At 34.3% G+C, this 124,509-nt stretch overlaps 5 protein-coding genes, 2 long non-coding RNA genes and 1 pseudogene across 40 annotated transcripts; 6 read left to right on the forward strand and 2 right to left on the reverse strand.

The window, feature by feature from the left end:
* Window positions 1–3,531: 3,531 nt before the first annotated feature.
* On the forward strand, window positions 3,532–6,501 carry LOC112766775 (uncharacterized). Its single transcript, XR_003184546.2, has 6 exons — window positions 3,532–3,687; window positions 3,793–4,012; window positions 4,261–4,376; window positions 4,497–4,636; window positions 5,239–5,358; window positions 5,462–6,501. It is a non-coding gene; the product is annotated as an uncharacterized lncRNA (long non-coding RNA).
* A 3,084-nt stretch (window positions 6,502–9,585) lies between these two features.
* On the forward strand, window positions 9,586–41,857 carry LOC112766124 (uncharacterized). 31 transcript variants are annotated; one of them, XM_072222332.1, is made up of 14 exons: window positions 9,586–9,664; window positions 9,760–10,084; window positions 10,192–10,275; window positions 10,496–10,618; window positions 10,741–11,196; window positions 12,827–13,001; window positions 13,146–13,335; window positions 13,782–13,854; window positions 14,198–15,089; window positions 15,324–15,603; window positions 15,816–15,923; window positions 16,088–16,204; window positions 21,885–22,028; window positions 41,437–41,857. In XM_072222332.1, exons 8-14 carry the CDS (start codon window positions 13,794–13,796, stop codon window positions 41,614–41,616), a joined length of 1,782 nt encoding a protein of 593 aa, XP_072078433.1. In that variant the 5' UTR covers window positions 9,586–9,664; window positions 9,760–10,084; window positions 10,192–10,275; window positions 10,496–10,618; window positions 10,741–11,196; window positions 12,827–13,001; window positions 13,146–13,335; window positions 13,782–13,793; the 3' UTR covers window positions 41,617–41,857. The 31 variants fall into 31 exon arrangements, with proteins under 31 accessions (XP_072078433.1, XP_072078434.1, XP_072078455.1 ...); XM_072222333.1 differs by having other exon boundaries at window positions 9,625–9,664; window positions 9,747–10,082; XM_072222330.1 differs by lacking the exons at window positions 9,586–9,664; window positions 9,760–10,084; window positions 10,192–10,275; window positions 10,496–10,618; window positions 10,741–11,196 and adding exons at window positions 11,415–12,122; window positions 12,306–12,467; window positions 12,681–12,741.
* LOC112766130 (uncharacterized) lies at window positions 32,660–40,777 on the forward strand. Of its 2 annotated transcripts, XR_011874931.1 has the most exons (5): window positions 32,660–33,022; window positions 35,762–35,938; window positions 39,797–39,866; window positions 40,003–40,299; window positions 40,372–40,777. It is a non-coding gene; the product is annotated as an uncharacterized lncRNA (long non-coding RNA). The 2 variants fall into 2 exon arrangements; XR_011874930.1 differs by lacking the exon at window positions 32,660–33,022 and having other exon boundaries at window positions 35,007–35,938.
* A 27,205-nt stretch (window positions 41,858–69,062) lies between the features above and the next one.
* LOC140173141 (actin-1-like) lies at window positions 69,063–77,351 on the forward strand. 2 transcript variants are annotated; one of them, XM_072222359.1, is made up of 6 exons: window positions 69,063–69,422; window positions 71,275–72,796; window positions 73,549–74,687; window positions 76,586–76,655; window positions 76,727–77,048; window positions 77,126–77,351. In XM_072222359.1, exons 3-6 carry the CDS (start codon window positions 74,618–74,620, stop codon window positions 77,156–77,158), a joined length of 495 nt encoding a protein of 164 aa, XP_072078460.1. In that variant the 5' UTR covers window positions 69,063–69,422; window positions 71,275–72,796; window positions 73,549–74,617; the 3' UTR covers window positions 77,159–77,351. The 2 variants fall into 2 exon arrangements, with proteins under 2 accessions (XP_072078460.1, XP_072078461.1); XM_072222360.1 differs by having other exon boundaries at window positions 76,586–76,605; window positions 76,698–77,048.
* On the forward strand, window positions 77,178–77,993 carry LOC112766129 (actin-97-like; annotated as a pseudogene).
* Window positions 77,994–79,639: 1,646 nt separating this feature from the next.
* LOC112766127 (uncharacterized) lies at window positions 79,640–82,379 on the reverse strand. 2 transcript variants are annotated; one of them, XM_025811999.3, is made up of 7 exons: window positions 82,247–82,379; window positions 81,142–81,181; window positions 80,933–81,067; window positions 80,747–80,831; window positions 80,441–80,666; window positions 80,146–80,314; window positions 79,640–79,914 (listed from the first exon to the last, which is right to left on the reverse strand). In XM_025811999.3, the coding sequence occupies exons 2-7, from the start codon at window positions 81,156–81,158 to the stop codon at window positions 79,905–79,907; spliced, it is 642 nt and encodes a 213-aa protein (XP_025667784.1). In that variant the 5' UTR covers window positions 81,159–81,181; window positions 82,247–82,379; the 3' UTR covers window positions 79,640–79,904. The 2 variants fall into 2 exon arrangements, with proteins under 2 accessions (XP_025667784.1, XP_025667785.1); XM_025812000.3 differs by lacking the exon at window positions 82,247–82,379 and adding an exon at window positions 81,629–81,707.
* Window positions 82,380–90,632: 8,253 nt separating this feature from the next.
* On the reverse strand, window positions 90,633–92,201 carry LOC112762764 (uncharacterized). The gene is made up of 2 exons (XM_025808607.1): window positions 91,506–92,201; window positions 90,633–91,367 (listed from the first exon to the last, which is right to left on the reverse strand). The coding sequence occupies exons 1-2, from the start codon at window positions 92,199–92,201 to the stop codon at window positions 90,633–90,635; spliced, it is 1,431 nt and encodes a 476-aa protein (XP_025664392.1).
* Window positions 92,202–101,552: 9,351 nt separating this feature from the next.
* LOC112764678 (uncharacterized) lies at window positions 101,553–105,849 on the forward strand. Its single transcript, XM_025810393.3, has 6 exons — window positions 101,553–102,198; window positions 103,761–103,889; window positions 103,976–104,096; window positions 104,191–104,272; window positions 105,122–105,275; window positions 105,408–105,849. Exons 1-6 carry the CDS (start codon window positions 101,884–101,886, stop codon window positions 105,540–105,542), a joined length of 936 nt encoding a protein of 311 aa, XP_025666178.1. The 5' UTR covers window positions 101,553–101,883; the 3' UTR covers window positions 105,543–105,849.
* The last annotated feature ends 18,660 nt before the right edge of the window (window positions 105,850–124,509 follow it).

Consider the following 124,509-nt stretch of genomic DNA (forward strand, 5'->3'; position numbering starts at 1 on the left):
CCAGCATGTCGGCTGGCGTCCAGGCGAACAAATCGCCATTGGCTCTGATCATCTCCATCAAAGGCTCTTTCAATTCATGCGGGAGGTTCCTGTTCACGAACGTGAACTTCTCCTCCGTGTCCCTGACCCGAAACTTTCCAGGTCCCCCTCTGGTTTGGGTCTGGGCTTGTCGTCAATTCTGGCATCCAAGTCGGCGAGAAACACCCCTGATGCCTCTTTAGATTTTTTTCTTAAAGAGAGGCTGGTGTTGTCGCAAGCGACTGCCGTTTCCAAATCCCCTCTAATGGATCCGTCATCAGCGACAAATTTCATTATGAGCAGCTTCGTGCTGATCGCTGCTCCGAGATCGTTAATGGTCTTCCTTCCTAGGATAATATTGTAGGCTGTGGAGTCCCGTAAAACTATGAACTTAGCCATTATCGATCTTCAGCTCTGTCCTTGTCCCACGGAGGCTGGCAGGGAGATAATTCTGTCTGGCTTGATGAAGTGGTCGCCTAGTCCTACTACACCGTGTTGGTGGGTCGCTAGGTCGGCGTCACATAATCCCAAGGCATCGAATACGTTGCGGAACATGATATTCGAGTCTGCCCCTGTGTCCACAAGTATCCTTTTAACGAGACCGGTTCCAACCCTGGCCGTGATGACCATGGGGGGCTTTCCAGGACTTCGTCAAACCATTGGTCTTCTGGGCCAAAAGAGATGGATGGAAGCCTCTTGGAGCTTCTCGCGGATGAGGAGGAGACCGCCAGGACTTTGACGTCTTTCTTGTGCGCCGATCTCGACCTCGGGGCCGAGTTTCTTGCAGCTACTACATTCACCACGGTTAGGCCTCGGTCGTCGTCCTCCGGCTTCTGTCGTCGTTTCACCGTTCGGTTCTTATCCTCCCCGTCGTGGTCGCGGTTCCGTCTCCTCGGTTCCCTGATAAGGTGGGAGAATTCGGTAAGTTTTCCATCCCTGATTGCTTGTTCCAGCGCATCCTTCAGGTCGAAGCAGTCTTGTGTCTTGTGCCCGTAGCCCTTATGGTAGTCACAGTATAGGCCTTTGTTCCCCCCTGTTCGGTCCTTCAGAGGTCGGGGCTTCGACAAGATTCCCCTCTCGGCTATCTGTTGGTAGACTTCCATAATTGGTGCAGTGAGGGGAGTGTAATTGGTGAACTTCCTGACTTGGGGAAACGGCCTGGGCGTCTTACTCGAACCGCCGTCTCTGGCTTGTTCTTTCTGTCTTTCTCCGCTACCGTGATGCCGGGTTTGGTTGTAAAAGGGTTGCCGTTTGTTGGCAGCCACAACCTAGCTGACTTCTTCGTCGTTGATGTACTCCCTGGCCACACATTGGATCTCCTGCATCGTCCATACCGGCTTCGTGGTGAGGTGCTTTCTGAAGTCCTCGTTTAGAAGTCCGTTCGTCAGGCACAAGCTTGCGACCGAATCCGTCAGCCCATTGATCTCTAAGCACTCATCGTTGAACCGGTCTAGGTATTTTCTGGTCGGCTCGCCGGACCTCTGTGTCACTCCAAGTAGATTGATTGGGTGTTTTGCCTTTGCGATTCTAGTCGTGAATTGAGCTAGGAAGGCACGACTGATATCGGCAAAACCGGTCACCGAACCCTGCGGGAGGTTATTAAACCACCGTATTGCAGGCCCCGCTAAGGTGACCGGGAAAGCGCGGCACCTTACCTCGTCTCCAACTCCCTCTAGGTTCATTCTGGCTTCGAAAGCCGTGAGGTGCTCCTGCGGGTCTTGCGTTCCGTCGTACCTCATGTCCGTTGGCTTGTCAAGGTGTTTTGGCAGCCGGACCTCGAGGATGGAACGATGGAATGCGGTTGCGCCCATTATCACGGGTCCCCGCGTTCTCGCCATTCTTCCTTCGTCGTCCTCCCGACTAGCGTCCTTGCGGTTTCGATATGTGGTACGCCTCCTTTCGTGCCTGGTGTAAATGAGGGGGTCGCGGCGTCTTCTTGCGCGTCCTCTCTCCCCGGCGCTCTCGGGTTCAGCTCGTGGACTAGCTGTTCGTCGGGAGTGGCTTCTCGAGGGAGAACGAGAGTAGCTTGGTTCTGGGGTTTGGTGGCCACGCTCCCGGTCTGCAAGTCGGCGTTCCAAGTCCTGCATCCTGAGCCGCAGTTCTTGCATTATTTTGGCGCTACTGTCGCCGGTTCCCCCGAAGGGGCGCCTTTCGGGAGATCGTGTGGTTCGTCTTGGAGGGGACCTCGCATGTTGTCGGGAGGAGGTCACGGAGGGTTCCCCTCTGCGCTCGGTCTCGTGGTCTGTTCCACCTGGGCCCAGTTCAACGTCCATTCAGGCGACTGTCCCCACAGACGGCGCCAATGTTTTCTTCTTCGGGTATCGGACAGTTCGGGTCAGTATCCTGATTGATGAAGGGGAGATCTCGCCTGGGCGTGAGTTACCGGGCTGGTGTAGACGGTGTCCCGAGTACTTCGTGTGAGGGGGGTGTCACCTGCAAAGACACTCCGACGCTCTAGTCAGCAAAGTGTGCAGGTGAAAATGGGATGAGTAGTATGTGACGTACCTTGGGGGAAGGGTAGGGTCTTTCCTATATATATCGTGTCAGAGGTGGGCCCTGCAAGGACAGTCCCACCCTCTTCGATGTTCCCCTGCACAGCTGTAGCGAAGCTGTCAGGGACGCGTGTCCAGGTCGGCGTCTGGGCGCCTTGCACCCAACCGTACGGGTCGGGTAGCAAGCGGGTCGGGCGGGCCCATATTCTCTTTGGGCCAGGCCGTAACACTATTATTTTTTTGGTGACTACACCAATGCTATTATAATTAACGTTTACAGTGTAAGTATTAACATTTAAATAAAATGGATTTTAAGTGTTTTTTTGGTGACTAAATGGATTTAAGTATTTAAAAAAAATAAAAAATTTAATTAAGTAAATTTAAAAAAATTAAGTTAAAATTTTTCAATAAGACGGCATTTCTTCGCAAGTGAGTCCCTTCCTCTGTTTCACTCTCATTGCTCTTCCCTCTCTAACAAAAAGAAAAGAAACGCCTCCATCGTTGCCGGTAGGGGTGAGCACAGGTCGGTTTGGTTCGGGTTAAAGGTAAAATTAGAACCGAACCAATTAAAATGTAACTAGTTTGGTTTTGTTTGGATTTGTATTTTTTTGTGTATGTATTCGAACCAACCAAACCAATTAAGAACGGATTGGTTCGGTTCGGGTAATTGGGTATCCGATGACTTTGAGATTCATAAAAAAATCGAAATTTTTATCTTAAAAATTCAGCAGTAAAATAAACATGTAACATCAATAGAAATAATCAAAACATGTTAAACATACACCAAATACATTAAAAACTAAACACATTAAAATCCAAACATATTAAACACTAAACACATTAAAATCTAAACATATTAGAAACTAAATACAAAAGTGTAATAGAAATATATATATTTTTATTTAATTAATATATTATCGAATTCACGGGTTGGTTCGGATTCCACACTCCTAAATCAGATACTCGAACCACTTACTAGAAATAGCCATAAATTTGGTTCAGTTGAACCCGATTACCCGTTAATTTTAAAATTAATTTAATTGGTTTGGTTCGAGTTCGGACAGCTAATCGGGTACCCACTACATGTGCTCACCCTAGTCGCCGCTATTTTTCTCACCGCCGCCGTCCGTCATTCACCGGTCGTCTCTCCACTGTTTTCTTGCAACCCCTCTCGAAGGTCAGTGACAGTGTTCACTTATTCTTAGTTTTTCTCTTTATTCTCTGTTCTGAAATCATTGAACGATTACAAGTTTTTTGTGTTTTTGTTGAATCTCCCCCATAGTCGTTCTCCGTCGGCCCAGAACCCTAACCCACAGAGAGTGAGCCACTCTTCCTGTGAGGAGCCGTTGTGCTCGCTCACCCCAGAGCCCTAACTCTGTCGTCGTCTCGTTGATACAAGCTCCTCTGTGCAGCACCGTCGGGCTCCATCACCCCCTTTGCAGTCGAGCCTCCCTCGTCTCTCTGTTTTCAGCGCCGTGTCGTCCTTCCTTGCATTTGACATGGTAATGGAGCCTCAGCTCAATTCTGATTCTGATTTATTTTTATTCTGAACTTTTTTATTATGATTGTTGGTTTGATTCTGATTTATTTTTATTCTTTCGTCGTCCTCCCGATAGTTGATTCTGATTTGTTCTTTCGATGGGTTGTTAATTCTAATTTTTTTACGTTGAATTTTTTGTACTGTTTCTTTTTTTTTTAATTCTTTTTTAGGGTTGATTCAATGATTCTGACTTATTCAATGAATTTTTAGGTTATTGTACTGTGCTTGACATTTTGATAATTCGCCGTCGCCTTGTCGCCGTCGTATCATCGCCGCCATCTCGTCGCGCTCAACCGCTCTCCGTCGTCCAGCTGTCCCTCTCGGAGGTCAGTGACAGTGGTCGCTTATTCTTGGTTTTTGTTTTTATTCTGTGTTCTGAAATCATTGAATGATTACTGTTTTTTTGTGTTTTTGTTGCCCTTCTCACCCATAGTCGTTCTCCGCAGCCCAGAACCCTATCCCACAGAGCGATCCCCTCTCCCTGTGCAGAGCCGTTGTTCTCGCTCACCCGAGAGCCCTAACTCTGTCGTCGTCTCGTTGATTCAAGCGCAGCGTCATCGTGCTCCATCACCCCCTTTGCAGTCGAGTAATGGAGCCTCAATTCAATTCTGATTCTGATTTATTTTTATTCTAAACTTTGTTATTCTGATTGTTGGTTTGATTTTGATTTATTTTTATTATTCCATCGTCCTCCCCATTGTGGATTCTAATTTGTTCTTTCGATGGTTTTTTAAATCTAAATTTTTTTATTTTGAATTTTTTGTACTGTTTCTTTTTTTTTTTTAATTTTGGTTTAGGGATGATTCAATGATTCTGACTTATTTAATGAAAATTTTCTAATTTATTTGTTCTGTTGCTGATTTATTTATTTAATTATGGTTTTTTCAGATTTTATTTCTTTGTTATATTTTATTAGTTGCAAAATCAGAAGACCCAAAGTAATGGTTTTTGTTCATTTGTTGTTCAAATTCAGAGATGGCCCTTCCCTCCTTTGCTTGGTTAAATCAGTCCGGTTTTCAAAATTTTGCTGTTAACTAAATTTTGTTATTGGCTAGATGATCAATCAATTTAATTCATTGTTCTTAAGTTGTGTGTGTCATTTGTAAGTGGGGATTAAATGATATTGAAATATGATTTGAGGGCTTATCTGATTTTTTTTTTCTTTCGGTTTTTTCACCAATAATGTAGGATTTTTGTAGTCATATTCCTATGGCGGAGGGTCCATCTGTGTGTTGCACTGGGAAAGTGCCAATCCTTCTCTGATTATTCCTACGAGAAGAAATCAGAATCTTAGCGAATATAGTACATGTAAGTATAAATTCTTTATTTTGGAACGATAGATTTTTTGAAAAAAACTTTCTATTTATGCTATAATTGCATTATCTAACTTTTTTTTTTTTTGTCCCTTAAGTGTCATGCATGCAGCACACACTACTTGGTGCCATCGAAGTGAGAGTAAATATGGAGAGATGAGTGCATCTCACCATGATGGGAGAAGAGATGAGTTTTTCATTGCTATGGTGTGAACAAATCGGTCCCTCCGATTTGTTTCATTTTTTAAATCAACAATCACAAATCGGATGGTCCGATTTGTGTTTTTAAAAATAAAAAAATTTTTACTGTTGAAATCGGACTGTCCGATTTCTATTTCAAAAAATAAAAAAATAATAAAAAATACAAAACGGACCATGCGATTTGTAGTTTTTTTTTATCAAACAAATCGGACCCTCCGATTTATACTTTACTTTTTTTTCAAACAATCGGACCGTCCGATTTGAATAAAACACCATATAAAAAAAATACCTAATCTTCCCATAACAATGTATTACACATATATTTATACAATATAAAAAAAAATTAGCCGGAGAGATTTAAATGAGGACTTCCAAAATACATTTTTTCGATAACCAATCTGATTTATAGTTGCTGTAGGTTTTTAGCTACACTGACAGAAGATTCAGATAGGACTCGTATCTTTGGTACCTTATAAAGCTATTGTCATTCAAATAGAGGAAAAAGAGTTTGCGAGATATTTGTATTCTAATTTTTATATTTTTTAATATGTTTTAATTTAAAATAATATCTTTTACAATTTGTTTTTATTTATTTTCAACGCAATATTGAGACTGGTATTGGTGGGTTATTGTTACTGTATGGCTCGGAGTTCAAGCACAGAGTTATGCACCATTATTTGAATAGTTGGGATTGTATTTGAAACGATTGTTCATATATATATGCACCATTATTCACGTGGGAGGTGCCCTTATATATAACCCAGCAAGAGTTATGCTCTCGAATTTCAATTTGGGACCCCACCTCCAGCTCCACCTCAATCTCCAAATCCTCCGCCTAAGTCTGCTTTTTGAAAGGAGATGTAGTATTAAGCGAATTCTTCTGTGTTGTATTTTTTTTGTTGGTGAAATATATGCACAAGAAGTATTAATTGTCAAATGATATTTTACATTTTAATCTCTTTTCATCCTACAATATAGCATTGCTAGAATAATGTGATCTGTCCATAGAAGCTATGTGATACCTTTTTCTTGTATAGATTGGTACTATATGGTGCTGTGGTTTAACAAGTTACAGTACTGCTATTCTTCCAAGATATCCTATTATTGGATGTATTGTTTAACATCTGTCAGTGTTGCTCTTTCTGCTTGAATGGCTTGATTGCAACCTATTAATGGATTTTGCAACTGATAGAAAAAAACATTCTCTTATCAATGGACGCATGAGCAGGTTGTCATTGTTGATAATGGAAGTGCTGATGGGACTTCGACTTAGTTTGGTAAAGCTTTTACTTTTTGAAAGTAGCTTATAAAAATTGTTTTTTGAAAGACAACTTTTTAAAAGTGGCAGCACTTATGTTTGGTAAAATCACGTTAAAAATAGCTTTCAATTGTGTTTAGTAAAACAGCTTTTAAAAATTAAAAAAAATTATATTAAATATATTTATAACGAAGAATAATTTTTTTTTAAATTTTAGAGACCAATAATTTAAATATTTATTTGATTTATCTCTATATTAATATAAATAGAGTTATCATTAGTCAATAATAAAACTTGTATGTAATTCAATGTTAGTACTGATACGTAAATTACTCATTTATATATATTGACTCACTTTTACAAATCACAGAAAATAGGACACATATCTCAAGTAAAATTATATATCTATATTTACATATGTATATATATGCTGTTATTATCATTTTGACTAATGTTCATGAAGTTGGTGTACGAAAATTTTATGATTGGTTTCCATAAATCAGGTCTCCTTCACGTTTTAAAGAACAGAGAAAAACAAACATCTACTAAAAAATACAAAAATAACGCACAAAAAATAATATAAATAGATAGAAGTTCATACCTAATACATGATAGAGATGTATTTGTGTTGAAATTGTGAAGATTAGGTTGAAAAATAAAAAATATATGAAGATTGTGTTAGAATGTGTGAAGGTTAGGTTGAGAAATTAGAAATATATGACTGGCGAAAAATATGTGTGGGAAAATAAATAAAATCTAGTGTTAATAATTAATAATGGTAATTTTGAATATTTATTATATTATATTTTTTTTAATTTTAATAAGCACAAGCAACTTTGAAAAGCTCCCTCTTAGGTGCTTTCAAAAGCATCCCTAACTTTTAAAAGCCGCAAGCACAAGCACGTGGGCTTTTTAATTTACCAAACGCAAAGTGAGGTACTTGGTGCTTTTAAAAAGTACAAGCACCTCTTCAAAAAGATTTACCAAACCCAGCCTACAAGAGTAGCTTTTGAATTTGGGAAAAAAGACAGATAGATCCCTGACTTTTTAAATTTTTGACAAATATATCCCTGACAAAATTTAAATACAAAAAAGTCCCTAACTTTAACAAACGGAGGATAATTTAGTCATTCCGTCTATTTGCCTCTCATACACCAAACGGAACTGGCTGACGTGGCTGAAATGGTGTCCAGGTGTCCGTTACGGTGCCACGCTGGAAGGGGAATAAAGTTCGAAGGACAAATAAGTCCTTGACGTCATTTTGCAAATAAAGTTTGAAGGACAAATAGGTCCTTGAGAATTTAGTTCATTATGCTTCAATATGTATCATATATTACTATCTAATTGAAATATACCTATATTATGTACCATATATTACTATCTAATTTAATAATCAAATGTGTCACATGACACTCTTATTAAAATTGAGAGAAAATATATTTTTTTTTCAAAATTAATAAACTCCTTTCCTAAATTCTCTCATCTACCTCTCTCCATTTTTCTATTTCTTTCTACTATTTTTACTCTATATATAATTATATTTTATATTAGTAATTTGACAAATTAAAATATGTCATTCGATATTTTTTTATAATTAAAATATTTTAAATATAAAAGTATACACATTAAATTATTTTAAATTTTAGATAACGAATGTTAAAATTAATTACTAATAAAAAATTAGAGTTTTTCATATAAAAATAATAACTAAAAATCTTATTATTTAATTTTTTATCTGCAGATATCTTGGTCTTCTTAGCTAGAGATTTTTGTCAACTTACGACTTTTTTATAAAAGTAGTTTGATTTTATAAATTTTTTGTGCCATGCATAATTTATACTGTTAGAATAAAGTGAACTATACTTTTAAAAAAAAAATTATTCTCGTAATGTTATTATGGATAAAAATACTAGTTCTAATATAATACACAAATGCACTAATACTAACTTAATACATGAATAATGCACAAATGAACTGATGCTAACTTGATGCATAAATGAACTGATGCTAACTAATGCCACTGGTATGATGAAAACTGAATTAATGCAATTTAACAAATTCTAATATAATACACAAATGCACTAAAACTGAACTAATGCAATTTAAGAAAAAAAGTAGACACAGAACAAGCCCAATTTCTGCAATTTTAATACAAATAAGAGAAAAGGACAAATAGGTCCCCGATCTTTTGTCCCGCGGACATTTTTGTCCCTGACCATTGAAAAATACTTTCAAGTCCATGACCTTCACAAAACTTGGGCGGATCAGTCCCTGACGGAAGCATTTGGACGGAGGGACTGATCCGTCCAAGTTATGTGAAGGTCAGGGACTTAAAAGTATTTTTCAATGGTTAGGAACGAAAATGTCCGCAGGACAAAAGGTCAGGGACCTATTTGTCCTTTTCTCTACAAATAATTTTAATTGCAAAATACAACACGTTAACTAGATTTCAAAATAAAAGCATAATTTTATCAACTAAATTGTCATAATAGAAGCATAATAGAAGTATACTGAACTAAATTCTCAAAGACTTATTTGTCCTTCGAACTCTATTCCCCTTCCAGCCTGGCACCGTAACGAACACCTGAGACACCGTTTCAGCCACATCAGCCAATTCTATTCGGTGTATGAGAGGCAAATAAACGGAAGGACTAAATTGTCCTCCGTTTATTAAATTCAGGAACTTTTTTGTATTTAAATTTTATCAGGGATGTATTTGTCAAAAATTTAAAAAGTCATATACCTATCTTTTTCCCTTGAATTTGTAAGGAAATACACGGTAGACAAAGTTAGAGTTGTCTTTCTCGAAAGAAATCATGGCAAGGGAGAAGCAATCAGAAAAGTGAGTCTAATTTCTCATTGCATTGAAATTGCTGTCATAATGTTGTTGATGATTAATTAGTGCTTTCTTCATTTCTTGAAAGCATTGTATTACAGGGAATGTTGCATTCTCATGGTGAGCTAATTCTTATGCTTGATGCTGATGGAGCTACTAAAGTCACCGACCTAGAAAAGCTTGAAAATCAGGCTAATGAAATGCTATCATATGCACTTTATAGATATTTTAATTTTGGTTTTAATCTCTTGGCCAAATGTTTATACGTATTATGTTCCGCCATTAGATTCAAGTTATTGCTAAAAAGCAATTTCAACATGGAAAATCAAGCCCTAGTGATCCAAGCTTTAGAGTCTCTGATATTCCTCTTGCTGCTTTTGGTTCAGGAGCTCATCTTGAAGAGAAGGCTTTTTGGCCACATTGAGTGTGGCTTTCTTGTTCTATTTCTCTTTTATTTATTATTTATTTTTTATGTTCTTGCCATATATGTGTGGACTATCTTGGTTGAACCATGTAATGTAACATTTTTACAGCGAAAGTGGTACCGCAATTTTTTGATGAAGGGGTTCCATCTTGTGGTTCTCTTGGCTGCTGGTCCAGGAGTTCCTGATACACAGGTAATTTCCTACTTTATTTATTTATTTTATCATGCACTCTAATATGGTACTCTTGTGACTAGCAAATTTCTTTTGTATAAATAGTGACCAAAGCTTAATTTTTGTCTTTTTGGATTCACTTCTCCCTTACTTGTGTTTGAGCATGTGTATTAGATGTTGTTCCATGATGGATATATGAAAATATTTTTTGGTGTCTAACCTTAACTTTCTACATCCACAGTGTGGTTTCAAATTGTTTACTAGCGCATAGGCTATGTGTCGTGTAAATTCTCAAAATCATAAGAAGCAACAACATCAGCATCAAATGGGGCCTATCAGTTTTGCAAAAATGCATAATGAAATGGTAATAACTTAGATATTTCTGGAAGAATCTATCTTCTTGTATACTAGCGTAGCTAATGATTATCCTAAGATTAGACAAATAGTATTTTTGACCATTTTTAATATTTTTCCCCTTACCTGTAGCGTGAAATGAATGAGAACAAAAGAGACCCGTCACGAGTTGATGTGTTTGTTGCAATTCGAACCAGACCAAAAGGGAAGGAACTTGATTTAGAAATGCGAGCTGTTATTGCAAGTCAAATTAAGTTTTGTCTTCGATGCTTGTGTCAATGGTTCAATTGCTGCTTCTCTTATTATTGTTTCCTCATTTTAAATTTTGGATTATGCTAGTTAGGATGGTAATTGGTAAGGACTAAAGGGAATGGCAGAAGTGAATTCATCCTCCTAGTTCTTAATAAACTGCTCTCTTTTTCTATGTACTTTCTTGGATTATCTAACATCTGTTGATTTGGAAAAAAAAAAGGAAGAGGTATTGTAGGTTAGATATTTTGAATGGTGAATGGTTTGCATCAAGAAAACAAGGTGATAAAGCAAAAGAGATATGAACGTGATGAAGGTGATGGAGAGGATGATATCAGTGTATGATGCTCATTTGTTCACACTAATGTCAATCTATTCTAGTTCAACCCTCCTCTTAAATACTTTTGACTCTTTGACCAATTATTCACTCATGGTGTATAACCATGGCGTACTTTATACATTTTTATCATATATAATCATGTATCCCTTGAGCTCCACCCTTACCAGGCTTCCCTTCCCTCGTGTTTATTATTGGGTCTCTTTTTCAACTTGTTTTTGGTACCATTTTAACATGTGCCATAAAGTGCTTATCTACTTCGGTGATAGCTATTCTACCAATTTTCACTTTTTTGGTTGCATTTTGTCATGGTTACCTTTCTCTACTTCTTCCCACACCATTCCTATACCTGTGTCATCTCAAACCCTGTGTTTCTGGCATTTTGAATTCAACTGTAACATTAAACTCTTTCACCAGCCCTGCAATTTTCGCTTCTCTCCCTCAATCTCCCTCACTCTCAAACCCGAAAGTCTTGCTGGTGGGTGATTCTCACTCTCTCCCCTGTCCCCCTGACTCCTCTTCTCCTCTCTTCGTTGCCTTCGCCTTCACCCCTCTTTGCTGCGCCTCTGCTCAGCTGCCGCGCCCTCTCCCTGTTTATGCTTTTGTTTCATTATTATACAATTTTAGTTTCATTCATGCCCAATCGGATATTTGATTGTGGTGTTGAACTGATGGTGTGATTCAGCTTTGTGCCAAGGCTAATTGAGGATCTCTAACTTTTATTCTTTTTCCAGTATTCCTCTGACGTGTTATTGTTTAAGTATAGTGGTTCACACTGTTGCTGAACACACATGCAATTTCACTACTGTTGTGTTTCATTCGTTTGCCAAACTTTTTGCATCCGACTCCATGGACACTAATATGAGGATTTGGGACATCAGAAAACAGGGATGTATTCATGCATACGAGGGTCACACCCAGTGCATTGGTACTATCAAATTCACCGATATATGTTGAGTACAAATGTACTTTTTAATTAGCAAAATTTGAGTGCTGTTTATTGACAAATTATATTTTTCTTTTGTTAACCTGGCTAATGTTTTCTAAAATATATATTTTTGAGGTTCTGACTCAATTTCTATGGTTTTATCTCTCTATTATTTTCTTCAAGAAACCTGAAGCTCGAGTTTACTTTTTCCATCTCTACGTCTGAGCCACATCTCTTTTCTGCTCCGTTGCTACCTCCTCTTCGCTTCTCTGCTCTTCTTCTGTGCTACTTTGCTCCATCGCCTCCTCCTCTCAGCCAGTCTGCTCCACCTCTCTGTCTCTGCTGGTTTTTCTGCTACTAAACGTTTTAAATTTTATTGTTGTTCAATGTGTTATTGTTGATTAAGTGCTAATGTTGCTGCTGCTATAAGTTCAAATATGCTGATTGTTAACTTTATTTATTTTTGCATTTATTTTTCCCCCTCCCTTTTGGAATCATCATGAGGATAGAGACAAACTTTGAAGTAGTTATTTCTGTTTGTTATTTTGCTCGATGCAGTGGAACGTCAGAAAACTATGTTTTGAGTATGACACTGAGCCATATTATCAAATTCTATATAGTTAAGTTAAGATAATGTTTGCTTGGATTTTGCCTGTTGATCAACCAACTAGTTATTGTTTATTCATCATGTATATATCGTGCAGAACTTTGCATTTGGACCTGGGATTGAGGTTTGCTCTCCTGTGAGTCACAATTTATTCCTCGAGAAATTGGCCATGATCGTTGTTGAACTTTGGAGAGTTCGAAGAGAGGTTGCTAGCCAATAATTTGTTCCTTGCAAAGGTCGCCATGGAATGCGGTGTTGGCATCTTCACCACGGTTCCCTCCATTTTTCATTCCCTAATTCACCTAACTATGAACATTTGTGTCAGCTGTTAATTAATTTTAATTACCCTATGATTAGGGGCTAAACAATAATAATTAATAGTAATTATTTGGTGTGGTTCTCATACTGTTATGAAGTTGGAGAAGCGCAAAGAGAATTTCGCCAAGGAGCCTGATTTTGTTTGTGTTGATGTGCCGTTATATGCTTGGATAAGAAGCTAGACTGGATTGACAGTATACTTCGTTCAAAGACGGTGCATTTACTCACCTTTTAGAAGGCTTAGGTGCAGGTCCTTTTGCTGTCTTTATTGATTCTCCAGTTAATGTGGTATGTGACTAGGTGCTCCTTGCCACTCTCTTCCTCTCCCTTCTTGTTGGTGACTACTTCCTTTTATCTGAACTTAGCAATGAAAAAACTGATTATAACAAAAAGTAACAAAATGAGAAGAAAAGAAATTTAAAGTGGCATCATTTAAATCTATTGGTCTAACATGTTGGTGCTGGATCTTACAAAGCCGAAAGCTAATGTTTTTGTACTGTAGGCAAAAAGATGCATCCAAACAATATATATATATATATTGTTAACCCACAAACATCATTGTGAAGTTATTAGGATTTTGCTACTTTGAAAATTTAATACTGTTTAAAGTAAATGGCAAATGGAAATGTTCGATTTTTGAACAATTTTTGGGGAAGCTATTTGTTTTGTGAAGCAACATTATCTTGTGTCTTTTTAAAGTGAGTGATGATTTATAGATGCTGACATTTTCTCAGGTGAAATCTAGAATGGTGGGTGATTCAACCTACAGAAGTACATTTGACTGCTTTCACAAGACTTCACATCGAGGTTCGTAAAATTCTTCCATTGTTGATTTTATCATTGTTGTGGTGTTACTTTAAGATATTGAAGCCTTAGGTATGTAAGTTGAAAATATTTTTGTCAAACTTTGTAAAATTTAGATATCCTTCACTTCATTTTATAGTTTTATGAATGTGAATTCAACCAAATTGAAATTTTCAAGTTACTCACTTCTCCTTGTTCATCACTGATTTATTAAGTCATATATGTATTATCTAGTTCATGAATATCATGTTTTTCCTTTTGTTTAGTTGAATTCAATTTTCCATTCAGCCATACAGAGTAAAGCATCCTAAAACTTATTGTGGTTTTTTGTTTTTTATTTTCGCAGAATTCATCAATCCATATGGAATTAGTTCCTTGTCTCAAACTCAAAATGATTCTGAATTTTCATCTGATAGAATGTCTCAGTTCGGCACAGCACGTGATTATCATGATTTCGACATGCAAAATGAACCATATTGGTATAATGAAAAGGACGAAGACTATTTCATGACTCCGAATTTCGAAGGGCCTGATTTCTTTGGGAACCAAAGTGAGGATAAGTTTGTCATGACAGCAGAAATGGAAAACCAACATGACAATCCTCTTAGTCTTGCTTTTGACCACAAAAAATCTCGGTTAGAGGGAAATGAATCAAATGATAGTTACATGGAAATGCGACTTTATAATCATTCCTCTGTAAGGAATGGAAATGCGACTTATTCAAAAGGCTATAGTCTAGTGGTTGATAACAAGGATTTTGAAGTCGAATCGGAAGGTAAGACCGAGAAACAAATCGTATTCTATGGTTGTGAGGTTCCATTTCGCAAAGGCTGTGATGGTTCAGGAGAGCCTTGTAACGGGGATCCTACGAACTTCAGCTATCCTAGTTTGAAGGAGATTCATCTGAATGATTTTCATTTGAAGGTTGTTGGAGATATTAGCTTTTTTGGTTCAGCTCTTGAGCATGCTGAGAATGGAAGTTTCAACTACTACACTAAAAAGGACAAAAGTGTAGGCTATGAGGATCCGTTCGACATAACTATCAAAGTTGCTGAAACAGATCTACCAAAAGGAGTTGACAACCATGAAGCTCGAGATGATGGAGATTTTACCGAAGAGTGCCAAGATCCAGACATTGCTGCAGATGGAGAGGTTGCTACTGATGATGAGCTCTTAAAGTACACTCAAGAGGATGAATATGAAGTATTTGACCTGAGAATTATACACAGAAAGAACAGGTTTGTTTTGGAGATTACCTTTTGTCCTACTTCCTAAAATTTTATTTCTGCCTGCTAATGGTGTGGAATAAACTGATTTTGAATGTGAAGGAGACTAGGAATTGATGCCACTTTGTTGGATTTTGTTGATTTAGTCTGCATTAACTCTGTGCTGATTTTAACCCAGTAGTTATTTCTTGGGGAATATCTATTTTTTATCTCCAAGATTTGGACTAAATATTATGGAATCTACAGGACTGGATTTGAAGAAAATAAGGAGCTCCCAATTGTGCTGAATACAATCATCGCCGGCAGGTACTATATAACGGAGTATCTTGGTTCAGCTGCCTTCAGTAGGGTTGTCCAGGCTCACGATCTTCATACAGGAATAGATGTTTGCTTGAAGATTATTAAAAATGACAAAGACTTCTTTGATCAAAGCTTAGATGAAATCAAGCTTCTGAAACTTGTCAATAAGCATGATCCAGCAGATCAACGCCACATATTGTGTCTTTACGATTATTTCTACCATCAGGTATGCCTTTAAAGTTAAGTATACAGGATTATAATATTTAGGAAAGCCTATATGCTGAACAAGGAAAGTTTATTTATCCTTTCTCATACTGTATTTAGAATGGTCTAATTGAAATTTATGATTAACATATCCTTCTATCTTTTCAGTTTTCACATCCTGTTTGATCTTAAATGTTAATGTTGAGTCTCTTATGTCAAATGGAAACTTCACAGGAACATTTGTTCATTGTAACGGAGCTTCTCCGAGCAAACTTATATGAATTTCAAAAATTCAACCAAGAATCTGGAGGAGAGGCATATTTTACATTGAATAGGCTACAGGTTTGTTCAATCAGACTAATAACTTTTGTGCTCTTCTTGATTATAACATAGCCTATCAGTTGCTACATGGTTCATTCAGAAATTTAAACAAAATGGCTTCTTGTAAGAAATCGAGATGTGGTCAAAGAATAATTATCATAGTTATTTCATATCCTTCTTTGCAGTTCATTAATCATCAGGTTTTGGAGGCGTTGCACTACGTGCATAACTTGGGAATCATTCACTGTGACCTGAAGCCAGAAAATATTCTAATAAAAAGTTACAAAAGATGTGAGATAAAGGTTATTGATCTTGGAAGCAGTTGCTTTCAATCCGACAATCTATGCCTATATGTACAATCCCGATCCTATAGAGCTCCTGAAGTTATGTTAGGCCTTCAATATGACGAAAAAATTGACATATGGTCTCTCGGATGCATCTTGGCTGAGCTATGTGTAACAAACCAGAAGAGATCAAATCAGAATTTAACTCCTTTTAAAAGGAGGGGAAAACACGTGATTGAAATTTCAAATTATTGTTATTCCACATGTTTAGGGAAGTAGTTAGGATATGGATATTATAAATAAGGAAGCTGAAAAGCTTTTAGGTAGGGAATAAGTGGAGTGACTATTTAGTGGAGAGTTTGGCCTCTTGAATGCCAAGTGAATCTTCTGTCATTACTTGTTCTTTCTTCCTTCTTTTCTAAATAATATTTCCTTGAGAGTATCATCTTGATACCTCAACCTTTCTCTATCCTATCTTCTACCTCTCACCTCCTATTACTCTAATTGCTAATTATCTGCTACTGTACCTCTTGATATTCTGGAGTTAGTAAAGAAACCCTTAACAATTGGTATCAGCCACCGATCTGGGATTAGTACCCGTAGATTGTCTCTACTCGCACCACCGCTGCCATGGAAGAACGCGTGGATGGTTTGGAAAAACAGGTCGCTGAACAAACCCAATTATTGGAAACAATGATGAAACGAATGGAAGAACTGGTGCTACGTTCACAGCAACCAACACCCGAAGCCGAAGGTGGACACTCACGCAACGACGATCCTGGAGGCGGACGTCGACGACATCCCATTCCGAACAGAGGCGACGGCAATCGCTCTGTGGACATCCCTTCCTTTGATGGGTCGGACCCGAGCAGATGGCTAGTGCAAATGGATCGCTATTTTCGCATCTCAGAAATTCCGGTGGGGGACAAGCTTGAATACGCGGTGCTAGCACTTCATGGAGAAGCTTTGACATGGTTCGAATGGTGGGAATCCCAATCCACTTTCCACACGTGGATCCGCTTCAAACAGGACTTGCTTAAGCGCTTTGAATCTGGCGCGGCGGCCAACCCACTAGCTCCATTACTGCGGGTGAAGCAAACAGATTCAGTGATGGCATACCGCTGCGATTTCGAACTAGCGGCGCGCTCTCACCGACAATTGGGAGGTGACACCTTATTGTGCATGTTTCATGAAGGTCTCAAATCGACCATCAAATCAGAGTTGAAAGTGGAGGATTTTGAGAACCTCCAGGAGTTAATGAATCGAGCAATGGTTATTGAAGCCAGGAATTTAGCATGGGAAGCAGAAGGAATGCACCCAGGGGGTAGAAAGCAAGATACAGTATCACGTTCAGGGTGGGGGGTTTCTAAAAAATCTAATTGGGTCAAGCTCAATACTCACTCTCCTCCGGCAGACCAGAGTAAGCCCACCATTGTTACTACTTCCAAATCAGACTCAAAGAATGACACTGGCCCCTCTATTACTTCAAATTCTAGTGGATCCAAGCCTACTTCCCTTTGGATTTCCCATGAAGAATGGAGTGAGCGACAACGGCGAGGACTATGTTTTCGATGTGCTGACAAGTGGAATCTGAGTCACATATGCAAATTCCGCCACCAACAGCTGATCCTTTTGGGTGAAGATGACGACGAACCACAAGACCTTGAGGCAGCTCCTCCCATGGCAGAACCTGATATAGCTCTTCACACACTGTCTCTGCACCTCTCGTCCCTTAGCTACTGGGGTCTCACATCCCATCAAACTCTGAAAGTTCGTGGGGTCATCAATGGTAGGGAGGTGGTTATTTTGGTCGACCCAGGTGCTGAGGCTAATTTCATTTCCTCTACTCTAGTCTCCACTTTGGGTTTACCACTGATGCGCCTACCTCCGTTCCACATCGAGGTGGGTAATGGTGCGATTGAGCAGGGCTTAGGTGGATGCGAGAACGTCAAAATTCTGGTGCAAGGAATTTCCATCATTGCAAACTTTTTGGTTATGGAATTAGGACGATCCGAAGTAGTTTTGGGTGCTGGTTGGGTCGCCAGTCTTGGGAAATTTGAAGGCGACTACAACACTTTATCGCTTAGCTGGGTACAAGATGGTTCGAAGGTTACATTACAGGGTGATCCAACCTTGGGAAGGACTCATGCCAGTAGTAAGGTGACTCTACAAGCCCTGCGAAATGCTGAAGAGGGATTTTTGGTTACTCCGTTATTCCGCCCTGATGCCGATGAAGATTCTGTCACCATCTCTTCCGAGACCACTGAACTCTTGAGCCAATTCGATGATCTGTTCCAGTCCCCATCTGGTCTTCCTCCTCAGAGATCACATGACCATGCCATAGTATTAAAAGAGAATTCAGATATTCCCAACATACGCCTTTATCGGTATCCTCACTATCAGAAGGAGGAAATGGAGAAGATAATTGAGGAAATGCTTCAAATAGGAATTATCAGACCTAGTACTAGTCCATTCTCTAGTCCAGTAATTCTTGTGAAGAAAAAGGATGGCGGATAGCGATTTTGTGTTGATTATCGGGCGCTCAACAAAATCACCGTTCCGGACAAATTTCCGATTCCTATAATCGAAGAGTTGTTGGACGAATTGGAGGGGGCTGCGGTTTTCTCCAAACTCGATTTGAAATCGGGATACCATCAGATCCGGATGAAAGAGGAAGATATCCACAAGACCGCATTCCGCACGCACGAGGGTCATTACGAATTCCTAGTAATGCCATTTGGGCTTTCCAACGCACCATCTACTTTTCAGGCACTAATGAATAATATCCTCAAACCCTTTCTGCGTAAGTTTACATTGGTTTTTTTTTTATGACATCCTAATTTACAGCAAGGATGTGGACAGCCATCGCGGACATCTGCTGCAAGTGTTGGAAGTGTTACGACAAAATCAATTGTTGGTCAACAAAAAGAAATGTTGCTTTGAAAGATCTTGCATTGAGTATTTGGGCCATATCATATCATCAAAAGGTGTGGCAGCCGATCCCAAAAAACTCCAAGTTATGTTAGATTGGCCGCGACCTAAGGACCTTAAAGGTTTACGTGGTTTTCTTGGCCTCACGGGATATTATCGAAGATTCGTTAAAGGATATGGTTGCATTGCATGGCCATTGACCCAGCTACTAAAGAAAGATTGTTTCCACTGGACTGATGAGGCGGAAGGTGCATTTCAACAGCTTAAACAAGCAATGGTTTCAGTACCTATGTTGGCAGTCCCATGCTTCTCCAAACCTTTCCAGATTGAGACAGATGCATCGGGAAAGGGAGTTGGTGCAGTTCTGATGCAAGAAGGGCGCCCCATTGCCTTCATGAGCCAAAAACTTTCTACAACAGCTCAAAACAAATCCGTGTATGAAAGAGAATTAATGGCTATTGTATTGGCTATCCAAAAATGGAGGCATTATCTTCTCGGACAGCATTTCACGGTATTCACAGACCAAACATCTTTAAAATACCTCCTTGACCAGAAAGTTGCAGATGAAGGGCAGCAAAAATGGTTATCCAAGCTATTGGGGTATAAGTTTGACATTCGATACAAGGCAGGGATTGAAAACCGAGTTGCGGATGCTCTTTCAAGGAAGTTCCACTTCTCATCTCTTTCTTTTCCCATAGCTGCTGAATGGGGGGAACTAGAGACCGAGGTTTTGGAAGATGATAAGTTAAAGACCATTATGCAGAAGTTGTTACAAGGAGATGAGACAGTGTCTGGATTTGAATTAATCAATCGCAAGTTAAGGTATAAAGGGCAGTTGGTGATTGCCAAGACCTCCAAGTGGATCCCTAAGCTTTTGATGGAGTTTTACAGCTCCAAATTGGCGGGCCATTCTGGGTTTTTTAGAACCTACAAGAGAATTTCTTCCATTCTCTATTGGGAAGGTATGAAGTCGGATGTGATGGAGTTCGTAAAAAATTGTGAAGTATGTCAGAAAAATAAACATTCCACCCTTCAACCGGCAGGCCTACTTCAACCTCTTCCCATACCCACAAACGTATGGGCTGACATTTCTATGGACGTCATCGGAGGGTTACCACGGTCCAAAGGGATGGACACAATTTTGGTAGTGGTTGATCGACTCTCCAAATATGCTCATTTCTACCCGCTTGCACATCCCTTCTCAGCAAAAGACATTTCTCTCTTGTTCATTAAGGAGGTTGTTCGCCTCCATGGGTTTCCATCCTTCATTGTCTCTGACGACAAAATATTCATGAGTGCCTTTTGGTCCGAAGTATTCAAACAGGCTAGAATCTCCTTGAAGATGTCCTCTGCATATCATCCACAGACCGATGGCCAAACGGAGGCTGTTAACAAGTGCTTAGAGACCTATCTCCGCTGCCTCACAGGCTCTAAGCCAAAACGTGGTCCACTTAGCTGCCTTGGGCCGAGTTCTGGTATAATACTACTTATCACGAGTCCATTTGCATGACCCCTTTTCGGGCTTTATACGGGAGGGAGCCGCCTCCATTGTTAAGAGGGGGACTGGAATCTACTGTAGAGGAAGTTAGACTACTAATGGAAGACCGCAATCAGATGCTCGATGAGTTACAATTTCAGTTGAATAGAGCCCAGAATCGTATGAAGCAAGCTGCTGATAAAAAGAGGAGAGATGTCACTTTTGAAGTAGGAGACTTCGTGTTTTTAAAGATCCACCCATACAGGATGCGATCTCTTGCCACCAGACCGAATCAGAAGCTCGGCGCCAGATTTTATGGTCCATATGAAGTACTAGAAAAAATTGGTGCGGCGGCTTATAAACTTCGGTTACCAGCCTCTGCAAAGATACATCCTATTTTTCATGTTTCACTACTTAAGAAGAGTTTGGGATCTTCAGTGGAACCCCAAAGCCTGCCTGAGTCTCTCACTGAGGAAGGAGAACTACTAGTGGAACCTGAACAAGTTCTGGACAGTCGTATGAGCAACCAAGGACACCTGGAAGTGCTAATCAAGTGGCAGCATCTTCCCGAATTTGAAAGTACATGGGAGCGGGCCGACAATCTGCAGTTGGCCTTTCCATCTTTCCATCTTGAGGACAAGGTGGCTCTTCATGGGGAGGGTATTGTAACAAACCAGGAGAGATCAAATCAGAATTTAACTCCTTTTAAATTTACTTATAGAAGGAGGGAAAAACACGTGACTGATTGAAATTTCAAATTATTGTTATTCCACATGTTTAGGGAAGTAGTTAGGATATGGATATTATAAATAAGGAAGCTGAAAAGCTTTTAGGTAGGGAATAAGTAGAGTGACTATTTAGTGGAGAGTTTGGCCTCTCGAATGTCAAGTGAATCTTCTGTCATTACTTGTTCTTTCTTCTTTCTTTTCTAAATAATATTTCCTTGAGAGTATCATCTTGATACCTCAACCTTTCTCTATCCTATCTTCTACCTCTCACCTCCTATTACTCTAATTGCTGATTATCTGCTACTGTACCTCTTGATATTCTGGAGTTAGTAAGGAAACCCTTAACACTATGCTCTGGTGAAGTATGTTTTAATTTACCTATTAATATATTCTGAAATGGATTTTTCCGTAACTTTAACATAAGCTTAGGAATTTAAATCCTTTTTGAGAAATTCAGTAAGTTATGCAGTTTGGTAGGCTAATATATTGAGGGATAATTTATATTCAGATTATGATAAATTCTTTGTTATTGATTTATCCTGATTATTTGTGTCTTCTGTAGGTGCTCTTTCCAAACGATGGAGTTGTGATGATTCTAGCGCGTATGATTGGAATGCTTGGTCCTATTGATCTAGAGCTGTTGGTTAAAGGGCAAGATACACACAAGTACTTCACCAAAGAATATGATATTTATTATGTAAATGAGGTTTGTTTCCCATTGTTTTTTCCCTCCTTAGCTGCTTCCTTTTTTTGTCCGTAGGTTTACAAATTTCGTTCATTCATTCTTCTTCATGCTGGTGAATATATGTCACATTGATTTCTTTACTTGACAGAAAAAACAAAAATAAGTTCCCTTCTAGTTTCTAAGTGTATTAGATACATAGCAAGGATTTTGTTGACGTGATGCAGTACCTTTTTTCTGCATTTTCTTATGAGGGTTTATCAAATCTTATTATTCCACTTCTTGCTTAATTTCAAATACTGCTATGGCTGCATTTCAATTAAAATATTTCACAGTATATCAACAAACAATGCAAATTCAATACTAATAAAAGAAAATGTGGAATACCATTTTGGGAGAGAAAGAAATATACAGCAACTGAAAAGAATAAGCATATGTATTAGAGTAAATTACACTAGCTTCCCCTAGAGTTTAGGTAATATTATACACATGATTCCGGATTTCGTATAACTTAACCTTAAAGAGGTTGGTGCCGTGTGTAATATCACCTAAATTTACAGAGTTCAGTGCAATTCAACAACAAAGAAGGAAAAGGAGAAAATGACCTTAAATACATCAACGAAATGGAATCCTTGTTTTAAATTTTGATTTCAGTTTATTTTTGTTCTTTTTCTTTTTTAAACTAATCTTTGAGTGTCTCAAACAGGAGACTGATCAATTGGAGTACATAATTCCAGAGAAGTCATCATTGGAGCAGCACCTACAAGTTTCTGATACAATGTTTATAGACTTTGTAAGATACTTGCTTAGCATCAACGCTAAAAGAAGACCTACTGCTAGACAAGCACTAAAGCATCCGTAGCTTTCCCATGTTTACAAGTCCAAATAGTACAAGTTATTTTTATCTTCTAATTTTTTTTTTCTCCCTGCATATAGGAAAGCTTGCAATCACATTTTTGGTTTGTTTGTAAGCAACAAGAAGAAAATTCACTGCCTCAAGATGTATATGTTTTGTTTTTGTTCCTTGTTGTAACAGTTTGTTCTTGTACAGAACTTGTGTCCATTGTTTTTTGCCTTCCATGGACGGGAAGGTTTGAGAATTTTACTAAAATAACATTTTTGTTTTACCTTTTTTTTATTAATATTTTTTTTAGAAAGCTCAATACCTTAGCTGAGTTCTCCTCAGCAGTGCCATCAATTTCCAAGGATCAACTTTGCCTCCTCTTCTGCATGCCCATCAGAACTGCAAACCTGGGAGCTGCATTTCATTACGGTAAATAAGCATCCAATACAACCTAATTTTCATGTCACATGTTTTACTCTTACCTATTTCACATAATTTTAGGGACATATTTTAAAAATATTATAAAAAATGTTTTACTAAAAGTTATTTAATATATTAAATACATTAAAAACTAAAAAAGATTTTATAACATATTCTTAAATGATACACGGACAGTATATTAAAGTCAATTTTTAAATTGTAAAAGTATAGATAGACAATGAAAATATTAAATAATATGAACAATGGATATATCGGATGTTCAATTCACTAGATGTGCGGATAGTTATTCTAATATTAAGATTTAGGTGAGTAATTTGAGAATGTAGTATGTTTTATAAGCCAATTTTAAAGTCTATTGTTGATGTTATTCAAGAATGTCATTAATTACCTGGCATAAATAACCATCTTTTATGTTATGTAATAAAGGACAAAAGGACAAAGAAGAGACTATACTTTGTCATCTTATCCACCATTGCCATAATAGAATCCTTTCCTCGTGCTTTTGCTTGGACGAGGTCTTGCTGCGGAATTTAATGCTACATCTTGATAATCTTAATAATATTACGCTGAAATAATATTTAGATCCAGTTTAAGTAAATAACTTAAATAAGTTCTTTTGAAAAAAGAGTTTAAAATATAAGGATTTTTATTAACAACAGTTTATAAATAAGTTATTTTGTGTTTGGATTTTTAGTTATAAAAGTACTTATTTTAAAGTTGTAGCGTTTGCATAAATAACTCAAAAAATAAATATATTTTTTACAAAAGAGAATGAATATTAAAATAACGATGATAACAAATACTTTCCAATATTGGATGTTGATTTTAAATAACCTAATCACTAATATTGTGTATGATATGGTAGGTGAAAATAAAAAATAAATATAAAATGTGTGTCAATGTATATTTTGTTGTTTTTTATTTTTTTACTCCTATTGGAACTCTCTTCTCCTTTATTGAGGTCAAGAACTTGCTATAATTAACTATGAAAATAATAGCAAATTTAATAATAAAAAATAGAGTGATAAAATAATAAAAAAATACTTATAAGGAATATATGCAGTAGGTTGTTCAGATGCAATATTGTCTGAAAATGGCAGTGGAGGATCAATACTTTCATCAGATGAATGGCAGACCTTGCATGAAAATGGTGGTGAAATGTCAGTATTTTACACAGAGTAAAAAAGGAAAGTAGATTTTTTTTGGTAGAATGACTTATCAAGAAGTAGAGAAGTCATATATTTCTACTTCTTCAAAAAGCTGCAAATTAACTTTTTTAATTTATGTATTTGTTTTTCACTTTTTGAGATCCAAATATATCATGACAAAATAATTATATTTTCTTTTATTGATCATTATGAATTTCTTATGTTCATTTATAATATTTTAAAAAACGAGAATAAAAATAATTAAATAGAAGTAAAATTGTCTATAAATTATTTTACATGACACTTACAGATACAACTAAATATAAATTAAACTGTGTTTTACTTTATTTTTTGTTCTATTATTAACAACAAATAAATTAATAATTTTTGAGTTTTGCTTCACCATCTTAATTTAAAGAGTAGAACGACTCCTTTTGTAAGTATTTCAACGTCTCAATTGTAGTTTTAAAAATAAAATAAAAAATAAAAAAGAAAAAATACAAGGTGTACAAGACAAAGTAAAATGCAAAAATTGAGAAGAAAAAGAAAAAAAAATGAAAAAGAACAAATAAAAATAAAGAACTTTGAGTAAAAATAAAAAATAGAGTACATGTTTGAGTTTAGACTTCACAGATTTCCAGTTTTAGTGTGTAATGTCAGGAAGTCGATAGTATTTTTGGATTTTCAAGTGTTTCTTTAGTAGAAGAAAAATTAAACTGATTATAATGTTTGTCCAAAACTCTATATAGAGTTACTCTTATAATGATCTTTGTCGTTTTCAAATTTAAATAATCGTTTGCACTTGTTTCTTTGACAACTATTTTGTACTTTATTTTAATGCACTTATTTTTTTGACAACCGATTTCCACCTTACTTTAACCATAACTGCTCAGAGCATGTCCTATAATCTAGGTCCAATTCAAATTTTGTATAAAATAACTTCTTTGCCAATGTTAATTAAAAGCTTTTTATAAAATATATTGAAACTGGCTTCATAAATTAATAATAATATTATATTATATTTATTTATTTAAAATAATTCTTTTTTTAAATAATAATATTTTTTTGTCAAATACTATTACTAATTATTATTATTATTATTATTATTATTATTATTATTATTATTATTATTATAAGGTTATTTAAAGAAAAATTAAATGTGGTATAATTAGTAATATTAAGACCAATGCTATTATTTTTTTTGGTGACTACACCAATGCTATTACAATTAATGTTTACTGTGTAAGTACTAACGTTTAAATAAAATGAATTTAAGTGATTTTTGGGTGACTAAATGGATTTAAGTATTTGAAAAAATGAAAAAATTTAATTAAATAAATTTAAAAAAATTAAGTTAATAATTTTTCAATAAAGGACGGCGGTTCTTCGCACGTGACTCCCTTCCTCCGTTTCACTCTCATTGCTCTTCCATCTCTAAAGAAAAGAAAAGAAGCCTCACGTGACTCCCTTCCTCCGTTTCACTCTCATTACTCTTCCCTCTCTAAAAAAAGAAAAGAAGCCTCCACCGTTTGCCATTCTTCTCACCGCCGGGATCCCTCATTCACCGGTCGTCTCTCCATTGTTTTCTTGCAACCCTTCTCGAAGGTCAATTCTTGGTTTTTCTCTTTATTCTCTGTTCTGAAATCATTGAACGATTACAGGTTTTTTGTGATTTTGTTGAAATCATACCCTGCATCTCCTAACTCCGACCATCATATCTAAAATATTTTGTAGATAAAGAGTACTCAATATTTTAGATATTATAAAATATTATAAGATAAAATAAAAATTATACTGATCATGTTCTCTGAGTATTTTTTAATATCTTTTAATTTTTATTTTAGATATTTAATATTTTTTTGTATGAAATATTTTTTTACTTTGTATTATAATTCTATTAATCCTATTAGAATAAAGAGTACTTGGAGTACTAAAAAAATATTAAAATTTATTTAAATATCTAAAATAAAATTATAAGATAACATAAAATCTACTTCTACTTAATATACTAAAATTGGGTTTTTCTCCGACTTATGATGGTGAGGTGTCAATTTTTCGTGATTTCATTTTCCCTCAAAAATAATTGCACTATTTTCTCTTCTAAATTTATTTTTGAAAAATATCTTTAATCAATATAATTATATTATAATTAGTATTTAATGAATGGTACATAATTATACTAATTTAAGAAATTATCTTTATTATAATTATATCAAATCAATATTTAATGTATTATTAAACTACTTATCAATTATCAATTAGAAATATTTTTAATCATAATAATAATAATAATAATAATAATAATAATAATAATAATAATAATAATAATATGATAATGATATGATAATGGCACCGATTATTCTAATCCTGATAAAAATATTTGATTCTAATCATAAGATTTAATAATAACCAATTTATATATCTCTTTTAAATTTATTCCAGAAAAATATCTTTATTATAATTATATAACAATATTATAATTAGCATTTAATGAATAATCCATAATAAAACTAATTTAAAAAATATCTTTATTATAATTATATAAAATCAATTATTAATGCATTATTAACCTAATTATCAATCAAAAATATTTTTAACTATTTTAATTATATTGATTTTAATTATATTGATATAATTCTATTTCTTATTTATTATTATCCTATGATTTTATTAGTCACAAGTTATTATTTTAATTGTGACCCTAATAATAATAATAATAATAATAATAATAATAATAATAATAATAATAATAATAATAATAATAATAATAATAATGTGGTAATGCTACGAAGTTGGCCGGAATTATTCTGATCATGATAGAAAATAATGATTCTAATTATGATAGGATAAAATCATATAAATTTAACAAAATTAATATATGATGTGTACCTACCGTACATAATAGAAAATTACTTTAATAATAACTAATTTAGATATTTATTTTTGGTTTACTAAAGTCTATATATAGTGTTTTTTTTGTGGTACATAACCTAGATCTGAGAGTCAACTCATAATTTTGAATTTATTATTTTTCTTTTACTACTTCATAGAATAGGAATGAATTTTTCATTTTTTATCAAAGTTGATTCTTTTAAGGTACAATTTATAATTTTTTATAGTATTTTTTATATACTCAATCATTCTTTTATATTATTCTTTTGATAATTTATTAATTGAAAATTACTGAAAGTTATTCTTTTCGTCTAATATTTCAGTGCCATTGTTTTTTGCTGCAGTCGTTTACAATGCATCACATATATTAGTTTTTTCTCATTAGCTCGAAAATTATTAGAATTATAATTGAGGAATTCAATTATTCTTGATTGAGAAATTATTTTCATGGAGCTTTGTAGGCGAAGTTCAAGTTCCATCTCCTCCATGCTTTTTACGTCACCCCGAAAATCTTCGAAGTGGAGCACATTATGAGATTGAATTCCCTCCGTTAAAGTTCAGTTTTGGTAAATTCGTGACAAACTTGGACATGTAATTTCAACGATTAGTAATATATTTAATTTTTTTTATTTTAACCTTTTTGTTATTAGGATAATTTTATAACATATTGTGATGTTTTTTTCAGAAATTACCGGCCTTCTTTTGTATGAATGCAATGCCATTGAGGGGAACGAGGGTCAGTTTAGTTTCTCGGTGTGGCAATTATATACTTTGCTGCATTGCATGGATAGTGAATGATGAAGCTTATTTAACAAGAGGATGATCTGAATTTGCACGAATTCTAAATGTTCAAATTTACGATATTGTTTTAGTTGGTTGTCGTTACGAGAATGACTCTAATCTATACGTGTATAAGGACTATAATAGATTAAATATTATTTAAGTAATTTAGTTTTAATATTAGTATTTGATTAAATTAGTATTAGAGAATTTTAAATTGTTGTCTCAATTTATATATTACGACCATTTTTTTTGGATATGTTATTTTTAAATACTTTAATATAATTTTTTTTACGATATATTTAGGTTTATTTTTTTTCTTTAAATACATGTATCACCTTTATTTCTTTATTTGTATTTTATTTTGGTAATACAATTATTAATAAAAATGTAATTAAAATAAAAAAAAAACTTAAAATATCACAATTTAAAAGAAAAATATAAGGTACGTGAAAAAAAATAAAACAAAAAATTAAAATTGTTCTATTAATTATAAAAAAAATTGTATACAGTTTGAGTATGTATAATTATAACAAAAATCTAAACAATCTCGTGCCTTTTTACATTGATTTTAAATCAGCATTATAACAAAAATCTAAACAATCTCGTGCCTTTTTACATTGATTTTAAATCAGCATAATTACAATCGGTTTGTTTTTACTTTTTCACCAAAACAAAAAAATTTCGACCTAAACATAGGAAATTGTTTACCTAAACACAATTTCTTTGATGATAAAACTACCGTCATATATATATATAGAGAATTATTTAACAAAATTAATATATGCGTATATATAAATAAAAAAATTATTATAATTTTTAGAAATTACACATAAACTCTTTTTTTTTTCAAATAAATTTATTCTAATTATATTACAATTAGTTCATGAATAATGTATGCCTATATTAATTTAAAAAATATCTTCATTATAATTATATCAAATTAATATTTAATGTGTTATTAAACTATTTATCAATCATCGATATTTTTAATCATTCTAATTATAACAATTGATATAGTTCTAATTCTCATTCAAGTACAATAATTTTATTAGGAAATATTTAATTTTAATGCACACATTAATAGTGACCCATTTAATTTGATAATAATAATAATAATAATAATAATAATAATAATAATAATAATAATAATAATAATAAGGTTTACACGGTACATGCATTATATTTTAAAGAGATAAAATATATTTTAAAAAAATTAGGGTATCAATAATCAATTATGATTAATATCAATATCAATAATTAATTTTTATAATTATTTTTGTACTACTAAAGGCTACATATAGTGTTTTCTTTTTAGAATAAAAAAGGTTGTGATTCATAATATTTTCGTAAAGTTATATCGTATGGACACAAGATTAATTAAATAACAAATTGAATTTTAATTAATATGTTTTATTTTCTGCTCATATTTTTTCATTAATTATTTTACTTTTTATATTTACAGTAAATATTGAATGTTATCTATTTTATTTATTTAGAGTCATAATTAAATTTGATATAATTATAGCAAGTATCTAGAATTAATAATAACATGATACTATAATTTTAAGTTGTATAATATAATAAAAAAAATATAGCAATTTATGTATGCTTCCTATATAGCAATAATATTATATATATTTATATATCTCCTCTTTTAACTCTTTCCTAAAAATATTAGCATATAATTAATGTCGATAACATATATATTGAGTAAGTATCTGTATTGAATTAATCATAAAGGTTAATAAAATATAATGACATAAATTTCACCTAATTGTAGCAAGCATCTCCATTGAAAATATTTGCTAATTATTACCATGTATAATTAGTATGTGTAATAGTGAATTGTTACAATTATTTATCATCTAGAAAATTTGTACTTCAGACATAAATCTTCTTCTGTTTATTATTTTTCATACCTAAGGGCTACTAACTACGATTCTATCAACAGTATTATCTATGATAGACTATGTAATGAAAAAGTTTGAAAAATAAAGGCAAGAATTATAAGGTTATGGAAAGTCCCATCCAAATTTGACAAGAACAAGATAACTTACATAGAAATGATTCTCATGGATGATAAGGTAAGTTGATTATTTTCCATGATTCTTTCATGTGATGCTAGGTTCATTTTATAAATATTTTTTATTCATATTTTAAGTTTATTTTATAAGTAAACCCTTGCACGAATCAAAGACAGTGCAATTTTATAGATTTATAAGTGCTAATTGTCTTTGTATTTAATTTGTTTTATAGTGTAATAATGTCAATATATTTGTTGGTGGATTTGACTATTATTTGTATATATGTCTGATTCATTGAAGAAAGTAGATTATTAAAACCGATTAATAACTATTTTATAATTAATCTAATTAACACTAGATTAAAAGAAATCATCAAACAATGCATAACATATTACTTTTTTATTAATTAAATTATTATAATTCAAATTAATTTAAAAAAAAATTAAAATTATAATTTCAATCTTATCACGTGCATGGCACGGATAATTACACTTGTAATTTTTTTTTTGGCGACTAATTACACTTGTAATTATTTAAATTCATGTCTTTTTTGTAATTTTTCATCTAAAAGTGATTTTAAATAATGTAATCCAAATAATATTTAGTTTTCTATATTCTATTTTAAATGAAAATTACCAAATATAAACCACGTTAATACCAACTCACTTTTAATCAAAATCAATTATGCAAACTTAATTTTATACAAATCTCTGTTTGCAAATGGTAATTCAAACACACACTAAATTTGTTGGACTTGGTTAATAAAAAGACTTAGATGTGTAATATTATTCTTATTTTATTCATTTCAAGATCTTGCTTAGTTTTTTTTGTTTGTGCATAATCACTAGTTGGGTATTTGGTTAAATTGAGGATAATTGTGCAAAACAATGACTAAGTGGAGGTTGCAGTTTTTGTTTTAGTTGGTTGTTTTAATTAAAAAGTTGTAATTTCAGTTCTTATTTCTTTGTTGGATTGTTGTATTAACTTGTTTTGTTGTGTTCTTGATCTTATTAACTTGTTACTTTGATAAATTGTTGTTTTGGATAATGTTATTGACTTTGTAAATTGTGATTGTTAGTTTATTGTACCGTACTTAACATTTTGATATCTTGTTAATTGGATAAATTATTCTTATTGTGGTTTGTTGTTTTTTATTTTGATCTTAGTTTATGTTGTTGATTTTAATTTATTGTTTTTATCGTTAGATTGTTGTTAACCATGGTTCTAAAAAATAAATTGAACTGATTGGTTGAACCGATCTAACAAAAAAACTAACAACACAAACAGTTTGGTCCTTTACTTAAAATCGCTACTCAACGAACCGAACAAAAATCGCTTAACTGGCCAGAAATTGGCCGTTTGGACCGAACCAAAAATTGGCTAATTTTTTTGATACAAAGCCGTGTTGGTTAAATTAAAAAAAAAAAATCCTAAATAATCTGTGATAATTATTTCAAAAGACAACGAGACACTCAACAAAAAAAATACTCCTTTCAATCCTGATATTTAATTTATGAGACTGACTAGCTTCTCTGTTAATATTTTCTATCGGTAATAATGGAATAAACCTATGGCATGTTAAACAGTTGATTTATCCATTAAAAACCAACTAGGATTAACAAATTCTTTTTTTGTTGAGAATTTCGTTATCTTTTAAGAATAATTACCAAGATCATTTAATTTTTATTTTTATTTTTCTATTACTTTTTTTAAATACACTAACTAAATTTATTGTGTAAAATTAAAAATTATTAATAATTTTTAAATTATTTTTATTTATAAGAATTAAATAAAAGATATATTAATAATTAACGTATAAGAATATTTTGGAGAGAGATCATTGACACAAAAACTAACCAATATAATAAAATTAAATATCAAATACTAGAGAAAATAGTCTATTTGAAACCTGATAATCCTTCAAAAAATTAGAGAAAAGGACAAATAGGTCCCTGACATTTTGTCCCGCGGACATTTTTGTCCCTGACCATTGAAAAATACTTTTAAGTCCCTGACCTTCACAAAACTTAGACGGATCAGTCCCTGACGGAGGCATTTGGACAGAGGGACTGATCCGTCCAAGTTTTGTGAAGGTCAGGGACTTAAAAGTATTTTTCAATGGTCAGGGACAAAAAAGTTTGCGGGACAAAGGGTCAGGGACCTATTTGTCATTTTCTCAAAAAATTATAAAGGCAAGTTGGGTATTCACTATTCACAAATCACACACCCACAAAAAACGCGTTGCTCTCTGTGCTTGCCTCCTAGGGGTGTAAGTTACCGAATCGGACCGAAAAATATCGCAAAACCGAACTAAAAATTACAACAACCGACTGAAAACCAGAAAATTGTTTTTTTTTTCGAACTAAATCGATCGATTCAATTCGGTTTTCGATTGGTTTAGTAGAAATCGAACCGAACCAAATCGAACCGAAAAAATGCTGCATAGTGCATAGTGATCTTTTTACTGATTTAGCCTTACTGATTTAACCTAGGTATAAAAGCCTAGACTCTGAATACCCTCACGGCCTCGCTCTCTTTTCCTTTCACTCACGCGGCACAGTCACCCACTCACCGCTCACTGCTCACTTCCATCTTCCATTCTTCCTCCTCCATGCGGCCATGTCTGAGAGAATGAGAGCCTGAGAGAGCCAGAGAGCGTCGTCCATTCATCTCCGTCGCAGGCTCGCAGGCGTAGCAAAGATCAGCACCGTCGTGTAGCCAGCAGCATCGTCCAGTTCGCGTCCTCGTGCAGTCCGGAGTCCACGCCGTCGTCCAGTCATAAGCCGTCGGAACAAACCCTACGTCGTGGCAAGAAACCCTAAGCAGAGCAGCACTCCAGTCGCCGAGCCCTCTCCTGCAAAAAGCACAACAATGTCTTCTTCGGAGGTTAGATCTGATTTTCAAATTTTTATAATTGATTAAAGGCACATATATTAGTTAAATTCACAAATCATTATATTGCCTGATTGCCATAGTATATCAAATTTAATTTGTCCCTGATTGTTGTTGCTGGTGTCTTCTTAATTAAGAAGATGTTTGATTTTTAACTTTTGTCTCTAAGGACTCTTACTGGTTTGTGCTTAATTTGTCCCTGATTGTTGTTGCTGTTACTGATTAAAATTATTGTTATTGCTAGTTTGTGCTTAAATAGAAAGATGAGTTTGATTGAAATTTTTTTCTGCAGAATTTTATTGTTGTTGCTTAATTATTGTTCCTGCTTTTTATTTTGTTTACCAAACCCTGGTCTCTGTTTTATCCAATAAAAAGTTAACAATGTTTCCCATAAAGAAGAGAATCAAGAAGGTGCAGTTTTTTCTGGGTTTCTTTGCCAATTTCCTTGGCACCTTCATCTTTGTACTGGTGATAGCTTACCATTTTGTTATGACTGATCCTAGGTTACTCTGGTTGTGATTTTCATGTTGTAAATTTAGCTATTTTTCTAATGGAAGTTAAGTTGATATAGAAAGGAATTTCATTTTGAGCATGTGATGTGAGTTTACTGCTATATCTTGTCAAAGACTTCATTGACACTAATGAATTTGCTAGATGAATATTTTGTTTAGAAACCATTTTGAATGATTATTGATTAGCTCTGCTACTGTACTTGTTCCGTTCTTCTCTGCTCACTGCTAGTACTCTGAATTCCACTATATTGTTGTGTTTTTTGTGAACTTTGTTATTCAATGAATGAATAGATGAATTGGATGAACTCAATTAACTAGATGAATAGATGATCGATGATTATTTGTTATTGGTTTGGTTAATTCAATAATTTTTTTTGTCTTTTGTTACTATCTTAATGAGTTTAATAGTGATATAATGACTAATGAGCGATAAATTGTTAATAATTGATGAAATTAAAGATTATATTAGATTTTGGCTGATGTAGTGTTTTAATTTTGGAAGATATTTAAAGTTTATATTAAATTATAATTATGTTTTAGGGTATTTATTTATAATTTATTTATTATATCATTACAAAATAGTTTTTCTAGTTAGACCACGGGTGAACCAGTTGGACCAATAAACTAATAATTGATACTATTATTTGCTGTTAACTAAACTTTGTTATTGGCTAGATGATAGTATCAATCAATTTAATTCATTGTTCTTAAGTTGTGTGTGTCATTTGTAAGTATGGATTAAATGATATTGAAATATGATTTGAGGTCTTATCTGATATTTTTTTTCCTTTTTCTGTCTTTTGGTTCTTTCACTAATGACATAGGGTTTTTTTTAGTTTCATGTTCCTTTGGAGGAGTGTTCATCTGTGTTGGGAATGTGCGAATTTGACCCCTACTAAACTTTTTTTTCTTAAGTGTCATGCATGCAGTACGCACTACTTGCTGCTGGGAAGTAAGAGTGTTGGAAAGATTCAAATGAGTACTTCTAAAATATATTTTTTCTGTAATCAAGCTGATTTACAATTACAATAGATTTTTAGCTAGAGATTCAGATAGAGTTGTTTATAAGTTATTGTTATTCAAAGAAGGAAAGTAAGAGTTTACGAGATATTAGAGTTCTAATTCATATATTTTTTAATATATTTTATTTTAAAGTAATATCTTTTACCATTTGCTTTTATTTATTTTCAGGTTAATATTTGTCTAATATTTGTTATTGTATAACTCACGGTTCATTAATAATAGAGAACAATTGTTATGGAAAACGTGTTGATACATATGGAGAGTTGGTCCAGTATAGGGGTTATTCAGGATTTTAAAGACTTTGATAATTTTAATCATTAGAATCTGATATACTCGAGTGAAAGACAACTTGATGAGGATTCTACTAGCTGTATTGATTACCTGTATTGATTACCTGGTATGATAAAGAATAAAAAACGTTTCATTATTTGAATAGTTGGAGTGGGAGTTCGGTACAGATGATATCACGATAATAGTATTTGGTGCAATTGTTCACATATATGCATCATTATTTGAGTGGGTGGTGCCTTTAATGAATTTCGATTTGGGTTCCCATCATTTGGACCTCCAAATCTCCCAAATTGAAATTAAGTACACCTCCCACTTAAATAATAGTGCATATACATGAGCAACTGCACCAAATACTATCGTTGCAATCTCATTTTTGCTGAAGTTCCTACCCCATCTATTCAAATAATTAAACATTTCTTATTTTTTTATCGTACCCGGTGATCAATACAACATGGTAGGTTGGATCCTCGTCAGGTTGTGCTTCACCAGAGTATATACTAAATTTTCATGATCAAAATTATCAAAGTCTTTAAAATTCTAGATAACCCAAATACTAGGCCAACTCTCCATATGTATTGACACGTTTTTCATAACAATTGTTCTTTGTAATTACTGAACCGCGAGTCATATAGTAACAAATATTAGGCAAATATTAGACTAAAAATAAATAAAAGCAAATAGTAAAAGATATTACTTTAAAATAAAATATATTAAAAAATATAAGAATTGAAATTCTAATACCTCGCAAATTTTTGTTTTTGTTCTTTGAATAACAATAGTTTTATAGGCAACTCCTACTTGAATTTCTAGCTAAAAACTTACTACAATTATAAATTAGATTGAGTACAGAAGAAGTATATTTTGAAAGCCCTTATTTGAATCTTTCCATGTTAACTTACTTCCGCAGCATGTGCGTGCTGCATGCATGACACTAAAGATAAGAAATGATGCTACCAAAGATAAGAAGGGCAACGCCGCTGCTGCCGTCAGAGTCATCATCAATTGGAACCCTTGCCGTCGCTGCCAAGACCATTACCATCGCAGCAGAGGAGAGAAAGAAAAAAGAGAGAAGAATGAGGGAACGGTATGTGTACTAAAACAGCTAATTTCTTCTTTCCTTTCATTATTTGCCTTAGTTGATAGAATAAGCGTTTCATCAGATCAAAAGTCACATCTTATTTCCATATGGAGAAGAAAAATAGAGAAGTTATGCAAGGATAAAATATGCACCTATAATGTGGATCAGCATCACCAAGACTTGCATCTACTACCAAGACCGACCACAGAAGCCCCAGAAGGAAAGCAACCACATAATGAACTAACATCCGATTACAACAACAACTGATGGTTAAACAAAATAACACAAGGTTTTGAACAAATGGACCAACCATTGAACCATTCAAACTACCATGTCAAAGAGATTCAGACGACTAACAGATTCAACCAAAGTTCCACCTAAATAACAGAATTGTAATAAAAAAAGAAAAATACAAACTCATCTAACTAAACCAAAATTTTAAATAACTAATCTCATGCAATAGATCCAAAATCAAATAACAAAGCTATGATTAAGTTTATTATCAATAACATATAACATAAGCATAGATTAAGAAAAAATTAAAAAACGAACCTAATTTGATCAAGAATTTAATCAGCCATTTCATCAACGATGGGCAACTACAATACATTGATAGCAGAATTCACTTATAGGAGCAGCAGCATTATCACTAATCAACAATAACACATTGATCAATGATAAAAATCAAAACATAAATAGCGAAAAAAAAGGGGAAATTGAAAACTGAATCAACAATGCTAAATTGATGACAGATTGTATCAAGAACAAATAAAATCCCTAATTAAAATTAGCTTAAAAAATTGAAGAGTTGAGATTAGAGATGTTACCAGAACGAAGAACTGAGAGCAGATGGAAGAGGCGTTAGATGGAGCAAATGCGATGAGAGCGGCAGCGGAGGGAGCTCGTGCAACGCTGCGATGAAGGGAGTAGAGGCAATGAGAGCGGTGGCGGAGGGAGCTCGGGCAACGGAAGCAGCGATGGAGAGAACTCATGCGACGCAAGCAGCGGCAGAGGAAGCTACAGAAAGAGGAGTGTGTTTTATTTGTGTGCAAGTTAATCGAGAGATCGTGAATGGAGCTCGAGATTGTGTCTAAGTTTTGTTATTCAAATTTCAAACAGATTTACTAATTAGCGATGGATTTTTTGTCGGTAAAAAATCCAAAATCAAAATTTGAATCACTGACAGATCTTATAATTTGTCGGTAAATTTTTGGAAAAAGTTTTAATTTTTTTACCGTAAGAAAATCTATCGAAAATCCATCGGTATTTTCGACAGTAAAATTCTGTCAGAAAAAATCTGTTTGTAATCGGTTGTTTTCTAGTAGTGAATTTGTGCCTTCATTCTGTTCCCCACGAATAAGAATTTTTCAGTTCTTTTTATGGGTTGGATCAGAAGGAATCCCTACATAATGTGATACATGAGTATTTACTCTAGAATCTAACCACCAAGTATTATTTGGTATTTCAACAAGATTTGATTCGAAACTTATTGAAACATAATAAATACCTTTCTTTTCGAACTATATTTCTTTCTTTTTGGACAATCTTTCTTTATATGTCCAATCTTGTTAAAAAAAAACATATCAACGCCTTCTTTTGGACATTGCGGTCACGAACTTTTAGTGAAGCATGGTCATTCATATCCTTTTTATCCGCCTTATCCTTACTGTAGATCCAGCTTGAAATGTGAAATGAAGAGAGTGATATTTCATTTTTTTTAATCTCCCTTCCTCTTGAATCAACATGACCTTAATCTCTTGAAAATTCTATTTTTGTAAGAGTGTTATAATTCACTTGAAATTGGCCAAATTCAGGAAGAAGTGAGTTCATGATAAACCAAACTAGAAAAGACGCGATCACATCCATACCAATAGATTTCAACTTTGGTGGCAGATTAGACATTTGAATCACATGATCATGAATGGGTTGTGACTATTCAAATTTCTTAGTTGTCAATTCCGTCATAAGGTTGCTCGCAATAGACTTGTCAGTTATGTCCAATTGAAAATATTTCTTGACTTTAGCCATGAAATTCTTGGCATTATCTATCTTAGGCATGGATGGCTTAACATTTTCAGCCATTGTCATTCTCATCAAGTTCAAACACAGCCTATTTGACCGTTTCCAAGTCTCATAAAGAGACTTGTGTTCTTTGGAACTAGTCTTAGTAATCTCAATAGGCTTCTAATCTATAACTAATACGAGGTCTAAATCCATAACACCCAATCCCAATTGAAATTGAATTTGCTCAAACCAATCAGCATAGTTATGTCCATTAAACTCGACAATTTCATTATTTGAGCCAAACAAATTCATAGAAGCTACAAATATAATACAGCCTCGCACATCAACGCTTTGAATAATTAAATAATATATCATTTAGATTAAACATTTAAAGTATAACAATGTTCTCCTTTGGATGATACATTAATATACGAAGACACAATAATTAATTAAATTAATTCAATTTAATTTGCTTATCTTATATGCACTAACTAAAAATGTTTAATATCTTTAGATATTTAAATATTTTTAATATTGTATATACATATAAAATTATCAACAATCTTGCCACTTTATTATAAGAACAATTAATTAATCTTTGGTTCTTATCTTTAAATGTGTTATAGCAACAAACCCAAAATATAATCATACATTATTAGATTTGAGTATTTGACCACTTTGGTGGTTACATTTATTTGATTTATGCAAATTTTGAGCAAATTAATTTATGAATAATCATAAATTTCATAATCTTGTTCTGATACTACATGTTAAAATTTGTTTCTACAATCAATTCAGAAACTATTTCTACCAGTAATACAAGATCTTGAAATTTATAATTATTACATTATAAGAGCATAGCTCAAAACATACTGGGATCCATATCAGAGTTTTCAGATGTTCTTCTCGACTTATGGTTGTTTTTCTATGTCAGAGTGGTTCTGATTCAGGAACTTGTGGGTTATGGACACACCATACTTCTACTGCTCCTAGTGATTTTTGTGTTACGGGCAAACCACGTTCTAACCAATTAAGCTATTTTGCAATTCCAATAAGTTCCTGATCCTGAGTGTTTTTTCCTTCTCTTCCTTCTCTTCCTTCTACCTTTTCACTTCTTCATTAATGGCACAAAAAAAGATAGCTGTTGTTGAGCAGAAACGTTTTTACTTCTCTTGTCACATATATTTTTATAAACCCTAATTTCTATTTTTCTGTTTTGAAGAGAGAGGAGAGATATCTTTTATTTTATTATTTAAAAAATTTCACTAATTCTATTCTTTTACTGAGTAACAACCATTATATTTATCTCACTATAATCAAAATTATTTTTGTTAATTGGATGGACTAATTATTATTTTAATAAAATAACTTACAAATTTTTCATCTTTTTCTGTTTTTCCTTGATGTTATGGAAAACATAATGTAGCTGGATTAACGTTAAGGAATTTTTTTTTTAATCTATGTTGTTTTCAGTTATCAAGTTTTGCTTTATGAACTGTGCCTCAAATTTTGGTTAAAACATCTATTGTTTGGTTCTTTGGTATTATATACTAATCATCACTGGTTAAATCAATATTTGTGTCAATCCTTGGACATCATTTCATTGATATTTTGCAACCATTTTTTTCCTTATTAGTTATGATCATAATAGTTGAAATCGATTTGGTTAAATTTATTGTTAAGGTACGATATGTTGTCAATAAAGCACATGGCTTTTCTCATTCAACATAGATGGAAATTCTCATAAAAAGATAAATTTCCGATACAATATAAGAGCGTCCAATGAAAATGAAAATGAAAATTTTGATTCTTGTTATACATTTAAAACTTAAAATGCTTACATCTAAGTTTACAATGTAGATACTAAAAGATGGCAGAAGGAGAGGATATTCAGCCTCTTGTGTGTGACAATGGAACTGGAATGGTTAAGGTACTCAATGGCACATGTTTCTTTCTGCCATGTATGTAGCCATTCAGGCTCAACCGGCAAGCAATTCACACAATTCTGTTGAAGATAGTGTTAAAAACTGTGTCGAATAAATGCCATGTTTCTTGTGTTTTTACAGTTATCGTGTCGGAGCCACACTGTCCCTATCTAGGAGGGTCATGCTCTGCCACATGCCATCCTTAGGCTTGATCTCGCCGGTCGTAACTGAACGTGGTTACTTGTTTACCACCTCATCAGAGCGAGAAATCGTGAGGGATGTGAAAGAGAAGCTGTCCTACATTGCCCTTGACTATAAGCAAGGAAATCTCTGCATTGGCTCCCAGCAGCATGAAGATCAAGGTGGTGGCTCCCCCTGAGAGAAAATAGTGTCTGGATTTGTGGTTCTATCTTGGCATCCCTCAGCACTTTCCAGCAGGTTTGGTTTCATATTCTGTTACCTTATCAAATATTATAAAATTGCCTTAATACTAATAATACTAATTTCTAGTGCTTGAGGAAGCTGCTTCAAATAGCAGTCTATGATCAAGTGTTGTAGAAGCTTTTCTCCAGGGCTGGAATCGCTTTTCCCTTCATGGTAGTTGGAAGCTTTGCGAGGAATTTGGTTTTGGGTCTTCAGAGTGCTGAATTTGGTGTTGCATCTTCGGATTCGCCTGCTTGGTCGAATGTGATTAGGGATGAGAAGTGTGGGAAGGTTATAGGAGACGTTACACAAGTGTTTGTGAGCACCGCTGTTGCAATTATTTTCGATAGAACAATGGATGTTAAAACATCGATGAGATATTTGCTGGAATGACCAATCCAAAACACCAGGAACAAGATGCGACATGCGAGTGCCGTGCGTGCCACTGCAGCCTTCTCCAGCGACAACAAAAAAGGCAGCAATGGCGGAGCAGGTTGGCAAGCACTCTCTGAACTCTCTCTCCCTAATTGATGATTTTTTTTTTCAAAAGAAAATCTGAATGTTTTTTATTGTTATTGTGGTTGAAATTTGAAGAATTTAATGTTGGATTTAAAAGAAAAAAAAAAGACACTTCAAAGGTGGTGGTGACCATGCAAAAGAAGACAGTAACGTGAAAATATTTCTACCATTCCAAAAAGATTATAATAGATTTTGATTTTAAGACTAAACTGTAAAAATCAAAATCGCACTTACTCCTTGTTTTCAATTAAAATATTTCACAGTATATCAACAAACAATGCAAATTCAATACTAATAAAAGAAAATGTGGTATAGCATTTTGGGAGAGAGAAATATACAGCAACTGAAAAGAATAAGCATATGTATTAGAGTAAATTACACTAGCTTCCCCTAGAGTTTAGGTAATATTATACACATGATTCCTGGATTTCATATAACTTAACCTTAGAGAGGTTGGTGCTGTGTGTAATATCACCTAACTTTACAGAGTTCAGTGCAATTCAACAACAAAGAAGGAAAAGGAGAAAATGACCTTAAATACATCAACCAAATGGAATCCTTGTTTTAAATTTTGATTTCAGTTTATTTTTGTTCTTTTTCTTTTTTAAACTAATCTTTGAGTGTCTCATACAGGAGACTGATCAATTGGAGTACATAATTCCAGAGGAGTCATCATTGGAGCAGCACCTACTTTCTGATACAATGTTTATAGACTTTGTAAGATACTTGCTTAGCATCAACCCTAAAAGAAGACCTACTGCTAGACAAGCACTAAAGCATCCGTGGCTTTCCCATGTTTACAAGTCCAAATAGTACGAGTTATTTTATCTTCTAATTTTTTTTCTCCCTGCATATAGGAAAGCTTGCAATCACATTTTTTGTTTGTTTGTAAGCAACAAGAAGAAAATTCACTGCCTCAACATGTATATGTTTTGTTTTTGTTCCTTGTTGTAACAGTTTGTTCTTGTACAGAACTTGTGTCCATTGTTCTTTGCCTTCCATGTATGGGGAGGTTTGAGAATTTTACTAAAATAACATTTTTGTTTTACCTTTATTATTAATATTTTTTTTAGAAAGCTCAGTACCTTAGCTGAGTTCTCTTCAGCAGTGCCATCAAGTTCCAAGGATCAACTTTGCCTCCTCTTCTGCATGCCCATCAGAACTGCATATCTGGGCGCTGCATTTCATTACGGTAAATAAGCATCCAATACAACATAATTTTCATGTCACCTTACTCTTACCTATTTCACATAATTTTAAGGACATATTTTAAAAATATTATAAAAAAAATATTTTACTAAAAGATATTAAATAGATGTTTTTATATTTTTAATATATTAAAAATACTAAAAACTTAAAAAGATTTTATAACATATTCTTAAATAATACACTGTCAGTATATTAAAGTCAAATTTTAAATTTCTATAAATTTTTACCAATCATAACTTTCGCTGTGTTTTTTTGCATGCACATGAATCATAAGATCAAAATTCAACATATGCTTAGAGGATAGAAGTATAGACTTCTATGTATTAAATTCAACATAATAGGTAGACGATGCCTTTCAGGTTAAATTAGGCCATATGAGATTTTAAAATAGATTCTGGATAAAATATCTCATCTGAAAGAATGTTAAAATAAACATACATTTATTTTTATCATTTTTGTGTACTAAAAAACGTATAGATTGTTACTCCGTCATTTTTTATAAGGTGCATGCTATAGTGAAGAGTAAAAATAATAAAGAGATAAAGATCCATTTTGATAGATTCTTAAGTACTTATCTAAGAGAATGTGTTATTTTATTTTTATTGATTTTTTAAAATAAATTTATATACTTTTTTCTATTTTCTTTACACAATTTTTTTTATCATAAAATTATCCTTTTCTTTATAGTTGCTGCAAACTGCTACTTTTCTGAATTTGGATGTGACAAAGACTTGAACCGAATATTTAATATGGACTAATGGGATGAAATTAAAATGAATATAACCGTAGTCAATAATTGACCAGGAGTAAAGGTGGTCACCAGACATAACCCTGGAGGAAGCCAGCCACAGACAAAGAGTGAGGAAGTAGCTGAAGAGAAAGTGGCGAGGCAGCCGTCAAAGACACCGGCCAAAGATCAACATAGTAATGGATGGACTAAGAGATTAGAAGTACCGATAGCAAGTGAGAACGTCGTCTGGTTATAGAGAAGCATTGTCGGAGGTACAAAATCGGCAATTGATCGTAGGACACTGGAGCGAAAGATCCATAGGAATTGGCCAAGTGTAACACAAGTAAGGGAGTTGGGGCCATATAAAGCAATGATTACGTTAGTGCTTAGTGCTGAAGAAGCTTACACCTTTAGAATGAACGACCTATTAAAATTGTTTCATATGGTCTGGAGATGGGATGAGACAGAAAAAAGTGAGTCTAGAAGAGTTTGGTTGGAGTGTTATGGAGTTCCTTTACATGCATGGTCAAAGAATACCTCCTGCAGAATAGGGGAGCAATGGGGCGAAGTGGTGGAAAGCGATAAACTAACGGAATCGTATAACTCGTTCAGTGTAGGTAAAGTCCTAATTGATACGTGTGTGCTCGATATGATCAATGAATAGATTCACATTACAATAGGGACAAGTGGATTTGACGTCATGGTTAGAGAAGTGGGTGGAGAGGTGTATCGAGAGGAATGTATTCGATAGAGTACGGTTGAGGCAGAAGACCGGCACATCATAAACATAGAAGAGAAGCAGCATGCAGGGTCGAGTGGCATATTGAATCATGGAACTGAATGGATGGCGGTGGATTGGGATCAGGCGGCGGTGCTGATAACGGGTGACCATAGAAACGTCGACCAAGATGAGGACAGGATGGTAATTTCAAGTCTCGATTTGAATGAATGGAACCACATATTTTCAAATTCGTCAGATGAAAACGGCAGTTACGCGGAATTAAGGGACACAGAGGATTCTCAGGGATCATTTGAAATAAATAACAATAATGATTCAGAGGAAACAGTTACTTATAATTATGGAGAAGGATTTGATTGCCAAATGTTTGTTGGAACAAGGCATGGTAGTGGGCTGGGAATTAAAAGGCTCAACAAGGATATCATGCATTGTGCATGTTGGGCGGATGATAGGGCCTGTTGCCATATGCCTCCTGCTGGGTTGCCTACGCGGGTCGGACCTAAACTGGGTTCCTCTCTGACCCGGCAGAAACTAACGCTCCTGGATCAGGGTCCTTCGAACGCGGCTCTGCCAAGGGTGCATCAGCGAGTTGTTGGGAAACGTCATGATGGGGAGCAGATCCCTGGGCGCCTCGAGTCGGAGGAGAAGAAGAAGTCCGCCGCGACAACCTGGCAAGCAACCATGTCTGCTGGGTACGACCTCTTGAACCGTGCAGGGAACGAGTCGCAGAACAGTTTTGAGGAGGGGCATGGACGGCGGCACGCGACAGAAGAGGGGGCACCGGTGGAAGTGACTGGTGGAGTTGAGGAGGATTTGTCCGCTGCAGTGATCGCCGAAGTAGAAGCCACCACTGACGGGACGGAACGACGCCATCTGAGGAAGGAGTCGGTCTTGATCACTGACCCTAAACATGCTCAACAAAATTCCTGTACTCTAGAGGATTCGAGAAGGACGTAGAAGATCCAGGCTAGCTCAATGTTGAAGGCATGACCAGGAACTGCAATGAACCAATAGCGGACAGGAGGCAACTTCGAGACAAGAATGGGTTGGAGGAGGGGGAGATATCGCTGGAGGTATTGGCTCAGATTGATAACGGATAGGAGGCAGAAAGGGAGAATGGTGCAGAATCAAGTTCAGAGAGGGGGGATCAAGTGGATGATGGTAAGGAACTAGACCCCGAGGAACAGAGGCCGAGTTGGGAGGAAGAGATTGCTGAGAACAAAGAGGCTTAGAAACTGGCTGTGGAATCAGGTGCTCAGTGCAGTGATGAGAACGATATCATGGCTATTTTGCAAGAGCAGAATGAAGCTATTGCTATGAAACGTCGACAGGCTAAGCAAAAAGAAAAAGCCCGAAGAAGCCGACCAAAAAATCGTAAACATGTGTGTAATATTTTGGTTAAATAATTTTTAGTGCTTGGAATATACGGGGTTGGGAGGTGCTGGAAAAATTAGTATGCTAAAGGCTTTCAAAAACAAATTTAGGTTGGATATGTTGGGTCTGATAGAAACAAAAAAAGGAATTAATAACTAAATTTGATGTCGTGCGTATCTGGGGAAGTGACAGAACATGTTGGGAGTCTGAAAGTTCTACTGGGGCTTCTGGGGGGTTGTTGCTAATGTAGGATGAAACGGCTTTCAAACTTTATAATTGCTATAAAGGGGATAGATGGATGTGCATTGAAGGAGTTGTGGTAAAAGATAACTTTCATTGTGCTATTTGTTTAGTGTATGGACCGCAAGATAGAGCTGAGAAACTATCCACGTGGAAAGAATTGAGTTATATTGCAGGATTGTGTCAGGTACCGGTCTGTTTTTGGGAGATCTTAATGAAGTTCTGCACTTGGAGGAAAGAAAAGGAGCGACTACTTTATCAGTGTCTGCGACAGAGTTTAGGACATGGGTGAATGATATTGAATTGTTTGATTTAGCACTGAATGACCGAAAGTATACATGGTTTGGAGGACAGTCGTGCAGTCGTATTGATAGGAACCTAGTCTCTGTAGAGTGGCTTGACGTGTTGTTATTGATGACTATGCCGGAAATGACATAGAAGTTGTTATGTTTTTTTATTGTTCTTGTATTTATTTACATTGCTCCATTTGAGTGTTGAACTCTTACTTTAAAAAAAAAAAAATTGACCAGGTTTAGTTGATAAATTCAGTTCATGACCAAATAAATAAATAGATTGACATCCACTGATATGGAATAAATAATAAAGGAGAAAATTTAATCGTGTCCAATACTACATCCTAAGCAACTTTTAAATTGCCAATTTAGTTATCAGGAGACAGTTACTAGCATTTTTATATTGATTTAGTCGAGCTGCAAACAATATTTTTTAAACATTAGAATGAGCTAAAATTTCTGAAAGTCAAGTTGAGTAGTAATTGTTTTCACTTTGAAGGTATATTTTTTATATCAACAGATTGCTGTCATTAAGAGGTTTTTAATTTGCAATAATATTTTCTTCAAATTTGAACATTTGTCATCCCTTTGACGGTGCAGCTTGATTAATAAAATACTTTAAAAAATCTTATTAAGAGCTAATTTAGATTTATTTATCATTAAGTATTTTAATTCCTCAAATTATTCTATTAAAGATAGTTAAAACAAATTCTAATTAATTGAGTTTAAAATAATTTAAGGTTCTATCTGATTTTATAATTATTGAATTATTTTCTATATTTAAATTTAAAGGTTAGCAAATGTAAAATAATAAGAACTTTACATGATTTGGTTTAAATCATTTAGATTTTGGAATTTAATACTTTGATTCTTATAAACAAAGAAAATTAATTATATTATATCTAATCCTTTAATTAGAATATTTCTTTAAAATTAATTTGTAAATTTATGATTAAATAATATTTTTTTAAAGATAATTTTTTTGAATTAAAATTGATTTTCAATTACTCTGCTACCCCTAATTTTAGTAAAATGACTAAACTGCTCTTAACCCTAATTCTATCCTCACCGCCTCTCTTTCCTCTTCACCTGTGTAGCCCCAAACCCTCCTTTCCTCACTCTTTCTGTCTTCCAACCGTTTTACACACAAAACAAATGTATTCACATACATGGAGGAGAGATCTGAGAGGGAAAATGTGTAACCGGTAGGGTGTGGGCCGCCGTCACGCCGTCGTCAAGCTGGAGGGAGGAGCCATCGCCGCCACGCCTCACCGTCGAAGCCCCACGTTCTTGCCACTGCCGCTGGAGGATCTTCGCCGCCGTTCTCGTGCCTCATCGTCATCGTTTACCTTCCATCCAGCCCAAACCGCTGCACAAGGGAGCCAAGGAAGAGGTCGCCGCTACTGCGCCACGCGTCGCCGATGACCTGCCTCGAAGCCGCCGTCGCGGATCAGATCTAAGGCGAGGAAGAGAGACACGAAGGAGGGAACCGCGCGCTGCCATCGCGCCCTCACCGCGAAGCCATCGCTGCCGAAGTTCCACGCTGCCTCTGCCGCCCGAAACCCTATCGCCAACGCTGATCTGCGCGCCACCGTCGCTGAACCTTGTTGCCGCCACCGATGGTTCTGTCACTGTTGTGCGTCGCCGTCCAGGGAAGGGAGAGAAGATGCGCGACTCAGGGACGCACAGAAGAAGAAAAGCGCCGCTGTTCGCCACTGCCGCTGGTGGAGGCTGCGCCGCCGCGCCTCTGGCTGCCGAGAAACGGTGCTGTTGCTGTAGGAGATTCTCGTCAGAGTTGCTGCTCCACTTTCATCATTCTTCCTTTCACAGTAAGTTGCCTGTGCTCTGAAACTCGTATTGTAATCGTTCTAGTTATCTACAGTTAAGAATTCTGATATATAGATGTTGTAAGGTCAATTTTATGTGGTTGCATGTCAAAAATTGAGGTTACTGCTGAACCATCAGAGTTTTCGGCCGCTATCAAAGCTGCTGTCCGGTCAATTTGGAAGCTGTTATTGTGTCATTCTATTTTGTTTATCATGGTAAGGTTATTTGGTTCCGTTTTTATTTATCGCAATACTTTATTATCAATTATGTTCTAATATTTCAATATCCATTTCGCGTTAATTCTAAATTATGTCAGATATGTGGTTGTTGCCGTGATCCCTGCGGTTGCTTGAGAATTTCTACCGTTGCTGCCGATTAACATGAGAATAAAGATTTAATGGGTTTGATTAGGCAACTTGCGACTGATCGAGGTAGGCTTTTTTTTTAAATCTATTTTACTTTACGGAGTTGTTATAAATAGATAGTAATGTGAGAAAATATATGTATCTGATTATGAATGTCTTATAAATGTGGTTGTTTGCTGGACTGAATGACTGATTGCTTGATTGCTTGAGTAGTTTGTGATTGTTGAAAAGAAATTAGTTTGAAAGGTTATTTAGTTGATTATTATGAAAAATGGCCTTCTTGGTTTTGAAGCTACTTTTGAGAATGTAAACGAGTCGACCTTGGAAATGATTTGGATTATGAAATTGAATTAATTTTGGAAACGGTTTAATTTTGAGTTAGTCTGACTTTATAAATGACTTTATAAATGATTTAGTATTTGAGCTGGTTTGATTTTAAGAAGAGATTTATTGTTGGCACTGATTCGCTTTGAAAATAATTTGATATTGAAACTGGTTGAATTTTGAAAATGGTTGAGAAAAGGTGTGAGAAATGTTTGGATGGGAACCGAAAAGGGTGGCAGTGTCTGAATTTTAGAGGAGATGCTGTCGAAATTTTTATAAAATTGGAAGTTTTATTTAAAGTAATTAATTAAAAAGATTTGTTTTTAAACATTATATGTTTTAAGATTGGTTTACTTATCAAAGAAAGAATTATGTTTTGAATTGGGATTTTTAATGGACGAGATGGAAAGAAGGATGATGAGGATTGATGGGGATTCTCTTTGAAATATAGTTTTTGAATGAATTTGGAAATGAGATTTGGATTGATGAATAATTATGATGTTGAGAATGTTGAGATATGATCTTTGAATTATTCATATGTCTTATAAATTTGAAATATCTGAGATACGAGGTTCCCTGGATTAAGTGTCGTTGCTTGCCACTACGTGTACCTTGTTGAAAACTCGATACTCTGTTGACCCTACGACATAAGTGTGACCGGGCACTATATAAATTCTTGGGAATGTTACCCCCATTGATCAATATTGATTATTTGAGAAAAAGCTATGCATAGACTCTTGGGGATGCACGTCGGGGGACAGTCTAAGGACAATTCAGACTTGTCGGGTTGACTGGATAACCGACAGATGAGCCTCATCAGCCATAGGACAGGCATGCATCATATGCATTTGTATGCTTTGCTTGAGTTTGAACTTGTTTTGGTTTGCCTAATTGTTAAACTGCTCTTAGCTGCTACTTGAACTATTTGCTGTAACTGCTACCTACTTGTGCTTTTCTTGACTGTCTTGCCTGTGTTTGTTCTGGCGTGCTACATTTGAGAATGAATTTTGGTGCTGAATTAATGATTGTGTTGTTTGATTGCGTGGTTGGTTTCTGATTGAGATTTCTTATAAGAAAGAAAAGGTTTTGAATTTCTGAAAGATTAAATATTGTTTCTTTAAAAAAGTTTTGAACGATCTCCTATTGGTTTTTAAAAGATTCATAAGGCAATGATAATCATTGAGATTGAAAATAGTTTTTTTTATTGAATATCTTCTTATGACAACTTTGAAATTCCGTGGTGAGACCGTGTGGTTAGGTTCTCACCCCCTACAGCTTTACCTTTTCAGGAACCGGATGAAGAAGCATTAAGAAGAGTTATACTGCGTTTGGTTTATATGTTGTTGTATTAATTAGATTATTTTCTTCCCTCGTCTTTATTATTACAAGTTTGTAAGAGGGATATGAATTGTATGTTTGATATGTATATTATATTATGAGTTATCATGTAAGGAGTCTTGTATATGAACCTATGCCTGCTTGTTTTTTTCTTAAGATAAAATATTTATTTTTGGTTTTCAAAGAAATCAGCAATACAGTGTCGAGTCACAGGCTCCTATTTTAGTATTTATTATGCAAAGTGGTTGTAATACTTATTGCTATCAGAGTAGCGCAGCCAGAAGCGTAACTTCTGATAGTAAGAGTGTTACACACTTAATCCATATAAGTTTAGCTAACATGTATTTTTTTTTTTTTTTGTGACTTAGCTAACATGTATTTTAAGAGTATATGATAATATTACTATTAATAGAATGTTTTAAATATTTTTATTTAATAAATAAAAAATAAATTTATTAAAAGCTTAAGTTTTTATATTAAAAAAAAAACATGTGTATTTAGAATACACATTAGATAAACCCAATCCATATTATTGGTGTATCACATTAATTGGAAGTCATAACTAGAGAACCAATACAATAGTATTATTCGAACATATTTTTTGAGAATAATTGTATGAATGCATATTGTTACACCTAATTCTCTTGAAATACCCATAACTTTATGAGCTTAGTTAATATGTGTTCTTAAGGTATATATTAAAATTATTATAAGTAGAAAATTTTAAACGTTTTATTTTAATAAATATTAAATAAATATATTAAAATTAAAATTTTTTATTTTTTATAAAAAAATTCCATTAGTAACCTTAACATTAGCTAAATCATAAGGGCTTGGTCATCATTACGAGACTCTGATTCAGATTCGGACGCGGTGTGTTTATCTTTAAATTGTTCGTCCGTTATGGTTGGGTGTGGACTCCCAGATTTTTCGCAATGGCGCTAATGTTTTGAGGGTTACATAAAACTGGGTTGTATTTGGACTTAGACGTGAGATCCACGCTCCTTTTGTAGCAGCGTCCGACTTGTACTGGTGCCAAAGTGCTGCCGTTCGAGTTTCTCATGAGAAAATGGGGTTGGTACCTGCAAGGGACTTCGATGCTTAAGTTAGCAAGAGTTTTAGGCAGGTTTTTAGTAGATTGGGTTTTGAGTATACCTGAATATGTCAGTGTATTTATAGTAGAATAGTTAACCACCATTTTAGAGTAGTTCCACCTTTGATGGTGGATGGCCATTTCCTTTTGATAGAGAAGTTGTTGAGAACTCCCTTCTAGATGGATAGGAGATATCTTAGGATGTAGTTATTTAATTAGATAAGTAGGACTTTGTACAACTGTCGTTGTGTCCAACGATAAGGCTAGATAGGTGTGGAGGAAGTCTGATCTCTTGTGTGACCTCTATTCTTTTTGGATTTGGCTTTATTTTGGGCATCATGTATAATCGAAACTTGAAATTGCTTGATTATAAGGCATTGGAAAGGCAAAAAAATTATTAGTTGTTACTATTTATTACTTGCGAAAATTTGATGTGTATGTGGAGAAGAACACATAACCAGAGAAACTGAGATGAAAATGAGTAATAAACTTGCATTAATGAAGAATTACGCTAGTTACAATGCTAATGACAACTATTTATATGGCTATATTACTCTAACTAACTTTGTACAACTCAGCAAAACTAATGATAATAGACCTCAACAAACTAACAAATTGCCTAACTAAGCAAGAGAACTATACTAATAGTACTAGCAGCTTCTAACTTTCTATTAAATAATAATCAGCAACCAGTATAATCAAAATGTGCAGATCTTATATCTCACAATTCTTATTAGTAAAGCTCATTTCACAATGCAAAGATGCGATTAATTTGGAAACAGATATAAATTTGAAATTAAAGGTGGGGAGGAATAAAGCATTGGTGAGATATAAATTTTCAGAAAATACAATTGTTCCCATAATGCAGCTAATAGTGAGTGCACCATTGGGTAATCTAACAATAATAGGATCTATTTTAAAGTGATTTTGAAAATATGCTAGGGTATAAGACACGTGATCCGTGACTCCAGTGTCTATGACCCATGACTTGTGTTTTTGGGTGGAAATGTTTAGAGCCTTGATATGAGAATTAAAATGCAAAATATGAACCATTCTATCTTGATGAGGAGAAGGAGTGATTTTGGTTGAAACCTGGCTAACGCTATGACTATGAGCATAATATGGTGTGCATCTTGTCTGCTGAGCAACGCTAGAAGTGTCTTTCGTTGTTTTGAAGTGAATTCATTGATGGTGGTTTCACTTCTAACCATCTGGTGATCACTGAGATTATCATTGTCACCCTCAGTGTTGTCAACGACTGCCATACAATTGAGGACAGGGTTCTTGTTGTCAAAACAAGATTTGAAGTTGGGTAGATAACCATGTTTTTTGTAGCAATACAGTATGTCCATATTTTTCACAATAGGTGCATTGCAGTTTATTCCGGCCACCTTGTCCTTTTTCAGCCTGAGTCTTCCTTCTTTTGCCCCGACCTTTTCCTCCACTCTATGAGGAACCTGCGATGCTCGAAGAAGAAGCAGCACTGGCCAAAATCTTGACATCTAAATTATTGTCCAAGTTGGAGAGTTACCTTTCTTGTTGAGTGATCATGGACAAAATCTTATTCACACCAGACAGTTCATCCATCAACATAACTTATGACTTAACAGTGTTGTATTCCTCACCAAGGCCACGAAGGACTTTCGTGACTCTGTCCTCCTCTCTATGCATTTGAACATTCCCTAGTCCACAATCACATGCGGGAACAGATATGAAATTATCAATTTTTTTTTCCAAAGATTCTTCAGTTTGACAAAGTAAGCAGTAACATTTACGCTAGTTCAAGAGAGAAGAAGAAAGAAAATAGATGAGAAAATGTCAAAGAAAAGAAGGGGAGATGTAAAGATTGAGAAAATTAAGTAAAGAAAAAATTCACAAACATTGTGTCAACATTGACGTTGAAATCTTTATTATTCTTTGAATGCGATCCACAATGCGCAAACCAAAGAACAAGTCATTTTTTTCTCTATCAGAATTTCCATATTTTTTTATCCACATTTACTACACCATATAAAATTTTGATATGTGTATGTGGAGAAGAACACATAATTAAAAAAATTGAGATGAAAATAAATAATAAACTTGTATTAATAAAAAATCACGCTAGTTACAATATTAATGATAACTATTTATATAGCTATATTATTCTAATTAACATTGTATAACTCAACAAAGCTAATGATAATAAACTTCAATAAATTAACAAACTGCATAACAAAGTAAGAGAATTATACTAATGACACTAATAATTTCTAACTTCCTATTAAATAATAATCAACAACCAATATAATCAAGCAAGAATACTGCTAATCTAGTTTTCCATGAGGCGGCCACTCACGTGTGGATATTAAAAACATCCTTAGCAAAAGACTAGCGCTCTCCTCCAATCGATGTTAGCCGTGTGATAAATGTCAATAATGGTTAAATCATGCAAAGTTTTAAACTGAGATTTTTTGTTCAAGTTCAACGGTTCAATCAATTCTTTAGAATATACTGAACCAATTAATGTGTTGGGCCAAGTGCATTGCTCTTTTCTTTTGCTTTATTGGACCTGTTTTTTGTTGTTTTTTTAAATTCTTTTTAAGTTTCTATTTCTTACTAGTCCCAAAAAATAAAAAATTTCTCTCTTTGCCAAAACACTTGTTTTAAAAAAAAAAACTAAAAATCTAAAATTTTATTGATAGTTATAATATTATTTATTTTTTTAAAATTTATTAATAATTAAATTTTTGTTCAATTTAATTTGTGTAGTTTTATATATTTTTTTGCAATATCCAAGTTGTTTAGTATTCGTTTTGTCACGGTCTTGAATACACTCCAACGCTACCGTGCCGGTACTCGGACTTACTCAACCTCTTGAGCTAAGACCAAGTCAGCCTAACCCTCAATACTTAGCAAGAAAGCTAAGAACACAAGAGAAAGGAAGCCTTGGTGGAAGAACACTTTATTGCTCAAGTGTTTGTTACAAATGATTCACACACACAAATTCTAACTCTCACCCCTATTTATAGCCATCCACCTCCTCAATGGATGGTTAGGATTAAATCTAATCAACGGTCCAGATTAATCATCCAGAACATTCTTTACAAATATCTATCCTACCACAACTTTCTAAATGTTTCTAGATTATTCCATACCACTTTTTATACTTCTATATACATCTACACTCTTCTATAATACTCTATGACCTTCCAGAGTCCTCTAGAACCTTCTAGGGTATTCCGGGACCTTCTAGAACATTCTAGAATGTTCCGAAACTATCTAGAGCATTCTCAAACACTCTAGAAAATTATACAAACACTGTTAAATCTAACCTTCTAAAATTTACCGTGACATTCTCTCCCACCTAATGCGCAGACGTCCTCGTCGCGTTCTGTTTATGATAGCGCTGTATGTGTTCTTGAAATTGCCACAGATTTTCACGAGCTTCCCAGGTAGCTTCGGTTATCGGAAGTCCTTTCCACTTGATCAAGTATTGGATACTTGGTGGTACTCCTCTTCGTCGTACGACGCGATTAGCTAAAATCTCTTCGATTTCTTTATCAAAGGATCTAATCACCACAGGCGGAGCACGACTCGAGTCACCTCTACTCGGTTCATCTTGATCTTCATGATATGGTTTAAGCATACTCACATGGAAGACCGGGTGGATCTTCATAGAGGGAAGGAGTTGTACTTTGTAAGCAACCTCCCCAACACGTCCAATGATCTCAAATGGCCCTTCGTATTTACGGATTAAACTCTTATGAACTTTGCGAAAGGCTTTGAATTGTTGTGGAAGAAGTTTAATCATTACCTTGTCTCCCACTTGATAGCTTGCATGCCTCCTCTTCTTATCTGCTCATTTCTTCATCCTCTTGGCAGCTTTGTCGAGGTAAGAACGAGTGACATCTACTTGTTCTTCCCATGACTTAATCATATGATAAGCTCCAGGGCTCTTCCCTGAGTAAGAGGAAGAAAGAGAGTGAGGTGTAAGTGGCTGTTGTCCAATCACAATCTCGAATGGACTCTTCCTTGTGGACTCGCTCCTTTGCAAATTGTATGAGAACTGAGCAATGTCGAGGAGTTTTGTCCAGTCCTTCTGATTAGCGCTTACAAAATGCCTCAAGTAACACTCGAGTAAGGCATTCACTCTCTCAGTCTGCCCATCGGTTTGAGGATGGAAGCTTGTTGAAAAATGAAGCTCCGACCCAAGGAGTTTGAACAACTCTGTCCATAGTCGTCCTGTGAAGCGTGGATCTCGATCACTAATGATGCTCTTAGGCAATCCCTAATATTTCGCCACATTCTTGAAGAATAGTCGTGCTGCTTCCTCTGCAGTGCAGTTAGTAGGGGCAGGTATAAAAGTAGCATACTTCGAAAATCGATCCACTACCACGAGAATAGATCCAAACCCCTCGGACTTCAGTAAGGCAGAGATGAAATCTAGAGAGACACTTTTCCACGGTCGCTCTGATGGAGGCAGAGGTTCCAACAACCCGCTTGGTGTCTTGTTTTCAATCTTATCTTGTTGGCACACAAGACAAGTCTTCACATAGCTCTCCACTTCATCTCTCATTTGAGGCCAATAATAAGAAGATTCAATGAGTGCCAAGGTCCTCCGCTGACCTTGGTGACCAGCCCACTTGGTGTCGTGGCATTCCCTCACTAACTTTCTTCTTAGATTTTCCCATTTAGGGACGTATAGTCTTTTCCCTTTAGTGTAGAGAAGGTCATTTTCTAACCAAAATCTTTTGGTCTTACCTTCTCTAGCCAACTCCACCAACTTCTTGGCTAATGGATCGTGATACAACCCTTCCTTGATGGTAGGCATAATATCTCATTCAACCATAGAAATGGCCGCTAACTCAGCCTTGCGACTCAGCGCATCTGCTACCACATTAGTCTTGCCTGACTTGTATTCAAATTCGAAATCAAACTCAGCCAAAAAATCTTGCCACCTAGCTTGTTTGGGGCTTAACTTCTTCTGAGTTTGGAAGTAGCTTCTAGCTACATTGTCTGTCTTGACGATGAAGTGTGAACCAAGCAAGTAGTGATGCCAATTTCTTAGACAATGCACTACCGCGGTCATCTCTTTCTCTTGGATGGTGTATCGCCTCTCTGTATCATTCAACTTACGACTCTCAAAGACAATTGGATGTCCTTCTTGCATTAGAACTCCTCCAATAGCGTAGTCAGAAGCATCAGTGTGGACTTCAAATACCTTTGAGTAGTCGGGTAGTGCTAGTATTGGTCCTTCTGTGATAGCAGCCTTCAACTCATCAAAGGCCTTTTGACACTCCTTTGACCATTCCCAAGAGTGATTATTCTTGAGAAGATCAGTTAATGGTGCAGCCTTGGCGGAGTATCCCTTGATAAACCTCCGATAGTAATTAGCCAACCCAAGGAATGACCTCAATTCAGATACCTTGTTTAGCGGCTCCCACTCTTTGATAACCTTCACCTTTCTTTGATCCATGCAGAGAGTTCCACCTTTAATGATGTGTCCCAAGAAGTGGACTTCATCCCTTGCAAAGGAACACTTTTCCTTCTTCACATATAGGTTATTCTCTCGCAAGATCTTGAACACGGTTCGTAAGTGTTTTACATGTTCCTCTAAAGTATTGCTATAGACAACAATGTCATCCAAGTAGACCACTACAAACTGATCAAGGTAAGTGGTGCACGAAATTGTGATCTCAAGCAACGGTGCCAAAAACTCTGTACGCACGTCTTAATAAATCGTTTTTCATTCACAACTTCGATACAACTAACCAGCAAGTGCACTGGGTTGTCCAAGTAATAAAACCTTACGTGAGTAAGGGTCGATCCCACGGAGATTGTTGGTATGAAGCAAGCTATGGTCATCTTGTAAATCTCAGTCAGGCGGATAATAATTGATTATGGAGTTTTCAAAAATAAATAATAAATAAACAGAGAATAAAGATAGAAATACTTATGTATATCATTGGTGAGAATTTCAGATAAGTGTATGGAGATGCGTTCGTTCCTCTGAACTTCTGCTTTCCTGCTGTCTTCATCCAATCAGTCCTACTCCTTTCTATGGCTGGCTTTATGTAAGGACATCACCATTGTCAATGGCTACTTTTCATCCTCTCTGTGAAAATGGTCCGATGCGCTGTCACTGCATGGCTAATCATCTAGAGGCATCACCGTGGTTAATGGCTGCATCCTATCCTCTTGTGAAAATGGTCCAAATGCTCTGTCACAGCACGGCTAATCATTTGAGGTTCTCGATCATACTGGAATAGGATTCACCCTCCTTTTGCGTCTGTCACTACGCCCAGCACTCGCGAGTTTGAAGTTCATCACAGTCATTCAATTCCAGAATCCTACTCGGAATACCACAGACAAGGTTTAGACTTTCCGGATTCTCATGAATGCCGCCATCAATCTAGCTTACACCACGAAGATTCTGATTAAGAGATCCAAGAGATAATCATCCAATCTAAGGTGGAATGGAAGTGGTTGTCAGGCACGCGTTCGTGGGAGAATGATGATGATTGTCACGTTCATCACATTCATGTTGAAATGCGAATAAATATCTTAGAAGCGGAATAAGTTGAATTGAATAGAAAAACAGTAGTACTTTGCATTAATTCATGAGGAACAGCAGAGCTCCACACCTTAATCTATGGAGTGTAGAAACTCTACCGTTGAAGATACATAAGTGAAAGGTCCAGGTATGGCTGAATGGCCAGCCCCCAAAACGTGATCACAGGATCAAAAATACAATCCAGGATGTCTAATACAATAGTAAAAAGTTCTATTTATAATAAACTAGCTACTAGGGTTTACAGAAGTAAGTAATTGATGCATAAATCCACTTCCGGGGCCCACTTGGTGTGTGCTTGGGCTGAGCTTTAGCTTTCCACGTGTAGAGGCTTCTTTTGGAGTTGAACGCCAGGTTATAACGTGTTTCTGGCGTTCAACTCTGGTTTGTGACGTGTTTCTGGCGTTTAACTCCAGACAGCAGCGTAGAACTGGTGTTCAACGCCCTTTTACGTCATCTAAACTCGGCCAAAGTATGGACTATTATATATTTCTGGAAAGCCCTGGATGTCTACTTTCCAACGCAATTGGAAGCGCGCCATTTTGAGTTTTGTAGCTCCAGAAAATCCACTTTGAGTGCAGGGAGGTTAGAATCCAACAGTATCAGCAGTCCTTCTTCAACCTCTGAATCTGATTTTTTGCTCAAGCCCCTCAATTTCAGCTAGAAAATACCTGAAATCACAGAAAAACATACAAACTCATAGTAAACTCCAGAAATATGAATTTAACATAAAAACTAATAAAAACATCCCTAAAAGTAACTAGATCTTACTAAAAACATACTAAAAACAATGCCAAAAAGCGTATAAATTATCCGCTCATCAGTAAGGTCGAAAGATCTCATTCATCAAGGTACAGAAGGTCGCAGGAGCGATGGTCAAGCCAAAAGACATCACCAACCACTCATACGATCTATACCTCGTGACACACGTAGTCTTAGGCTCAACACCATCGGCAATTCTCACTTGGTAATATCCTGACCTCAAATCTAGCTTTAAGAACCACTTGGCTCTACCTAGTTGATCAAGCAAATCGGCTATCAAAGGAATGGGGTATTTGTTCTTGATGGTTACCTTGTTCAGTGTTCGATAGTCGATGCATAGTCTCAATGAACCATCATGCTTCTTTTGGAACAAGACTGGTGCGCCATAAGGTGCCTTCGATGGACGGATGAACCCAACATCTAGCAAATCCTTAAGTTGCTTCTTCAACTCCTCAAGTTCTGGCGGTGCCATCCTATAAGGTGTTGAAGCAGGCGGCTTTGCTCATGACTCTAATTCAATCTTGTGGTCCACCTTCCTCCTAGGTGGTAGTTGTTTTGGCAACTCGGGAGGCATCACATCCTTATTTTCTTCAAGGACTTCCTTGATTTTGGGAAGAACATCTTCTCTTTCGGATGTTGACTCCTCTTGTAATAGAGCCAAATATGTAATCTCTCCCTTCTTGAACCCTTTCTTGAGTTGCATAGCAGATAGTATCGGTGGTCCGCCAACTTTAGAGACTGTAGGGACCATGCATGGAGACCATTTCTCCATGACGCATACTACATCGTAGGATGTCATAGGGATTATATTTGCCTTCCTTTGCAAATCGAGCCCGATGACTATTTTAAAATCGTCCATGGGTGCTACTGAGAAATCCACAAGGCCCTTCCAAGAACCAAGAGTCATCTCAACCCCTTTTGCTACTACCTTAAAGGGTTCACCCTTGGTATTCACGGGTTTGAACCAACCATTCTTTTCGGTGATCTTCAACCCAAGCCTCCTTGCTTCATCAGGCGTGATGAAGTTGTGTGTAGCACCAGTGTTGATCATAGCCATGATAGATTTTTCATTGATAAAGGCTTTGACATACATCAAGCCTTTCTTTTCTGCAGTGCTTGCCTCTTTGTCCTTCACAGCATTTATGTGTTGGATAGATCCAACACACTCAATTACTTGAGTTTGGGCTTCTCGTTCCTCGGCGATAGATGCCAAAGTCCCTAGCTTGGGACAATCCTTCATTTGGTGTGGTCTCTTGCACACGAAACATCCTCCTTTGGGCACGAAAGCCTTCTTCTTTTCTTCGTACTCTTTCTTTGAAGAGTATTTTCCTTCCTTCTTAGTTGAAAAACTCTTTCTCTTGTCTCCCCCACCTTTAGCAGAACTAGGCCTAGAGGAAGACTTGGGTTTGGAGTCTCCCCTATGATACTCAATGAGTGATTCGGTCACCACGATGGCCTCATCGACATCCTTAACATTCCTTCTTTGTAGTTCTTGCTTTGCCCAAGGTTGGATGGAGTCCATCAATGAAGAAGAACAATGCATCCTCTGATGCTAAGTTGGGGATTTGAAGCGTGAGAGTAGTGAACTCATTTACGTAGTCGCTAATCGTACTCTTGTGCTTCAACTCCCTCAACTTCTTCCTTGTTTCATAAACCGCATTCTCAGGGAAGAATTGTCTTTTCAACTCCCTTTTGAAATCTTCCCATGTGGCTATGTTGCAAGTACCCTTTTCCATATCTATGCACTTTCTCCTCCACCACAAAATAGCATTATCAGAAAGGTAGAGAGCTGCAGTGCGTACCTTTATTGCTTCTTCGACCACCCCTTGGCCTTCGAAGTACCTCTCCATTTGCCATAGGAAGTTCTCCACCTCGCGAGCGTCCCTTACGCCCTTGAACTCCTTTGGCTTGGGGAGATCAATCTTTGTCGTCTCCCTTATAATGGTTGGTCGAGATTTTGCCTCCTCGAACCAAACTCGAACCTTGCTCTGATACCAAATTGTCACGGCCTTGGACACACTCTAACGCTATCGTACCGGCACTCGAACTTACTCAACCTCTTGAGCTAAGACCAAATCAGCCTAACCCTCAATACTTAGCAAGAAAGCTAAGAACACAAGAGAACACAAGAGAAAGGAAGCCTTGGTGGAAGAACACTTTATTGCTCAAGTGTTTGTTACAAATGATTCACACACACAAACTCTAATTCTCACCCCTATTTATAGCTATCCACCTCCTCAATGGATGGTTAGGATTAAATCTAATCAACGGTCCAGATTAATCATCCAGAACCTTCTTTACAAATATCTATCCTACCACAACTTTCTAAATATTTCTAGACTATTCCATACCACTCTTTATACTTCTATATACATCTACACTCTTCTAGAATACTCTATGACCTTCCAGAGTCCTCTAGAACCTTCTAGGGTATCCCGGAACCTTCTAGAACATTCTAGAACGTTCCGGAACCATCTAGAGCATTCTCAAACACTCCAGAAAATTATACAAATACTGTTAAATCTAACCTTCTAAAATTTACCGTGACAGTTTGGATTGGTCTTTTTAAAAATAAAAGATATTTTATCAGAAAAATATTTTGTTATAACTGAAAACGTGTTTGGATACAATTTTTAAAAATTAAAAAATTTAATTACGCCGACAATTCTTTCAAGTAATAATAGGAAAATTAATCCTTTTAGTTGATTAGCTTTTTTTCTTAACGTTATTATTTGGGCCAATAAATACTAAAATATGATACAATTTTATTTTGAAAAAAGAATATAAATAACATTTTTAATTAGGAGCAAGTTTAAAATAAAAATTTGTAATTTGATGTGATTTTAATCAAGTATTAAAAAGAAATAAAGATATATTTTTGTCAAATTAATATAGTTGCATATGACTTTAATTCGTTTATAAGGTTAAAAGTGAGTCAAGTTAGTTTGTGAGTCAATTTAAATATAACTTGTTAATAGTTTGATAAGTTGAGCCTTAAGATTGTGAGAGAAATTTGAGTTAGAATTAAATTAAATTCAAACAACTAATTTATCCTAATTAATCTAATAATTATTGGCTTAAAATAAATTAAAATGTTATATTAATCACCAACACTCTAACATGTAATACGTAGCCACAAAAATATTTGTTCTTCGTAATAAACATACCTGATTCATTTTTAAATATGTTTACTAATTTAGGAGTTAAATAAATTTTAACTATTTATTTATTATAAAATATCTTTTTTGTTCTTAAAATTTGACAAAAATTTCAATTTTTGTGTTCACTCACAAACATCATTGTGAAGTTATTAGGATTTTGCTACTTTGAAATTTTAATATTGTTGCAAATGGCAAATGGAACTATGGAAGTGTTCGAGTTTCGAACAATTTTTGGGGAAGCTATTTGTTTTGTGAAGCAACATTATATTGTATTTTTTTAAAGTGAGTGATGATTTCTAGATACTAACATTTTCTCAGGTTAAATCCAGAATGGTGGGCGATTAAACCTACAAAAGTACATTGTCTATTTTATCATTGTTGTGGTGTTACTTTAAGATATTGAAGCCTTTGGTATGTAAGAAAATCTTTTTGCCATTTTATCATAATTAGCCTTTTTTAGTTGGTATGGGTTTTTGCCTTCTCAATTTGATAGTTTTAAAATTTGAATATTTTATGAATATACTTGTTAAAGAGTGAAGATTTAATGAGCAGCAAATAAATTTTCTAATACAAATTAAAACAGCTATAAGACAATATTAAATTTTTAATTGTAACAACTGATACCTGCAATAATAATTCAGAAAAACAGAATATAGATAGAAAGAAAAATAGACCATAATAATCTCATTTCGGTGCTGAATGATTGAACATAAATAGCAAGAGATGAAAAGAAATACAATAACTGAAATAGAAAGTCAAAATACTTTCACTAATTTCCTATCTTTCACTCTTTTTTACTGTTCCTTATAATTTTTGTTCCTACTCTCTCTCTCCAAATAATGTGAGATTACACCTGTTTCTTGTGCATGATAGGGTGAGAATTAGAAGTTTCTATTGATTTAGGGTATATAACAATACCCATTCCTTAAAGATTCACTTTGTCCTCAATGTGGAAGGATGAGAATACTTTTTGAATTTTTTTTTTTGCCAACTCCTATGAGGCCTCAAAATTAGGTAGATTTTTTTACTGTACCTGAGTTTTCAGTTGTCCAGCATCATGTACTCGCACAACCTTAATACTTTCTAACTCCGTCTGCATCTCATACTCATCCCTCAAAGCTGTTGGCAATGGCTGGGCTGTAATGGTTGTTTTCAGGCTTTTTTTCAGCAATGAAACATGAAAAACAGGATGCACCCGAGAACCTTCTGGTAGCGGTAGTTTATGGGCTATCTTCCCATTCCTTTGCAAAATCACAAATGGACCAAAATATCTAGCACCGAGCTTCTGATTGCTTCTCTTGGCTAGAGATTTTAACCTGTACTGCTGAATTTTCATGAAAACCTTATCACCTGTTGCAAATTCTACCTCCGTCCTCTTCTTGTCTGCATATTATTTCATGCGTCCCTGAGCTCGATCTAATTAATATTTTAATTCATCGAATTTTTTATTTCTCTCCTCCATCAACATCTTTGTTAGAAACAAGAGAGAGATATGAGAAAAGTGTTTTGTGTATTATTCAAGTTGTGTTCAAAGGTACAATATACAAGGGATATTTATAGGTGGTAAATGAATCAGAGCAATAAAGGCTTAGAATCCTACAATTAATATACAGATATACTAGACGATACTAATTGATCTAAAATGATTCTAATGATTCTCTAACATCCCCCCTCAAACTCAAGTGGGAGCTAAGGATACCAACTTGAGTTTGGATAACAAAGTCCGAAAACGAGTCGGGTGATGAGCTTTCGTGAAGATATCAGCAGTTTGATCTAGTGTTCCAATAGCAATGAGACGAACAGCATCAATAAGGATACGTTGCCGAACAAAGTGACAATCAATCTCAATGTGTTTGGTGCGTTCATGAAACACATCATTATGGGCGATCTGAATAGCACTGCGGTTATCACAAAAAATATCAATAGGGGACGACTGAGGAGCACCCAAATCTTTGAGAAGCCAACGAACCGAAATAACTTCAGCAGTGGTGTCAGCGAGGGCACGGTACTCAGCTTCTGTGCTTGAGCGAGTAGTGAACGTTTGCTTCTTAGCATGCCAAGAAATGAGAGCGTCGCCAAGAAACAAACAATGATCAGTAGTAGAATGACGATCAGTGGGATCACCAGCCCAATCAGCATCGGAGTAAGCCTGAAGAGACAAAGAGGAATGGGCAAAAAAATAAAAGCCATGAAATAGAGTGCCTTTGATGTAGCGAAGAATGCGAAGAACTGCCGCATAGTGAGTAGTACGAGGAGCTGACAAGAACTGGCTAAGTACATGAACCGGATAGGCGATGTCTGGTCGGGTGACAGTCAAGTAGACGAGACCGCCAACTAACTGTCGATAGAGAGTCGGATTATCCAAAACAGTGCCATCCATAGAGGTAAATCAAACATTAGGCTCAAGAGGAATAGACTCAGTGCGACTATCTGTAATCCCAGCGCGAGCAAGAAAATCTGAAGCATACTTAGCCTGAGAGAGATAGATGCCATCATTGGTGGAGATGACCTCGAGATCAAGAAAATAGCTAAGAGAACCAAGATCTTTCATCTCAAAGGTACGGTGAAGTGAGGCCTTGAGATCAGAGATACCATCAACATCATCCCCAGTAATGATCATGTCATCAACATACGAAAGTAGAAGAACAACTCCACGTTCGCTTTTACGAATGAAGAGGGCATTCTCATGAGGGCTAGAAGTAAAACCAAGACTGCATATGGTAGTGCTGAACTTGTCAAACCATTCACGAGGAGCTTGCTTAAGTCCATAAAGTGCCTTGCGAAGGAGACAAACCTTATTAGAAGGACAAGGATATCCCGGAGGTGGTTTCATATAGAATTTCTTTTTCAAATCCCCATTAAGAAATGCATTCTTCACATCCATCTGACTGAGAGACTATTTTTTAACCGCGGCAATGGCAAGAAGAGCTCTAACAGATGTAAGACGAGCGACAGGGGCAAAAGTCTCTTCATAATCAATACCATACTCTTGCGTACAACCTTGAGCAACCAAGCGGGCCTTATAACGGTCAATAGAGCCATCAGAACGAGTCTTGATCTTGTATACCCATCTACAGCCCACAATTTCCTGATCAGAAGGAGGATCAACCAGGCTAAGTGTGTGCTTTTTCAAGTGCCTGTATTTCTTCTTGCATTGCTTGTTGCCAATTTGGGTTTGAGGAGGCTTCTCTGAATGTCTTAGGTTCATGTTGATGAAGAATAGTAGAAAAGCAATGGTAATCGGGAATATAATAAGTATCAGGAAGATTAAGAGTTGACTGGGATATAGAACCCTTGTGTGTTGCGTGCAAGAGGGAGCCATTTGCAGTATTGACAGAAGGTCCATTTGTAGTGGTAAACATGGACGAGAAAATATTACGCAACGGAGACATGTGATTAAAGCAACCCGAGTCAAAGTACCATTTAGAATTACCTGGAGGGGTGGAAAAAGCAACAGGGGTATTACCAGAAACAGAGAGAAGACATTGAAGAAGAGATGCATTATCAGAAAGAGAGACAGGAGACAAGTTGAGTGGACTAGGACGTGATGGGCGAGTAGGACATGTAGTAATTAAATGTCCCGAGAGCTTGCAGTAACGGCAGAATAGCTGTGAACAATGATAGCTAATATGACCTTTCTGGTGACATGTGCGACATTCAACAGAAGAACAGTCGGAGAAGAGGTGTCCAGAACGGTTACAGTTTCGACAGAATTTACCCTTTCTGTCGGTGGCAGCAAAAATATCTGGCTTTTCCATGATAGTAGTCACAAAGATCAAAGAGAGGAGAGAAAATGGCAATTTCGGAGCAGAAAATGAGAAATCAGAGTGCAGAATCGGAAAGAGCTCACCAAAAAACCTTAGGGAGGGTCCCACTTGACTGCCACGTCAGCGCCACGTCAGCAGAACGGTGACACGTGGCAGCCCGTGAGAGGACGGAGAAGACAGACTGGCGCTGAATTGGAGGTTGGGTCAACCAGGGGGCCGGGTCGGGTCGGGTCGATTGCGCGGGTCGCTGTGGAAGCTGACTGCATGACACGTGGAGGCTCCAGGATCATGGGATGAGCAGCAAGATCCAACGGCTACTGAGGCATCTGGGAGGAGGAACAATGAAGGTGGGCAGGGACGTTCTGGCGGCGCATGAGGGCGCGTCCGGTGGCTTCAGGCGACGGTTCCGGCGGCGTTGGAATTCTGACGGAGAGACGAACACAACGGTGGCGGAGGTGACGAACCAAAGCGTCGGAAACAGAACGAAAAACCAGAGCAAAGAAACACTGTCGGAAGAGAAAAATAAGGAGGCTATGAACAAATGTTCATTGAAAAAAAACTTTAGGCTCTTGATACCATGTTAGAAACAAGAGAGAGATATGAGAAAAGTGTTTTGTATATTATTCATGTTGTGTTCAAAGGTACAATATACAAGGGGTATTTATAGGTAGTAAATGAATCAGAACAATAAAGGCATAGAATCCTACAATTAATATACAGATATATTAGACGATACTAATTGATCTAAATTGATTCTAATAATTCTCTAACAATCTTTACTGCCTCCACAATAGCTTCCCCTCCACCTTATAACAAAATCAGGGTTCCCGCCTGTAAAGCACCCATGGTAATTGGTATTGTATTTGTATCAATACTCAACCCAATTAAGTCATTTGTGCCATTGTGGTGGTTTCATCCCTGCAAAATATCTCATTAACAAAAAATCTCAGTCACCTCCTTAGCCGAAAAAGGATGAGAAAAGATAAAAAAATGACTGTACTTTGTCATCGTCCTATCCATCACTACCAAAATAGAATCCTTCTCTCCCACCTTTGGCATCCCTCTAATTTTGGGCGAAGTACTTCTCAGCGAAATTTGATACTACATCTTGATAATCTTAATCATAATAATATGTTTGAAATAATATTTAATAGGATTGAGATTTTGCAAAATCAATTTATGTATTTGGCTTTCTCTTTTGAGATCCAAATACATCATAACAAAACAATTATATTTTCTTTTCTTGATCATTATGAATTTGTTATGTTCTTTTATAATGTTTTTAATAACTAAAATAAAAATAATTAAATATAATTAAAATTGTCTATAAATTATTTTACATGACACTTACAGATACAACCAAATATAATTTAAACTATGACTAATTATTAGGATTTTTTATTTTTATAAATTAAATAAATATAATAATTACTAAAATAAATAATTTTAAAAATATTTACTGAAATACTTATCTCTTATCTCGTTTACAGTGTATGTATTTTACATATATCTCGTTTACACTTATATGTATTTTTTTAAAAAAATTTAAAAATAATAAAAAATATTAATAATATCAATAATCCAAACTTTTGGTATGCAATTAGTACATAAAAAGGTTGGTAAAAGAGATTAAAATAGATATGTTTGATCAATTTTAGTCTATTTTAAATGATAGGGATTAACACGTTTACTTAAAAACCATTAAACTACTTACTATTAACACGGTTACCTCTTTTCTAATTATCCACTATTTAAAAATTTAAAATATAATTTAAATACATGTAATTTATTTAATGACCCAATTAATACATGTCACTACTCTATTGATATATAATATGAAATCTTTTTTACTTAAATTATATTTCAAATCTATGCAACAAATATAATTTATATATACTCCCCTGCAAGAAAACAAAAGGAGTGAGTGAATATGAAAAAAAATAAATGTGGATAATAAATATTTTAATATTTTAATTTGTAAATTAGATATTGTATAGACTAATCATATTATATGTACATAGTAAATAAGCACCGGTATACATATTGAACAAAAAATACACAATAAAAATAAATTAAACAATACATATATTTATATACAAATATATAATAATTAATAAATATTTTGATAGCTAATTTTTATATACACATAATATTTTTATTATAAAAATTATTATTATATTATATATATTTTACTCCCATTATCAATATTTTTTTATCTTACTGAACGTCAGTTTCTTTTTCACTTTTTCAGTTTTACTCTCACTTCACCTTCAGAGAACATACATTGCTCTCTCTAAAGAAAGAAAAGAAACCGTAGCCTCCACTGTGCAATCGATCGCCTTCAACCCCTTTGTACATTGGCGAATTGCAAGCTTCGCACGTCATGGGTCGTCGTGCTTGTCGCTTGCTCCCTCTCCATCATATTCTGCTCATTACGTACCTACTTCTCAGAGTCTTATACTGAAAGTAATGGTTGTTTTCTTATTTTTTATTCATTTGTTGTCAAATTCAGAGACGTCCCTCCCCTCCTTTACTTTGTATGATTTATTTTATAAATAATACTATACATCTAAGTCTTTTTATGAGTTCAATCAAATTAAACAGTAAAACTTGTAATAATGTTATTTATAACTGATTTTGTTATGTTAGACAAAATTAGTTGAATTTAGTTAACAAAAAGACTTAGATGTGTAGTATTATTCTTATTTTATTCATTTCAAGATCTTGCATGTAACACTTAGTTTGTTTTGTGTGCATAATCACTTAGTTGGGTATTTGGTTAAATTGAGAATAATTGTGCAAAACAATGACTAGGTGGAGGTTTTAGTTCTTGTTTTAATTGGTTGTTGTTTTAATTAATAAATTGCAGTACTTATTTTGTTGTTGGATTGTTGTATTAACTTGTTTTGTTATGTTCTTGATCTTATTAACTTGTTACTTTGATAAATTGTTGTTCTGGATAATATTCTTGACTTTGTAAATTGTGATGGTTATTTTAGTGTACTATGCTTGACATTTTGATAACTTGTTAATCTGATCAATTGTTTTTGTTGTAGTTTGTTGTTTTTTATTTTGATTTTATTATTGTTGTTTTTATCTTAGTTTATGTTGTTGATTTTAATTTATTGTTTTTATCATTTGATTGTTGTTAATTATGGTTCAAAAAACTAAATTGAACCAATTGGTTGAATCGGTCTAACCGAAAACTAACAACACAAACAGTTCGGTCCTCCACTTAAAATTGCTCCTCAACGTAGGGGTGGGAAAGCGGGCCGGCCCGTTCCAACCTGCCCCGCCCCGCCAATTAAAATGGGTTTAAAATGCTAGCTCGCCCTTCTTTATGGCGGATTGACGGGTTAGCCCGCTTGACTTTTTTTTTTAAAATAAAATTCATTAAAATTAACTAAAAAATAATAATTAAAAAATCAAATACAAATAAAAAATAGTCAAATTATAATATAATTTTTTTACTTTTTTTTTATTTTTAACTTCAATAAAATTGTTCAAAATAATATTTGTCAATAGAATCATTTTTATTTTAAAAAATAAGTCACATAATTTGAGTATATATACGAATTGTAAAATAAAATAAATAAAGTTAATAACTAAAAGAAGAATAGAAACAAAAAATGAAAAAAGTGTTTAAAAATTCTATAATTATTAATTTTATAATAGAAATCACTCTTTTATTTAATAAAAAAATAAAAATCTTCGCCCCAGCGGACCGGCCCGCCCCGCCCCGCCAATTTTGGCGGTGCGGGTTTTAATTCGATGGGCTCCGAAATCCAAATCCTAGCCCGACCGACCCGCCTTTTTAGCGGATCGGCCCGACGGACTCGACCCGTTTTGCCACCCCTAAACGAACCGAAAAAAATTGCTTAACCGGCCAAAAATCGACTTTTTGGACCGGACCAAAAATCGGTCGGTTTTCTTGATATGAAGCCAATTTGGTTAAATTAAAAAAAAAAAAGAAAAACCCCTAAACGGTCTGTGACAATTATCTCGAAAGACAACGAGACCCTCAACAAAAAAAATACCCTTTTCGATTTCTGATATTTATTTTTATGAGACTGATTAACTCATCTGTCAATATTTTCAATCGGTATTAATGGAATAAGCCTACATGACATGTTAAACGGTTTATTTATCTATTAAAAATCAACTAGAATTAACAAATTTTTTTTTATTAAGAATTTCGTTGTCTTTTAACTTTTAAGAAAAATTACTAAGACTGTTTAATTTTTATTTTTATTTTTCTATTATTTTTTTAAATACATTAACTAAATTTATTGTGTAAAATTTAAAAATATTAGTAATTTTTAAATTACTTTTATTTATAAAAATTAAATAAAAATATATTAGTAATTAAAGTATAAATATATTTTAAAGGTAACCAACCTCACCAAATTAAATATTAAAAGCCAGAGAAAATATTTTGTCTATTTGAAACCTGATAGTCCTTAAAAAAAAGAATAAGGCCAAGTTGGGTATTCACTCACCCACAAAAAACGCGTTGCTATCTGTGCTTCCTCCCCCTCTTTCGTTCCTCTCATTCATTCGTTGCATTCTTCAAAGAAAGAGAGAAAGAGTGAGCCACTGAAAACCCTAGCTAGCCTCCACCACCGCCGGACGGAGTGAGCCACTGCCGCCTTCCGTAGTTGTCCGAGGCTTCTCGCTTCTCAATTAGTCCCTGTTCGCTATCTTCTTTCTCGCTCAGCGTCCATCCTCCGTCGTCTTCGTCCTGCTCGCCGTCGCCTTGTTGCCGTCGTTTCGTCGCCGCCGTTTTATCGCGCTCAACCGATCTCCATCGTCCTGCTGTCCGTCGCGCGCAACCCCTCTTGAAGGTCAGTGACAGTGATCATATTCTTGGTTTTTCTTTTTATTCTCTGTTCTTTAATCATTTCAGGTAAGCATGGCAATTTCCTCCGACGGGGTGGGTATCCGCTGGAAATTACCCGTCGGGGGCGGATTTGGGGAGCAAAATCTCCCCGCTGAGGACCGGGACGGAGACCCGTATAACAAACGGACGGGGCGGGGGCGGGGGCGGGGGCGGGGGCGGGGGCGGGGGCGGGATCCGTATAATCCCGTTATAGGAAAAGACAAAAATGCCCTTCATATATATATATATATATATATATATATATATATTAGTTTCTGAATCTCAGTAACCCTTGCCTCCTCCATTCTGCCTTTCTTTTCTTCACATGAAAGGGATGAAACCCTAACCTCTCTACTCTCCAGAAGTCCACCTCTCTTCTTCCAAATCTCACCGCCGGCCACCGCCCCCCAAAACCCCTTCACCGTCGCACTCTCCCGAAACCCCCTCAGCATTGTTGCTGTCTTCACGCATTAGAGACGTTGCAGCAGGTTTCGCGCCATCACCGTCTTCGTCGCAGTAGTCGCGTCACGTCGTCGCCGTTCTGTGAGCAGTAAGAGCGTCGCGCCGTCGCCGTTCAGTGAGTGTCATGCCGTCGCCGTTCAGTGAGCATCACCGCCTGTGTCATTCTTCTTCTTTGACGTTCAGTGAGCGGTGTTCTTCTTCGTCCCCTATGATTTCCATTTAACTTAAAAATTTGTTAATTTCTGTGATTTCTGTAAGATCTGTGATTCATGTGATTTTCTGTAATTTCTATGATTTCTATAAGATCTGTGATTCATGTGATTTTTTGTGATTTTCTGTAATTTCTGTGATTTATTTTGTAGCATTTGTTAATTTGATTTCTGTCATATCTGTGATTTTTTGCAATTTCTGTGATTATATCTTTGTTGCAAAATCAGAAGGTGCAATTTATTTGGATTTCTTTGCCAATTTCCTTAGCATCTTCATCTTTGTACTGGTGATAGCTTACCATTTTGTTATGGCTGATCCTAGGTTACTCTGTGGTTGTGATTTTCATGTTGTAAATTTAGCTATTTTTTTAATGGAAGTTAAGTTGATATAGAAAGGAATTTCATTTTGAGATGTGATGTGAGTTTACTGCTATATCTTATCAAAGACTTCATTGACACTAATGAATTTGCTAGATGAATATTTTGCTTAGAAACCCATTTTGAATGATTATTGATTACTGTGCTTGTTCCATTCTTAGCTGCTCACTGCTAGTACTCTGAATTCCGCTATATTGTTGTGCTTTTTGTGAACTTTGTTATTCAGTGAATGAATAGATGTCAATTAACTAGATGAATAGATGATCGATGATTATTTGTTATTGGTTTGGTTAATTCAATAATTTTTCTTTTCTTTTGTTACTATCTTAATGAGTTCAATAGTGATATAATGACTAATGAATGATAAATTAATATTTGATGAAATTAAAGATTATATTAGATTTTGGCTGATGTAGTGTTTTAATTTCGGAAGATATTTAAAGTTTATATTATATTATAATTATGTTTTAAGGTATTTATTTATAATTTATTTATTATATCATTACAACATAGTTTTTCTAGTTAGACCACGGGTGAACCAGTTGGACCAATGAACTAATAATTGATATTATCATTTGCTGTTAACTGAACTTTGTTATTGGCTAGATGATAGTATCAATCAATTTAATTCATTGTTCTTAAGTTGTGTGTGTCATTTGTGTAAGTGTGGATTAAATGATATTGAAATATGATTTGAGGTCTTATATGATATTTTTTTTTCTTTTTCTGTCTTTTGGTTCTTTCACTAATGACATAGGATTTTTTTAGTTTCATGTCCCTTTGGAGGAGTGTTCATCTGTGTTGGGAATGTGCGAATTTGACCCCTACTGAACCTTTTTTTTCTTAAGTGTCATGCACGCACTACTTGCTGCTGGGAAGTAAGAGTGTTGGAAAGATTCAAATGAGGACTTCTAAAATATATTTTCTGTAATCAAGCTGATTTACAATTAAAGTAGATTTTTAGCTAGAGATTCAGATAGAGTTGTTTATAAGTTATTGTTATCCAAAGAATGGAAGTAAGTTTACGAGATATTAGAGTTTTAATTTTTATATTTTTTAATATATTTTATTTTAAAGTAATATCTTTTACCATTTGTTTTTATTTATTTTCAGATTAATATTTGTCTGATATTTGTTATTGTATAACTCACGGTCTATTAATAATAGAGAACAATTGTTATGGGAAACGTGTTAATACATATGGAGAGTTGGTCTAGTATCTGGGTTGTTCAGATTTTAAAGACTTTGATAATTTTAATCATTAGAATATGGTATACTCGAGTGAAGGACAACTTGATGAGGATTCAAGCTACTATGCTGTATTGATCACCTGGTATGATAGAGAATAAAAAACGTTTAATTATTTGAATAGTTGGGGTGGGAGTTCGGTATAGATGATATTGCGACAATAGTATTTGGTGCAGTTGTTCACATATATGCACTATTATTTGAGTGGGTGTTGCCCTTAGTAAATTTCTATTTGGATCCCATCACCTGGATCTCCATATCTCCCAAATTGAAATTAAGTACACCTCTCACTTAAATAATAGTGCATATACATGAGCAACTGCACCAAATACTATCGTTGCAATTTCATTTTTGCCGAAGCTCCTACCCCATCTATTCAAATAATTAAACATTTCTTTTTTTATCGTACCCGGTGATCAATACAACATGGTAGGTTGGATTCTCGTCAGGTTGTGCTTCACCCGAGTATATACCAGATTCTCATGATCAAAATTATCAAAGTCTTTAAAATTCTAAGTAATCCAAATACTAGGCCAACTTTCCATATATATTGACACGTTCTCCATAACAATTGTTTTTTGTAATTAATGAACTGCGAGTCATATAGTAACAAATCTAATAGGCAAATATTAGACTAAAAATAAATAAAAGCAAATAGTAAAATATATTACTTTAAAATAAAATATATTAAAAAATATAAAAATTGGAATTGTAATACCTTGCAAATTTTTTTTGTTCTTTGAATGACAATAGTTTTATAGGCAACTCCTATCTGAATTTCTAGCTAAAAACCTACTACAACTATAAACAAGATTGATTACAGAAGAAGTATATTTTGGAAGCCCTTGTTTGAATCTTTCCATGTTTACTTACTTCAGCAGCAGGTGCGTGCTGCATGCATGTCACTAAAGATAAGAAATGATGCTACCAAAGATAAGAAGGGCCGTTAGAGTCATCATTGATTGGAACCCTTGCCGTCGCTGCCAAGACCATTACCGTCGCAGCAGAGGAGAGAGAAAAAAGAAAGAAGAATGAGTGAACGGTATGTGTACTAAAACAGCTAATTTCTTCTTTCCTTTCATTATTTGCCTTAGTTGATAGAATAAGCATTTCATCAGACCAAAAGTCACATCTTATTTCCATATGGAGAAGAAAAATAGAGAAGTTATGCAACGATAAAATATGCACCTATAATGTGGATCAGCATCACCAAGACTTGCATCTACTACCAAGACCGACCACAAAAGCCCCAGATGGAAAGCAACCACATAATGAACTAACATCCGATTACAACAACTGATGGTTAAACAAAATAACACAAGGTTTTGAACAAATGGACCAACCATTGAACCATTCAAACTACCATGTCAAAGATTCAGACGACTAACAGATTCATCCAAAGTTCTACCTAAATAACAGAATTGTAATAAAAAAAGAAAAATACAAACTCATCTAACTAAACCAAAATTTCAAATAACTAATCTCAAGCAATAGATCCAAAATCAAATAACAAAGCTATGACTAAGTTTATTATCAATATTATCAATAACATATAACATAAGCATAGATTAAGAAAAAATTAAAAAATGAACCTAATTTGATCAAGAATTTAATCAGCCATTTCATCAACAATGGGCAACTATAATACATTGATAGCCGAATTCACTTATAGGAGCAGCAACATTATCACTAATCAACAATAACACATTGATCAATGATAAAAATCAAAACATAAATAACGAAAAAAATGGGGAAATTGAAAACTGAAAATCAACAATGCTAAATTGATGACAGATTGTATCAAGAACAAATAAGAGCAGTGGGAGGGAGCTCGTGCAACGCTGCGATGAAGGGAGCAGAGGCAACGAGAGCGGTGGCGGAGGGAGCTCGGGCAACGGAAGCGATGATGGAGAGAACTCGTGCGACGCAGCGGCAGAGGAAGCCACAGAAAGAGGAGTGTGTTTTATTTGTGTGCAAGTTAATCGAGAGATCGTGAATGGAGCTCGAGATTGTGTCTAAGTTATGTTATTCAAATTTCAGACAGATTTACTAATTAGCGATGGATTTTTTGTCGGTAAAAAATCCAAAATCAAAATTTGAATTACTGACAGATCTTATAATTTGTCGGTAAATTTTTGGAAAAAGTTTTAATTTTTTACCGACAGAAAATCTATCGGAAATCCATCGGTATTTTCGACAGTAAAATTCCATCAGAAAAATGTGACAAATCGGTTGTTTTCTAGTAGTGAATTTGTGCCTTCATTTTGTTCCCCACGTATAACAATTTTTCAGTTCTTTTTATCGGTTGGATCAGAAGGAATCCCTACATAATGTGATACATGAGTAGTTACTCTAGAATCTAACCACCAGGTATTATTTGGTATTTCAACAAGATTTGGTATTTCAACAAGATTTGATTCGAAACTTATTGAAACATAATAAATACCTTTCTTTTCGAATTATTTCTTTCTTTTTGGACAATCTTTCTTTATATGTCCAATCTTGTTACAAAAAAAAAACATATCAACGCCTTCTTCTTTTGGACATTGCCGTCACGAACCTTTAGTGAAGCATGGTCCTTCATATCCTTTTTATCTGCCTTATCCTTACTGTAGATCCAGCTTGAAATGTGAAATGAAGAGTGATATTTCATTTTTTTTAATCTCCCTTCCTCTTGATTCAACATGACCTTAATCTCTTGAAAATTCTATTTTTTTAAGAGTGTTATAGTTCACTTGAAATTGGCCAAAATTCAGGAAGAAGCGAGTTCATGATAAACCAAACTAGAAAAGACGCGCTCACATCCATACCAATAGATTTCAACTTTGGTGGCAGATTAGACATTTGAATCACATGATCATGAATGGGTTGTGACTATTCAAATTTCTTAGTTGTCAATTCCGTCATAAGGTTGCTCGCAATGGACTTGTCAGGTATGTCCTATTGAGAATATTTCTTGACTTTAGCCATGAAATTCTTGGCATTATCTATCTTAGGCATGGATGGCTTAACATTTTCAGCCATTGTCATTCTCATCAAGTTCAAACACAGCCTATTTGACCGTTTCCAAGTCTCATAAAGAGACTTGTGTTCTTTGGAACTAGTCTTAGTAATCTCAGTAGGCTTCTAATCTATAACTAATACGAGGTCTAAATCCATAACACCCAATTGAAATTGAATTTGCTCAAAATCAATCAGCATAGTTATGTCCATTAAACTTGACAATTTCATTATCTGAGTCAAACAAATTCATAGAAGCTACAAATATAATACAGACTCGCACATCAACGCTTTGAATAATTAATATATCATTTAGATTAAACATTTAAAGTATAACAATGTTTTCCTTTGGGTGATACATTAATATACGAAGACACAATAATTAATTAAATTAATTCAATTTAATTTGCTTATCTTATATGCACTAACTAAAAATGTTTAATATCTTTAGATATTTAAATATTTTTAATATTGTATATACATATAAAATTATCAACAATCTTGCCAATTTACTGTAAGAACAATTAATTAATCTTTGGTTCTGATCTTTAAATGTGTTATAGCAACAAACCCAAAATATAATCATACATTATTAGATTTGAGTATTTGACCACTTTGGTGTTACATTTATTAGATTTATGCAAATTTTGAGCAAATTAATTTATGAATAATCATAAATTTCATAATCTTGTTCTGATACTACATGTTAAAATTTGTTTCTACAATCAATTCAGAAACTATTTCTACCAGTAATACAAGATCTTGAAATTTATAATTATTACATTATAAGAGCATAACTCAAAACATACTAGGATCCATATCAGAGTTTTCAGATGTTCTTCTCGACTTATGGTTGTTTTTCTATGTCAGAGTGGTTCTGATTCAGGAACTTGTGGGTTATGGACACACCATACTTCTACTGCTCCTAGTGATTTTTGTTACGGGCAAACCACGTTCTAATCAATTAAGCTATTTTGCAATTCCAATAAGTTCCTGATCCTGAGTGTTTTTTCCTTCTCTTCCTTCTACCTTTTCACTTCTTCATTAATGGCACAAAAAAAGATAACTGTTGTTGAGCAGAAATGTTTTTACTTCTCTTGTCACATATTTTTATAAACCGTAATTTCTATTTTTCTGTTTTGAAGAGAGAGGAGAGATATCTTTTATTTTATTATTTAAAAAATTTCACTAATTCTATTCTTTTACTGAGTAACAACCATTGTATTTATCTCACTATAATCAAAATTATTTTTGTTAATTGGATGGACTAATTATTATTTTAATAAAATAACTTACAAATTTTTCATCTTTTTCTGTTTTTCCTTGATGTTATGGAAAACATAATGTAGCTGGATTAACGTTAAGGAATTGTTTTTTTTTTTTTAATCTATGTTGTTTTCAGTTATCAAGTTTTGCTTTATGAACTGTGCCTCAAATTTTAATTAAAACATCTATTGTTTGGTTCTTTGGTATTATATACTAATCATCACTGGTTAAATCAATATTTGTGTCAATCCTTGGACATCATTTCATTGATATTTTGCAACCATTCTTTTCCTTATTAGTTATGATCATAATAGTTGAAATCGATTTGGTTAAATTTATTGTTAAGGTACGATATGTTGTCAATAAAGCACATGGCTTTTCTCATTCAACATAGATGGAAATTCTCATAAAAAGATAAATTTCCGATACAATATAAGAGCGTCCAATGAAAATGAAAATGAAAATTTTGATTCTTCTTATACATTTAAAACTTAAAATGTTTACATCTAAGTTTACAATGTATATAGTGCATTTTAATTGAGAATTTATCTTTATCATCCAACAGATACTAAAAGATGGCAGAAGGTGAGGATATTCAGCCTCTTGTGTGTGACAATGGAACTGGAATGGTTAAGGTACTCAATGGCACATGTTTCTTTCTTTTCTTGTTTTCATAGAATGACGCCCCGCGAGCTGTTTCTCCCAGCATTGTAGACTGCCCTCGTCACACTGGTGTGATGGTAGGAATGGACCAAAAAGATGCATATGTTGGAGATGAGGCACAATCTAAGAGAGGTATCTTGGCTCTCAAGTATCCAATTGAGCACGATATTGTAAGCAATTGGGATGCTATGGAGAAGATTTGGCATCACAAATTCTATAATGAGCTTCGAGTTGCCCCTGAAGAGCATCCAGTTTTGCTGACTAAGGCTCCTCTTAACCCGAAAGCTAATCGCGAGAAGATGACTCAAATCATGTTCGAGACCTTCAATGCCCCTGCCATCTATGTAGCCATTCAGGCTCAACCGGTAAGAAATTCACACAATTCTTTAAGGTAGTGTTAAAAACTGTGTCGAATAAATGCCATGTTTCTTGTTTTTTACAGGTATTGTGTCTGAGCCACACTGTCCCAATCTAGGAGGGTTATTCTCTACCACATGCCATCCTTAGGCTTGATCTCGCCGGTCGTAACTGAACGTGGTTACTCGTTTACCACCTCAGCAGAGCGAGAAATCGTGAGGGATGTGAAAGAGAAGCTGTCCTACATTGCCCTTGACTATGAGTAAGAGCTTCAGACGGCCAAGACCAGCTCCTCTGCGAAGAGCTATGAATTACCAGATGGACAGGTGATTACCATTGGCGACGAGTGTTTCAGATGTCCTGAGGTGCTTTTCCAACCATCCATGATAGGAATGGAAGCTGCAGGTATCCACGAGCCGACATACAACTCAATCATGAAGTGCGATGTTGATATTAGGAAAGACTTGTATGGAAACATTGTTCTATCAGGAGGAACAACTATGAGCAAGGAAATCTCTGCATTGGCTCCCAGCAGCATGAAGATCAAGCTGGTGGCTCCCTCTAAGAGAAAATATAGTGTCTGGATTGGTGGTTCTATCTTGGCATCCCTCAGCACTTTCCAGCAGGTTTGGTTTCATATTCTGTTACCTTATCAAATATTATAAAATTGCCTTAATACTAATAATACTAGTTTCTAATGCTGCAAAATTTGATGTTGTGTGCAGATGTGGATTGCAAAGGTGGTGGTTATGCTCATGTTGGGAGTCATGAGGCCAGGAGTTGTATTTTTCTTAACCAGAAATATTATCCAGTTATTATTTTCAGTATATGTTTTCTTAATTTTTATTTTTTGACTGGTCATTTTTAATTGAATTAGCTGGCATTGTTAAAAGTTAAAACTATGTCGTTGGTATGCAATGTTTATCATCTATTCTAAGATTGCTTACAAATAATCTATCAATGGCATTAGACCAAAAAAAGAGAGAAAAAAAGCATTACTGAATTCGACGGCAATAGTGTACAAGTAAAGCTTCACTTAAAATTCAGTATCACAATCAAGTACCTTAGCATATTTATAGAAAAATTCCTTTTTAAAACCAAAACTACTTATAAGTTATAATCACATCAAAGGCTACAAAGTCATATTAGAACTAGTATTATATTATCTTCTTCTCCAAGTTTTGGATTATTTTGTGGGAGCTTTGTTTCCTTGTTTTCATGAACTTGGTTGTCTCTTTCGTTTCCATCCAAAGCATTCGGTTTCTTTCCAAAGCTTGCAAAACCATATTCTTCATGTTGGTGATGATCATAGTTAGAATTACACCTCCCATAATAAATCTTTGAATTCAAGTCATTCATCTCTTCATCATTCACAGAGCTTCGTCTGTTAAGGTGGCGCGCTCTTGCTCTTTCTTCTTTGTAGAATTCCTTGCTTCTTAACATAACAAATAAGATAAGCAAGCCTCTGTAAGAAGCTAATGTAGCTATTGCATCTAGGAAAGTACAATCACATAACATCAAAATAATTTGGAAGCAGAGAAGATGAGAGAAAAGCAGTGAAAGCAAAGAGTTTCTACTTTCTACAATGTCTTCAAGAGATAACGAGTTTACAGCCATTGTTGAGCACAACATGTTGGAGGCTGTCTCTCAATTTAGAATGTGGTTGAATAACATGGACTTTTTGTAAAGTAACCAAGGACCATAGTTCTTGAGGAAGCTGCTTCAAATAGCAGTCTATGATCAAATGTTGTAGAAGCTTTTCTCCAAGGCTGGAATCGCTTTTCCCTTGATGGTAGTTGGAAGCTTTGCGAGGAATTTGGTGTTGCGTCTTTGGATTCGCCTGCTTGGTCGAATGTGATTAGGGATGAGAAGTGTGGAAAGGTTATAGGAGACGTTACACAAGTGTTTGTGAGCACCGCGGTTGCAATTTTTTTTCAATAGAACAATGGATGTTAAAACATCCATGAGATATTTGCTGGAATGACCAATCCAAAACACCAGGAACAAGATGCGACATGCGAGTGCCACTGCAGCCTTCTCCAGCGACAACAATAAAGGCAGCAATGGCAGAGCAGGTTGGCAAGCACTCTCTGAACTCTCTCTCCCTAATTGATGATTTTTTTTTTTTTCAAAAGAAAATCCGAATGTTTTTTATTGTTATTGTGGTTGAATTTTGAAGAATTTAATGTTGGATTTAAAAGAAAAAAAAAAAAGGGACATTTCAAAGGTGGTGGTGACCATGCAAAAGAAGCCAATAACGTGAAAATATTTCTATCATTCCAAAAGAGATTAGAACAGATTTTGATTTTAAGACTAAACCATAAAAACCAAAATCACACTTACTCCTTGTTTTAAATTAGACGAATAAGAAGTTTGTTTTACTTTAAGCAGTGTCTATTAGAAAGGAAAATTTGTATGGATTACTTCTTTATTGTGTAACAAGAAACAACAAACTTCACATTTTGACTCATTTATTATATCTAAAAAACAATATACTTTTATCCATGCCCCTCAAATAGATATATCCCATCTCGATCGAACTTACACAATCCTACTAGTTTCTTTAAAAAAGAGAAAATAGAAACATGAAGAATACATGTAGGAAAAAAAGACCAGAAACCAGAGAAGCCATCACCAAAATCCAAAGCCTCACAATTTCAAACAACCAACACAAGCATAATCCTGCATAAAATACTTAATACAAAGTATTTTTCAGATTGTTACCACCAAACATATGATTCCTAAACTTGAAAGAAAAACATCACATTAAGTATTCTCCAAAGTCATTATCCTAATATATCTTTCAGACTTTTCTAGGGACTAGGCATCCTGAGTATCTCCCCCTGTACATCCAATTCATTGTCCTAATTCATCCTACAATTTCAAGAATAAAAATTAGGCAACGAAATAAAAATCATAACAAGAGACACATAATTTACTAAATTTATGTGACATACATAACAATTGGCCCAGATAAGGTTAGAAAGAGCTTCTTAGTAACATTTTAGTGTCATTTTTGGAGAGTTCCAAAGAGATTGAGAAACAATAAATATAAAATTTAAAAGAACAGAAAAAGACAAACAATAAAAAGTAGTTGTTGCTTACCTTTGGTTGTCTCCATGGGGAGATTGATACATGCCACTAAAATGAATTGGATGAAGAAGATATCCATCATTATGAATAGCCTTTACTCTCTCTGCTTCTTTGTCCTTTAATTCTTTTTCTTTCTTCCAGAATTCATCAGAATTCTTCAGACCACAAATCTCACAGCTCTCTAACAAAAATCAAGTAAAAATTATTTAAATAATTTAAACAAAAGACAACCTCTCTCTTTCTCTCTCTCTCTCTCTCTCTCTCTATATATATATATATATATATATATACATTCACATGAGAATACCTGAGTCATCAACAGAATCATTATAAAAGCCACAAAAAGGTACATGAATGCCTCCCTTCTGAAACATTTCATGAACCCGGGCATAGAAAACTTTGGGCTCAACTGACGGAGTGTTTTTAGGCACCGTCTCCCAAAAGAGGTGACGAAGAAAACCAAGGTGCATACCAAAGCACATTGTTCTGGTTTTACCCATACTAACCAAACTTGAAATCTTATACTCCTCTTCCTGAAAAAGCAAATATCAACAGAAATTTGTTTTTCAAATAAAAATAAATATACTTTGAGAAAATAAATAAGTTACTTAACCTCATTATCTATGCTTTTGTTGTAATGATCCATTGCTAATACATGATAAGGATGCGTCTGTTTTAACTCTAATTGAATCTCGGCTCTATAGTACAAAACAATTGCAGGAAAAGAAAGTATAAGAAAACAAATTGACTAATTAATATTAATGTATTTAAATAAAATAACTTGTCATGATGCACTCACTCCGTTGGCACACGTAAATTAGTAGGAGCTTTCAGCCTACGCGAGTAAAGGGGGGCATCTTTGTCATATAGTGAATTATTGATAACGGGGAGCTTCATAAGTTCCTCCATATTAATCCAACCATCAAAAGTCTTTCTGCTTTAAACAAAAGAGTATGAGATGTTCCCAACTAAACATAAAAACAAAAGTCCAAATTAAAAAGGGCTTACTCTGGTTTTGGATCCATGATAAAATTTTATGACTTGGAACCTGAAAACAATTACTACTTTAGAAAGTCTGAAAATATACAACAACCTTGCAATAAGATATACATTCATAATAACAAATTAAAACTTGAGAACTGATATTAATAAAAGCTTCAAACATTGCAATGAATCTAATGTAAACAAATAATTCAGGAATACATGGTTAATAGGTCAAAATAAACTCAAACTATATTTCTTTAAATATTCATCGAAAGATTTATAATACAACACATTTTTTTTTGTCTAGTACCAAAACCAAAGAAAGAAAATATAAATAATGTGATGTTTTCAAAAAAATTAACACCAAACCTTTAATTCTTTGGTAAACACAGATGCACAGGATCAATATATTTTATTATTGTTGTTGAAAAGCAAAATGACTAGGTCAACATAAATGGAACAAATCATAAACATAAAATAGTGCATCATATGTTCCAGTGTAAAAACATACTCTGTACCAGAGTGCCAACAGAATCCCCTTCTCCATGCTACATACTGAATTATCATAGAATTTCTAAATAGCAAATATCCCTTGCAAATAAAATACTACAACCTCTTCCAAACTTTTTCCATCCCATAGGATTAAGTGACTATTCCCAAACCCGCTCCCCATTATCTTGATCAATGTAGCATGAAAATAACATTCAGAATCACATGGATCAATTCATTTGATATATATCGATAAATTCATTTGCACAAACCACTAACTCCAACTATAACAAGGCGTTCTTTTTCCTCCCCTATCATTCGTGGATAGATTTTGCCAATAAATAGGCAACACAATTTGAGTATTTGACAACTACATCTTAGCAACACACCACAAGTATCATGAACCAAACCCTAGAAATGAAGTAACACAATAAAATCACAAAATAAAAAATTAGAATATACAGAATAACAATCTATAAAAATATACAGAACAATTAAAATACACAGATAACAATCAATCAAAATAATAATTAGGGTTTGAATAGAACAATAATTAATTTGAAATCAAATTGCAATCAATTAAAATAGCAATCTAATTAGGGTATAAACAGAACAATAATTAGGTTTAAATTTTAATTACTTCGAGGCGCAGCGACGATGGCGAGACGGAATCTGCTGGAGGCGACTATGGGAGAAGAGCGAGTCGAAAGCTTGGTTTGGTAAAATTTTTTAAAGAGATATTTGTGTTATTTAAAAGTTTAATTTTTTATTTTTGGTAAATAAAAAAGATCATAGTCTTATATTTGTAGTTTTTAAAAAATTTGGTACTTTTAAAAGTATCTGAGAATCTGAGATAGAATTTTTTAAAATTGATTTGTACTTTTTAAAATTTAAAAATCTAATATAAATTCATGTTAACTAATTTTTAAATTTAATGCTTATATTTATATCTATTATAATATTTTTAAATTTTAAAAGCTATTCTACTAAATGTAATTGTTGTTACTTGTGTTTATTGAAAACTATTTTTAATTTAAATTATCAAACATAAATGCTACAATTTTTAAAAAGTTATCTTTTAAAAATTAGTTTTTATAAACTACTTTTGAAAAGTAAAAACTTTACTAAAGTAAGCCAAAGTAGAGACTGTGAGAAATGTGGAACGGGTGCTATTTAATTTAAGAGTACCTAGATCAGTTTTCAAATATTTTAAAAGCGGATATTTTAGTATTCAACAAAAATTAATACACAAATTAATTTTAAAATTTTATTCTGACAAATCAATTCTTAATTTATTTTTCAGTAAAATAATTACTCAAATTAGCCTCCAAAATTTTTTTTGTATAAATTTAACCATTATGTGTTTTAAAAATATTGGTTAAGTATATCATAAAAAAAGTTTTTAAACTTTTAATATATTCAATGCATTAAATTATATCAAAAACATTAAAATATTTTTTTTTATGATATACTTAACCAATACCCTTATAGCATAGCAAAACCTTTTTTTTTAGATTTTATTATTTTGTTTATTCTTATAATTTTATCGAATTTCAATTAAATCTCAATTTTTTTTTCAGTTAAATTTTTATATTAGATTAAATTTTATAATTAAATCCTTATTAAAAGTAAATATTAAAAAAATTTATAAAATTTAAATTTACTCGTACTCTCTGTCTAGGGGTAGATGTGAGTCAAGCCAGCTCATGAGTAGAACTCGACTTTTTAATAGCTCGATAAGCTAAACTCGTGAGCTGGTGAGCCGAGCTTGAGCTTGGAATTGAGCTCATAAATTAAATGAGCCGAACTCAGTTCGTTAACTCGTGAGCTGACTTGATTATATATATAATATTAAAAATATAGATTAAATGCATATAAGATATGCGTATTAATAATTATATATATATATATATATATATAATTTTACATATATATTAATATTAATGCTCTTAATTATTTAAAATTTTATAGTTATTTTTTATATATAATTTTAATATAAGACATAAATAAAAAATTTATAACTGATAGATAGACAATATATAAAATTTATCTTTTTTTTAATTTTTTAATATATATAAGTTATAATTTATTGATATAAAATTATAGATTATGTTCCTATTATTTGAGTCAACTCGTGAGCTTTCGTTGAGCTAAGCTTGAACTTATGAAATAGGCACGATTATTAATGAGTCGAGCCGTAAACCAAGCTTAATTTTCGTGAATCGAGTTTGAACTTGGTCTAACTCGACTCAACTCAACTCACTTTCAACCCTAACTCTGTCTCTAAAAAAGCAGAGAAACCATAGTAGTTTCTTTCTACTTCAAACAAATAGAAACTACACGTTACTCCCTATTTCTCTATTTTCTATGAACCTCAAACACCAATCTCCAAAACCACTTTCCTCTGTTCAATTTATTGTTCTGTTCTTGTATGATATATGCCTTTATCTTGGCTTGTGGATCAATGTCATTGTCGGTGAGATGATTGTTGTCATCATAATCGTTACAAGAACCATAATTGAAAGTACTTCATCTCCCAACACCTACACACATCATGAATTAAATCAATAATAATAATTAAGTTAAGAGAAAATTTGGTAAATTAACCGCTTCTTAAATACAGTGTCGACAACCTTTTCTCTCATAGCGACGGCCTTCTCTCTCATGCAGACCACTGCTTCGCTGCCGCTGCAATGCGCCACCATTCCTGCCGAACAGACTTTCGCATCGCTGCCTCCATGGTGCGCCATCGTTCTCTCTGAATTTCTTGCGCGAGTTGTGCGTGTGGTTCGTAAGCAGTGCACCACCGTTCTTGTCGTACAGACTGCCGTCTTGCCACTACCACATTGCATTGCGTAAAACACCATTCGCATCGCTGATGCAAGGACAAGAAACATCCATTCTATAATGAAAGAAACGTCTAATCTCATATGAAGCCGTCTACTAATTTTTTGAACCCCGAAACAGAGATGAAACATCCAGTAAATTGAAGAAGAAACATCCACTAACCTTTGGAGGATGGGACGTGGCTCAATGGCACGATGGAAGAGGAGGCGGAGGCAAGGCACGATGGAGGAGGAGGAAGAGATGCAGCGCCATGGCTTCATGGCGGAGACGGTCGAGACGCAATGCGACAGAAGAGGCAGACGGCGCGGCACGATGACGTGGTGGCAACGGAATGGAAGGTTGTGCAACGCGGCAGAGGAGGCATACGACTCGGTGTGATTTCTTGACCGTGGTGGACGGCATCCTCGCAGCGGAAGCAACATGACGCGATGGGCTAGTACATGGCAGCACTGGAGGAGGCGACGGCGGCACGAACATGGTCTGTGACAAAGGTTGATGGCGTGGATGATGGCATGCAGAGTAAGAGATTGAGGTGGCTGTATGTTGTTTTTGAAACTACGGTTAAAAGGAGTATAAATGGAAGCTTTTTTTTTTTTTTTTGCTTTGGGTCCAGTCTAACAGGAATTGGCAGGAGTTGGTTGTTAATTACCTAGCGGAATTAGTAAGTTAATAACATGCATCGTATAAATATACTTTTTTGTTCCCAGCCAACATTGAGCACAATAATTTCAATGAAGCCTTCAGTATTCCTAAGCAGACAAAAAATGACACCTTCCCTGACAGGTATTTGAAATAGGAGGGAAACAACAAGAGTGCCAAAGACCTTGCCAATACAAGTAAAGTGAATCATCGAGATCACAAATTTCCATCTAGCCGCTCCCTTGATCAAGGTGAGATTAGTCTTGAGGACCCTGATTGCAAAGAAGAGGTAGCAGAAAAACAGAAACAAAGTCCTCAAGCTTCTCAATGATAGCAGCAGCAAGTAGTCCATTTGAAATAAGCAAACCATAGACAAATGCACTAAACACAATATGTGTCCCAAGTGCATAAGTGATAAAAGCTGGGATCATGACACTAGTAAGTACAATGCATCTTTGTGTTTCGTTGAAGGGTTGTCTCTATGTGATTTTGTGTATCACCCTCCACCACCTCGCTCTTTCGCGACCTCCACCCCTTTCTTTCTCCCTGCAATGTAATCTCTCTTTCACAATCTTTCTCTCGTTCTATCCTTTTTTCTTCTATCGTTTTAGGTCTCCTATATCCGTGGCAGTAGTGGTGACAGAAAACAATCGGAGCTATAAAGACTTTGCACCTACCACTAGCAAGTCCATCCACGCTGCGCTCAAGAGTTTCTTCATCAGCATCATCGCCCTTCCTCTCTTTTTACTTCTCCCCTACATGGTACCGTCTTATTTTCTTTTTTCTTTCTTCTTCCTTCTCTTCTCATTCCTTCCGTGAATGTGAGAGAATATTTGTGTTCTTTTTTAATTTAGGAAAGAGTTATGATAGGTAACTAATGGCTTTTTTGAATAACATGAACAACAGGCTCTAAAATTTGTCTAATTCAAGTAAAATACACTATATTCATTTATTCACCTAAATCTTAATATTTGAATAACCATCCGCACATTTAATGAATTGAACATCCAATATATTTATTGTTTATATTGTTTAATATTTTCATTGTCTACCTATACTTTTTCAAAAAAAAATAAGAGGTGTTGTTCTTTAGATTTTTCTATTATATATATATTATATTCATTTTATTTAATAAAATATTTTGTTCACACTAATATTTTTGTTATAAATTTATAATAAAAATTTAATTATAAAATCTAATATTATATAAAAATTTAATTTAAAAAATATAAAAATTTAATTAAAAATTCAATAAAATTATAAAAACAATAACAGATAGAATAATTAAATATTTTTTTATTACTTAATTACAGTAGTCGATAAGGTAGGAGCAGGGACAACCACTTTAATTCTTTAAAGACTCAAACGTTGTCGTTTTCCATTGGCTCATTCTGAAATCTGAATCGGCGAAGCGTCCTATTCCTTATTGTTAATTTTCTTACTACTTACTATACTTGTTTTTGTCCATTTATAATCAATCTTCTACGCGCTTCTCTCCTCACGCTCTCTCCAAGCGCGTCCCCTTCACTCTTCTTCTGTATTCAATAATTAACACCATTCTTTAAGTACTTCCATAGTTCGATTCAGTATTTTCCTTTTCAAATTAACGTGTAGTTTTTCTATTTTATTCAATTTTATTTAAGAATCTTGCTAAAATGTGTTTTAAGTACCGATTTTAAGAATATTATTAAAAATTATTGATAAGATATTATTTTTTATATTTTCTAATATATTAAATATATACAAATTAGTTTTTATTATTATACTTGTTAGAAACAAGAGACTAAACTAGAAAAAGGATTTGTATATTATTGAGTGTGTTCAAGTTATTTATTCAAGTTGTCTAGAATAATATAATATAAAAGGGTATTTATAGGTACTAAGAGAATCGTAATAATAAAGACGTAATCTCCTATAATAAATATTCAGATATACTAAATAATACTAATTGATCCTATTCGGTAGGTCGGTTACCGGACGTTTCGGGTTGAAATCCTCGGAGATGGTAGGGGCTCGTCAGGTCGTGGACTACCGGCCAAGGGTGTGCGAGGTCCCGAGTACTTCGTGAAAAAAGGGGGTGCCACCTGCAAAGACACTCCGACGCTCTTGTAGTAATGTGCAGGCGAAAAGGAGCGATGTGATATGTTACGTACCTTGGGGGAAGAGTAAATCTTCCCCTTATATACTGTCAGTGGTGGGCCCAATGAGGGTGGGCCCACGTTATTGGGGACGTTATCTCACAGCCATGCGTGAACTGTCCGGGACACGTGTCCGGGTTGGTCGCGGGGCGCGTGTCCGGGTTGGATGGCGCTCGGGTCGGGCCGAACCGTAGGGGGTTTGGGCCAGGCCGTAACAGTGCCCCCACGCGCCAATGATAGTCGTGGGAGCTATCAGCAGCGTGTTGCTTCTCGCTTCGTTCATACTCGTTAGGTCGGCCGCTCGTGGAAGGGACATGCCTCTGCGCGCATGTCTCTTGGTTGCTGAAGTAACCGTTCAACGCTTCGTTCTTTGCGCTGAGCATTAAATGCTCATAATGGGGTGCAAAAACCCTGCGTGTAAGTACTATTTTGCCCCTAAGTCTTTCGCGCTTCCTGGGTGGCAGTTTTAAATAGTTTACCTTCCACTTTTTCCTCATTTTGCGCTCTTGTTTCTTCCATTTCCTTGCTATCTCCTTCCTCTTCCCTTGGGAATTCTAGAGTGTTGTTGCGATTTTCTTCGAACATCTTTCTCTCGTTCTTCCAGCTTCAACGAATTCAGGTAATCCTCTGCCTCCTCTCTTTTCTGCTCTGTTTATTGTGTGTTTGTTGTATCTGCTTAGTGTCCTTGCTGTTTTGTTTGGAATTTGTTGTTATGTGGCCTTTCGATGCTAGGTAGATATGTTAGGGGAGGGGTACCATTCCAGGGTAGGTTTTTAGGTGACTTGTGGGATAGATGTAGCTTTGGCCATGCTTGATCTTAACTGTTGAGTAGGGTAAACATGGTTTCTGGGTTTTATCCGGGCTCCCGACCTCATAGACTAATGGAGCGGTACCCCCACTATAGGTATGCCTCGCGTCGTCGCCTGGACTTCTACCTCTGGCGCAAACTACGACCCTACGCATGGGTGACCTCAGACGTAAAGGACTCGCCTAACCAGATGGATCTGGAAGAGTTGACGGAGTTCCGGCAAGCCGAGTACTTATGTGGGGGGACAAACGAGGAGACCAACTACGAGACCTTCGTTCTTGCCCCCGACGAGCGGTTGTACGAGATCAACCTCCGTTCTCCCCGGGTCGCTGACTGGATCTGGTTTTACAAGGCCATGTTCACCCAGGTCGGCGTTCGCCTACCCTTCTCTGACTTTCAGATGTCGCTCCTCAACCGGATATCCGTGTCGCCGTCGCAGCTCCATCCGAACAGCTGGGCTTCTATCCGCTGTTTTGAGCTGGTTTGTGAATATCTCAAGCTGCCGGCGTCAGTGGATGTCTTCCTCTTTTTCTTCAATCTCACCAACCCCTCCAAACAAGGGAAGGCGAGAAAAGGTTTCCTTTCTTTCCGGTCTGCCCAAGGTCGGAGGATATTTGGTCTGTTTGAGGACTCTTACCATGGGTTCAAAGATAAATTCTTCAAAGTTCGCCCTGCTAAAGGTCGCCATCCCTTTTGGTTATCGTTAGAGGGGGAGCGCCTCATCCCAACTTATTGGAGTTTTGGGGCGGGGTCTAATTCTTTTATTAAGGTGACGTATAAAGGGATGTCCCCTGTAGATAAGAAAATAGCGGATGTGTTGTTTGCCCTTTTTGGAAAGAACTCCGTGAACCCTCATCTCCTCATGGGTGAACGGGAGGCCGCCAGGAGCTATATCCGTGAGTCGTTTTGTTTTGTGCTTGTACTGTTTGTCATTGCTTGTTTTACTTGATCTGACGACTGATGTGTTTGTCTATTTGCTGCAGTGGAGATGTCTGCCTCAGTAACGTGGCTTGAAATTTTGATGAAGACCTTCTTCGAGGACAGTAACGAAGAGAAGGCCGAAGAGGAGGATGCCGGGAAGTTGGGGGGCCCTTCCGAGGAGAAGGAGCATCAGGCTATGCCCTCTCCCCAGGATACCGGTATGTCGGAGAAGAACTCGGCAGGGGCGCAGGCTTCCCCCATTCCCGATGAGGTGGTCGTTGGTGGGCATTCGTCCTCTACCCATCAGGAAGATGATGACGTGGAACTTATCCACACCCCTAAGAAGCGGAGGGCGTCTGCCAGCCCGGAAGGGACTCTCACCATTATGGAAAGAAATTTTGATGCTACAAAGTTTATTGACTCCCAGCTGACCCCTGGGACGGAGGAGCATTTTCACGGAACCGACCTGGCTGGACAGGCGAGATGGATGTACCGGACTTTGCTCCGGGGGGCCGTGATAGCTCGAAAGGCTGAGTTCGAGTTGTCGGGAATGCAGGCTCTTCGGAGGAAACTCGAATCCTCAGGCAAGGCAAACAATGACTTCAAGGTGCAAGTCGAGCTGCTCCAGAGTCAGTTGTCCGAGATGGGGGAGAAGCTCAAAGCTTCTGAGGAGAAGGCATCATCTGCCGTGGAGAAATTGAAGGCTTCCGACGAGACGGTGGCCCGCTTAGCCGAGCGGGAGATGACCCTGGAGAGCCAGCTGAATGCCGCTCAGGGTCGGGTGGCGGTCTTGGAGAAGGAGCATGACCAAGCCGTTTCGTTGGCTAAAGCCGCTAAAGCCGAGGTCGATGAGCTCAGGAAGAAGCTTAAAGCGACCAAGGAGCAAGGGAAGAATGTGATCTCCATGACTGAGGACGCTCTGAAGGCCCAGGTGAAGATCATGGCTCCCGACTTCGACACATCGGCTATTGGGGTCTTCAAAATGATCCAGGACGGCAAGATTGTTGACATGCCTAGAAAGTGATCTCTTGTAACTTTGGTTTGGTGTGGATTTGTTGAACATTTCGTTGTGAGTTTATTACTTTTATGCTTAACTGGTCGCTTGGTCGACTTACCATTATTATTGTTTATCTTGCTTGGCGTTTAATTTTCGTTACCGTCTTTTCGGGGCGGGCTTATTGTTTGTGCCCGTTTTGCCATTTGCGTTGGTAATCCGATTAGAACTGTTGTGGTTTTATTTATGAAGCCGCTCGATATGGCTGTGGTTCCGTTGGCTTTCCGGGGTGATCAGTCCTGGGTTGCCGTTTACGAATACGATCTCGTGAGGTACACGTTGGAAGATAATAGATGGAAGAATTTGGACAAGTAAGAATTAGTCGTTAGCTAGACAAGTTTATGAACACAATAGGCATTTGATAAAAGTGAATAATTAGGAATTAACATTTGATCAAGGCGAAACTCTACCCAGCTTAATAGGCCGCTTGGTCGGTGAGCCCAAGTTACGAATAGAATCTCCTCAGGTTACCTGCATTCCATGTTCTCGGGATCTCCCTGCCGTCGAGTCTCTCCAGCTTGTAGGCGCCTTTACCGAGCACTTCTTTGATTCTGTAGGGACCTTCCCAATTTGTCGCCAGTTTTCCTTCTCCTGGGGTCGGTAAACCGACGTCGTTGCGTCATAGGACGAGGTCTCTTTCCCCAAAATCCCTCCTGAGGACTTTAGTGTTGTAGCGCAGAGCTATTCTTTGTTTTAATGCTGTTTCTGACAAGTGGGTCATCTCTCTGGTCTCTTCCACCAGGTCCTTTTCCATCGCTTCGTCTACTCCTGCGAGAAGTAACCGTGGACTCGGTTCTCCAATTTCCACGGGTATCACTGCGTCGACCCCATACGTTAGGCAGAAGGGGGTTTCCCCGGTGGAGCTTTGCTCGGTTGTCCGGTAGGACCAGAGGACCGAAGCGAGCTCGTCGGCCCATGCGCCTTTCTTGTTCTCTAAGCGTTTCTTGAGGCCTAGTAGGATGACTTTGTTTGCGGACTCCACTTGTCCGTTTGTCTGGGGATGTTCTACTGAGGAAAACTTTTGTTTTATGCCCAGGCCGGTGAGAAATTCCGTGAACTTCTTATCAGTGAACTGCGTCCCATTGTCCGAAATGACGACCTCCGGGATACCGAAATGGGTTATTACTTGTCTCCACATGAACTTCTTGCAATTGGATGAGGATAAGCTGGCTAGTGGTTCCGCCTCTATCCATTTGGTGTAGTAGTTGATGGCGACTATGAGATATTTAACTTGTCCTGGGCCAACTGGGAAAGGTCCTAGGAGGTCGACTCCCCATTGAGCGAAAGGTCGTGTAGACGTCAATAAACTCAGCTCGGAAGCCGGCGCTTTGTGGAAGTTGGCGTTTTCTTGACACTTTACGCATTTCTTGACAAATTCTTTGGAGTCTCTCATTATCGATGGCCAGTAATATCCAGCTCGGATGAGCTTCCTTGCTAGGGCTTTGCCCCCGATGTGGTGGCCGCAGCATCCCTCGTGGACTTCTCTAAGTACATAGTCCGTCTGGTCGGGATGTAAGCACTTCAATAGGGGTTGGCTGAGCCCCTTTCTGAACAGTTGCCCTTGTATGATTGCGTATATGGCTGCCTCCCTTCTCAACGTTTTGGTTGCTTTCTCATCGTCAGGTAACTTGCCGTGTTCCAGGAAGTTTGTGATGGGGTCCAACCAGGAGGGGCTTGACTCCGTCAAATGGAGGGCAACCGTTGGTTCCTTCACCATACCCTGGATGAGAGACCGGTTTCCCGTTCCTGGCTTCGTGCTCGCTAATTTGGACAGGAGGTCTGCCCGTGTGTTCCTTTCTCTTGGGACGTGTTGGACCGTGACCTCTTGGAACTGCCTTGTCAATTCTCTAACCTTTTCCAAATATTTTTGTAGGAGGGGGTCCCTGGCTTGATAGCTTCCGTTTACTTGCGAGGTGACGACTTGTGAGTCGCTGCATACTTCCAGACTTGTTGCCCCGACTTCCCGAGCTAGTGTTAGTCCACCTAAGAGGGCTTCATATTCCGCTTGATTGTTCGACACGGGGAATTCGAACTTGGTCGATTGCTCGTAAATGACTCCCGCCGGACTCTCTAAGATGACCCCGGCCCCCCCGGACGTTTGGTTGGAGGCACCGTCTATGTGGAGCCTCCACCGTGTGCCCGTTTCCTCGGGGGGATTACCCGTTACCTCCACCAAGAAATCTGCCATCGCCTACTCCTTGATCGCATGTCGGGGCTCATATTGCAGGTCATATTGGGAGAGCTCGATGACCCAAGTCATCATCCTCCCAGCCAAATCAGGTTTTTGGAGTACTTGGCGAATTGCCTGGTCCGTCCTCACGACTACACGGTGTCCCTGGAAGTATTGCCTCAACCTTCGGGAGGAGGTCAGGAGTGTGAGCACCAGTTTTTCCAATTTGCTGTACCTCATCTCTGCTCCTTGTAGAGCCCTGCTCACGAAGTAAATCGGTTGCTGAGATTTCCCTTCTTCTCGTACGAGCACTGCTGCAAGCGCTTCCTCTGTTACTGCTAAGTAGAGGTAGAGTGGTTCTCCAGCCTTGGGTTTCCCGAGTACCAGGGGTGTCGCCAGGATTGCCTTGAAGTGGTTGAATGCTTCCTCACACGTTGGGGTCCATTCAAATGCTATCCCCTTTTTCATCAGGCTAAAGAAGGGTAAGGCTTTTGCTGTCGATGCGCCGAGGAAGCGGGATAATGTCGTCAGCCTTCCCGCCAAACGTTGGACGTCTTTGATACAACTTGGGCTCTTCATCTGAAGAATCGCTTGACACTTCTCTGGGTTGGCTTCTACTCCCCTTTGGGTGATCATGAATCCCAAGAACTTCCCGACCTCCATGGCAAAGGTGCATTTGAGCGGGTTGAGCCTCATGCCGTGTTGTCGGAGGGTCGCGAACACGCCCCCCAGGTCGCCTAGGAGATCGTCGGGCCGTGTGGTTTTCGCAAGGATGTCGTCCACGTAGACTTTTACTGTCTTGCCTATGAGCTCACTGAATATCTTGTTCATCAGTCTCTGGTATGTGGCGCCGGCATTTTTCAAACCAAATGGCATCACCTTGTAGCAATAGATCCCTCCTGTCGTTATGAACGCTGTTTTGTTCTCGTCGGGTCGGTGCATCGGTATCTGATTGTACCCGGAGTAGGCGTCCATGAAGCTCAGATAATGGTACCCCGCCGCCGCATCGACGAGTGCGTCAATGTTGGGGAGGGGGTAGCAGTCTTTAGGACATGCCTTGTTGGGTCGGAATAGTCTACACACATTCTCTACTTCCCGTTGTGCTTTTTTACCAAGACCACGTTCGACAGCCACATCGAGTAATCCAGCTCTCGGATGAACCCTGCTTCAAGGAGGCTAGCCGTCTGCCTGGCCACCTCTTCTGCCCTTTCCTGTGACATCTTCCTCCTCCTCTGGGCCACTGGTTTAGCTTCCGGCTTGACGGCCAGATGATGTGACATGAGTTGGGGATCTATCCCTGGCATGTCGGCTGGCGTCCACGCGAAGAGGTCGGCATTGGCTCTGATCATTTCTATCAAAGGTTCCTTTAATTCATGGGGGAGGTTTCTGTTTATGAACGTGAACCTCTCCTCCCCGTCACCGACCCTAAATTTTTCCAAGTCCCCCTCTGGCTCAGGCCTGGGCTTGTCATCTATTCTGGCATCCAGGTCGGCAAGGAAGACCCTGGATGCTTCTTTGGACTTTTTCCTGAGAGAAAGGCTGGCGTGGTCGCAAACGACCGCCGTTTCCAAGTCTCCTCTGATGGATCCTACGGATCCGTCATCAGTAACAAACTTCATTACGAGCAGCCTCGTACTAATCGCTGCCCCAAGGTCGTTGATAGTTTTTCTCCCCAGGATGATATTGTAAGCTGTGGAATCTCGTAAGACAACAAAATCGGCCATTACCGTCCTTCGCCTCTGTCCTTGTCCCAGGGAGGTCGGGAGTGAGATGATCCCATCTGGCTTGATGAAGTGGTCACCCAACCCTACCACACCGTGCTGGTGGGTCGCGAGATCGGCATCGCGCAGCCCCAAGGCATCAAAAACGTTGCGAAACATGATGTTCGAGTCCGCCCCTGTGTCTACCAGGATCCTTTTGACGAGGCCGGTTCCGACTCTGGCCATGATAACCATGGGGGACTCTCCGGTACCTCGTCGAACCATTGGTCCTCAGGGCCGAAGGAGATGGATGGGAGTCCCCGGGAACTTCTAGCGGACGAGGAGGAGACCGCCAGGATCTTGGCGTCTTTCTTCTGTGCCGATTTTGACCTCGGGGCGGAATTCCTTGCTGTTACTACATTCACCACCGTGAGACCGTGGTCGTCCCCCTCTGGTTCTTGACGTCGTCTTGTCGCCCGGGACCTGTCCTCGCCTTCGTGATCCCGATTCCGTCTCCTCGGCTCCCTTATGAGGTGGGAGAAGTCGGCAAGCTTTCCGTCCCTGATTGCTTGCTCCAGGGCGTCTTTCAGGTCGAAGCAGTCTTGGGTCTTGTGCCCGTATCCCTTGTGATATTCGCAGTAAAGGCTTTTGTTTCCCCCCGTCCTGTCCTTCAGATGACTAAACTAAAGAAAGGATTTGTATATTATTGAGTGTGTTCAAGTTGTCTATTCAAGTTGTCTAGAATGATACAATATGAAAGGGTATTTATAGGTACTAAGAGAATCGTAATAATAAAGACGTAATCTCCTATAATAAATATTCAGATATACTAAATAATACTAATTGATCCTAATTATATTCTAACAATACTGTTAAAATATAATTTTAAAATTTAAAATAATTAAATTCTTTATTTAATCATCTACGTATATACTAAAAATTAACAGTTTAACACCAAATCAGTGGCCTCTCACTTCCGCTTCTATGGTCTTGATCTGTCCTAAAACAACCTTTCCGACGGACTTCCGGCGACAGTCAACCAATTTCACCTTTTCACTTTCTATCTCGAGGAGAACCGTTTCTCTGGCTACATTCTTGGCGTCAACCTCCCAAACCTGCAAGACTTCAACCGTTCAACGTCTCCAGGAATCTGCTCTCCTGCGAGATACCGAAGTCGCTCTCGGCTTTCTCCCTGTATCCTTGTTCGGGTAAAACCCTTCTTTCTAGGGAGGCCCGATTCAAAACTGCACCTAACACTTTGTTTGAATGTTGCAAAAAAAAAAAAAATGAAAGAAAAAAAAATAAGAGGAAAGAAAATGGAAGAAAAAGTTGAGTTATTTGTATGTTATTTGGATGAATAGAAAATAGATGGAAAGAAAATAGAGAGAAAATTTTCTTTGTTTGGATGAAAAGAAAAGTGAGAAGAAAGAAAATCATAATAGTATAAAATTACGTTAATACCCTTATTATCAAATAAAGTATAAATATTTTTATTTATTCATGTTTTATTATATTTCATAAATATTATAAAATATTATAATTTTATATATTTAATTTAAATTATTTATCTAATATATATAATGTTTAAATATAAATTTTTATTATAATAATATATTAAAACTAAATTTATATTAACATTTATCAATAATAATTTAACTAAGGGTAGTATTGGAAATACAAAATTATAACACTTTTCTTCTTGTTTTCATGCTTGTGATGGGAAGAAATTTTTTTTAGTGGACCCACACAAAAATTTTCTTTCCTTCTTATTTTCTTTGATAACCAAACAAAGAAAAATATCATTTTCCATCCATTTTCTTTCCATTCATTTTCTTTCCGTTTATTTTCCATCAAACCAAACATAGTGTAAGTATTGGATGACCCTACAAAACCCGATCCGAGGGCGCCATTGCATCCCCAGTGGTGCCACGTGGCGGCGCCACAACAACAATGTCATCTTCTCCGAGTTCAATGCCAGCAAACAACGGTCAAGTGTTCATTTTTCCATTTTTCTCCTCTTTTAATTCCAGAAAAAATCTTTATTTTCGCCAAGGAGATGACAATCCATGTCTTCCTCTCTTTCTCCGCCGAAATTTGTGGCTTCCAAGATTCAACGTTTAATTCTACTACCAATTTCACGCTTCTTTTGCTCTTCAAGCTGCGACCATCATGAACTCTACTTCTGCGTTGCGTTTTTGCTTGTGGAATCATCATAAGGGAAAATTCACGAAACTGCAACCTGTACAAAAGATTGATGACTTAATTTGATGTGATTTTATTTGTTTTTGTTGTGTTGATGAATTTTCATTCTTAATACATTTGATTAGATTTTTTGAAATAGTTTTGGGATTTTTTATTTGATGCGGAAGAACAGATAGTATGAAGAAAAATTAATGACAAATGCAGCTTTGGGTAAATATGTAAATTCATATTTCATTAACGTTTTTTTTCTACTTAACGTTAATAGAGATTTAACTAGAAAAAATTAGATGGTACAAGGACTTAATTAAAAAAAATAAAAATTTAATTAAAAATTTGATATAATTATAGAGATCGACAGAATAATTAAATCTATATTTTATTTAAAAAGATATTGATAGAGACATACGGAATATTTTTCTTTTTATAATTTAAAGATTCCTCATGTTCTTTTACCCCTTGGCATGGCACTTTTTGCTATAGATTTCTTGGTAAAAGTAACTTTCGAGTTAATAGAAAAGAAACAATATGAGTAAAAGCCTTGAGCTAATGGAGTTTATAATTAGTGATTTATGATTAGCTAATGAAATAAGTTAATGATCAAATTAGTCTTTAAAATTATTCTTATAGTTTAAATCAGTTTTTAAAGTTTTAATTTATTCAATTTAATTTTAAAATTAATATTCACCAATCATGTTAATCCTTCAACTATTTTATTAGGAATTAAGGCCGTGAAAGCAGCGCAAAAACCTAACAAAATGGATACAAAAATTTTTTTTACGTAGTTTAGCTTAAAATTTAATAGTCGATGTCACAGATAAAACAACAATCAAATATTTCACTATAAAATATAACAAAGATACATAATTGGTGATAATTCTACCTATTTCAAATATTTTTAATATCTCAAAATACTTATTAATATTAAAAATTTGAGATTATATTACACATTCAAATATTTTTTTCATCCAAATTTTATTTAAATAAGTCTAATATCAACAAAAATCACTCTCATTAAGTGATTTATCTTCTTCTCCTCTCTGCGCTTCTTTTTCTTTTTTTTTTTTCCTTTCAAATATATGCATACGTCATTTTCTTCTTCTTTCAAATTCATGTATACCTCATCCTCCTCCTCATTCTTTTTCGCGCATGCAAATTCTTCTTCTGTTACTCATTCTCTTCTTCTTCTCCTCTTTCGTTATCGTCATCACTAACAACACCAACATTTTGTTAAGGATTGTTTTTTCAATTGAATTGAATTGAATGGACGCAGGTATTATGAATCTGAATTGAATTGATAATCTCTAGATTGTAGATAGAGGTGTTTCGAATTTGATTTTATATAATGGATATGTTTCGTTCATTCAGTACTATATAATTGTTTTATCATGAGTACGTATTCGGTTCATTATGCAAAAATTTTTTGAATTTGATTTTATATAATGGATTATGTTTCGTTCATTCAATACTATACAATTATTTCATCGTGAATATGTGTTCGGTTCATTATGCAGAAAGCTGTTTGAATTTGATTTTATATAATGGATTATGTTTCATTCATTTAGTACTATACAATTATTTCACAGTACGTGTTCGATTCATTATGCAAAAAACTGTTTGAATTTGAATTTATATAAGGTTTAATTACTCTGATCTGTTGGTTCCTATAGTTTCACCAAATTTTTAATTAGATTCTTATACTTTTTTACCTTTCAATTAGATCCCTACATTGCTTTAATTTTGTAATTAAGTCATTCTTAGTATAAAAAATAGAGGAATGCTAGGGGCTAGTAATTTTGGTGTTTTGTAACCATCAATTGACCATCAATAGTGTTTTTAATGGTGTGAGATTACATCTAATGGTAGAAGATCACTCACTTTTGTTTTGATGGTTAAGTGTTGGCCAAAAAACACAAAAGTTGCTGGCCCCTAGACTTTTCCTTAAAAAATATTAGAGTTAACTGAATATTTCTTCGCAAATTAAATGTATTTATAATTAAAAACTTAATTAAATCTTTGATCGCATATACTTTGGTAAAAATATTATGTTAATTTTAACATTTTTAATATGAAAAGAACATAATTGCAAAATTAAAAGCAGTGTAAGGATTTAATTGAAAGGAAAAAAAGTATAGGGACCTAATTAAAAATTTGGTGAAACTATAGCGACTAATAGAGTAATTAAACATTTATATAATGGATAATGTTCTATTCATTTAGTACTATACAATTGTTTTACCATAATAACATGTTCGGTTCATTTCTGTTTTGCACAATTCAAAACTCTTTCTCCTCACCTTCTACTGTTTTTTCACCAGAGAGGAGAAGGAAAAGACAAAAAAATACAGCAAAAACAACAAAAGAATAATGATAAGGAGAAAACACGTAAAGAAAAATGAATGCGAAAAAGAAAGAGGAGAATGAGGAGGAAGAAGAACGCGAAGAAGAAAACGAAGAAGAAGAAGCTCCGTACGTAAACGAGCATGAGAAGAAGAAGAAGTGCGGAAAAAGAAGAAATTTAGAGAGAAGAGAAGAAGCCTGAGAAAAGAAAAAAACAAAAAAAACGTGTGACCTAAAATTATTTGAATAAATTTGAATGAGAAAATTGGTTGAATATAAAAAATATCTCTTAAAATAATTAATATATATAAACTCTATCTTCACAAATAACATCGTGTATATATTTATATATATATGAGAGAGAGAGATTTCTAACACGAAGACACTCCTAGTCTTGTGTTTTCGATGCCCTAATTAGAGCTTTAAAATGCCCTATAAATAGTAGAAGTAAATGCATATCAGCCACATAATTATTTAACAATTGTGGCATGCATTATTAAAGAGCTCCATTAGCTATGATGTTTTCGGTGAAGATAAATTAACAAATAGATAATAAAACAAAGTCAACATAACAAGTCTTCACTTGGCTTTTTTTTTTCTTTTTTTAAATTAGAACAAAATAATAATACTAAAAGTGAAAAAATACAAAATAAATTTTTAAAGTAGTTTTTAAGATTCATAGTTTTTATTATTTTAGTTTCACAAATTTAAAATTTATTATATTAGTCTATAAAATCTAATTTTAAGTATTATATTAATTATTAGACTCTTTCTAATATTAAATCGGCGAACAAAGTATTAAACATATTTTAGTTTATTACATAGACACAGAATTAAACAGTATGGTTTCATTGGGTATTTAAACAAGACAAAAACAAAAGGATAAAAAAGAGTTTATATGATATACAAATTATTTTATCTTTTTTTATTTTTTAAAATGAACTCGTTTTTATCTTACTTAAATACAAAAAAAAAAAAGATTATTTAATCATATATCTAACATAGCAAATTAAAATCAGCCGAACACTCTATTCGTTGACTTAGTTTTAGACACTATATTGATTTTTTGATTTTTTTCGACACTAAATCAGTAAATAAAGTGTTCAGCTGATTCTAATATATTTTGTTAGACTCCAAATTTTGAATAAAATGTCACCAAAACTAAGATATTGAAGATCAATATAATAAATTTTAAATTAAAAAAAATTAAAATAATAAAAATTGTAACTCTCAAAAATCACCGTAGAAATTTAGTCATAATATGAGGTGATAATAATACTATGTAACATAACACAATTTGTTCTAGTAGTGTAACATGAATTATCTAATATTAAGAACCAAATAGAAACCTAAAGGTCATCTCTTCTCCCTGATGACCAAGTTGAAGGGAAGAGACTCGGTGAGCCTTTTTTAGAGAAAAAAAAAATTCATCTATAATTTAATAGTTTGCTCATATTAAAAATAAAAAGTTACTACAAAAAGAAAAAACAAAAAAAAAAATTTAGTTTATATGAACTAATACTTTTTCTCTAAATTTTGAAAAAAAAATCTCTAATTTTTTAATTCATAGATAAATAAATTCATGTTTAATTAAAAGTACAAAAATATTTTTTTATTTTATAAGATGCGAAATATTTAAATTTTTCTGTTTAAAATATATAAAGACAAATAAATTTTTTAAAAAAATTTAAATATCTTATATTTTAGAATATAAAAAATGTTTTTTGTATTTTTAATTAATTAATAACTTATTTATCTTAAAATTAAAAAATGAGAAATTTAGTTATCATTTCCTCCTAAATATTTTTATATTGTGGTTTGGTTATATTCTATTTCTACCACATTAATCACTAACTCGTTATAAGTAACTTTCTTGTTTATTATTTAATTTAAACAAGAATTTTGATATGAATATTTATTAAAAATTAATTTTAATAAACAGACAATATATAATTTACAAAATTATTTAATTATATCTATTGTTTATTATTAACCATTAACGTAATAAAATAATTATTTTTACTAGTATGTGAGTACATAATTAAATTAAATTACCAATATATCAAAAATTCAAAATCAAATTCATATTTAACCTAAGAATATAAATCTTTTGTTTATTATTATAATTAAAGACTTTAGATTTTTTTTTAATAAACACCCAATCCAGTTTTTATCTATTTTTTTTCGAAGGATATGACAATTTTTGTCTAAAATAAAAAGGTATTTTGACCTCTAACCAAATTATTTTGGAAAAATACAACATTTTTATTAAAAAATTCGTTAAATAATAATATAAATTAATTTTATGAGAGATTTTATTTGTAATTTGTAGAATTTTAAATTTTTCACAAACTATTAATGAATTTATCTTTAAAAAATTTTTTGACTAGTAATAATTAAATGGAGAAAAATATTGCCGAAAATGATGTCATACGAAAAAAAATGAATTACAATACGAAAATCTTTTTAAAAGAAAAAATAGTGTCCACAAAAAATGAGAGAAGAAAATAGTGACGTTGATGATTGTTAATGTTAACAATAGTAAAAAAAATAATGATGATATCAAGATATGATTGTATAATTAAAATAATAAAAATAGAATTATAATGATGATAATAAGAACAATTCAATTAGATATCTTTTAAATTAGTCCTTTATTCAATTTTTTTTATTACATTAATTTAAAAAAATTAAAACAAACACATCAAAATAGATTTATCATTTTTTTTAATTTAAATACAAATTTACAAAAACAGATTAACTAAAATTTAAATTCAAATTTTAAATAAGAAAGATGGTAATAGTGGTAACCATAATTAGTCTTATTTAAAAAAAAAAACTTTTTAAAGGTTTAAAACCCACAAATCATAAATAAAAGCTTTACGATACTAATTTTTGTTATACAATTTTTTTTAATTAAAATACAATATTAATCTAAAATAATTTTATTAGAAGTCAAAATATCTCTTTATTTTAGATAAAAATTGGCTTGTTTTTTAAAAAAATGGCAATTGAATGTCATATATATATATATATTTTTTTTTTGACTAATTCAAAATTTCATTATTTCAATTTTCAAATTTCAAACCGAATCTTCTACGATTAAAAGAGAATTATTACCGTACCTTGTATGCAAATGAAAGGATTCGATCGAATTACCAAATGAATGAACTACTTTAAATAGCAGCAGTAAGACGTAAACATTTCTCTCAAACGCGCCACCACTGCGCGTAGGGGAAAGAAAACCCAATGCAGCCTCCTTTTAATCGCTCTTTCTCTTTCTCTCTCTAGACCTCGTCGAAAGCACCACCATGACCACATCTCCCTGAAAACAAAGAACACAACTTCACACACAAAAACCAACGTCACAAAATCCATATATAAACAGAAAGAAAAGAAATAACAGATAAGCATTAATCTAAGCACCAGATTGAAACGACTCGGTCGTAGTAGTTGTGGTTATGGGAGAGTTGACTCAGGCGGCGGAAGTGTTCTCGGCGGCGCCTCAGCACCGGACTCAGCAAGTGTGGAGAGCGCTGCTGAGCTGGCTGGCCTTCTTCTTTCAGATCTTCTTTCAGATTATCAGAACCCTCGGTCACTACCCTCTCCTCTCTCTCTCTTCTTCCAACAATAACAACACCACTTCCTTTAAGCCTCTTCCTTCTGTTGAGCTTCATGACCATGACGAACAAGAACAGCAACTTGCCTCAGCCGCACTTGATATCACTGCCGCCTCCGTTGATTACTCCCCTTCCGATCGCCTCCAAAGATTCACGGTATCTTCATCGAACTTCGATTTTTATTTTTTGTTATTGTTCATTTTTTGAATTTTGACTTTGTTCGTTAGGTTTCAACTCAATGATACGATGTCTACTCGTTTGCTGCATAAATAAGTGGAAACCGGATTTTTGAAGGAGTTAATTTCTGTTATGTAGAATAAACTGCTCGAAATGCTTGTTTTCCTTTGAGAATTTTAGGTTATTTGTTTATTTCAAAGTTTTGTTTTAAAGTTTGAGTAGTTTGTGAGGGTCTGAATCGATGGAGAACAAGTTAAGGTGTGATGATCTGAGGATAAATTTGTCTCTGAGGGAATATGGTTGAGAAAAATGGAAAGAAAGATAGCTTGAGTTGCACTTTGGTTGGTGCTGTTGGAATTGCAAGGGTTATTGGAATACTTGCTGGATGCAGATGATGACTTCTTAGCTGTGTGTATATTACATGAGTGATTCTGTGGTCAAAGTGCAGCAGAAAGAATATTTGTGCGTTTCATATGAATATCATGTGCTTTGACTTTTTGGTTTGTTGTTCAAGCTTGATGTGCTTGACTCCTTGTGGAAGGAGAATCTGATACCACACGCAAGAAGAGCATCCATGTTTAATGATTTCCCATTTTTCTCGGTTGCTGCTAAGATTACTTGCATTCTTTGTGTTCTTTTGCCTGTTGTCTGGTCTTTGCACTGTTTTCTGTCCCCTGCTTTCTAGTTTAGTTTTGAAACAAATATCTGGAAGTTCTGGTTTCAATTTACCACAGATAAGGTGATTGGCATGGTTGTGTTGAGTGTTGATTGCTGCAACATGTGAAATTGTCAGTTTCTGTCATCTTACAAGGGTTTTGGAAGCATCTGAGATGAGAAAACAAAATATGGAAGCTGTTTTTAGATGCCCTTTCTTGTTTGATGGCATTTCAGGCATGACTAGAGGAGCTAATTGTTTATCACTGACTATATGGGAAGGAGGTCACTTGTCCTACTACCATGTTCCCATTCATGCCCCACCAATAAAAATTGGAGGTGTCTATTTAAATTTTTCATTTATTATTAATTTGGTGATTTTCTATGTTTCTTTTTAACTAGTGTCCAATTTTTATTGATGGGGACATGAATGGAAACATGGTAGGGGGCCGGATGTAAGGTGTGGATGTCCTGGCTTCTGTTGCTTTGTCTTAGATTGAGTGAATGTTGTCACAACATATGAATTTTGCCTTGAAGCTAAAATTCTATCATGCTATGTATTATAGCAGAGGCATGTTACCCTTTGCATGTACTTGCAAATACCAAAATACTGGTAGAGAGCACATATATAGGACACTAATATGTGGTTGAAGTCCTAGAAATAACTTTCGAGTATGAGGTGCAGAGTTTTTTATTTTCAACATCTAATGAATAAATTTTATGTTTTGAATTCGTTAATAGAAGTGGAAAACAGGCCAGAAGGAAAGGTGTTACATATATAGGACACTAATCTTTCTGCTGTTCTCTCTTACTACTTCCTCCCCGCCCCCAAATTCTAATGGTCCAATTTTATGATAAACATTCTGTTATTGCACGTGCAATTGTAGGTAGTGCTCGACTTGGATGAAACATTGGTATGTGCATATGAAACATCAAGTTTGCCAGCTGCACTGCGTTCTCAAGCAATCGATGCTGGTTTGAATTGGTTTGAGCTGGAATGTGTATCATCAGACAAGGTATGGTCATTTTAGAACTTGTATCCCAATTGTTAATCCACAGCAAGAAAATATTAAATACTTGCTTGGGCATGTTGGATTTCAAGGAGGGAGAAGGGAAACCAAAAATCAATTGCGTTACAGTCTTCGAACGCCCTGGGTTAAAAGAATTTTTATGTCAACTTAGTGAATTTGCTGACTTGGTGCTGTTTACTGCTGGTCTTGAAGGTTTGCCCCAAAATATTAAGCTGCGCTCATTTATCTTATCTTTTTGGGAATCATTTTTAACCTTCTCAGGTCTATATGCCTTTAAATTTCACAGGTTATGCTAGACCTCTTGTTGACAAAATAGACTTGGAAAATCGGTTTAGTTTACGACTTTATCGGCCTTCAACAATTAGCACGTAAGTGCTCTGTCTTGTATCCAGGCACCTATATTTGATTTGTTATTATAATCCATTTAATCTTAATTTATGATGCTATAGTGTCAATGTTTTTTTTCTGGTTTGATCCTATGTGTTCATGTTCCATTCTGTCTTCTTTATAAGTTGGAGTGGAGATCACCGACTCTTGGCAATACTGATAAAACATCCTCGTGGTCACTGATATTTGGTGCACTCATATAATACCTTTTTTTTTTTCAATTTGATGAGTATAACTACATATGTTCTGTATAGTTAAATGGATAATGCTTTGGTGCCATTTATAGAAAAGCTTTATATAAATTTTATTCTCTTTTATTCACACATTTACTAGTGAATTAATGTTTTTGAAATTACTTTGACATCTATACTCTTTGTGTTAATATTTATGATGTTTACTTTGTTGACCAAAATATTTTCAAGTCTTTAGGATTGGTGATTTGTTTGGTATGTGTAATGTTGCCTATACCTATTTTTCAAAGCTGTAATGGATAAATATTTTTTTGCTTGGATAAAAATATGTATTGGATAAAGTTGTAAGGGCTGGCTTTTGAAATTGTTATCATTTTTAGTTTAGTGGGATTGTTATTACCATGAACTTAAGAGCTCTATTCAGACCCCTAGCTGACCCAACCACTGAATTATGCTCAGGAGTCTTGTCAACTTCACTTGATTTTATGAATTGTGGCTAAGTAAAATTGACTAGTATTTCAAGCTCTGTTGTCTGAACCTGATACTAATGTAACTTTATGCACTCTTCACTTGCATTTTTGTCAAGTCTCAACTCGTTTTCATACAGCACGGTAACATTCATCGTTAAATTTACTTCAGGGAATACCGGGAACATGTCAAGGATCTTACGTGCATATCAAAGGATCTAAGCCAGATTGTTATTGTAGACAACAATCCCTTCAGCTTTTTATTGCAACCAGTGAATGGTATTCCATGCATTCCATTTTCTGCAGGACAACCACATGACACACAGGTGCAAAGATCTTTGCTATTTAACATTAAAATTTAAAATCCTCAAAGCCAAAATATAATAACTTAAAAAATCTCCCATATCAAATTGTTATGATTTACTCACTATCCCATCTGCATTTGGCATGTTTATCAGCTACTAGATGTCATTCTTCCACTTCTAAAGCAACTTTCTGAGCAGACAGATGTAAGACCTTTGCTCTATGAGAAGTTCCACATGACTGATTGGTTCCAGAAGCAGGGGATTCCAGCTACCTGTTGGACTTTGTAGGACTATATTATTTACCATCAAGCTACTTTTTTCTCCTTTTGCCTCTTTCTTTTTTAATGTGAAATGCTTAGTTATATTGCTGGAAAAGCAGCCAGTCATTGGAAGTAATAGTATTTTTGTATAGCATCAATTTGTTTCTGGTGCATCCAGAGGTTTCAAATGCTGCTTCTTGAAAGTACACCATTTATGTATGTAGTAGATTGCTAAAATTCTAATTATTGTTTATAGGCTTGCAATTTGTTGGAAAAGTATCTCCTTATTCTCTTGTAAAATTATCCTATCAATAATTATTAGCCGTTCCCACTGATTTTGTTTAGTCAGGATCAAATGCTTTATTGAGTTTGACAATAGGAAATGCAAATTACTTGTACAAGAAGACACAGCATGTTACTTGTTAGTATTGAACTTTCTAAACTAATGATCTTTGATCAATCAGCATAAATAATTAAATATGATCCCTGCAGGTAATTTTAGGTTGGTAATTATTTTATTTTATCTTATTTGTGATTAACTAGCTTTGTAATATTAAGCTGCTCAAAATACTATGGCATAAATGGGAGATTTTATTTTATTTAGGGTACATTTTTGGTTGGGGCCATAAAAGGTGAAATTTTCGTAAATGAACACCAAGCATATTTTTACACATGAAATTTATTTTTATCCCCTACCAAACATACCCTAATTATTCTGTTAGTTCCTTAAATGTTGAAAGGTATGTGGCCCTTAAATTTTGACTACTCTAATTTGATTTCACACCGTACTTAGTTATGTACAAAAATATACCTAATCTTTTGAATAGATGCAACCCCAGAAAGTTTTCAAACTAGGACATTAAATATCAGTCACGTCATCTTCTAAGAGTTAAATTGTTCATATTTGAACGGATGAAGATGGAGAGATTGATGTATTAAAAAAGCTAATGGCAGAGTCAACTAGATTTAAATGTAACCTTTATACACTTATGAAGATGGTATTTGATCAGTACCACTAGGGAACCTAAATCTCAAGTCTACAAAATTTAATGCAAACATGTATATGGGTAGCATAAAATGATAGTTTTTGTAAGTTCTTTAACGTATGGAATAGTACTACAGGATATATATTTGATGGTAGTTACATAATTATCATTCATAGTACATTAATTTCTTTGGAGATATGAGATGCCCTCAAGTTCATTCAACCACAAATAGTTGATTCTCTGGCCTAACCATCTACATTAGAAAAGGATCAATCTGTAAATCTGCAAGCTGGGAGCACTTCTATGGATTTAGGCATGTAGCACCACCCCAGTGAAGGATAGGAATACAATTCTTCTCACCCTTTTGCATAATCCTAAATTTAATGTGAATAAACAATAAGAAATAGGATAATATTATTCATACACCAAGAATATTTTATACCTATATAAAATTACGGGTATTAATTTATTATATATTTAAATGATTTTTTAATTAGCAAAATAAAAAAATACAATAGTTCTTAAGAAAATATTAATGTCAAAATAGTATCTATTACAAAGGACATAGACATAACGAAGTTATACAAAATATAATTACTTGAAGGTGGAGATGAATGATAGAAACTATTTAATTAGGAACAATTTAAGAAATCTTGATTAGAAAAATAGTATAAACAAATAAATTTATAACCACACAACAGTTTGGATAATTAGAAGGCCTAATTTATGCTTCTATTTCATATCAAATAAACTCCAACATTCGATGTTATGGAAAGCAACTGGCAGAGGATCCCAAATGACTTAAGAGAATGAGCATATGCTTCATGATGATAAAGAAATAAAACATTGATTAATAATTTGGTTAGAAAACCAACATCATGTATTCATGTTACGTGTTTAGCTTGTCAAGAACAAAATTATAAAAAAAAAAGTAAAACTTGTTTCAAACTAGTTGCCAGCTTGGCCTGTCCCTAATAAAGCTCTATTCAGATTCCACTATATATAATATAGGAAGCATTTCAAGTGCACCAGGGACTACTGGTGCACCACCAGTTATTTTAACCGTTGATTTCAATTAATATATATTATATATTTTTTTTATAATTCAGATCAACGGTTAAAATAATTGGTGCACCGGTACTTCCGGTGCACTTGAAATGCTTCCTATAATATATCCCTATTTACATTGACAAAAAGGAGCTGAAACTACATGAATCCCTTTTCATTTTCATGGTTACACTTTCTACATAGTTCTTCTTCTTCTGGCATAAATTTTAGTATACAGAATGTCTTGTCTCCTTTGGACTTTACAAGCAACTTTTCATGTTCCTTACCATATCTTTTGTGTTTGGTACTTGAATATGACGATAAATAAAAATCTAAAAATAAATGTTAATTGGACATCAAATATGATCCAATAAAAATAATGAATATTAAAGTTTGAGTGTTAAAATGAGGATAACACCAAAAATTAAAAATAATAATAATATGTGTATTAACATTTAACATAGTACGATAATTTAGATGTTTGAAAAAAAAAGATATCATATTATTATTTATAAAACCATTGATCCCGCGTGATCTGTGTTTGGATTACATAATAATAATGCAGACATGTTATTGGCGAGGTAATAAACAAATGAAAAATTTTGCACACTAATTAATTATATGACTTGTAGATTAATATAGGTAGATTGCACTGAATTTGGATTGTAAAGTGTATATATATGTCAAACATGTTTTGCCTTTTACATTATTTAATTATTTTTTGTTTTGTGAATAACATATTGTCATAATTAATTAATTAATTAATTAATTAATTAATTAATTAATTTGTATTTGTCATTGTAGTAAGCTTTTCAAGTAGCCATGATTGTTGCACTTACAGCACATATACAATGTTTCCAGCACTTGAGAATTAATAATTAATCCTTATATATGCTTTTTTGACTGGTTTTTATTTTTGACCATTGTATCTTTTTTTTTTTTAATTTATTATTCTTATTTTTGTCCTCCTATTTTTCTTCCTTGTATTACAAAATAAATTGGTGAAAATGTAATATATTTATTAGTTATTTTTCCTTTTACTTTTGATATGTGTAGTGTTTGAGAACAACACACTAATATTTTATTCACACATCTTTGTGGCTGCATAGAATATTTCTTTAAGGCTGCATTTGTTTTTTGGATTGGAATTGGGACTGAGTGCCTGTGATTGAATATTATATTTGATGATTAAAGATTAAAATTAAAATTTTATTTTTGGACATAAAATTTTAATTTTTTTAATACTTCTAAAAAATAAAGACACATAGATTGTAATTTTTAGAGATAAAGATTGAAATTTTTATAATATTTTTTTTAAAAATACTCTCATTTAATTTTTTAAATTCTAAATCCACCCTTCAATTTTCATATTTATCTTAAACCAAATATAATATTGAAACATAACTCACTTTAATATATTTTATACTAAATAAAATACAGAAATTTAATTCAGTTTTTATTTCTCATTCTTTGTTTCTTAATTTTAGCCTTCTAAATGTAGTTTAAAGCATTAGAAGTGTCTAATAACTTTTAAAAATTTATAAAAGGATTAGAAGTGTCTAATAAAATACTAATATATATATATATATATATATATATATATATATATATATTTTAAATTTTAAAAACAATTTTTCCAAACAATAATTATTTTAGTTTATACTTATTAAAAATCACTTTTATTTTGATTTACTAAATGTAGTGGTCATAACTTCTAATTTTTTTAAAAAGACAATTTTAATAAACTACTTTTTAAAATAATACAAAAAAAATTATTTTAATGACAATAGCATTATTACTACTATTTCTTTTGTTGATTTACTTTTCCTAACAGTTACATATTCGCCATTGTTATTCTACTTTATATGATAAGTTATAGAATTTTGTGACCATTAAAAAGCTCTTTATTAATGATTATTATAATTATTACTAAATTTTTTAACAGTAAAATATAACACAATTAATGTTTAACTATTGGTAAATATATTAATAATTATTTTTATTATTACTAAAAGCAAAATATATTACCATTATTTTTTTAATGAAAATGAAAGTGAAGTTTTATTAAACTAAACCTTGAGGTAGCGTTTATTTTAAGGTAGTGGGATGAAGACTGGAATTCAGTATTATGTTTTTTAGCCTAAAAACTGGTACTAAAATTTTAGTATCTTGAAAAATATTAAAAAAAAAAAGAGTAAGTTTTACAATTCAGTGACTAGACAATATATCCATAATTCACGTGAGACCATATAAACATTATTTTCAAAATAACTCTAATTAGAAAATAGTAATTGATACTAATAAGTGAATTAATAAGAGAGTTTTTAGTACAGAAATCAAATCAAATAGTCCACACTTGGGCAGTTTTATCTCTAAGAGTAGCCCTTTTTTCTTGCGTGTCTAAACAGAATAACAATCTAACGTGTGGCCTACACGTTAGGCTAGCAACACCCTTGCTAGTTGAGACCTGAGTTAGTTGCATCTAAGTTAATGTCATGACCGTCATTAACTACGATTTTCTGATACGAGCCTCCCAAACCAATTCAAAACATATAATTTCAAATATAACATATTCTTGAATCTTTCAATATATCAAGTATCAAATCAAATCAAATCATACTTTCTTATCAAAATCCTTTTCAATCATATTTTCTCAATCATAAAGAATTTCAAACATATTTTACAATTTCAGAATGTATAAATGAGTACTAACAAATACTTCAATATTTTCAAAAAACATATTTAAATCGAATCAAATAGTTTAAAATAATGCAAAACTTCATTAAACATATATATGGTCTCATGTGAAATTTTTAAAGTGTAAGATTTATATAAAGTAAATTATTTAACTCTAATAAATCCATTATTTCAATCAAAATGAAATTCTTCAATTATAATTTCATAAATATATTTAAAAGCTCATAATAACATAACCAAAAGTAATTATAAACGCAAAAAATACTTACAACATGGTCCCAAGAGATTGAAGACTAATATTAAAAGACCATCAAGTTAGAGATTAGGGGTTGGAATCCAAGTAAAAGCGCTAAAGACAAGGTAGAGTTGATGATGTTTTGAGTAGCTTTGATAGTGGCGTCGGAGAGATCCAACAGCGGCTACGACAGCAAGTCAGCAACGTCTTCCACCTCCGCCATGCCTCCTTCCTCGTCTTTCTTTCTTTGTTTTTCCGCCGGTCATGGGTCCTCTCTCCTGCTCAAGTTCACGATCAAGCATTATCCTTTTCTTCAAACCTGGTGTCAACCTCATCAACAATGGCGACAGTAGTGACAACGACGACTTCCCTCACCTCCGTCGCATCCTGCCTCTCCTTCATTGTCCTCCTTTCTCTGTGTCTCTCCATCGAGCTCACTTAGTCCTCCTATCTAGCTCAACAGTAGTGACAATGGATTCCTCCAACGGTGGTGTCATCCTTTACTTTCTTTTCTCTCCGGCGAACACTCTCTCTGTCATATCTTCTTCGTCGCTATTAATATCGCCAACAAACTCCTTCTTCTCCTCGCCTAGGGATGGCAAAAGCCCCGACAAGGTGGGTATCTGCAGGGATTTACCTGTTGGAGGCAGATACGGTGACAATTTTGTATCTGCGGGGACGGGGTCCCGTATAATAAATAGAGTGGAAGCGGGGTGGGGGTAGAGGTTTCCACCCTATGGAGACCCGTTTAAACCCCATATAATTAAAAGACTAAAATACCCCTATATATATATATATATGAGATTGTGAGAAATTCCTAGCCGTCACTCTCAAAATTCAAAATTCAGTCATTCAAACCCTCTCCTCTCAGCTTCTCACAAACGCACGGCCCAACACTCTCACCATTCACCACCACCGATCGCCACTACCACCTTCCACCCCCTCAGTCCCTCACCGCCACCTCCCACCTCCTCACTGCCACCTCTCACAGACTCTCAAGGCCACCGTCACGGCATCACCGCTCACTGCAGCAGGGAGTGCATCATCTTCAAATGTTTGCCGTCTTCGCGTTGGAGTGTGGAACGTCTTCTCGTCGTCACGTCTTCGCAGGTCTTTGTGTCTTCGCTAGTCTTCGCCTCCACGAGCCGTTGGGTAAGTCAATTCTATGAACTCTAAATTTTTTTTATTTACTTTGATTTTGAAGCATTTGTTATAATTTCTGTGAGTTAGGTTAATTATAATTTATATTTTTTATTTTGATTTCTATGATTTATGTGATTTTCTATGAATTCTGTGATTTATGTAATTTATGTGTTTATTTTATAATTTTTTATTCTGATTATAATTATGATTTATATTTGTTAATTTATATTTCTTTGTGATTTTTGTAATTTATTTGTTTTTGTGATGTCTGTGATTTAAATTTTTTATTTTCTGTGAATTATTCTGTGTATTGTTTTCTGTAATTTGATTTATGTAATTTATTGTGGATTGTTGTGTGTATGAGATTATAGTTTTATTGTTCTGTAATTTTATAGAATGTCTTCTTCTGATACATTGAGTAATACTCTTAAGAAAAGTACTCCATCGAAAGAACCTATAGCCACTAATATTCAAACTACTCAAGAGACTCCTCAATCTCAACCTCAAGAACCCCCAACCGATACGACAACTACCAATGAAGAAACAACAAACTCTATAAAATGGTGTTCGAAAGAGGAAGTTAACGTATGAAGTGTGAAATCACTTCAAGATTGTGAAAATTAAGGAAAAAATTAAAGACTGAATGCAATTATTGCAAATCAAAGCTACTTGGTGACCCAAAACAAGAAACTTCGCACTTGCGTGATTACTTCAAAATGTGCATGTTTTTCAACACTAGAGATATAAGACAATATATGATGAAGATAACTCCAACAACTAGTGGAGAAACATTTGTATGTGGTTGGTGCATATACATTTGACTAAGAAAATGCAAAGAAAGAGTTATCTATTATGGTTTGTCTTCACGAGTATCCGCTATCTATTGTGGACCACATTGGCTTTAGACGATTTTGCAATATTTTACAACCTCTCTTTAAGGTGACTACTTGCAATACTTTAAAAAGTGACATCTTAAAACTCTACAATGATGAGAGATTGGAGACAATGAATGTTCTTGAGAGGAATAAAAGTCGAATTACAATTACGATTGATATGTGGATAGCAAGCAACCAATACAAAGGTTATATGGCTATCATGGCCCATTATATTGATGATTCTTGAAAATTACAAAGCCGTCTTGTGAGATAATAATATTAAATATTTAATTTTGTTATTGCGATTTGTGAAATGTTTATAATTGGAATACTTCTAATATTCTTTTTATACTGAATTGTCATTGTAGGTTTATATATGTGTTGGCTCTCCATACGGTTAAGGTACTTTCAGAGATCTTCGTGAATTGTTTGATGAATTGAAATCTTGATAGAAAGGTATCCATTTTGACTGTTGATAATTGCAGTACTAATGATGTTGTGATTGAGAACATTTTGACTAAAATGTCACATAGAAACTTTATTTTGGGTGATAGATTGTTTCACATGCGATGTTGTGCGCATATATTAGATTTGATTGTCAAGGATGGGTTACAACTTAGTTCACATGCTAGAGAAAGGGTGAGGGATAGTATTCATTATTGGACTGTAACACCTAAGAAAGAAGAAAAATTTAAGGAAACATGTGTTCAACTTAAAATATCCTACACAAAAAATCTTTGTCTTGATTGCAAAATTAGGTAGAATTCAACTCTTTTTATGTTTGAAATTGTAATTATGTGTAGAGATGCATTTAAAAGATTGTCATTGCGTGAGTGTCAATATAAATTTTTGCCTAGTGATAAGAATTGGAATATGGCGTATGAAATTTTTTAAAGATTGAGGATATTTTTTTATGTGACTGAATTATTTTCTGAAATAACTTATCTTACATCAAATCTTTATTTTCTTAAAGTTTATCTGATTAAGTTGGCTTTGATGGAGTAGCAAAATTGTGGAAATGAGTAATTAAAATGATGGCTACTAGCATGATAGCTAAGTTTAAAAAGTATTGGGATGTGATTAACACAGTTATGGCTATTGAAACTCTTTTGGATCCTACATACAAGATGTATTTATTGAATTTTTTTCCGTAAAATATATGGTGAGACAGAGGTATGTGTTGTAATTGGTCAAGTGAAAAGGGTAGTGCAAGATTTAGTTTTATAGTATGCAACAAAGGGAAGAGAGAGAGAGACCAAGCTGCTCAATTAGAAATGCCGCCACCACCATCGATTTCTTCAACTTCAAAGGGGAGGAAGTTTAGTCATGAATCTTGGCAAGCTAACTTTGTTGTGCATGTAAGTGAGGAATCCGCATTTATTGATATAAAGAGCGAGTTGGATTATTATCTTAAAAAGAGACCACATCCACAAATTGAACATGATATTGATATCTTAAATTGGTTGAAATCAAATGGAGCGAAAATTTCTACTTTGCAAGCTATTGCTAGGAATTTTTTGGCAATTCCTATCTCTACAGTTGCCTCTGAGTCTTCATTTAGTATGGGTAGTCGATTTGTTACACCACATCATAGTAGGTTGCGCCCAAATACATTAGAGACTTTAATGCGTAATTAAGATTGGCTTTGGAATGAACTTGATACCAGAACTCACATAGGATTTGAGTGCTACACAATTCATAATATTAAAATAGATATTGATGTAAGTAAACTACTAAGTTATATACAATACACTGTTTTTTTTTTATATTATTGACTTATTGTTGAGTTATTATATGATTTTAATTTTAAATTATTTTTTTTCGATGTAGGATTCAAGTAAATTGAAGTCTACCATCACTACCATTATAAGATGAAAGAAGGATTGAGAATTATGTTTTTACAATGTGATGAACTATGTTTGATCGTTTATGGATATGTTTGGTTGTTTATGAATATGTTTGGAATCGAATGTTTGTTGGTTATTGCTATTTAAGTCGTTGAACACTATAAAAGTTATGTTTGTAATGACAATTAAAAATTATCTTTATTTTTTTAATTTTTTCGTTTTTTTTTTTTATTTTTTACAAAAATCCACAGATATCTGTGTAAACCCAAATTCTCGACGAATACGAGATCTCTGTTATTCGACACGAAAACAAGACGCAAATGGAGACCAATTATAAAGACAGAGAATGTTTCCACCCCACGAAGATTTCTTCCCATTCCTATCCTCACCAGTGACTTCTCTCTCTCCTCTAGCTTCTTTCTTCTTTGCTTAGTCTCTTTTTTCTCACTCTCACCATTTTCATTTTATTTCCTGCTCCACAAGCGCGCTCTCTCTCACTCTCTTTCTTGAGGTGTGGCTGCTTGTGTGTGTGTGTTTTTAAGTAGGTAAGAGTATGTGGTTAAGATTAAGAGAAGATAGAAATATCAAAGAGTAAGTCCTACCATCTTATTTATTTATTTATTATTATTATTATTATTATTATTATTATTATTATTATTATTATTATTATTATTATTATTATTATTCGGTTATACAATACTTGTAAGTTTTGTGCTGGAAATTCAGTTTGTTCTAGTGTTCTCTTTATGGTATAGGGTTTAATTAAACCTCAAAGCATAGCAATATATAGGGAGAGATTATTACACTAATAATTGGGGGTAGTTTAGTGTTGAAATTTAGGAGGTTAGTTCAATCAAAATTATTAGGCTAAGACTTTGTCGGAAGACACCAATTATTATTGAAGAGTTAGGATATGATAACCCAACCTAAGAAACTAATTAAAAAATGAAACTCTTTTCAACTTTAAAAATATTTAATTAAGGATTTTACTAACTTATGTCTTAAGTATATGGATTAAATATATCATAAAAAATATTTTTATATTTTTAATATATTAAATACATAAAAATATTTTAAAAAATTATTATTATATTTTTTAAAATATATTCTTAGAACATAAGTTGGTTAAATCTTTTAATTAATACATTGAGGAAAAACATTGTATGACAAAAATAGATAATTTCATATGATAGCCCTGTCTGGGTCAATTGCCATGTCATCAAGTGGAAGCTTGTTATCAAATAATCGTAATTAATTTACTTCCCAAATTACTTTATCAATTTAATTATGTAATTCCAATGACTTCGAGGTCCAAAAATAATCAGCATTCATTTGGATCAGCATCAAAATTTCAAAAGAATATATACCCATTGCAATTATTACATTTAAATATAGTACTATAAACACACATAAATTAGAATTAAAAAAAAATGTAGGATGCCAAAATTTTTGTTTGGTCACAGAAATAGTACAAAAGTTTCAACTTCAAAAATCTAAAACTTAATTAAGTTAATGGTCAGAAGAACTATTTATTGCATGGCGATGACTTATTGGATCCAAATTTATCAAAGCTAATTAAAATGAAGTGTGGTAAGTTAAATCAACGGAAATATATATATATATATAATTAGTGGTCAATGATACCCACTAACAAGAGACTACTTTTGGGGGAAGAATATGAATATATAATACATCCTTCTTCAAACTCATAAGCCTTCTAATACTTATATGATTTAGTTAATATATGTTTTTAGAATATATTTTAAATTATTATTCGTATAAATTCTTAAAATTTTATTTATTTATATATATATACATATATATAATTTAAGATTCGTATTTTGTTTTGTAAAAACTTTTTTAATTATTATAATATATATAGACACACACAGATGAAAAATATAAATGCTCACATAAAATAGAAAATAACAATTAAAGGTACCATGTAAGTATAAGTGCATGCGTAGTATATATTATGGAAAAGTCTAGGGGCCAGCAATTTTGTTAAATTCTGGCCAGCATATAACCAACAAAAAAAAATGAGTCATTGGATGAAATCTCACATCAATCTCACACCATTAAAACTATCATTGATGGCTATTTGAAGGCTACAAATCACAAAAACTGCTTCCCCCTAACATTCCTCATATATTATTATTGTGGAGTAATAAAGTAGAAAACTTTTAATAAATATTACATTGAGAAATAAAAAGAACAAATATATGAAATTTATAAAATATTTCTGAAACGACAATAATTATGAAGCAAAGTATAAAAATGACACCTATTTATCTTTCTTCTTATTTTACGATTAGAAAAAATATAAATGATAGACTATTATTGATTATTCATCTGTTCCTATCTTATGATAATAATATAAAAAAATCTTTAATCATAAATTTATGAGAATCTTTTATTAAACAAGGAAGCCAAATTAAACTCATTTCTGATTAAAGGGATTTTTTTCTTAAAATAGTTTCTAACAAATGATGATCTTTTGAACACCCCCAACATTTTCTCCTTTTTTAAAGATCTAGTGGAATTAGTTTTAAAGTTAAAATATATTTCAATTAAGGAATTATATTTTTAGGAATACTATTGACTATCATAAAAAACTTATTTGTTTCATGCTACAAAAATTAGAAATTATCTTAATATTTTTCATAATATAAATTACAAATATATTTGTTTTATAATGACAAGTATGTATGTTAAACGTTCAGCTAATGTTGTTGTTTGTTTGCCGCTTTTGCCTTAAATATTATATTTTTCAAAGGTAATGCTATATTATTAGTAAATATTATTATTTTTATTAATATTTAATCAATAATAATTTATATTTATATTTATAAAAATTTTATATACAAGAAATATATAATTTATATTTATATTTATTTAAATTTTATATATATAAATTAATAAAATTTATTTATTAAAAATAATTTAATATTTATACCGATCAAAACGAAAAATATTAAAAATGGTTGAGCAAGATTTTTTCGTTTTCCAATATTTCAAACCTGTGTTCTTCACAAGAGAGTTTATTGAGAGTTTAAAACTATTATATTCCAACATAGATATAAAACGAGTCACTGTAAAAACCTTTCAATTATGTAGTTCTAAAACTATTATCCAAAACCTATCACGGGTGCTAGCGTTGGCAAGGTATAAAATAACCCAAAAGGCTATTGTTTTGAAGAATATTAATTGAGTTTCAAACTAACACCATAAATAATTACTAAGTGATATTCTTCTTTGATTTATTTTATTATTTGGTTCTCTCCTTTCCTCATGTATGTACCAATAAAATAAAATATTATGTGATTAAAGATGAGCCACCTGCAGTGCAAATTTTATGTTAAGCAGTCTCATTCCTTAGGAATAAATTCAAACATAATACTTCTACTTCTTAATTAGTTTTTATATTAGTTTTTATGTTGGTATAATTTTATAGTTTTTTGAGACTCTTTTTTATTTTAAATAAAAAAATCTGTCATAAGAGATTATGAATTTGAGAATGAATTAGAATGAATTTAAAACTTTTAGTAGAGACGAAATTTTTTAAAGAGGTGTTTCCAAGACTTAGTTCATCTGACTTAACCACTATTGGTGGTAACATTCCCTTACAAGAGGTTAAAGAGTTTTTATTTAGTATAGACAGTCTGAAAGCGTCTGGAAGAGATAGTATCCAAGCTATCTTCTACCAGAACAAATGGAACATGGTTGATGATGACTTGTGTAGATTAGTTAATGATATATTTGCCAATTCCAATTAGGTTGAAGAGATTAATGAGACTCTGATTATCCTAAATCCAAAAGTGGAATCTGTCACTACTCTCAAACAAATGAAATCTATCAGCTTGTACAATGTATCTTATAAAATAGTCAATAAGATCTTTACTAAAAGGTTGAGGAGAGTTATGGAAAAGCTAGTTAAGCCTACTCAATATAGCTTTTTGCCTAGTAGACACAGTTCTAACAACATTATTAGCACTTAAGAAGTGGTTCACTCTATGAATAACAAAAAAGGTGCGAGAGGATGAATGGCTATAAAAATTGACTTAGAAAAAACTATGACAAATTGAAATGGAGCTTCATTGAGGATACTCAGAGTGATATTGGGCTACCCTTCGATTTCATCAATCTTGTTAGTCATTGTATCTCCACTTCAAATATGAGGGTTTTGTGGAATGGAGAAGCTTTGTCTAAGTTTGTACCGTCTCATAGAATTCGATAGAGCGGCCCTATATCTCCATACATCTTTGTTCTATGTATGGAGAGACTCTCCCAACTTATTAATGCTACGGTTGTTAATAGGTTTTGGAAGCCTATTAGGCTCAAGAATAATACACTGGAGCTTTCTCATCTTTACTTTGCTGACGACCTAATCTTTTTTGCTGAGGCTACCATGGAGCAAGTAGATATTATTAATAAGATTCTGGATGCTTTTTGTACGAACTTTAGTTAGAAGGTTAGTAATGAAAAAACTCACATATTTTTCTCTAAGAATGTGGGACATAATATGAAATGCGAAATCAGCAATTCCTTGTAATCCATTAGAACTAATGATCTTGGGAAGTATCTTGGAGTCTCTCTCTTGCATTCTAGAATGACTAGTGAGACTTATAGTAGCATTATCAGCAAGATGAATGCCAAACTCAAACAATTGGAAAGCATCATTCTTATCTCTAGTTGAGAAAACTACCCTGGTGAAATCTGTCATATCTTATATCCCTAGTTATTCTATGAAAACTATTTTACTACCTGTTACTACTAGTAATAAGATTGATCTTAAATGCAAAAAAATTTCTTTGGGATAACACCGATATGCTAAGGAAGTCAACCATGCTTTCATGATGAAAGTAGGTTAGGGTCTTGTAGAGAAGAAATACTCTTTTTGAACTAGAATTCTCCGCTCTAAATACAATTGCAGGAGTGATATCATCCCCAAAGTGGCTAGGAAGGAGAGTAATTAGAATCTCTAGAGAGGAATTTGCTCAACCTAGAAGAATGTAAAGGATAATATCATTTGACGCATTGGCAATGGGAATCATATCAAATTTTGGAAGCACAATTGGGTGTCGAGCTTTGGCATACTTGCTGATCACGCTCAATGGGTATTGTCTGATTTTGATACATATTCGAATTTTACAGACTTCCTTAATATATTTCAGGTGATTGGGATGCAGATAGGTGCAACTCACTACTTTCAGTCACTGCTACCAAGAGAATTCATGCTATAACAACCTCATCGCCATAGAGAGGATGTGATCAAGTTGCTTGGAGTCGAATTCAAGACGGAACATTCAGTCTCAAGATAGCCTACCAATCCTTGGTTGGCAACAACGATCCCTTTGATTGGGTCTTCAAGTTGGCTTGGCAATGAAGAGGCCCGAAAAAGATCTATTTGGTTAGTAGCCAATGAGACTATTCTTACTAATCAGGAAAGGAGAAGAAGACACTTTGTTGTTTCTGCTGTTTGTCCGAGATGCAATAATCATGAGGAATAAACTCTATATGTCCTTTGAGATTGTTCTTTTGTGAGATGAGTCTGGCACTGTGCTCGACCTCAAGCCATGGTTTGAGACTTCTTTAGAGTTAACTTTCGTGATTAGTTGATCAAAAATTTGGTTGGGAATTATAATTGGGCTATGTTGTTTGGAGTAATGATATCCTTCCTTTGGTATTACTGGAATTGCTCCATTTTTGACAGGAAAAATATTCATCCAACTGTTGTGTACACTTCAATGAGAACACGTAGCATAGAGATTTTGAATGCTCTGAATTGCAATATTCTGCCTATTAGAGTTTTGATAGACTCAACTTGACTAATCAAATAGGATCCCCCTCCGAAAAGCATGATAAAGTTGAATGTTAACGGGTCACTTTTCATCCAAGTTAATAGTGCGGCTTGTAGTGGAGTTTTTTGAAACCATTTAAAAAGATACATGATTAATTTTTCTTGTAATATAGAGAGTCTATTGTTCACGCAAAGCTTTTGGAAAGGCCTCTAAATTGCTATGGCCAATAATTTCCAACACCTTATGGTAGAGTCTGATTCTTGGTTAGCTATTCATTTCATCCAAAATGGTTATCTAACTAATCACTCATGCAAGCCGCTTTTGAACGAAGTTGAAAATTTGGTAACAAGGCTATAGAAAGTGATGTCATGTCTTGAGAGAAGCTAATAATATTTGTTTTCTTGTTTCAGGGTTCTTGATCCCCTATTTTTACTAAAATAAAATAAAATAAATAAATATAAATATAGAATAAATTTTAAAAATCTTGTTTTCGTAGTTTTTTTCATACTTTTTTTACAATATTTTATATAATATTATTTATACAATATAATACTTTGATGTTAGTAAACAAAATATGAGATTAACCATCTTTTTTTCCTGAAGTGTAATATGCACATAAATCATACTCTTTTTTAGTGAATATTTTTTATGATATTTTTGAAATTTTATTTACAATATCTTACTTTATGAAGGAGACATCAAACAAGCAAATACAAACATAGTCTTTAAATATAAAAAGTATTGAAAAAAAGTGTCAGTTTATAAAAGGCATTACAAATCTTAAGTAACTATGGACTATGGCATGGGAATTAAGATTGTGGCCATTTAATTAAAATTAGAATTCAATGTGTTTGAATGCTCATTCTTTACAAATAACAACAAAATTCCGTTATCTAAAATAAGGTTACAAATGCATACCAGAAAATAAAGGTATCAATCAATAGTGCCTCATTTTATTGTATTTTTTGACCGGTTCAATAGTGCCTTAATCCTCAAGCGTCTTTCAATAAATTTCATATACATGAGGAGATAAAGTTCAATTATGCCATAAGTACAAATTCATGTGAATTTGTTTAGATCGAATTCACATGCTCCTTAGCAAAAGCATATAATTAATTTTTCAAAAAATTTGTAATATGTTCATGACGAGGGATTTTTATTTATAAATAAAATAAGGATTTTGTTATTATGTACTTTAAAGATATAGGTTAAATATATCATAAAAAATATTTTAATATTATTTATTATAATTTTTTTTACATTTTTAATGTATACAAATAATAAATAAGATTAAAATATATTTTTATAGTATATTTAACCTATATCCTTAGAATATAAGATAGCAAAATTTATAAAATAAATTTTTTATTTATTAATATATGTATTACTGAATACGTTTATGTTTTAACACTGTCATTATAAATCTCGAATACACAAATAGAAAATAATTAAACACAGAATTTAGATATTATATATCCAAAATGTGTTACAAATTAAAAAAAATATATTTTGAGTGCACTCCAAATATATTATATCTACGTAAATATTTATTTATACATATCTAGAATATACCGTATTTAAATTTTATGTGTAATTATTTTTTTCTATATATCTGAGATGTGAAATATAAATGTAAAATCGTAAATCTTCTATTTATTATACATTTCAATAAATAACATATTTAAATAAAAAAATTCTCAAGATAAGTGATGATTCTAAAAAGAGAAATAGAAAATAAATTTAGTCCATATTGTTGCATTCTAATGAAAAAAAAATTATCTGGCGTGTGTATATTATTAGATAATTAAGGTTTTAGGTGAAATTTAGGTGAAAAAAAAACATTTTTTTAATAGTCATGAAAATATATTAGTTTTTTTTAATTACTTATAACAAAAAAAATTAATTATTTAAATAATAATTTTATTTTTGTAATAGCAATTTAATTTTCTGCATGAAACTAAATTTAATTGACATTTGTCTTATTTTTTTTTAATACTCGTTTGTCTTATTTTTAAAAAGATATAAAAGACACAATTTAGCTAGCTAGTTTTATATTTTTATGAATAAAATTATGCATTTTTTTTCTTTCTTTTTTTATTACTACTATTTCAAACAGCCCTTAATAATTTTGAAGAAGAAGATACTACAAAAGATCAACCGCATTTGAAGAACATCAACCAACTGCGTTTTAAGCTTTCAGCATAAATACAGTGTACTCGTGTCTTGGATTTTTTGTGGTTCTTCCAATATCTAATTTTTTTAACAAGATAGTTTAATATAAAAAGTAGAAAAAAATAACAATAAGTAAACAGAAAAGTAAAAAAACAACAAACAAAAAAAAGTAAAAAAAAATGACAAAGCAATTCATTAACTATTTTTTGTGTTCTTACTCCTTATAGTGTACTCTTGAAAAAAAATTATCTCAAGTGTATACATTATTAGATGATTAAGATTTTAGGTGAAATTTAGATAAAAAAAAAAATAACACCTCCTTAAGTCATGAAAATATATATTAGTTTCTTTAATTACTTATAACCAAAAGAAAATTAATTATTTTAAATAATAATTTTATTTCTATAATAACAATTTAATTTTTCTTAATAATAATCATAACACTAAATCTAATTTATTTCTTTTCTCTGATATTCGCTTGTCTTATTTTTAAAAAGATATAAAACACACGATTTAGTTAGTTAATTTTAAGAATAAAATTATGCATTTTTTTATTATTACTATCCCAAACAGATCTTAATAATTTTGAAGAAGAGGATATTATAAAAATCACCGAACCGACCACCGAAGAATCGCATTTCAAGCTCGCCATATAAATATAGCATGTTAGTGCCTTTGGCTTCTTGCACGTGCCTCCAAGTTTCAATATCTATTTTTTTAACAAGATAGTTCAACATAAAAAGGGAAGCAAAAATTTTATGCTAATATCAATTTTGCAGTAAAAATTTTATTTTCATGGACAATTACAAATTTCACAACAAAGTTCTGATACCACATGTAAAAAAAAAAAGACTTCATAGATAAAAAGAAAGGACTAAATTCTGATTTTTTTTCGTAAGAAACAACTTCCATCAAGTTAGTTATGTTTTAAAATAATCATGTAACTTCTTTTATTTTATTATTTTAATTAAATATTTATTAAACCAATAAAATAAGACACACCACGCACATCAGACATTACATAATAATATGATTTCTTACAAGAATAACAACAAGCAAAAAGAAAAGTAAAAAACGAACAACAAAAAAAGTAAAAGAAAAAATCGCAAAGTAGCTCATCAAATATTTTTTACGCTCTTCCTTCCTATAGTGTAGCTCATCAAATATTTTATTAGATAATTAAGGTTTTAGGTGAAATTTAGGTGAAAAAAAACACTTTTTTAATAGTCATGAAAATATATTAGTTTTTTTTTAATTACTTATAACAAAAAAAATTAATTATTTAAATAATAATTTTATTTTTGTAATAGCAATTTAATTTTCTGTATGACACTAAATTTAATTGATATTTGTCTTATTTTTTTTAATACTGGTTTGTCTTATTTCTAAAAAGATATAAAAGACACAATTTAGCTAGTTAGTTTTATACTTTTATGAATAAAATTATGCATTTTTTTTTTATTACTACTATTTCAAACAGCTCTTAATAATTTTGAAGAAGAAGATACTACAAAAGATCAACCGCGTTTGAAGAATATCGACCAACTGCGTTTCAAGCTTTCAGCATAAATACAGTGTACTCGTGTCTTGAATTTTTTGTGGTTCTTCCAATATCTATTTTTTTTAACAAGAGAGTTTAACATAAAAAGTAGAAAAAAATAACAATAAGTAAACAGAAAAGTAAAAAAACAAAAAACAAAAAAAAAGTAAAAAAAAAATGACAAAGCAATTCATTAACTATTTTTTTGTGTTCTTACTCCTTATAGTGTACTCTTGAAAAAAAATTATCTCAAGTGTATACATTATTAGATGATTAAGATTTTAGGTGAAATTTAGGTAAAAAAAAAAATAACACCTCCTTAAGTCATGAAAATATATATTAGTTTCTTTAATTACTTATAACCAAAAGAAAATTAATTATTTTAAATAATAATTTTATTTCTATAATAACAATTTAATTTTTCTTAATAATAATCATAACACTAAATCTAATTTATTTCTTTTCTCTGATATTAGCTTTTCTTATTTTTAAAAAGATATAAAACACACGATTTAGTTAGTTAATTTTAAGAATAAAATTATGCATTTTTTTATTATTACTATCCCAAACAGATCTTAATAATTTTGAGGAAGAGGATATTATAAAAATCACCGAACACCGACCACCGAAGAATCGCATTTCAAGCTCGCCA

This window comes from Arachis hypogaea, chromosome 17 (assembly GCF_003086295.3).
Source record: "Arachis hypogaea cultivar Tifrunner chromosome 17, arahy.Tifrunner.gnm2.J5K5, whole genome shotgun sequence".
Taxonomy (NCBI): domain Eukaryota; kingdom Viridiplantae; phylum Streptophyta; class Magnoliopsida; order Fabales; family Fabaceae; genus Arachis; species Arachis hypogaea.

Bases quoted from the DNA above. Each gene is read 5' to 3' on its own strand.
- LOC112766127 (XM_025811999.3), bottom strand. The intron at 80,667-80,746 runs GTTAAGTAACTT...TTGCTTTTTCAG, and splicing joins ACAAAAGCATAGATAATGAG to GAAGAGGAGTATAAGATTTC. The intron at 80,315-80,440 runs GTATTCTCATGT...GATTTTTGTTAG, and splicing joins TGATTCTGTTGATGACTCAG to AGAGCTGTGAGATTTGTGGT.
- LOC140173141 (XM_072222359.1), top strand. From the start codon at position 74,618: ATGGGTTGTGACTATTCAAATTTCTTAGTTGTCAATTCCGTCATAAGG. The intron at 76,656-76,726 runs GTACTCAATGGC...TGTTTCTCCCAG, and splicing joins ATGGAACTGGAATGGTTAAG to CATTGTAGACTGCCCTCGTC. The intron at 77,049-77,125 runs GTAAGAAATTCA...TGTTTTTTACAG, and splicing joins TAGCCATTCAGGCTCAACCG to GTATTGTGTCTGAGCCACAC.
- LOC112764678 (XM_025810393.3), top strand. From the start codon at position 101,884: ATGGGAGAGTTGACTCAGGCGGCGGAAGTGTTCTCGGCGGCGCCTCAG. The intron at 103,890-103,975 runs GTATGGTCATTT...TTGGATTTCAAG, and splicing joins AATGTGTATCATCAGACAAG to GAGGGAGAAGGGAAACCAAA. The intron at 105,276-105,407 runs GTGCAAAGATCT...CATGTTTATCAG, and splicing joins GACAACCACATGACACACAG to CTACTAGATGTCATTCTTCC.
- LOC112762764 (XM_025808607.1), bottom strand. From the start codon at position 92,201: ATGGCAGATTTCTTGGTGGAGGTAACGGGTAATCCCCCCGAGGAAACG. The intron at 91,368-91,505 runs GTACTTAGAGAA...AAATGCGTAAAG, and splicing joins ATCCCGACCAGACGGACTAT to TGTCAAGAAAACGCCAACTT.
- LOC112766124 (XM_072222332.1), top strand. From the start codon at position 13,794: ATGGTGGGTGATTCAACCTACAGAAGTACATTTGACTGCTTTCACAAG. The intron at 15,604-15,815 runs GTATGCCTTTAA...GAAACTTCACAG, and splicing joins ACGATTATTTCTACCATCAG to GAACATTTGTTCATTGTAAC. The intron at 16,205-21,884 runs GTTATTGATCTT...TGTCTTCTGTAG, and splicing joins ACAAAAGATGTGAGATAAAG to GTGCTCTTTCCAAACGATGG.